The sequence below is a fragment of the Microtus oregoni genome, unplaced genomic scaffold (assembly GCF_018167655.1).
Source record: "Microtus oregoni isolate MIOR12 unplaced genomic scaffold, Mior012 000005F_ref0000423, whole genome shotgun sequence".
NCBI classification, from domain to species: domain Eukaryota; kingdom Metazoa; phylum Chordata; class Mammalia; order Rodentia; family Cricetidae; genus Microtus; species Microtus oregoni.
Window position 1 is genome coordinate 40,474,863 of NW_024543064.1, and position 144,179 is coordinate 40,619,041.

The 144,179-nt window shown below is 39.3% G+C and overlaps 1 protein-coding gene across 6 annotated transcripts; it reads right to left on the reverse strand.

The window, feature by feature from the left end:
• Positions 1 to 4,092: 4,092 nt before the first annotated feature.
• On the reverse strand, positions 4,093 to 100,802 carry Tut4 (terminal uridylyl transferase 4). Of its 6 annotated transcripts, none has more exons than XM_041651560.1 (30): positions 100,630 to 100,802; positions 89,364 to 90,233; positions 82,429 to 82,592; positions 75,647 to 75,763; positions 73,077 to 73,254; positions 71,117 to 71,205; positions 68,732 to 68,783; positions 64,680 to 64,749; positions 61,432 to 61,558; positions 58,396 to 58,515; positions 58,000 to 58,212; positions 54,104 to 54,278; positions 52,762 to 53,459; positions 49,062 to 49,212; positions 47,929 to 48,015; positions 45,436 to 45,539; positions 39,039 to 39,096; positions 38,848 to 38,951; positions 34,419 to 34,508; positions 33,187 to 33,300; positions 21,787 to 21,864; positions 21,432 to 21,609; positions 21,150 to 21,197; positions 20,982 to 21,064; positions 17,443 to 17,558; positions 15,761 to 15,933; positions 15,090 to 15,190; positions 10,991 to 11,438; positions 6,550 to 6,708; positions 4,093 to 4,791 (listed from the first exon to the last, which is right to left on the reverse strand). In XM_041651560.1, the coding sequence occupies exons 2-30, from the start codon at positions 90,139 to 90,141 to the stop codon at positions 4,724 to 4,726; spliced, it is 4,941 nt and encodes a 1,646-aa protein (XP_041507494.1). In that variant the 5' UTR covers positions 90,142 to 90,233; positions 100,630 to 100,802; the 3' UTR covers positions 4,093 to 4,723. The 6 variants fall into 6 exon arrangements, with proteins under 6 accessions (XP_041507494.1, XP_041507492.1, XP_041507490.1 ...); XM_041651558.1 differs by having other exon boundaries at positions 15,761 to 15,945; XM_041651556.1 differs by having other exon boundaries at positions 4,093 to 4,794; positions 15,761 to 15,945.
• Between the last annotated feature and the right edge of the window lie 43,377 nt (positions 100,803 to 144,179).

The window sequence follows — 144,179 nt, forward strand, 5'->3', positions numbered from 1 at the left end:
ATTCGTGTATGTGCATGTCTCTTAGTGCAGAGGTAATACATGTACAGGTGCTGATAGGGGCCAGAAAAAGGTGTTGGATCACTTGAAGCTGGCAATTTCATTTGTGAGTAACCTGACATGGGAGCTGGGGTCCAGACCCTACTACTCATGACTGAGCTCAAATGCTTTTAACCACGGAGCCATTGTTCCGGTTCCTATAGTTAAGATTTTTAAACCACTATGTGGATTTCACTTTCCACAATTTGAAATCCAGTTCCTTAAAAGCTTACATAGAACACAAGGACTTTAACATTAATAAATTAAGCAAGATGTGTTTTCTGAGGGAAAAGTGGCAGATTTGTATTAGAACAACCCAATGTAGTCTCATTAACCTCTTTCTGTTACTGCCCAGTAGTGTAATGAGTCTTAAACAAAGACCAGAGAATTGCACCCTGGGTCATATGAGGTTAAGTCACTCCACTCCTTGGCTCTTCACATGCAACCAGCATATACATATCCAATAATAAAGGTGAAGAAAAAAAGATTTTGTTCATTTCTTTTTATATTAAGCATACTGACTTCTAAGAGAAACATGAAGCTAGCAAAATGAAAGTTGCATCTTCTGTGTTGTTTTATATAACTGTCCTTAGTCTTGAGAGCAATTTTAAAATTTGGCTTTCTTGTATGGAGAAACAGTTGTCATTTCAATTTCCTAGCCGCCTTCTAAGTCTAGTGAATTAGTTTCCAGGAGATAAGCATGGGCTCCAAAGCTGTGTTTAAGACAGCACATAAGCACACTTTATAAAAGCGTTGTGCATATGCACTTATGATAATTCACTAGAATGATTGAAGTTCACCAGATAATAGAATTCTTAACTGACAGGTTTTACTGCTTTACATTTGTCTGTGCACACACAAGTAATATGTGATACCCTGTTTTCTTCATCAAGAAAGGCAAGTACTGTGGCTCTTTAGTCATCTTACTTAGCCCGAAACTTTAACACCTTTTCTTTCAGGAAACACATCACATTCTCATTTACAAGGAAAAGTGAGTTAGGAGCTTAATGTATTATCTGGGAATCATTTTTATGGAAGGCACTGCTTCCTGCAGAGACTCTGAGTTCACTTCCTAGCATCTAATCGAGTAGCTCACAACCACCTGTAACTGAGGTGATTAAACACCCTCTTTTAGACTCAGGGCACCTGTACTCCCAACATGAAAATTTTTAAAAAACATTCATCCTTTTACTCAACTAGAGTAAATCTACAAACAAACAGCATTATTTTCCCATTACTATGCATGCATTTTATTTACAGGAGAAAACAGCAAAATTGTCTACAGGGCCTCACTATAATAGCAGCCTTGGCTGGCCTGGAACTGGGTATATAGACAGGGCTGGCTATGACAGAGACCTACCTGCCCATGTCTTCCAAGTACTGGGTTTAAAGGTGTGTGCCACCACATGCAGCTAGTAGTGTGATTTTTAGTAATCTTATTTATTTTTGGTTTTTCAAGACAGAGTTTCACTGTGTAACAGTCCTGGCTGTCCTGAAACTTGCTTTGTACAGACTGTCCCCAAACTCAATGAGATCTGCCTGCTTTTGCCTCCCAAGTGCCGGGACTAAAGGCGGGCACCGCTACTGCCCATCCAATTTTTAGTTTTATTTTATTTATGTATTTATTTGGACAGGATTTCTTTGTGTAACAGCCCTAGCTGCCCTAGAACTAGCTCTTGTAGACCAGGCTGGCCTTGAACTCAGAGGTCTGTCTGCCTCTGCCTCCTGAGTGCTGGGATTAACTACTTGTGCCACTACCACCCGACCCATCCAAGTTTTTTTTTAAATTAATTTATTTATTTATTATGTATACAATATTCTGTGTGCATGCCTGCAGGCCAGAAGAGGGCACCAGACCTTATTACAGATGGTTGTGAGCCACCATGTGGTTGCTGGGAATTGAACTCAGGACCTTTGGAAGAGTAGGCAATGCTCTTAACCGCTGAGCCATCTCTCCAGCCCCCCCCCGCCCCGTCCAAGTTTTAATAATCTTAATGAGCCAAGGTAAAACCACCTTCATGTCAAATGGCATACGAATTCTATCAAAAAATATCATTTTAAGAGTGTGTATAGAACTGATCATTTTTTAAACGATTAACTGCTTTTTTCAGGCAAAACTGAGCTATTGTATAAATTATATTCTGTTTCTCAGTTTAGAACACAGTTTTGCAAACTGAAGGGCAGATATGCACAAAATTAGTGAATGGAACACTGTCAGAGTAGTAAAATCGGGGTTAATAATATGCTGCCTTCAGGAAAGGGGGCTGAGCTAACATGCTGCCGTGTTGGAATTTTTAAAAGGATTTCTTTGGTTTTTTGTTTTCGGTGAAAATCTTAAATATACACAAAAGCAGAAAGAACAGTGAAAAGAATATCATCCTTTTAATCTCTTGGTTAAATATTTCAATGCTTAAAATACTAATATTATCTAATTATTTTTATTATTTAAAGTCTTTTGTAGCTCAGCTGGCCTGGAGCTCTAGGTAGTAGAGGATGACCTTGAATTTCCTGCCAATTGTTTGAGAGGGGCTCACTATATAATCCTGACTAGCCAGGAATTTGCTATGTCTATCAGGCTGGCTTCAAACTCAAGATCTGCCTGCTTCTGCCTCTCAAGCACTAGGATTAAAGTTGTACACCATCAAGCCTGACAGGCCTTGAATTTCTTAATCCTCCTGCCTCCACCTAGAGAATGATGGGATTGCAGGATGCTCCAAGTTGTTTTTAACACAAAAGTACAGGGAGATCAGGTATATTATTAACAAAAGAGTTGACACCACTTTATGAGTCTAATGTAAAAAAAAAAAAAAAAAAAACCAAAAAAACAAAACCATTAAATATACCTGTCCTTAACTTGGGGCTGTAAATATGGCATGGATATCCTCAACCACCTGCAATTAAGGAATATTCCAAGTGTCTTTCAAGTGGAAAATACGGCAAAAGCCCAGTTTCCTATTTAAGTAATAACACGCCTGAGGAAGCAGAACAAAAATAACACACTATCCTTAAAATTAGACTTAGTTTTTGCAAACATCTGTAGTTTTATTTGGCAAATCTAATTTAGGGACTAGGGAAAAAAATAACTCACTGTAAAAGGAATAGTTAAAAAATATGAAACTGAATTTCAATATCCACACGTTTTATGAAAACATTTTGCTTGATGACTAACTTCATGGCCTATAATGATGGGGCTGAAAATTCGTACTGCAGGTGTTATAACTCAGAACTACCTATATACTACACACAGGTTTATAGTGGGCTGGTCTATCAAACCTATTGTACTGCCAGTTATAAAAAGGTACAGCACCCACACTTCTGTAAAGTTCATAAAGTGTATGTTTGTGTAGTTAAAAGCGTTTCTATTACTTTAAGGGTGTGATATATTTTGCTGGTAGCCGCCTCACACATCTCATGTTTGTGTGCCTGCTAATTGCAACAAGACACCAAATAAACTGATTGACAGGATCTAAGTTTAAGCAAACTCTGATGTTTGAACAATGATGACATCACCACATAATGTATTTCTGAGAATACATCCCAGCAGCTACAAGACTAATGACTGATCACCAGTATTGATAAAAAGTAACAATCCTGGCAAGTGTCTGTCCAGGACTCTGAATAGACAGGCAGGCAGGTACTATTTCTTCACCAAAAAAAATTTCCTCTCCTTTTAAAAGATTGGCGGCAGCAGGGGGGTTGTAGAGGTGGGGATGGGCTGGAGGAAAGGTATTGCTAGGGACTGAACCCAGTATCTTGCACAAAATAGGAAAGCTATCTGCAACTCATCTACTTCGAGTCAAACTGTAGCATGACATTGTTGCCTTTCTATTTCTCTTCACTGTTCTGCTCTGCAATTTTCATTTCGATGATAAAATGGACATGGCACCTGCTTTTATCACCTTCATATGGTAGTTGTAAAAATCCAATAAGATGAAAGAAAAGACCTTTAAATCTCTAAAACTAAATCTGATTTATAATAGTCACTGTAAAGTTAAATCTTTCCATTATTACAACATATTCCTATCATCTAAACCAGATGAATTAACCAAATTTGACTCTTGTCAAAAAGATTTATTAACTTAAAATAGAACTTCAAAATACAGACAAAAGCAACTTTCCATTCAAGTTTGAATATATTCAACATACAAGTATGTAAAAGAAAAATTTTTTGAATCTTTGTTGTAATTTTATTTTATTTTTTTTTTGACCTTTTAAAAAGTTTTTGGCACTACAAGATTCTGTAAAGAATAGAAGTGACAAATTTAAAACACATGAAATCCTTCCCTAATCCTTAAGAACAATATATATAAAGTCTGGAGCAACCAAAGTATGAATACAGCTAATAGAAAATAAAGAATGTAATTTTTTAAATTCTCTCTTTATACAATTCATCAAGGTTAAACAAAACATAAAACTCCCTTAAAAATAGGGTAATAAAATAGATGAAATTTGTATCACTTATTTTAGTGATACCAGTAAAAACTATAGTTCATATTTATATACAAATAATACAGTGTTTAAAAACAGTCTTAGAATTTAAATAAGCTATCTAAACGTGTGAAAATTTTAAATCAGGACCTGATTTGTTTTGCTTTCCTTAAATGTCACTTTTTCTGCTGAGTGTAACTGACACTGAGGTATGGATACCCTTGAGGCAGCAGGATTGGCTGGCTGCTGTGGGTTGCCATTACTCCGACACGTTTCCTCTTGGTGGGTGGGGGCAACGCTCTCTACAGCGACGGGCAGCACATCTGTCTGCTGGAAATAACACAGACAGCAGGCTGAAAGGCTTGTGCCTACTCACTTCACAATCCATTAAGATAAACTAAGATACTAGTTACACAGTGCTTTAAAAATTCTTATAATAAAAGAAGCAGGACAAAACAATGGGAGGGGGAGAGGAAAAAAAAAAGGGGGAAAAGAAAACCCACACACAGAAAAACTGCAAACTTTTCTGACAACTTCCTCTACAGCTCTGCTCAAGAGATAAATCCAACAACCATAGTCAATTTTGTGCCATTCACATTATATCAGTGGTTCTCAGCCTTCCTAGCTACAACACTTTTATAGTCCCTTGTGTTGTGGTGACCCTCAACCATAAAATTATTTTCATTGCTACTTTAATTTTGCTTTTGTGCTGAATCATAATGTAATGTGTTTTCTGATGGTTCTAGGCAAACCCTGTGAAAGTCACCTGATCTCCAAAGCAGGTTAAGAACTGCTGCTCGCCGGGCGGTGGTAGCACACACCTTTAATCCCAGCACTCGGGAGGCAGAGGCAGGCGGATCTTGTGAGTTCGAGACCAGCCTGGTCTACAAGAGCTAGTTCCAGGACAGGCTCCAAAACCACAGAGAAACCCTGTCTCGAAAAAACCAAAAAAAAAAAAAAAGAACTGCTGCTCTATTCAAGTATCCAGCATCCAGCAGTTCACAGATCAGGAAAGTTACTCCCTCCTGAGAGACTACTCCCCCTGCCCCCCAAGATAGAATTTCTCTGGAGTCTGTCCTGGAACTCGTTCTGTAGACCAGGCTGACCTCACTCACACAAAGATCCCTCTGTCTCTGCCTCCCAAGTGCTGGGATTAAAGGCGTGTGCCACCACTGCCATTGAGACAGATACTTTTGAAATAAGAGGTTAGATAAAATGGTCTTAGTCCTTAAAATGTATGGTTTGCAATCGTTATTACCTCAGTCACAGCTATTACACTATTAATATAGTAATGGAATAGAATTAATTCTAGAGTCATTCATGCCCTTTTACTAAACAAATCTGACTCAAACACTATTAGATCCTTACAATTTACTACGTGAAGTTGAAACTCCTTTACAGAATTTTTCTGCCTACCTTCCCTATCTAGCATTACCATTTAATAGTAATGGCTATCTAGCATTATCATTACCATCCACCTCCTCTCCCTAGTATTTTTTCTCCCCTCCCCTTTTGTGGCTGGGGTGGGGGTGGGGGAGTTCAAGATAGGGTTCTCAACATAATAGTCCTGACTGTCTTGAACTCGCTTTGTAGACCATCTGGCCTCAAAGTCACTAAGATTCACCTGCCTCTGCCTCCCAAGAGCTGGGGTTAAAGGCAAGCACCACGCCTGGCTGGTTATTTCTTTTTTTTATGTCACCCAAAATTCAGTGACATATGTATTCCCTTAACTAAGAGCACATTCCTTCCTTCTAAATTCTAGAGTAATAAATAGTTCTCATATTACAAGATGGAATTCAGATGCAATCTCTAGTACCTAAACCCTACCCAGTAGAGGGACTAGGTGACTTCATTCTTCTAAACAGTATTTTGTCTGTTTTTTCCATGCTTGGCTCTCCTATTAAACTGTGCATTAATATGGGCAGCTTGGACAATAAATACTGCCTATAGTCTGGCATATTCATACAATATGCTCTCAATAAATATTTACCAAATGCAAATGTTATTCCTAGATTCTGGCCTCCACTGAGATTCCCATTTTAGAATACCCACCCAGTTTGATAATTGATTTGTAAGTACTGGTACCTTGAGCATAGAAGGGTTTGTTGGGCTGAAATCTTGGATTTCCCTGATGCATGAAGTTTTGATGCAAACCATAAGGCCACGAAGCTGGGACAAGGGGGAAATGGGGACGTGGTGCATGTTCCCATGGAATTGGAGGAGTGAGTCCTCGAAATCGTGGCTCTGCATTCCAACAAGAAAAAAAAAGTATTTTAAAATATTAGTTTACTAATTCAAATATTCCTTCATTCCAGAGACATACGGAATAACTATCATCAACTATGTATTACACTAATCCAGATACCAAATTTCTTTTAAAGAATCAAGCATTATTATTTGTTCAAATTACTTGTATACACAATATATACAATAATACATCAGTTATATCAAAGATGGCTAATAGAATTTGAAGGTGAGAAGTTTTCTTACCATCTCCAATTAGAATTTTAAAGAACAGACAAAAGTGGCAGAATGGGCACTTTAGAAGGATGGGAATGTATAAAGGCAAGGAAGTTTGGGAATACAAAACAATCACTATCAAACCGAGCATGGTGGCGCACACCTTTAATCCCAACACTTGAGGCAGAGGCAGGTGAATCTCTGTGAGGATCAAGGCCAGCCTGGTTGACACAATGAGTCCAGGACAGCCAGAGACCCTGTCTGAAAACCAAAAAACAGACCCTTTCACACAAAACAACCACTCAACAAACAGGAAGATGAAGAAATGGTCAGGTTGGTGGGGATATACATCTCAAAGAATCTTAATACATCATACTACAAAACTTAGGTTTTTACCTTTATAATAATGTCAACTAGTCCAGAATTCTAGGACTGGAAGAAGCTCTTACAAAAAAGTTGAGGTACTGTGGCTGAAAACCTGGGTTTTGGAACCAAACATAGGTAAATTCAAATCACAATTCTGAAAATTGCTATGGCTCCTTTTTTATCCTCAGGTTATAAATGGTGATTGAAAAAAAATTTAATTGGCTTACACACACTCTGGAAAACAAACAAGAACACACACACACACATACACTGGATCTAGGTAAAATGGGTACTTCCTTAACAGTCTGAGCTTGAGTCCAGGAATTCTCAGTGGAAGGGAAAAACAAACTCCTGAAAGGTATCCTCTAACCTCCAAACATGAGGTATAGCATGTGTAAGCCTGCACAGGTGTACACACAGAAAAAAAAAATTTAATGGGGGCTGGAGAGATGGCTCAGAGGTTAAGAGCATTGCCTGCCCTTCCAAAGGTCCTGAGTTCAATTCCCAGCAACCACATGGTGGCTCACAGCCATCTGTAATGGGGTCTGGCGCCCTCTTCTGGCCTGCAGGCATGCACACAGACAGAATATTGTATACATAATAGATAAATAAATATTAAAAAAAATTAATGGGAGTCATGTTCTTCCTATGGCCAATCTCAACAATGTCTGGTTGTGTCTTTAAGGTGCATTTTTTTCAACCCAAACTGGTTGTTTTTAATCGTTTTTCTCATTTAGGTAACAATATATGAGAAAGGAACTGAAGGACACTTCTATCCTTCTGATTCCTGTTAGGAGATATCGGATGGAAAAGCTTGTATTTGCTACATTTTCATAATCAGTCTTCTTGGGAGGCAATCAGAAAAGGCTGGTTTGCAAAGAAAGTGACCTTAAAATTAACAGTGCTAAACTTACGGACTTGGAGTTTGCAAATAACTGAGAATTAGGTATCATCATGGCCAATTAAGAAATGATATTTTAACATAAGATATTTTTTAAGGATTTACTTCAATTTTCCTTGCTCAATTTTCACAGTCAAATATATAACACTACTATGTCACTAGAAATAATTTCAAAATTGGTGAGATTAGGCATGGTAGAACAAACCTTTAATCCCAACCCTCCAGAGGCAGAGGCAGGTGGATTTCTGTGAGTTCAAGAAGATACAGGGCTACACATAGTCCTCATTTCAGACAACAAGAAAAAAAGAGAGAAAAATTACACAATCTTTCACTCCAATAAAATCCTAATCTTCAGACACAATTAGGTAAGTGCTATGGTATAAATACTTAAGGAAACAAGCAGACAAAAGGTAAAATTCAACTGGAGGAGAAGACTGGCAAGATTCAAAGGCTTCTTGAAAACAGTGGTGTAAATTAAATCTTTGGGGGAAGGTAGGAGGTATGAAAATGGGTATTAAAGGTAATGGAAGACATCGCAGGTAAAAACAACCACTTTAATAACCTGGGTAAGAGACAATATAATAATTTCCAAGATGTTCATTATGACTGAAAAAAGATATACCAATGGCAGGCTGAAGAAAGTACTTGTATAAAAAGTGAACTAATCTATCGAAGGACAAAATATAGGTTCTGTCTATATATAATAAGACTGTGACAGATACAAGCACAATGGCACAATGACTGGCTATACTCTATTTCCTTTGATCTTAGAAACCAGAGTTCCATCTGTTTATTCTAAACAGATTAGAGGTTATCTCTAAGAGATAACATACTTTTGGTTTGGAGACATAACTCTATGGTACAGTGCTGGCCTAGCAAGCATATACACTAGGTTTAATTCTTTTTTACATAAATGGTTTTTCTAGTAACTGCCCTGGAAGTCCTAAACTCCCTTTGTAGACCAGGTTTGACCTTGAGCTGATACTAGGATTAAAGGTGTGTGCTGTTATTAATCCCAATAGAAGCAAGAGAATCACTTCAAATTAGAAGCCATCCTGATCTACACAATAAATTCTAGGCCAGTTTACCCATCCCACCATCCCAACTGAATTTCAAAAGCAATTCTTTTCTTCTGTTTTGTTTTGTTTTGTTTTGAGATAGGGTTTCTCTGTGTAGCCATCCTGAAACTTGCTCTGTAGACCAGACTGTCCTCTAACTCACATAGAACCACCTGCCTCTGTCTCCCAAGTGCTCTGCATGTGCCACCACTACCTGGCTAAAAGCAGTTTTGATCCCGTCTGAGATTTTAAAACTGTGGTAAGGGGTTAGATTAAAAAGAAAATAGTAAATTACTGGTAACTGATAAGTTCACTGGTGGTATTACACTCTCTCATTTTGTGTTTTTTTTTTTTTTTTTTTTTTTTTTTGGTTTTTTTCGAGACAGGGTTTCTCTGTGGTTTTGGAGCCTGTCCTGGAACTAGCTCTTGTAGACCAGGCTGGTCTCGAACTCACAGAGATCCGCCTGCCTCTGCCTCCCGAGTGCTGGGATTAAAGGCGTGCGCCACCACCGCCCGGCTCTCATTTTGTATATTTGAAATTTTCCACAGTACTATTTAAGATGAAGATAGTCATCGCTGCAAAGCTGAATATAAAATTAGCAAATAAAGCAAATAAACTATCTTAAATAGGCAACTATAATAACATTTTAGTAATATATTAAGTAATCTTTAAAATTTTTATCATGTCTCAATATGTATTTAAGGTATCAGAAAAAAAAACAACTGTTTATTAATTCTACTAATGCAGTTATCTTTTGCTTTTTGAATGTATTGTTCCTTAGCCAGGTATAGTAATCCAAGCAACAAGGAAGCAGAACTGGGGTCATCCTGTAACGATGAAGGAAGGAGTAGAAAGGGAAAGGGAAGGAAAGACAACAAACAAAAAGAAGGAAAGAAAGGGGAGCCCAGCCACACTCGGGCATGTCTCACTTTCTACAACTCACACCCATGTTCTTAGGTGTGTGTTACTTTGCTCTGACCGGTTTCCTTCTCCTAATGCTTGTGCTTAAACCTACATTTTCCTACATTTTTATTATTCCTCTCCCAATTAAAAGAAGGGTAGAAATGAGCATAGGTTTAGTAAAACCCAAATCTTGAAACAAACCCTAGTTTAAATCTTGAACCTACCACAATTAACTGGTGACAGTTAAGTTACTTCTTCAGTTTCATCCCATTTACCCCCAGGGGAGGGGCCTCTCACATTGCTCAAGCTGGCCTCAAATGCATTATCACACCTGGCTTCCCGCATTTTGTTCTTTGAGACAGGGTTTCATTTAGCCCAGGCTAGTCTTAATAATCCTGAGTGCTAGGATTCAAGTGTACAATACCAAATCCATCAGGCTCTCAATTTTATCATTTATAAAATGAGTACCAATAACACTGATGCCAAATAAGGTTGAGAGTGAAAGGAAAACAATAAAAAGAACAATATTTATAAGTATTACATCATTTAATATTCTCAACACTGTTAGACACTATTCATATCCTTATTGTAGAGATGAAACACATGCACAGAGAGAATGTCAATACCTTGTAATAAATGGCAGACAAAATTTAAGTCTTGACAGTATGTGTCCAAAGCCTATACTGTTTACTTTTAATCTAAATTCTATATTCCACCTCTATGAATATAGCTCTTATCCTCCTTTCTTCTCACTGTTACCCAAAATTCAACTAATAATAATACCAATTACTTAACCTTCCCACAACCAAAGATAAAAGAGGAAAAAAGGAAAATTACCCGAATTACCCACTGCACCATTGTTCACCAGGGAATTTGGAGCCACAGTACGAGGCCAATGTCCATCATGAGAAGAGTTAGGGATTGCCATCGGTCTGGCAGCAGGCTGTGCAAAGATGATGCTGGGATCATTCAAGCCAATATTGCTGGGGGTACTGCCAGGTGCAGAGTGGAGCATTGGGCCATGGATGGGCCACGATGGGGCAGGGATCTGGAGGGGGTGCATTGGCAATAATCCCATACTATGCATGGGAGAATACTGAGCTGGTGGTGACTGAGGAAAGTTATACAAGGGCATCTGAACCTGATGAGGGGGCTGGCCTCCCTGTTGGGGTGGGCCAAGCTTAGGCTGGGATCCTGGCTGGGCTGGAGGCGGGGGAATAGTGGATGGCTGGGGAGAATTCTGTGGAAATGGCTGAGGCTGAGGAGAATAAGATGGTGAATCAGACTGCAGGAAAACAGAAAAGACAATTTTAAAAATTAATTTATAAACATTTTAATTTCCTAAAATGAAGATTAAAATATAATAAGCATAGTTATATCCTTAAGACAGCATATACAGAACTATTTGATATATATAATAACAAATAATAAAATCTCCTATTACGTGAAGTTAAAATTTTCCTCAAGGTGCTCAAATTCTCTCATATGGGTAATGGTTCATAAGCGTTTCTCTTGCAAGAAAGAGTGAGAACTTAGCATCATTCCCATCATAAACAATGTATTTCCTATCTAAACTAGAAACAAACACGTAAATAACTCATAGCACTTTCATACAGTTCCCTGAACAATTGTGTTACCAAGCATTGCTACTAAGTACTTAAAATACAATACTAACATGTATGCCTTAAAAGTTTCCTGGGCAGGGAAACCAGGGAGCAGAAAAATATTACACAAGTAATCACAATAGACCATAATGTATTATTACTATGATTGGACAAGCAGGTACAGTAGTGTGCTATCTCTGAGCAGGCAGAAGGATAAAATCAGAAGATCCCATGTCCTGGTCAGCCTGGGCTACATATTGAGACTATCCCAAAACAAACAAACAACAACAAAAAACCCTTTCACTTATATTATATAATGATAAACAAGGAAAAACTCCCACTTTTCAAGAAATGTAGAGATCAAGGAATTTCCCAGAGGAAGTAACTTTTAAACTGAGACTAAATGTAAATAAAAGGAAATCTGGTAAAAGTCAAGAGGATACGAAGAAGGAAAGAGTATTTAGCAGCAGGAATACCATGTCTATGGGCATGGAAAGACTTAACTGTCTAAGGTAACTGAAATCAGAAAGAAGTATAATAGTACAGTACACAGGTAAGGGATTAACATATCTATTGTGGAATAATTTTTTTAAAAGATTGATTGATTTATTATGGATACAATGTTCTGTCTGCATATATGCCTACATGCCAGAAGAGGACTCCAGATCTCATTAAGATAAGGTTGTGAGCCACCACGTGGTTGCTGGGAACAGAGCGCAGGACCTCTGAAAGAGCAGTCAGTGCTCTTAACTTCTGAGTCATCTCTCCAGTCCCAAAATAATCTTTTGTACGCTGTGAAGATGTCTTTGCCAAGTTGCCTTCTAATTGGTTTAATAATAAACTGAAATGACTAATAGGCAAGAAGAGGGTAGATGGGACTTACAGGGAGAGGAAGAAGAGGAGATGAATCTAGGCATAGGAGAGACGCCAGAGGACAGGAGAGGAAGCAGGAGATGCAAGATGGAAGAGAGATAAAAAGCCATGAGACAAAACATAGATTAATATAAATGGGTTGTAATGGGTTATAATTTAAGTTATAGTAGCTAATGGGACAAGCCTAAGCTATAGGTTGGACTTTCATTAAGTCTCTGTATCATTTTTTTGTGATCTGGCAATCCAAAGAAAAATCTGTCTACATATATCTCTCAGACTGAAGAACTAAACAAAAAACAAAGCAATGAGAGTTCCTGTGACTTGTATATCCCATAATTTCTACAATTTATAAAAAAGCAGTGCAAAACTGCTGAAAATTAGAACTAAACCAGAATCCATTTGCAGTTAAAAATAATTATTCTGATTTTATAATAATGAAAAAGAAAAAAAAAACCCTGATGAAACTAATTAAAAGGGTACAATGAAGCCCAATGTGGCACACACCTTTAATCCCAACACTCCAGAGGCAGGGGCAATTGGGTCTCTGAGTTCAAGGTCAGGCTGGTTTATTCAGCAAATTTCAGGACAGCTGGGGCTACAAAGAGAAGCCCTGCCTCAAAAAACAAAACAAAACAAAACAAAAGCTGCTACACCTCAGAAGTCCTGAGATTAAAACAGAGGGACTGAGTGAAACAAAGGACTGTAAGGATTATCTGTTTGTTTATTTATTTATTTGTTTCTTTATTACTTAAGTTATTTAAGACGGTCTCAGTTTGTAACCCTACCTGGCCTAGAATTTACCAATGTAGACAAGGCTGGCCTGGAATTCACATAGATCTGCTGGCCCTAATCTCTCAAGTGGTATGTTAAAGGTGTGAATCACAACACCCAAGCAATGATTTCTCAAATTTAAAATATAACACACAGGACATTGAACTTCTGATCCTCCTTTTTTTTTTTTTTACCTTCCAAGTGCTAGGATTACAAGTATGTGCCACAGTGCCTTGTTTCTACAGTGCTAGGATCAAACCCAGGGCCTGTGCATGCTAGGCAAGCAAGCACTGTCCCAATTGAGCTACATTCCCTGCCACAATTTATGAGTAATTTTTGAAAAGAATGAAAAAATAGAGCTTGAAGGAAAGAAAAATGTAAGAGAAAACCAGACTGTAAGACAGACATTAAGGCCATAAACACAAGAAGACAGAGCAAATCTATAGTACTAGAAAGAAACGTAACATTCTGGACACATTAAAGCTGTAGACATAGTTTCTGTTCCCCCTGGTCCCACAGCCATTCATTCCCAAAGAAACATACAGAAGCTTGTATTAATTATAAACTGTTTGGCCTATTAACTCAGGCTTATTTTTTTTAAAGATGTTATTTATTTATTATGCATACAACATTCTGCCTCCATGTATGCCCGCAAGCCAGAAGAGGGCGCCAGATCTCATTACAGATGGTTGTGAACCACCATGTGGTTGCTGGGAATTGAACTCAGGACCTCTCGAAGAGCAGCCAGTGCTCTTAACCACTGAGCTATCTCTCCAGTCCTAACGCACGACTATTATTAACTAGCTCTTACAACTTAAATTAACCCATAATTCAAATTGGCTTGGCATTTTTTCTCAGTGAGGCATTCTCATCTTGATTCCTCTGTATCTGATGACAACTGGCTCTCTGCCTTTGTTCTTCCTAGAATTATCCTAGTCTGGTTGCCCTGCATATACTTCCTGCTTGGCTACTGGCCAATCAGCGTTTTTTATTAAATCATTATGAGTGAAAAGTCTTTACAGAGTACAAGAACATTATCCCACAGCAGAGTTGCTTTGTTAGACACCAGAAAAACAATGTCCATTAAATTCGTAAAGAAAAGTCAGGTGAGAAAAAAGGTAAATAACAAAGAAAACTAGGAGCATCACAGAAAAATAATTAGAATATAAGTTTATATACACAGAACATATAGAGTTCAAGTTATCTACTAACCTTAGGCAAAAAACTTAAATCTTCATTCATATAAACTAATAATGTAAACTACCTAATGTTTCTGTTGGGCTTCAACAATGAACTGGAAAATATAAACACCAAATTCAGGATCTTTGTCACCTCTCTTTAAGAAGCTTCTAGGGTAGCTAGGCAGTAATGGAATACTGGCACTTGAGAAGCAGAGGTAGGAGGATCTCTGTGAGTTTGGAGGCCAGCCTGGTCAACAGAGACAGTTCCAGGACAGCCAGGGCTACACAAGGAGAAACCCTGTATCAGGTGGGGGGGGGGGGGGGTTGTCCTAGGCTCAAAGCATCACACTGCCTTGGCCTCCAGACATTAGGAACTACCAGTAAATGTACTCCACAGTGCACTTTTACAGCAAGGAAATAAAGTGTAAAAGGCTCCAAAATTAAAAGTTGTGAAGAGTCAGATACGACTCTCTTCCTGTCAAACTCATTCAAAGGCAGAATACTTACACATTCTGAAGACTGTCTAGTCCTAATGGACTGGTCACCCTGTTGCTGGGCTGAACCAGCCACTTGCTGAGCATTGACAAGGTTGCGGACCAGCTGGGCTGCTGAGAGATGACATCACAGAAAAAAAAGTCAAAAGATACAGAAAAAGTGGGTAAGTACGTTGTTTTATATCTATAATCTCAATGCTTGAAGCACTGAAATGTAAGGATTTCTGTGAATTCAAGACCTGAGTTACACAGTGTGTCTCTTGTTTCCATCTCAGGAATAGTGGACTTAAAAGACACTTTTCAATCTCCTATATAAAAATTGATTTTTTCTTTTTCTGAATTTTTTTTTTTAAATGTCACATTGTAGGGCACCAAACCCAGGACCTGGTACATCACAGATTTGCACTTTCACTGAGCTAAACCCCCAGCCCAGATCAACTAAAAAGAATATCTGAAGTCAGGTATTATAACATCTGCAACTCCAGGGAAGCTGGTGTAGGAAGATCATAAGCTTGAGGTTAGCCTGCATTATATAGCAAAACTCTGTCCCCAAAACCAAGTATACTAGTACTGGGGCTGTAGCTCAGTAGTTACCCATGTCCTTAGCAGGCACAGCAGCCTTGATTAGACCCCTATCAACAAGCAAATAAACATTCTCAACTATTTTTGATCTTTTGTACTTACCTGCCACACTGCTATTCCTCTGGCGGGCCATCTTGACCTCTGGGCATTCCCGGCGTACATGTCCTGCATCTCCACATATGAAACACCTAAGGTCTCGGGAATCAAGAAGGTCTCGGGAATCTTTTTCGTCTTCATTTCCTTCCTTCTCTTCTTCACTGTCTTTCTTCTTTAGTCTAAACAGTAAACTGCTGATACCAATAATGTGGAGCCAGGAACTTACAAACTGATGATTCACAAACAAACTAAGCCATATACAATGACAAATGAACTAACAAGCAGTTTTATGCTGTTTTTTTTTTAAAATATACTTTCATTTATAACATACTTAAATCATATTTCAATACTTAATTTAAGTATTGTAATCATTTTATAACAGTATTTATTTATTTATTTTTGACACTATATGTTCCTTCCTGGTCTGGAACTCATTATGGAGACTCCAATGGCCTCAATGTCAAAGATCTTTCCTGCCTGTACCTTTCAAGTGCTGGGAATAAAGGGGTATACCACCATGCCCAGCCATACTAAAAAATTTTAATATCAAAGTTTTTTTGGTTTGTTTTGTTTTCGAGATAGGATTTTTCTGTAGCTTTGGAGCCTGTCCCGGAACTAGCTCTTGTAGACCAGGCTGGCCTTGAACTCACAGAGATCTATCTGCCTCTGCCTCCTGAGTTCTGGGATTAAAGGCGTGCGCCACCACCTCCCAGCCTAATATCAAGTTTTGAACTTCTAAATCCTTAGAGATTGATACTTAACTCTACTTCAAAGAAGAAACAGAGGTTTACAGAAAATAAGCACTTGGCCCAAGTTTATTAAATAACAGTGATAAAAACTAGAGCTTATTCATTTAAAAACTTTCAAATGTTTTATTAAGCCAGATTTGGTAATGAATGTACACATGAACCTGGGACAGCATGAATCACATATAAATCTTTTCTTCCTTTATCTTTCTTTCTTTTTTTTTTAATTGATGCTGTTTTGAGACAGGGTTTATTACATAGTTCTGGCGGTCCTGACCTCACTCTCACTAACCACAAACTCACAGAGATCCTCCTGCCTCTGCTCCCCAGGCACTAGGACTAAAGGTGTGTGCCACCATGCCTAGAACCACAGATATATTTTGAGGTGATACAGAGAACATGTACTTCTCAATTTATACAATACACAAACACATGTATCTCCAGGATTCAGCTTATTATACTTATATTAGCGCTTGTGTGACTATGAAGTCTTTTTTTTTTCTTGTTCCTAACAATTCCAAACACACAATGTGTCAATTAACATTTCTATTAAAAAAAGAATGATTGAAAATCAAATGATATAGGGTACCACTAAACATAAATATCACATTACAAAATTCCACCCAAGCCAGGCGGTGGTGGCGCACGCCTTTAATCCCAGCACTTGGGAGGCAGAGGCAGGCGGATCTCTGTGAGTTCGAGACCAGCCTGGTCTACAAGAGCTAGTTCCAGGACAGGCTCCAAAACCACAGAGAAACCCTGTCTCAAAAAACAAAAACAAAACAAACAAAACAAAAAATTCCACTCAAATGAAATTTGACCCAACTGAAAACCTTGAGCTTAAAATTTTAATTTTCATAGTTAAAACACTTCTGAATAAAAGTATAAATATAAATTAGCCTTACATTTATCTATAAAATTGATAGAAAATTGTTTGCCAACCTTTTCCTTTTGGGACAGTCTTTCATATAGTGACCTATTTTTCCACATACACGGCAACAACGATCATTAGGAGCCAGTTCTCCATCTGTTAATACTCTTGAATCAAAGAAGTACTCCTGAAGAAATAATATAATTTTACTATTTAAAAAAATATAAAACTTCCCAAATACAAAGGAAATCAATATGTCAAAAAAATTAAGGTTATATTTAACTATAACTGAAACAATTGGTAAGAATTAAAGTTCAGAATGATTGTTAGTATCACAGGTGGTAGCAGTACTAAGTACTTTATAGTCACCAAATTATCTGTAAAATGAAGAGAGGCTACAAATTAAGTGAAATCTCCAAAAAAATATATGCAATTTTCCATTTCAAATTATAGACAAAGAAACTGCAGCTCAGAGGATTCAAATTGTTTGTACATGGTAATGAAGTTGGCTAAATCTCATAAATATAAAACCTATTCAAGGTTTTATCTGTAGCGACTGCAAAACTCATGCTTTCTGTTACATCAGGCTATTTCTACAAAGGAACTGCTCATCTTTCCAAATGGTTTTATGTACAAAAGTAATTTAGCTTATTTAAAAAGTAAATGGATTTGAAATTAAACAAAACAAAACAAAAAGCCCACATATATGGGTATTCAACTGTGAGTTTGCATAGACTGTGTACATGCCGGGACCCAGGACAGAAAACAGCATCAGATCTGTTGAAACTGGAGCTACAGGTAGCTGCAAGCTGCCCATGTGGGAGCTAAGAACTAAAAGTGTTCTCAACCACTGAGCCATCTCCCTAACCAATTAGCTTTTAAAGAATAAATAATGTTTACTATATAACATGGAATGTACCTGAAAAGGCCAGAAAACATTTTCCAACCCTTACAACTAAGTTCATGTCTCTTCCATACTATACTATACTATACTATACTAATACTGATACTTCTATACTAACACCTTGCTTATCAGTCTTAGTGCTTGATTTTTCAGGAACACTAGTTTATTATATCAGTAGCATACATCTGGAAGCCAAGAGAGCAAATCTGCTGCCTATATAAATCCATGTAAAAATCTGGGATAAAATTACAAGAAATCCCAATAGAATGGTAATAAAAATAATTTAAAAAAAATGGTGAGTGTAAAAAAACTGAAAACCATACCTATTTCTGGTAGGATTATAAATAGCACAGCTATGCTAAAACAAAACACAAAAGCACACACACAAGAACCAAATCAGTAATTCCACTTCTTGGTATAACCTAATAAAAACAAACATTAATGAAACAAAAACTTAACACATATATTCATTCATAAAAGCACTGCTCACAATAGCTAACATAGAAGCAAACCAATTAAACAACTGAATGAATAAATATGGTATATTTATATAGTAGAATATTATTCACTCAAAAAGAAATGAAGTACTGACATATCCTACATCATGGATGAAATATGTCTAGTGAAATATGTCTAGTAAAATATGTCTAGTGAAAGAAACCAGGACCCCTCCTCCAAACAAAAGGTATGATTCTAAATGAACAAGAACAAAAAGTAAAATCTATGAAAAGAAGGATAGTAAACTAAGAATGGGAAAGAGGGGCTTTTTTGTGAGCCCCTCAAAGTCTCAGAAATTCTTTCTCCTTTCCTTAAAAAATCTGTGCTTCCTCTTCTTTAAAAAAGAGAGTGTGTATGTCTATGTGAAAGAGATGTGGGGAACTGTAGCACGAATTCTAATTATTCTTAATAAAAACCCAGAATCAGATATTAGGTGATGAAAGCAGAGAGATCAGGGAAGCAGAGTGGCCAGCCACTAGAGAGACCTTTTACCTCTACCGGTCCACAGACTGCATCTCCAAACTGCACTAAGCTCTTGTCTCCTCCTGCTTTATATTCCTCTCTCCACCCAGCGATATCCCTTTCTGTCTCCACCTCCGTAGTGCTCGGATTAAAGGCAAAGGACTCCCATGTACTGGGACTAAAGGTGTGAGCCAACAGGGCTTGGCTCTGTTTCTCTTTAGAGACAGGATCAATCTAGCGTAGCCAGGGTGGCCTTGAACTCACAGAGATCTGTGCCTCTGTCTCTAGGGTCCTGCGATTAGAGGTGTGTGTAGAGGCCTCTAGTAGCTTAGCTCTGCACTCTGAACTTCAGGCAAGCTTTATTTGTTCAAACATAAACAAAATATCACTATAAGGTAGGGAGAGAAAGATGTCTCTACAGTTAAGAGCAATTGTTGCTCTTGCAGAAGACCCAAACTCACAAGAATTCACATCAAGCAGCTCACAACTATCTTCATCTCCAGCTGCAAGTAGATCAGATACTTCTGTGTACTCAGGTGCACATACCCAGGCACCAACCCAGACACATGCAAATAATTAAGTAATTAAAATACAAAATAAATCTCAAAAAACCCTCAGAAATAAAAATAATAAAATTTTGGTAATATGACCACCAAATATTCTGAATAACTAAAAGCTCTGAATTATAATTTATCAAAGTTTTTCCTCAACAAAGCTGTTTAAGATAGCATGGTACATGGAAGAAGGTAGCCAAAGGGCAAGGAGGGAATCTTTAGAAAATGAATAAAGAAGCCTAAAGTGTAAACATGGCTTAGAATGGACACAGAAATAAACTCAGGCAGACTTAAGAAGCCACAGGACTGAGACCTGTGAGTCATTGCCACACCCAAGTGCTGAGATTCTAGGCATCTTCTACTATGTATAGTTACAGTTCTATTTTCTCACAACAACAAGAAAGTCCTTTCTCATTTTATCAGTTGCTTAAGGCAGAAACAGGCATCACCCATCATTCTGTTCTTCTTTATCCATCACTTCTAACTAATCATCACACAGTGGTCATTCTATTCCTGAATAATCTTTAAAGTGAACTGATTTTCAGATTTGCAAAACTCAAATACCTTAAGGAGTTTAGGAGGTGGCCAAAGATGAAATGTAATATAAGAATTTACATAATGAAAAATCAAAATTTTGCAAAAATTTATAAACTTAAATTCAAAATTATAGTAATGAATATAATTTATACAATTTAAGTTCACTAATTTAAGAAAAACATAATTTTTTTGAGTGTGTATGTGAAGAAAGTAATTCAATTAATTAAAATCCAAGGCAAATATTCATTTGTAATCCATTTCCAACGAGAACAAAAAGAAAGGAAAATAAAAGAACCAAGAAATAACAAAGTGGGACAAAGTACAGGACGATTTAGTGAATTTTGAGTAAACAAAATTTAAAATGCTTTAACAACAAAAAGACTTATTTATGTATGTATGATCACAATGCATATGCCTGGTGCCCATGGAGGCCAGAAGAGTGTGTAAGATCCCTTGGGACTATAGTTACAGAGAATCATCATACTTCGGGTCTGTCTTTTCTGGTTTTTTAGAATGGGGAAATATGCATCTGAGGTTTTGCTCCCTTTCACTTTGCCATCTGTAAAAACCTCAATGACAATGAAGTTCTATAAAAAAAAAAAAAAAAGAAAGAAAGAAAAGAAAAGAATGAAAATTCCAAGTAACATAAACTTACAGCTTCTCTGCCAATGAGTGGATAAAAGGGAGTACCAAAAAGTTTCCTTCCATTGATAAACGCCTTCATAATAAAATTGGTCACTGTAAGGAAAGAAGATAATAAAAGATGCAGACTTTACTATGTTAAGAACTTTTAAAGCACATATTTTCTATATTTAAAACTTACTTTTTCTAGAAACACCAGCACCAAGGTTATGATTCAAGTCAAAAGGATCTAGGAAAAAAACATTTGTGAATTAATTATAAGTACTATCCCATAAAGTGGATGCTGCAGAAATAGGAGTCTAACTCTATATATTTTCAAACTAGTCAAGCCAGTGAATTATTCTTTTAAAATTATTAAGTGACAGAAACAAGACGCTTACTCTTTCATATCAGTTTTACTTGCTAATTTTTCTTGTGGTTCTTAAATTAACAAAAAGTATCAAAAATTAACAAAAATAATCACCTTCAATTGCAATGCATTTAGATGTCCACTGCTTTTCAAAAGTGGTCAACAGCTTTTTCTGCCGAATACTGATTACATACTCCTTGAAATCAAACTCTTCAGTATAAAAGCGAAGTAGTCCTAACCAAAGCTCTCCTAGTGATTCTGTGTTCTTTCCAAGAGAAGGTAAACGCTTTTTCTTCAGTTAAGGAAAAGGGGAGGAGGAGAAAGATGGAAGAAGAGAGTAAGGGGGAAAAAAAACAGAAATAGGTATATTATCAAAAATACAAAAATTAAAAACAAGTAAAATTATTAAACCATGCAAATCTTAATATCAGTATATCATTCTACAGTATAAAAATTAAGCAAAAATTACCAGTTCTTCTGTTTTATCAAAGAAGAAAGCATTCCATCCATCAACCATTCTCTGTGGAATCTGTTTTCCATCAAAGATCTGTATAAAAAATGTTATAATTAGATTTCAAGTTATCCAACCCAATTACCTACAAGCCTTCATATCATTTTAGAATTTACCTTCAGGAGACATTAATGAATTATTTCCCAAGGAAAAACACTAGGATGTGATTAACTAGATACCAAGTAATTAATTAATAAGACTATACCTAAAACCAAGCTGAGAAAGTATGTCTTAAGAATGTCAGACTCTCCAAACAAATAATATTGATACTACCTGTTTGGCCTATCTAAATACATCCTGCCCATGATTAAGGAAGATCAAAGTAAAGAAAATAAAAATGTGCTTGAATAAAGGATTATATATTACCTTTTTTGGGTTTTTTTTTTTTTTTTTTTTTTTTTTGGTTTTTTCAAGACAGGGTTTCCCTGTGGTTTTGGAGCCTGTCCTGGAACTAGCTCTTGTAGACCAGGCTGGTCTCAAACTCACAGAGATCCACCTGACTCTGCCTCCCAAGTGCTGGGATTAAAGGCGTGCGCCACCACCGCCCAGCTTATATTACTTATTATATACCCAAAGGAAATCAATATCACTGATCCCTAGTACATTTAATCAGTTACTAATATTATATAAGATAGAAACATGCTTAGGTATCAGATTACGTTCAATGGAAAATTAGATAGCATTCCCTGACATCTTTATAAACAAATTATGAATTCTTATTAAGTTGCAAAGTCTGGCCTCAAACTTGAAATCCTCCTGCCTCAGCCACTAGAGCAGCTGATAATGTGTCACTATGTCTGACTAAGAAATACTATTTTCTAAGAAAAAAAGATCCACCAAAAAGTGATCATTTTAAATATTCCACAAGTAATTTTGTGATTTGCTTTCTTTTTCTGAGACAGGGTTCAGGCTAGTCTCTAATCTGTTATGTAGCCAGGGATAACATTGAACTTCTGATCTTCTTGCCTCTAGCTTCTGAGTATTGAGATTATAGACATATGGCAAAATGGCTAGTTTATACAATACTAGGGATCAGACCTAGGGCTTTATGTATGCTACACAAGCATGCTACCAACTCTACTACACACCTAGCCCCTGTGACCTGCTTTTCTAAAAGAGGTTTAATACAATGACTCAATAAAATAGAAAGGTAAACAATACTGCTTCAAAGTTAGCAAAATTATTTTCTAGTATCAGGTGTATATAATCAGGTCAAGATAATTCCCAGTAAAGATAAAAGATTTCATTAACTACACAAGTAGTTTATAAATTGACTTTTTAAAAAAGCATTTATTTTGCATTTACTAACATGGATACATGTGTGTGCACAAGTGAGTGCAGGTGCCCAAGGAAGCTGAAGGCATCAGATCTCCTGTAGCTGAAGTTACAGGAGGTTGTAAAAGCTGCCCAAAAAGGGGTACTCAGAAATGAATTTGGGTCCTCTGCAAGAGCAGTAAAAGCAATCTTAACTGCTTAGGCCATTTTTACAATCCCCAAATTTACTTAGATTTTTTAAGTTTATTTTATTCTAGGTGTGTGTCTTGGTTATATGTGTTTGTCCACCATATATTTGCCCGGTATACAAGAGGACCAGAAGGACGTCTGACCACTCTCTCTTGGAACTGGAGTTATAGGCAGTTGTTAATTGCCATATAGGTGATGGAAATTGAACCCAGGTTCTCTGGAAGAGGAACTAGACCTCTTAACTACTGAGTCATATTTCCACACCCTCCCCCCAAATTTTACTTTAAAAAAATAATTACATTTATCTATTGTAAATGTGTTTGCACACATGCAAAAGCACACGGCATGACACACATCACATAGGTGGTCAGAAGACAACTTGCTCCTAGAGGTTAGTGCTCTTCCACCACACAGAGTTCCAGAGATAGAACTCAGGTCGTCAGGGTTGAGGACAAGGGCCTTTATCTGCTAAGACATTCTGTCGGGCTCCCTAAAATGCAACCTTCTTAAAAACTGACATGTGGGGCTGGAGAGATGGCTCAGTGGTAAAGAGCATTGCGTGCTCTTCCAAAGGACCCGAGTTCGATTCCCAGCAACCACATGTTGGCTCACCATCTGTAATGAGGTCTGGTGTCCTCTTCTGGCCTACAGAATATATGCAAACAGAATAGTGTGTCCATAATAAATAAATAAATATTTAAAAAAAACCGACATGTGAAACAAATAAAAAGTAGAAGTGTCTTACTAATTTTAATTTTAATACTTATTGTTTTTATTTGTTTATGTATGTACTGTGTTGTTGGTTTTTTTTTTTTTCCCCACACAGGGTCTGCCTATGTAGCTCTGTATGACCTACAACTCACTATTTAGAACAGGTTGTACTTGAACTCAGAGATTTGCCTTGCCATCCTCTGCCTTCTACTGCTGGGATTTAAAGTGTGTGCTACTACCCCTGCAGTTAGCCAAAGGGCAGAACTGTTTTAAACATAACACAGCTTTTCTTTTCCCGTCTTCACCTCTCCCATCATACACACAGTAATGAGTCCAAAATATAATGAAGCAGAACAGTGTTTCAAATCACTTGATTAGTTAATCCTTGTGGCCCTTAGCAAGTGGTTTGCCCTATATCTGGCCTCTCAGATTTCATTCTCATGTTTAAATTCTTTATGGTCAAAGAGTTATAGCCAATGTGTAAAGCACAAAACCTCATTAAACCAAAGCTTACTATATACAAATTGTTGACTGAATACATTCTCTATATTAAATATAAAGTTTACAAAGATTAAGCTAAATAAGCAGCTTCGGAATACTTAATCTATAATTTAGACAAATACTGTCACCCAAAATTGTTTAGTGTATGTTCTGGTATTTCATAAAACGAAAGAAAGCAAAGACTTGGGGACTGGAGAGAAGGCTCAGTTGGTGAAGCACTTGCCTCTCAGAACCCACATAAAAAGCAGGGCATGATAACCTGTAACCCTAGTGAGGGAATGACAGGATGCAGATACGACAGTGAGTCTGCAGTTGGAACTGTAGACAAGTGGTAGAGTATTTGCCCAGCAAGTGCAATGCACTGTTCATGCTCTCGAAAAAGTAAAAGATTAAGAGGCTGAAGTATAAATTCTATCATTAAAGATTTAGATGTTAGGGTTAGGGATATAGTTCAATGGTTGGTATAGCTTGCTTAGGATGTAGAAGACCCAAGTTCAATCCCAAGTACCAAAAAAATCAAAATCATACTTGCTTAAGAAACTTGAACATTCCCATGTCTACTGTCATATTATAATAGTTATGATCTAAGGCTTAAATATCTGGCTCAGTGGCATTAAGTACATTCACAGTGCTGAGTTATCAGCCATTTAGTCTTTTTTCCTTTGTTGTAAAACAATTCTGTATGTGTTAAACTGTTATTTTCCATGCATTCCCTCTCCCAGCTGCTGGCAACTACCATCCACCATTCTACTTTGTGTACTTATGAGTTTGATTATTATAAGTACCTAATTGGAATCAAATACTATGTCTCTTTATTAACTGGCTTACCTCATTTGGCATAATGTCCTCAAGGTTCTTTGATTAAATTTAATTTTCCAGTTGATATAGTTTAAGAAAGCATAAATTTTCATGTAATCAACTAAGAACAATACTCCTAAATCTCTTTACTGTTAATTTTTATGTAAAGAATTTTCTTGGACTTACGATTTGCTGGAACAGAAAAAAAAACTCTGCTTAAGAACGTTCCTTTTAACCTGAATGTATTATTGATCAACAACAATAACAACAACAACAAAAATCCTCCAAGGGTTAGGAACTCAGTTTGGTGGTAGAGCCCAAGGTTGCCTAGAGGTTCAGTCCTCAGTACTAACAAAATTAATCACCAATTCAAGAGCCAAAACATAGCTTAGTGTTATACCTGAAACCCCAACTACTAATCAGGAGACAGTGGCAGAATAATACCAAATGTCAGACCAGCCTAAGCAATTTAGCAAAACTGTTTAAGATATAATCTATAATGAAATATAAAAATTATAAATACATAAAATTTCTAACATTATAAGGGAACTTGGGATAAAGTTCATTTGTACAGCACTTGCTTAGCATGAATAAGGCTCTGGGATCAATAAACAGTACCACAATCAAATCCCAGACTAAACCTTAATAACCAGCTACTTAAAGTTAGATTTAATTGCAAATGAAGCCAGAGGTAAGTAATGTTATTAACTATATCCATACATTAAAAAAAAAAAGATTCATGCCACTGGCCCGTACTTAAATAATACCAGAAAACAGAAACCAGATGACAACCAGAAAAGGATAGAAGCAAAAATGTACATATCAGTCTCAATCTACAATCAGAGCTCATCATACTGGGTTCATTGATTGCATGTCATTTTAAAATTATACCCTGTTAACCAAATAATGGGGTATTCTTTTTCAACAGTATATATGCTAAGACTGAAATGACACAGAGATCAGCATGAACTTATGCATGCGAATGACAGCATATTCACCAAACAGTCTATATTTTTAAGAGGCCATGAATCTGGAAGGGAGAAAGAACGGTACATGGGAGGTTGTGGAGGGAGAAAAAGGAAGAGGGAAATGATGTAATTATATTATAATCTCAAAAACTAGAAGATATATTTTCAAAACAATGTAAAAATTTATTTGAGGTGAATAAAAGAATTCTATTATATTTTCCCAACAGTAACAATAATTTTGGTGATGATAATAATCACAAAAAAAGAATGGTAAAAGAATAATTAAAACAACCATCACTATGAACACCTACTTTTATATCTATTGTTAAAAGGCATTCAATTTCTCGATTTTATTTATTATGTTGCATGAGACAGGTTCTCGCTATGTGGCCTTGGTTGGCGTGGAGTTTCCTATGTAGACCAGAATAGCCTGAAACTCACAGACATCCCCTGACTCTGCTATCTTGAGAACTGGAATTAAAGGCTGAGTGCATGCCAAGTTGCTTTTGTTTTCTGATTTTTGAGAAAAGGCATTACTATGTGGCCAGGTTAGTTAGTTTGGAACCGCCTTCTCATGCTCCTTAAAGACATGCACCTACTCATGCACTACTTAAGTGTGTGCTATACAAGACAACACTAGGAAAGTTTTATCATTATATTTTGTTTAATTTTGTCTGTTAAGACAGGATCTTCTTCCAGGTGGTGGTGCATGCCTTTAATACCAGCATTTAGGAGGCAGAGACAGGAGGATCTCTGTGAGCTCAAGGCCAGCCTGGTCTATAAAAGCTAGTTCCAGGACAGGCTCCAAAGCTACACAAAAAAACCCTGTAGACCACCAGGCTGGCCTCGAACTCACAGATATTAACCTGCCTCTGTCTCCTGAGTACAGGGATTAAAGGCGTGGGTCACCATTGCCTGGTTGAGGATTATTTCAAAAAAAAATGAAAGAAAAAAGAAAGAAAAGAAAAAATTCTGAATTTCCCCATGTGGGTCCAGACAAGACAGGTAAATAAAATATTTTTCTGGAATGATAGTGGTAAAATAAGAACCTGGATGCTCACCCTCTGTGGCCCATTAACCTGCTCTCCAGCTTCAAGGTAGCAAAGTTCCATGACTGAAGAAGGTAAGGGAAATGAGACTGAAGGCCAAAAACTCAAACCTCAAAATTAATTAGCAGCATTTGGTTAAATAAAACAAAACAAAAAAATTTAAAATAAAGGCTACAATCATCACCATCAATGAGTGAAAAAAAAAAAACCCCAGGAACATAAATTAACGTAAAAACAAAATACGCAACCACAACTCTAGATCCCATGAATAATAAAAGGCAATATTATCAACTCTCTATTCCCAGACATAATAATCTAATTTCTTTCCGATTTTTGGTTGTTTTCTTTCTTGCTTACTTAGTTTCATGGTAGTCCAACCTACTCTCAAACTCGGTATATAGCCCAGAATGACATTAAACTTCTGATCCTTCTGCCTCCAACTCCCCAGGTTTGGGCTTACAAGCACGCACCACATTTGATGGATGTGGTACTGTGGAAGCAAACACTGGACTTCATGCATATTAGGCAAGCACTCTACCAAATAAGCTAAATCCCTACAATGTATGTTTGTCTGTCTTTTAAGATAGGGTTTAACTGTAGTACAGGCTGGCATTGATGTCACAGTAATCTTCGTCTCTCAGCCTCCCCAAGTGCTTCAATTACAAGCATGAGACACACTCAATTAGATAATTTCTTTAAAAATACATTTCTGTCAAAATGCACACAAGGAAAAACAATCTGAATAGGCATTTATCTGTTAAATTAAACCAATACCTAATAACATTCCAAAAAACATTCCAACAATATATCAAAATAATTATAAATCAAGACCAAGTGAGATACATCCCAAGTATTCAAAACTGGTTCAACATATAAAAATCAAACTAACCTATCACTAACAAATAAAAGAAAAGTCATATTACTATATCAAGACTCAGAAAAAGCGTTTGTTTGATAGAACTCAAAACCTATTAACGAGAATGAAAGAAAAGCCAGACAGAGTAGCACCCAACTATTTCCAAGTTTAAGAAGGATCAGGTAAATTCAGAGTTTAAGAGAAGTTTGGCCAACACAAAAATAAAACAAAACAAACAAACAAACAAAAAACCTATATCCTCAAAAGACCAAAATAGCTAGGCATGGTGGTATAGGACTACAATCCTGACATTCAAGAAGCAGAAACACAAGGATCATCAAGACCAGTCTGGTGTATATATCAAGTTCTAGGCCAACCAAGGGCTACATACAAAATCATAAACTTTAAACAAAATGAAACTAAAATCACTACAATAAAAACAAAAAAATCCCCCATAAATTAGGTGAGTAGGGAATTGTTTTAACTTGATATGGAAAAAAGTCTACCACAATCTACAGGCCTCTTTTCTCTTTGGGAGTGCTTAAGTTATGCACTGGCATTGTGTGTGGTACCTCTGCATAGCAGTAAAATTTTCTGCTCTTCTTTGAAGTTAATTTGTATTTTTCGTTCCAGTCCTTGCCTGACCCTCATGCTTGCTTCCTTCCTTCCTGAATTCAGTCTTCTCCTTGTGATACATACTACTTGAAAAATCTTGCTAAAGACCATGGCTGGAAAGATGGTTCACTGATTAAAATGACTTGCTGCTCTTACAGAGGACCAAAGTTTGTTTCCAAGCACATCTTGGGAAACTTGAACACACATGGTATATACTCATATATGAACATTAAAAAGATACTGGTCAGACTTTACCATACACCATTCTACAGATCTAGGGATGACAGATAAGCATATGGAAAGATATGTAAGGAATGGGGAAATGCTGACTGAAACAATGAACTACCACAGCACATCTAATAGAATGGCCAAAGTACAGAACAGAGGTATAACAGAAATTCTAGTAAGGGTGTGGAGCTCAGAGGCACTTTCCCTCACTCTGGTGGAAATACAAAATGGTACAGCCACTCTGGAGCTCCACATTTTCACTTTAAAATTCTAAAAACTCACATGCATTGTTCAGCAATTCTGCTCAATAACATGAACCTGAAAGTCTTGAAAATAAACTGACAAAAAAAAACAGTAATTAGGTCTTTCTGTCAGTTTGAAACAGGGTTTCATGTATTCCACACTATCCTCAAAGTCCGAATGTAGCAGAGAACAACTTCTGTGCTCCCATCTCTAAAAGCTAGGATGACGGGCACCTCTAGGCCTCCTTCATTTGGGTTTGGGAATCAAGTTCAGCGTCTCATGTATGTTAGGCAAACACTTTACAAACACAACTACTTCCCCAGCCTTGGTTTTTGTTGTTGTTGTTGTTGTTGTTTGATTTTGATACAATGTCTTGCTCTATAGCCAGAGCGGGCCTTGGACTTTTAATCTTTCTGCCTCAGCTCCCAACTGCTGGGATTACTAGAACACATCAAGCCAAATTCATTTATGTGGATCTTTATATCATCTGTATTATAACTGTCAAAACTTGAGAGCAACTGCGATGTTTCTCAGTGGGTAACTGAATAAAGAAACTGACATACAGCAAAGCAAATGAGGTATTTACTGATGAAAAGACATGAAAATATAAATACATATTACTTAATTCGAATTTGTAAGGCCTTCTTCCCCATAGGCCATATGTATAATTTTTTTTAATATTTATTTATTTACTTATTATGTATACAATATTCTGTCTGTGTGTGTCCGCAGGCCAGAAGAGGGCACTAAATCTCATTACAGATGGTTGTGAGCCACCATGTGGTTGCTGGGAATTGAACTCAGGACCTTTGGAAGAGCAGGCAATGCTCTTAACCACTGAGCCATCTCTCCAGCCCCCTATATGTATAATTTTAAACCATTTATTTATTTTTATGTGTATGGGTGTTTTGCCCACAACAATGTCTGTGTATCACCTGTGTGCCTGGTACCCAGAGAGGCCAGAAGAGAACACCAGATCCCTGGGACAAAAATTGCAGATGGTTGTGAGCTGTCATGTGGGTGTTAGGAACTGAACCTAAGGGCTCTGCAAAAGTAGCCAGTGCTCTTAAACTGCTATGCCAAATCTCCAGCCCTCAGATAGTTAAGTGACAACTTTCTACAACTTAGAATCACCTCTGACAGAGAGCATGAGTGATGGATTGCCTAGATAAAGTTGGCCTGTACACATGACTGTGGAGGGCTGCCTTAGTTGTTAACTCATGTAGAAGAACCCTCCACATTGGGCAGCACCATTACCTAGATGCTGTGAGAGAAAAGACTATCTATAACAGGGACAGCTACCAAAAAGAAAGCAGTGAGCATGGATGTATTGATTTCTCACTCTTGACTGTGGATGTGGCATAATCAACTATCTCAAGTTCCTGCTGTGTGACTTCCCTGAAATTATGAAACAAAGGGGAAACTATTTAAGCCAAATAAACCTTTTCCTCCCCTAAGCTACTTTTTTTTGTCAGAATACTTTATCAGAGTAAAGAAACGAAACTGGAACAATTTGTTAAAGGCTTGGTCATCCAGATGATGCTATGAAGATCTTATTAAGCTTTTTATGGCAAATTATTAGGTTATTGAGAATAGGTTCTACAAGTGGATTGTGAAACCCCAGTCTCAGTGTCTCTGTGTCCTGGCTCATTAATATGTACCACCTGCTCCAACATATACATGAAACATGATATGCTAAGAGAGAAAGGGACCAACTAACATTAAACAATATTCACTAGAATCGTAAGCCTAAATATACCATTTATTATAGGCTAACTGTCCTAGTCCACTATATTAATGTGAATTCATGCAATGAGTGAAAAAGAAGCCAAACAAAAAGGTTAGATACTGGGTATGAATGATTCTAACGATTTGATATTCTACACAAACACAAAATTATGGAGATACTAAAAAGAAAAGTGATTACCAAGAGTTGGCAGGATGGAGGTTGACTAGACAAAGCAAATACAAGTTCAGAAAAAAAGTACTGTATAATAACAATGTGTACATAATTATCTATTCAAATTGATATGATATGCAACACAGAGTGTGACCCACAAACGTAAACTATGGATTTAGCATGACTGTGACATGCCACTGTAGATTTACAGCTTTAATAATGGAGGAGTGCCTTCCCAGGCAAGGTTATATAAGAAATCTTCACATATTCCTCTATTTTGCTGTGATCTTAAAATTACAAAAAAATACTGACTGTTTTGACTGGGAATATATCTCAGTGGTATAGTGCTCACCTATTACATATACATGAGGCTCTAGGCTTGATTCACAGCATCACATACTTGTAAAACCAAGAACAAAGACATAAAATACCAAGTATAGTACTTAGTTAGAAATTTCTGCCTGGGGAAAAAAAAATATTAAAAATTTTTATTTCCTTGGTACTGACTATAAAAAGGGAAAGAGGTACTGCTAAAACCACAAGATTCATGAGACTATTTGAAAATTTAGGACTGGCAATCAGATATTTACAACACATGACTTTATATGTCATTTTCTTCTTTGCCATCATATTATAATTTATGTGAGAACAGAATATGTGGTTTTTCTAGCCAGGCATAGTGGCACACACCTGTATTCCTAGCACTCAGGAGGGAAAGGCAAGCAGACCTCTGTGAATTTGAGGCCAGCCTGGTCTACAAAGCAAGTTCTAAAACAGCCAGGGCTGTTAGACAGAGAAATCCTGTCTCAAAAAACAAAAATCAAAACGAAAGAATATGTGATTTTCCAAATGCTTCTGGTATTTTTCTCCTATCTCTAAACAGTTATACTTCTAAGAAGACAGAACTACATCTTCTCTGATGCCCACAAATCCACTCTGTGCCCAAAATGGAAGATTGAGAATTATTTTACACCTATTTCAGAGAGCATAAACTGGCAACAGAAATTGGTACTGAGTCACCAATTTTTGGTGAATATGAACATAATAACCTCCTTCCAAAGTGCATTCTTATGTTTAGCTAATATGACTTTAGAAGAAATGAGGAAATTTTTTCTACTTTTCTTTCTGGTTTTTCCAGACAGGATTTCTTTGTGTAACCCTGTTACACAGGCTGTCCTGGAACTCACTTTGTAGGACAGGCTGGTCTTAAACTGACAGAGATCCACCTGCCTCTGTCTCCCAAGTGCTGGGATTAAAGGCGTGAGCAGCTAGCGCCAATTTTCCTGCTTGTTCTTGACAAGACTTTTCAAGGCTATCAAAATAGACACTGGAATACATAAGGCAGGAGGAAGAAGTAAAGTACTCTAGAGAGAAGAAACTTTATCTTTCCATGTGAGGGCCTAGAATATGAGTGAGTCTGTGGTGAGCTAAAGGAACTTAATACACATCTGCAGGGTGTTTTTTTTTTTTTTGAGGGGGGTGGGTGGGAAAGATTTCCCTGTGTTGCCCTGGTATTCAACTCTGTAGACTAGGTTGGCCTCAAACTCAGAGATTCACCTGCCTCTGCCTCCTGGGCGCTGGGATTAAAGGCTTGCACCACCACTAACCTGCTCATGTGCAAATATTCTAAGACTACAACATTTTAAACTATTATAAGATATTCAACAGTTCCAGTTACCTCACATTCTTCTGGTAGTCACTATGCTCCTTTAATAAAATTTCCCAACAGGCTCGCTATTTAATTATAGTATTAATTTTAAAAGAAAACTCAGAATATGCATGACAGAAAAATTTCTCATTATTTCATGAACTCAGCAAGTTCTGTTTAAATCCATGATTTGCTTGAAAACACCTGTAATACTTCGTTTTTAGACAAGTTATCACTCAATTGCTTAGGATGTCCTGAAACACACTATGCAAACCAGGCTGGCCTTGAACTCACAATAATCATATTTCTTTGGCCTCCCAAGTGTTGGAACTACAGGCCAATGTGCTCTGGGCTCTACAGTATTCTGGAAAACTAACCTCTTGTAGGACTGGGATAACTGGTGGCTTTCTTTGCTGCAGAAAGTACAGCACCATAAGGATATACGCATATGAAGATAAACTTCCCCGAGATGCATCTCCAATGTCACAGCGCTAGAAGATAGAATGATTACAAATAAAAATTAATAGTCTACTTCCACACGCTATTGATGACTCTGATATACCATTCTGTTTTTATTTATCCATTCATTCATTCATTTTTGAAGCAAGGTAATCTCTCTATGGAGTTGTGGCTGTCCTGGAACTCACTATGCAGATCAGGGCCTCGAATTCAGAGATTTACCTACCTCTGCCTCCTAAGCACTGGGATTAAAGGTGTGCATCTGATCATGCTTAGCAACTCTTTAAAAAATCAGTTTAATAAAATGTTAGAAAAAACAGTTAGGCACTATGAAAATAAAAGAAGCAAAACAAATTTAATGACCTAGTATTTCCATTCCAAAAATTATCTTTAAAAATTTATATAATAACAAAAAATTTGATTTTAAAATTGGAATAGTTATAATAGCAAAACCTTAGGAAAAAATTAGTTTATCAGTAAAGTTTAGGATAAAAGTACTGGAGCTATCCACACAAACTAGTAGTAGTACTTACCACTTTTAAAAAGGTTAATTACATTAAAAAAAAAAATAAGGGTTGGGAAAATGGCTTAGTGGAATAGAGCAATTGCTATGAAAAACAAGAGGGTCTGAGTTCAAATCCCCAATTTCCACATAAAAGCACAGAAGGGCTGGCTACATGTGTCTATGAGCCCAGCACTGAAAGGCAAAGACAGAAACATTCTGGGAGCTTGTGGGTTTTTTTAAAAATACCTCAGAGACCAGCCAGGCATAGTAGCACACACCTTTAATCCTAGAATTTAGGAAGCAGAGGCAGCAGGATCTCTGTGAGTTTGAAGCCAGCCTAGTCTACAGAGCAAATTCCAGGACAGCTAAGGCTACGTAGTAAGACCTTATAACATAAATAAATTCAAAGTAAATAAATTAAAATGTAATAAAAGTTCAGATATAACTCAGGAGATTAAAACAGAAGGACAATGTAAGCCAAATAACCAGAGCAAGACCCTATCTTAAGAGAATGAAGAAAAAAAAAAGAAAACTATATAAATAAAATTGAGACAGTATTTTTCACAAATTTAACACCAGTACGTTTTAATTTAGCTATCACAGTACTACATAACAAATCAGATTATTTAATTTCTGCATAAGTACCTTGGCAAACACTTTCATAGTATATCCCAAATACTGGACTCTAGGATCAATAGCTGCATAAGTAGCTAGCATTCTTGTGTTGTGTTGAGCCTGAAAAAAAAATTACATATTTGAAATCATTTTTTTAAAAATATTTATTTATTATTCAATTATACAATATTCTGCCTGTGTGTATGCCTGCAGGCTAGAAGAAGGCACCAGACCTCACAACAGATGGTTGTGAGCCACCATGTGATTGCTGGGAATTGAACTCAGGACCTTTGGAAGAGCAGGCAATACTCTTAACCTCTGAGCCATCTCTCCAGCCCACATTTGAAATCATTTAATATATACTAATAAACTTACAAATCAGGTAAAAACATACAACATGCTGTAAATAGTATATTGTGATTTCAAAATGCCTAACAATTAGTCAAACAAATCAACCTCACTCTGAAATCAGTATCAAAGCTAAAATACTTTTTCCTTACACGGCTCAGAGTTGAGAATTTACACATACCAATAATTTGCCAACTTTTTTTTTTCTAAATAAAGAAAAGTGGGAGTCGGGCGGTGGTGGTGCAGGCCTTTAATCCCAGCACTCAGGAGGCAGAGGCAGGAGGATCTCTGGGAGTTCAAGGCCAGCCCGGTCTACATGAGCTAGTTCCAGGACAGGCACCAAAGCTACAGAGAAACCCTGTCTCAAAAAACAAAAAACAAAAAAAAAAAGAAAGAAAGAAAGAAAGAAAGAAAAGTGGGAATGCAGTGCCCCCACTATCAAAAATTATATCGTCAAGTTTCCCACATTTGCAGGGATCATCAGCATATCCAATGTAAACCACCTAAGCAATCAAGGTATCTTCCCAGCCAAGGAAGTCATCTGTCAACTTTTCAAATTAGAAGTATAAACCAATAATAAACATACTAAGAAGACGATCACAGACATTCCCATGCACAATAGCCTCAAAGAAAATAAAGTATCTAGAAACAAACCTAAACAAGGAGATGAAAGATTTCTATAATGTAAACTTTAAATCACTGAAGAAAAAAATAAGACACTAGACATACCATACTCATGGACTGGTAGAACCAATGTTGTGAAAATAACTTTCTGCCAAAAATCATTACAGATTCAATGCAACTCAATAAAAAATCTCTACCTCATTCTTTACAGAAATAGAAAAAAACTATCTGAAAATTCATATGGAAACATTAAAGAGCCTGGAGAGCCAAAAAAAATCTGAACTTAAGATATAGCACAGAGCCATAATAATAGAAACACTATGATACAGGCATATAAAAAGCCATGTAGACCAATGAAACAAAATTAAAGACCGAAACATGATATGCCAAACTACAGCCATCTAATATTTGACAAAAATGCCAAAACCATAAGTTGGAGAAAAGACAGCATCTTCAAAAAATGGTCCTGGGAAACTGGACGTCCACATCAAAAGAATGAAATTGTACCGGTATCTATCACCTTGCATAAAAACTCCAAAGACCTAAATCTGAATCCTGAAAACACTGCAACTACTACAAAAAACAAAGGTATAGCTGTAGAAGAGGACTTTCTAAATTAAGAGTGCACTTGCACAGGAATGAGCCAACAATTAAGGACCTTATGTAACTAAAAAGTTTTGTATAGCTAAGAAACAATGGTGGCGTACACCTTTAATCACAGTGCTTGGGAGGCAGAGCAGGCAGATCTCGGGGAGTTCCAGGCCAGCCAGGTCTACAAAGTAAATTCCAGTTTAGCCAGAACTGTTACACAGAGAAAATCTGTCTTGAAAAAATAAACAAACAAACAAATAAAAATAAAGAGAGACAAAAGAAACAATCAAGGAAAGAGGAAATCCACAGAATGGTAGAAAATCTTTGCCATCTGTAAATATGACAAAAGATTACAATTCAGAATATATAAAGAATTAAAAATACAGTTAAAGAAAAAAAAAACACCAAATAATTCATTCAAAACTGGGCTTAGGATCTGAACAAGGAGTTCTTTTTGCTTGTTTTGTTTCTTTTTTCCAAGGTAGGGTTTCTCTGTATAGCCCTGGCTGTCCTGGAACTTACTCTGTAGAACAGGCTTGCCTCAAACTCAAAAGATCCACCTGCCTCTGTCTCCTACATTAAAGGTGTGCACCACCACACCCAACTTAGTAAGTTCTTTTTAAAAATAAAAATGGCTGAGAAATATCTCCAAAAAATGTTCATCATCCCTACCTATTAGGATAGCACAAAATAAAACAACTTTGAGATTCCATCTTACCCCATAATAAAACAAGCAACAATAAATGCTGGAGACAATGTGGTGAACCCTCATCTTCTACTGGTGGGACTGCAAACTTCTATAGCTAGTCTGGAAATCAGTATGGAGAACTCTCAAAAAGCCACAAATAAACCCACCATGTGAGCCAACTACACCTCTCTCTGGCATATGCCCAAGAGCCAACATCCCACTCTACAAATACTTGCTCAGCTATCTTAACAGCCGCTCTATTCATACTAGATGGGACATCAAAGTTACAAAAATGTATTTCAACTGATGGATGGGTAATGAGAATTTGGTACATATACTCTAGGGAATTTAATTCAGCTGTAAAGAAAAATGAAATCATGGAATATGAAGGTAAATGGAAGGAACTGGGAAGAATAAAAAACTGGCATTGAGTGAAGTAACCCAGATCCACAAAGATAAACACATGATATTCTCTCCCATCTAGGGTTTCCTAGGTTCAGATCTTCAGATGTGAGTATATAACCTGAAGTAACTAAAGAAGCCAGAAAAGTTAAAAGTAAAATAAGAAAGAAAGAAAGAAAGAAAGAAAGAAAGAGGAACCATGGGGAAGAACAGAAGAGCAATAGAGAAGAATAACAGTACAAGAGATTTTAGAAAAAATGGGCAGAGGCATTTTAATTACATAAGGGGAGGAGGATTAATTCAGAGGGAGGAGAGTAAACTAACATAAAGTCATAAGGAATCATGTTATTATTTATCTATCTAAAATTACATTTAATAATACATCTACATATATAGTTAAATAAAATTTCCCCATCTGGGCTGACAATGCTCCCCTCAAAAGCCACAGACTTAACAAGAAAACATACATCAGGCATGAAAAGTTCCTTATTGAGTCACTGGTCAGGGTTATCTAAGAGACTTCCAAAATATAGGCTATAATGGTTGCCCTTGGTTGCCTCCCAGAAGTTTGCAGTAACTTCCTATTGCTTAAGACATCATGTTGTGTCACAGGTGGGGGTGAGGGGTTGGGAGGGTTGGCACACACCTTTAATCCCAACACTCAGGAGGCAGGCAGATCTCTGTGAGTTCCTGGCCAGCCTGGTTTATAAATCGAGTTCCAGGACAGACAGGACTGTTAAACAGAGAAACCCCGTCTCAAAAAAAAAAAAACAAACAAAACAAATTCTTCTGATACAGGACCTAAAAGAGCCAATCTAGTTCAGCCCAAAAGCCTTCTCACTGAGGACTAGCTTTATACCAGAAGATTCCATGCAAGTTTCCAAGAGAGGGAAGTAACCAATATTTCTATTCAGCTATGGTGCCTACAAGCTAAAGCAAAGATAAGCATAGCACCATATCAAAGGTGCAACAGTGGTGCACATGCCTTAATTACTTTGGCAGTAACCAATATCTTTTTAATTAGACTTAAGGCCAACTCAATAAGAGGGAAATCATGCCTGGTACTGGAACTTTATCAACTACCAGGGTCCAGTGAATTCATGGATCTACACTCTATACATATTTATCTTTCTACCTGGAGAAGCTATGTCTCTGTGTAACAGATGGAGATCATTACAGAAAAGCAACAACAGTCAAATGCAAAAAAACAATTGACCATGTGAAAGAAGCCCAGCCCTCACTGATCCATCTAAAATTCAACTCTTGAACCTAAGGCTCAGAAATCATAACAGAAGAGGCAGGAAAATTTTAAGGGTCACAGAAGAGGACATTTGCTAGAAATTTCAGAGACATGAAACCCATGAAGTCTCAATAACATGGCTGTCTAAACAAGACCTGAACAAGAACTACACCTTAAAATGAAAGTGAAACTCATGGGACCTCAACCCTAGAAAAGAGACTAAGGGAAACTAAGGAAGGCTTAGAGCAGGAGAATAGTCTTCCTAGGAAAGAACACAAATTGGTTATCTAATACCAAGTGATCAGCTTTGAAATCATATACACACAATTAGTAACTTTATATGAACTGAACAGGTTGTAGTTATCTATGTGTTTAGGAATATACATACATAATACATATGTAAGACATACATACACAAAATTAAAAAAATAGATGCCAACAAACTGTGGAAAGAACACAAAGATGCATGGGAAGGGTGGAAGGAAAGGGATGTAGTTATATTTTAATATCATATATATATAATTAAAAAAACACAATTATCGCTGGGCCCATAAAGAAAATCTTACCAATGTGTTATACAGACTGATATCACCTTCTAGTCCACTTCGTCTGTGTTCAAATTTTACAATAGGCACTTTGGCAGTAGTTATAGGCAGAATGTTTCTTAAACCTGAGGGTGAGGGAACAAAATCTTCAGCAAGTTAAATACATTTATAATGCTAAAGAGTACTTTTTTCAAAAAGATATAAAATTTTACCTGGATGCCTCTTAAGAATTTTCGCCAAATTTTCAATTATTTCCTTACAGTTTAATTTCTGGAAAAAAATAAATAAGAAAGTAGGGTTCAATTCTATCTACTGTAAATTCTGCTTTAACCAATTAGTATTTAATACTAGTACTTAATATTTCTAATCATAATGAGCTGTATAACCTTGTTAACTAAGTAACAATTCAAGAAACCCCATCATCAACATAAACCTGCAACCTGGTAGAATTGCCTTCCTAAAATGTATGCTAGTAAGATCCCAAGGTTATTCACACAGACTGAAGTCTGAAAAGCATGAAGAGAGTAAAATAGTTTACAATATGTGAATCTGTTTTTTAAAGAAAATTAACTATGATATCCACTCTTTTGGTTTTGAATGGGTAAAGAATAAAACAGTAAGCATCAAAACAATGAGTGTTAGATCAGACATATAATCCAGCAGAAACTACCAGAGAAGCCTGGGTAACAAAACAGCAAGAACCTTTGAACAAGAGGGTCCCAGACAGAACATTTAGTCAGTTTACTTACTGTTTCACTGTTTTGGTTCTGGTACTATATATTCAATAAACTCACTCATTTAAAAAAAAAAAAGGTACAGATATTGTAGATCATTATTTAAACTATAACGTATAAAAATCTTTAAGATGCCATTTCTGCTAAAAGTTACAGAATGAAATTAAAGATAGGTTTAGTGAGGGCAAATCACTTAATGATAAAAAACATAACACAGGCACCCAATTTAGACAAAGTCAGATTCAAATTTGAATTATTAACTATCTGTGCGATTGATCCTTAACATCCCCAAGCATCACATTAGTACTCTACAAAGTCAAAATAATCGTAAGTTCCTGCCCTACAGAATTGCTGGAGAATTACATAAAACCTATTAACAAGCATGCAGCAGCAGGGAGGTGGTGGCACACATCTTTAATACAAGCACTCAGGAGGCAGAAGCAAGATCTCTGTGTGTTTGAGGCCAGCCTGGTCTTCAGAGAGTTCCAGGACACCCTGGGAAACCCTGTCTAAGAAAATCAAAACCAAACAAACAAACACCCCCCCCCCAAAAAAAACAAAACAAAAACCCTGCAAGTCTGATGCAAGAAACACACCTGAAATTTTTGAGCTATTTATTATTACTGCTATTATGTGTTTTGTGGATTTAGTTTTGCTTGTTTCTTTTGGTTTTTGAGACAGGTTCTCTCTGTGTAGCCCTGGCTGGCCTTGAACTCAGAGCTGGAAATAAAGGCATGAGCCCTTGGACCTGGTTTCTATTATTATTATGTTGATGATGTACATAAACATATTTCTATTACTACAGCACCAATTTCCTCAAGGAAATTTATCCCTCTGCAAATTTGAACGGTATTTTTTTAAGAAGCAGAGACAGTAAAATATAGCAATGAAAACGGAAATAGTAAACAGAATAGCTTTATAAATTAACTGTATTAAGTTAAAAAGCATTAAAAAAATCAATCCTAACTATCATCATAAAATCACTTTTGTATAATTCAACTTATATTCTTTCATTACAAGAAAAAAAGAGTCTATGCAGGTAAATCTGGATATTTCAATAGAATTATCAGTTACTAATTCACATACACTAAAAAGAAAAGGTAACTGTTCTTTACTGTGTAAAATATATAATTATGACAACCTTTTAAAGAGTTAATATCTCATCTGGAATAAAGTATTTTGTTCTTTTTAACTGTCTCAACTTCCCTACTTGTAATTCAAATCTAAATATTAAAGTTAATAAAGAAGTTATCTAAATCTTCCCTATTTCATCAGTTTTTGCTCTTCAAATAGAGCAATCTCCTCTAACAGAGGAGAGAATTTAAATAAAGAGAGACAATATTTACAATTCTTTAGTTGGTTTCTTTTGAGGGGTGGGGCAAAAGGTTGCTCTGTGTAGACTTGGCTGGTGTGAAACTCACAGAGATCCAACGGCCTCTTACCTAGAATGATGGGGTTAAGTTTCTTTATAAAACAAGGAAACATTGAGCTTGCAAAATGGTCATGAAAATTTGATGACCTGAGTTCAATCTCTTGAATCCACAGCAGAAAAGGAATTGACTGCCAGACCTCTGAACTCTACATATTTGTCATGACTCAGGCACAGGCACAGGCGCGCGCACGCACGCACGCGCGCACACACACGCGCGCGCGCGCGCACACACACACACACACACACACACTGATGACAAATAAAATTTTTAAAAAATTAAGATGACCAATTTTTTAGAGTCATAAAAAACCATGAACAAGATACCACCACCATCTTTACCCCAAGAATACGAATTTTAAAATCATCTTCTGGAAGAACTGCCTCAGGAACACAAGGCTACACAATTCTGTTGGATTATTTCCTTTAAAAGACTTATTTTTTAATCATGTATATATGGGTATGGATGTGTGAGTACACACTCACACACGCTACATGTGTGGGTGCTCAAGGAGGTTCAAGTCCTCCAATCCCCTGCAACTGGAGTTACAGGTGGCTTTTGAGCTGCCTGACTTGGGTGCTGAGAATCAAACTTGGTCCTTTGGATGAATAAGTAATGTACACTTTTAACTGCTGAGCCGTTTCTCCAGCTTCTGAATTATTCTCCAACAGAAGATACAGTGATACCACTACAGATGACAAAAAGCTTGCCCTTATTCCAATCTCACAAATAGTACCTGATTTTGAAACATAAATACTAACAGCAAGACTGAGAATATGGCTCAGGTACAGAATGCTGGACTAGCATATACAAGGCTCTGAGTTGGGTCTATAGGAATATTTGGAATTAAGAAGTTGAGAGTGTGAGCAGTTCTAGGTCAGACTGGGCTACATGATACGGTGTCATAATGTAGCATAGCATAGTATACATAAAACAGTACATATAGCACAGCACAGAACAGCACAGCACAACATAAAAACAAAACTCAAAGAAATAGCTTGGTGCACTGGCAGTATTGTAGCCCATGAGCTTTATTTGAGACATGATTATTAATAAAAAATAGTCAGTAGATATATGGGTCAAACAACGATCTCTACTAGGGTCCACTCCCCTAACTCCTCCAACAATGGACTAAGGCACTTCTTTCCCACCGAGTCCCTTTCTTCACTAGAGCTTGGACACTCATTCACATGACCAAAGTCTACAACACAAAAAAGAAAAAAAGCATGATCACAATCCCACTGCTGAGACTGTACTGGGAAAAACATCTCCTTATATGTCAAGGTTATTCAGAGAGCTTTCTACTGCTTAAAGTAAAGGTTAGGTTCTACGTTACTATTAATACTATATTTTGCTGCATTATCAGCTAAAAAAAAAAATAAAAAGAGAGGCAGTGAGATATATTATGAAGAGCAGGAACCACACAGCCCTGGACACAAATGCTGGCTTCATCATGTACAAGATGAGGTGAAGTTAAATAAATGAACGTCTTTTCTTTTTGTGTGTGTGTGGGAGATATGTTTATTTATTTATTTACTTGTATAAAGGAAGTAGGAGCACTATGGCACATAGAGAGATCAGAGGACAATTTGTTGAAGCTAGTTCTCGCCTTCCACCACGTGGCTCCCAGGATCAAACTTAGGTTTTCAGGCTTGGAAACAAGCATCTTTACTTACTGTATTATATCTACAGCCCCCAGTTTATCTTTCAAAGCTTCAGTCTCATTTTGAAAATGGGGTAATTAATATCTACCTCAAAATGGGTTAAGAATAAAAAAGGATAAAGCATATATAAGTGGCACCAAAAGCAAAATTTCTAACCTTCAGTCATTGCAACATTGCTTCTATGTAAATAAGGTATCAGTACCCCAAAATTATAATTAATTTTTAGAATATAATCCATTTATAAATTGAACAACTACCTGCATTTTCTACTTGCAGAGTATATAACAGGGAGAGGGAGAGAGAGAGAGAGAGAGAGAGAGAGAGAGAGAGAGAGAGAGAAAACAAAGTAAGATTAATACTTACAACCAAATAGAAGTACCAGCTTCTCATTGGTTCGAATGAAAGATTCCAACTTATGGTAAGCTAACTTTTTCACCCGATTCATTACTAGACCCTTGAAAGTCTCAAAGACCTAGTTGTTATATTAAAACAGGATGAACATCCATGTCTGGGTCTGTGGTTCATGCTGTCAGAGGGCTCTCTGTGGATGCCCAGGGTCTAGTGCCCAAGGGCCACGCTGCCACAGGTGCTTGTGTTGCTCTGGGTGGGGCCACCAGGGCTGTGGTGGCATCCAAGCCTTAACTGCAGCAGAAGCCATGTCTGGTCCATGGTCCTGCTGCAACTGGGGTGTATGGTGATACCCAGAGAAGGAATTAAACGAGATCATTGGAACCATGCTGTACTGAGCCAGCCCTGCCCTTTACTGGCCTGGGATGGCTGGCCCTGCCCCTTGATGGATACTGCAGTAGGCAAGCTGTCCTTACTCCTCAGGGGAGAGCTCCTCCTGCCTGCATGAGGGAAAGATGCACCTCACCTGGATAGCACACTAGAGCTGATCCTATGGTCCAGAACACAGGTAAGTGAATCCTGTGGGTGAGAGCAGGAGAGCTGATCTCCACCCCTCCCACAGTCTGCCAAGTAGTGGTATAGGTGAGAGAAAGATGCTTTCCCTGCTCACCCATTACCACCTGTAACAAGCTGAGAGAGGTCGCCCTGGGATCACAAGAGTGGGAGAGCTAGCCCTGACTGGCTACGGCACACAAGAGAAGCAGGCTCTGCTTCCCCCATTGGGCAGCACACTAGGGATGACCCTGTTGTCAGGGAAGCAGGTGAGTCAGACCTGAGGGCGTGAGAGCAACAGAACTAACTGACCTACGTGCCCCCCAACCATCTGCCATGTGGTAGCATGGTTGAAGGAATGATGCCCCCCCCCATCCCTTACTACCTGTGGCAGGCAAGAGAACTGGCCATAGGGTCTCGAGAGAGAATTAGCTGCAGCACAGAGGAGAGGGGTCCATGCACCTTGCCTTGGTAGTATACTGGAGCTGACCACTGGGGGTGGGAGACACAAACACAAAAGTGAGCCTACCCTAAAGGCATGAGAGCAGGAGAGTTAATCCTGCACAACCTATCCTTGTATTCAACCTACAGCAATCACAAGAGAGGACCTTGCACCTTGCCTGAAAGAGTAGAACTGACCCTGGAGATGTGAATGTGGGTGACCCAGATATGAGGAACTGAGAGCAGGACAACGGCTTGACTCCTATAGGCTGAATTAGACAAGTTGGCCAAAGCAGTGCTGGAGAGCTCACCTGGGTAGTGAAGACAAGCATGGTTCCACTGACCCCCGTGGGCTGACCAACCAGGCTAGCATCCAGATCCAGAACCAAGGCTATGAACTGACCCACCCCAACATTCCCTGAACCTATAAACTGTTGAGCATGAGAAGGGGATGAGCCAACAGATCCAAAACAGCAGGGCGTCCATGCCAAAGGAAAACAGCAGGATATCCAAGAGGAGCCCCAGTGAGAGCCCGTTTATACATGGTGCAGCAAAAACCAAAGGCCTCCAGTCAGACCAATGACTTGCAAGGAAAGATGAAAGGATTGAAGGGTAAACTGTGGGACTCAACAGGCCATACAGCTTCCACAAGATTCTTCATTTTTTGCTAATTTCTTTGTTTTGTTTTTTTGTTTGTTTTTCTTTTAAATTTGGTTTTGACTGGAGGGGGGAGATTGAAAGGGCAGAAAGACGTGAGGAGACGTAGAGAAAGTAGGATCAGAATACATGATGTGAAATCCACAAAGAATCAACAAACTTTTTTTTTAAAAAGGATGAATAGTAATTTTACTTTAAATCTGAATATTTTTTAAATATTTATTTATTATGCATACAATATTCTGTCTGTATGTCTGCAGGCCAGAAGAGGGCACCAGACCTCATTATAGATGGTTGTGAGCCACCATGTGGTTGCCGGGAATTGAATTCAGGACCTTTGGAAGAGCAGGCAATGCTCTTAACCACTGAGCCATCTCTCCAGCCCAAGTCTGAATATTTTTAACAATTTCCACAGAGGCAAGTTTGAGAATCTTCTAAATCCATAATGCTAATGCTTCTATATTTCAAATACTATTACTAACACATTGATACAAAAATGATAACATGCATAATCAATATCACATATAAAATTAAAACATTAACCAATAGATAAAAACAAACTTTTAAATCCCTTACAAATAACTCTTATCTATGCATTTTCTTTTTTTTTAACTTTTATTTATTTATATTTTATATATGAGTGCTCTCTTTGCCAGCAGAGGGAACCAGATCCTATTATAGATGGTTGTGAGTCACCACTTGGCTGCTGGTAACTCAGGACAGGACCTCTAAAAGAGCAGCATCAGCACTCTTAACAGCTAAAGCATCTCTGCTACCCCTTACCTCCGCATTTTCATGGCCTTCCAGAGTCATACAAATATCCAGATCACTGTCACGGAACCCAAATCCATTCTTTGAAGAACCAAATAAGCACAATCTTGCCTTTTCTAAGCTCGAGAAAATAAGTCAAAGAACAGGTTAAAGGAGTCATCTAACATCTGCTATAGTTTAACACAAAGTGATACACTGGGAAATTCCAAAACATCCAACCCCAGCTAGGATCTTTTGCTTATTCTAAAACACCAACTCTCAGCAAACAGTATCATTATCTATTTAGAAGCTCACCAGAAATATATGAAATCCTTAATACCTTGTTCAACCTGCATAATCACTAAGACCTTCAGCTTCTTCCAACTGAACTATCTACCACCTACTGCTGTTCTTCAACAATACCAAAGACTAAGTTAGTGTCTGATAACTCATCTTTTAAAAGTAAACTAGTTCTTTCAGTGTACAATTCAAGTATTTTTAAATTATCACCTCAATATATAAGGTTAATTTTTCTCCCATAGTCACTCTAATTCACTAAATATAAATCATGTTAGGTATTTTTCTCATTTAAGAGTTCTATAACAATTTGTAACTTAAGATTTAATTAAACATTTGTATTAATTTATTTATTAGTTGGAGCATACCAACATGCATATGTGGACAGAAGACAACTTGTGTGGATTGGATCTCTCCTTTTACTGAGTGGGTCCCAGAGACTAAACTCAGATTGTCAGACTTAGTGGCAAGTGCCTTTACCTGCTGAGTCATTTTGCTGACTCTTAATTACATAGTTAGACAACAAATCCCATATTTTGAAAAAAATTCTTCCATGTAATACTGATTAAATTTGAATGATAACTAAGGAGGATAAAAGAAGTTATAGTGCTCACTTCAGCAGGACATATACCAACACTGGAACAATAGATTAGCAAAGTCTTTGGCATATAAATTTGTGATACATTCAACATATTTTTAAAACTTTATATGAGCATGTATGAGCACGCCATAACACATGTGTGAAGGGTGGAGAGCATTTCGTGAAAGTTCATTGTCTCTATCCACCTCGTGGGTCTAAGGAATCAATTCAGGTCAGTAGGCTGATCCACATTTTTATGAGTTTTACTTTAAATTCTACTATAATAAAATAGCCTTTAAAATATTCTCAATATAAAATGCTTCAAAGCATGAGACTTTATTTTTCAAATATACAAATATTCATAAAAACAGCTATGATGATCAAATAAAATTAAGTATGAGTTTTATTTAAAAGAGAGGGGGTACACTTAAAATTGGTCTGGATCTTATCAATTAGGATAGCTGGCTGGTGAGCACCAGGGATAGGAGGCCTGCCTCTGCCTCCTCAGTGCTGAGAGTAAAGATGTGTTACACATGTATGCGTGGGCATGTATGACACACGCATGCAACTGCTTGTAGTGAGCAAAAGAGTGCTGACTCTCTACAATCACAGACAATTCACTGGACACTAGTGCTGAGAACCAAATTCAGGTTCCCTGAAAGAACAAGTGTTCTCAAACACTGAGCCATCTCTCCAGCCCTTGCACCCTATGTTTTTACATTGGTTCTGGGAATAAAACTCAGGTCCTCATGTTTACAACACTTAAAGTGAGCCATCTGCCCAACTCTAAATAAATTACTGTAGATATCCTTTTCTAAAATATTTGATCATAAACCTTTTGATTCTTTAAGCTCAAGCTAAAAAACTGTTTGTTCTGCTATTTTGGAGTAAAAGCCTTCAGATTGTGCTTAGTTTTTCTTTCCATTATATCACACATGCACTAGCAATTCCTGCTAGCTCTACCTTCAAATATAACCCAATTCTGACCACTTACCTCCTCCACATCTGTTTTTCATCTGTACTTACATCACAGTTATCTGCAATGTTCTTGCTTGTACTCTTAGAGTGTTATACTCTGTTCTCTGAGATGATTATCATTTAATGATATAAATACTATATAGCTTTCATTAAACAAAAAGTCCTTCTACCAATGTCCAAAGGGTCCTAATGATCTAACCTTTAGGATACCTCTATGACCTCATCGTTCTATTAAAAAGTATCTTCCATTCCACTTCAAACACACTGAACCTCCAATCAGTCTTATAGGAATGTCAGTCATAATCTAAGACTTAGTATCCACCCTTTCTTTCTATAATGTTCTCTCATTGGAAATTCATATAATATGTTCCTTCATATAATATGTAAGTACAACTCAAATGCTACGTCATGAGAGATTTACTACACAACCTCTCACTTCTTTAATCACCATAGTCTTAACAGCGTTTACTGATATATTTATATTTATATGTATTTAACTGCTATTCCCTCTTAAATATATTAATGACAGAAGTTCCTCTTTTGAGTAATGTAGTCATAGAACCTAGCATAGTACTTAACATATAACAGTTAACAAACATTTTTAAGTCAGTCAAAATCAAAACCATGTGATTACAGTAACAATAACAGCCAACATTAAGCCTATGACATACCATCATACTCTTTTTGAATAAATTTTTCCAAACCAATTAAAATTTGCTCCCTGTTGTGTTGTTCAGAGCAAGGTGGTGATAATTCATCTATATGAAAAAGAGAAAGAAAAGTGAGGGAATTAGAATATGAAAATTTCTTCAGGCTTTTAACCTAAAAATTTTGACTCAATATTATCACTACTTATTTACTTTTATGAATTTAATACCATAAATGGTATTAGAGAAAGGGCAGGGGGCAGAAAAAGATTTAAAATATATGTATATTACACATGATAATTTTCCCTACAGTCTACAAATACATTTACCTTTTGAAACCAATACTGTTTTCTTCAGACATGCATGAATGTGAACCATGTGCCTGCCTGGTGCCTGCAAAGAGAGCACTGAATACCACAGAACTGGAGTCACAGGTGGTTATGAGCCAACATGTGGGTTCACAGAACTAAACCTGGATGCTCTGCATAAGATGCAAGTGATCTCAACTGCTGAGCCAACCCCATAACAGATTTGAGACAAGGTGTTGCCATGTAGTCTAGGCTGGCCTCAAATTTGTAATACTACCTCAGCTTCCCTAGTGCTAGGATTACAAGGGTATGCCACCATATCCAGCCATATTTAGTTAATTATGCTAATTTAGGTAAATATATTCTATATCCAGCTAGGAAAATACTGTCCAAAAGCACACAAGAAATGTTCTCTAGCTAGACCTTCCAACACAGTACCCATACACTAGTTTCATGTACACTAGCTTGAGATAAGCCAGTTATATTTTCTAACTTTACATAACTTTAACTAACCTAATTCAATAAGCACAAAGAACTAGTAACTACAATATTAGATAACTCAAATATTCAGTCTAAGTTTTAACTCTTGCAATATCCCTTGCACTGTTGTGGGAATTCACTCAGCCAATAAAGTTTCTTAAAGTAGTACATATGGACTCCGTTATACTTTCCTTTGCATTTAAAACAGTACCCAGAATATGATCAGCACTTATTAAATAACTAAGCTTGATCTTATCTATTAATAAAAAAACCTCTGCCCGATCAAAACTGAAAATTGTTTTTAAACTAGAAAATAGATATTCAATATCTAAAAACCCACTTCCAGTAGTTTTAGTACCAACCACTTACCAAAACATCTTTTACATACTAAATCAAGTATTTCTCGAAATCGATTTGTCATTGGTGGTAGAGGTTTTAGATCAATTTTCCTGAAATCCTCTGGGCAATCGTTTTTTGAATGGCCATCCTTTTTGCAGATGCTGCATACTATTGTTGGCGGCTAAACAATGATTAAAAAACAATCCAATGAACTTATTTCACCACTTAGAAAGAATATTCAAAAATACAGCAGCAACAAACACTATGTAGTTAACTCAGTTCTGATAACCTATTAATTTGGGAGAGTTTTGTAAAAAGCTGTTACGAAATACAAGTAATATAAAAACCTGTTTTAACTGCTTTCCTTTCCCACCAACATTACATCATAAACAATTTACCTGGAAATATAAGATAGAGAAATTAACAGGCAATACAAAAGGTCTGCATTAATTCAAACAGCCTGATCAACTCCCAGAGGAAAAACATATACCTTGTATTTATTTGTCTGGGTTTCCCACCCCCCAATATTAATCTTTATTTTATGTGCATTGGTTATCTGTGCACCACTTGCACATTCGGTGCTCCGAGGGCAGAAGCAAGCATCAGATCCCCAGGAACTGGAATTACACATGGTTGTGAGCCCTCATGTAAGTGCTGGGAATAGAACCAAGGTCTTTTGAAAAAGCAGTCAGTGCACTGCTGGGCCATCTCTCCAGGCCCCATCTATCTGGATTATAAGACAGGTTCTTAGCAGCCCAAGGTACTCTTAAACTGGTAATGTAGACAAGAATAAATCAAAGGGCTGAGATTTCAGGTATGAACTACCACACTGAGTTTATACAATTCTGGAAATCAAACTTAGGGCCTCATGCACATAAGTACACTACCAACTGAGCTGAGCTACATTCCACAGTTCCTACCTTGTGTTTTTAATTTACTGAGACCTAAAAAAGTTATTCATAAAGATATTTTAAATTGCATCTTTCATTTTACTCCAAATATTTTCTGTCTTAAGAATCAATAAAGGAGCTGGGCGATGGTGGCGCACGCCTTTAATTAATCCCAGCACTCAGGAGGCAGAGGCAGAATTCAAGGCCAGCCTGTCTACAAGAGCTAGTTCCAGGACAGGCACCAAAGCTACAGAGAAACCTTGTCTTGGAAAAAAGGAAAAAAAATAAAAAGCAAACATGACTAAGGAAGATTGCTATACCTCACTGTTATTATGTGTGCCTAAAGAGTTCCTCCAATGCTAGCCTGGACATGTACATAGCCAGAAACTCTTGATTCAAATTATACAATAAAGGGGACCGCAGAGGAGAGACAACGTTTAAGCTCTTGCAGAAAACTGGATTTGATTCCCAGAAGCTACAAGACAGCTCACAACCACCTAGAACTCCAGTTTGAGAGGGACAGACAACCTCTACTGCCTCCTTAGGCACCAGGCACATATGTACTGCACATACACACATGTAGGCAAATACTCATACATGTAAATTTAAAAAACTAAACAACAGATTATATACAGAAACTTCTAGAGGAACAATAACTTCATAAAATACTTAAATTTATGTGAATATTCAATTAAGAGTACTACTTTTATTTTCTGTTTTTTGAGACAAAGTCTTACTATATACCTCTGGATGTCCTAGGACTCACTATAGAGACCATGCTGGCCTCCAACTCAGAGATCCACTCAGAGCTGCCTCCCAAGTGCTGGGATTAAAGACACACCACTATGCCCAGCTATCAGTTTTTCAAAGCATTCTGTTCTGCTGTTTTCTAAAATGATATATTTAGAGTAGAAATTCTTTCCTACTGTAAAACTGGCTGTGTAGTCCAAATGGGTCTCAAACTGACAATCTCCCTGTTTCACTCTTCCAAGGGCTAGAATTACAGACACACCTAGCCAGCTACAACGAATATTTTTTAAGTTACATTTTATTAGCAAAGTAAAAGATATGGTACTTACCTTAGTATAAATTTGGGGGAGGGAGGAGTAAGTTATAAGGAATGTAAATTGTACTTCCCTAAGAGATTTTTCTAACAATTTGTCATTTAGTTAGTCTTTTCAACAGTCTATATAACTAAATACTATAACCTGGATAATATATAAGAGATGTATCCTTATACAAAATAAAGAAATCCTGCCTGGGTGGAGAAGAAAAAAAGGAGGAAGTGTGAGACAAAAGGAACAAAATTTCATTTATGCAAAATAAACAGGTTCTGGAAAGCCACTGTTGTCTGGGCCTGTGTTTAATACTGTATTATGGCCTTAGAATTTTGCAATGAGATTAAAGTTACCATAAAAGGAAAAAAGGTAAAGAAAGGACTTTTTGAGATGACGAATATATTTGTGGCATTATCAGTGGTCATGATTTCAGAGGTGTTGACTTATCACACATCAAGTTGTATGCACGTGCGTGTGTGTGTGTGCATGTATGCGTGTGTAGCCTCTACAGTCTTTAAAAATATCAATCTGAGTTGAAGAGATCAGGTCAAAGCACTGGCTGCTCCTTGCAAAGAATCCTGGATTCAATTCCCAGCACCGAGATGGCAGCTCACAACCATCTTTGTTAACTACAGTTCCCAGGAATCTAATATCCTTTTCTGGTCTCAGCAAGTGGTGCACAGACAAACATGTAGACAAAATACTAAAATAGATTAAGTAAAAACAGTTTTTAAAAATCCAATTTCATCTTAATGTTTTTTAAATTTTTATTTTATATTATGTGCACATGTATGCATCTGAATATGTGTGGATGTGTACATGTTTGCAGTGCCCACAGAGGTCAGAAGAGGAAGACATCCCCTAGAATTGGAGAGATGATGTAGGCCAACAAGTGGAACCTCTTAGCCATCTAGTCAACTCCCCAGTACCAAAAAAAGATTTTTAAAAAAAAAAGAAATAATGTACAGTAAATAGGTTAAGAAGCTTACACTTTGTAAATAAGTAATTATTGATAAAACAGTAAGTAATTTTCCAGTTCATTTTCCCTCAATAATCTACTATGCTTACAATTAAATCTAAATAATCACTTTGCCATTCTAAATGCAGATATTTTAGTAATGTACATGGTACTTGAAGAAATGCAATGTAGCTAAAACTCTTTTATTAACAAAAGTTGCTGCTTCTTTTCTATTCACTGTAGTACTTTGAACATTCTAAAGAGTTTAAGTTCAGATCCTTCCACTTTAAAAGGACAGCACTCCTGCAATTCACAAAAAATATTAAAAAGTCCGGAAATGTTCAGTGTCAGAACAGAATCTACATTCTCCATGTTTTTGACTCTTGTTCTTAGTTTCAACTACAACTTAGCAGCATAGTTAGTTATATGTTCACACCAAAATTAAAATGAAAAATTATTTAAATTAAAACTTTGTCTTCTTTTTAAAGAGAAACATAATTATATATATAAATAAATAAATAAATAAATAAATAAGCAGATTTTTAAAATATACACTGCTTTGCTAATCTGATTTTCATAATACCAGATAATTTCATGTATGAAAAGGAGAAGAAAACCAATTACTAGGATTATTGATTACATTTTATATGCTTTTTAACTCAAACAATAGGAAAGAATATAAGTAAAAGATAGAATCACATTAAAATCATTCCAAAACAAGTCACGACCATAGAAGCTATTTTATGTTACTATTAATAAATCTAAAAACTATCAATAGTCATACAGTAACCACGATGTTTTACAAATTGTTTATCATATCCTACCTTGCCAGAGGTTAAAATAAACTTATCAAACACATAATATAGTTCCTGGGAAGGGAGGTTATCATCATCAATAAAGTCAGAAGGAGCTTCTGTAGCTTTGCAGTTGCAAGAGGTAGCAGATAAGTTGTTGCACACAATCTGATGTGAACTCTCCTTCTCTAAATTCGATCTGCAGTCTATTCCAGCAGATTCAGCTCCATCAGGGGACCCAGTGCAATTACACTGGCTGAGTTCCTTTTTTAAAGAAGTTTCTGATGGTGTTAAATCACCTTGTTTCTCAGCTGGTTTTTGCTCTAATTCACTGCCTTCCCTGGCAGTAGAAAGAGATGAAGACTCTTGTCCATGGTCAGCCAAACCTAGTTCATTTACCAACAAACTGTCATTGTCAACAATACATCTCTGTGATGTAAGCTCCATTTCATTATATTTAGCAGATTGATCTCTCTCTGTGTTTACTTTTTCTGTGCTTTCCCCAGGAAGAATGCAACAGTTGGTTGCCATACAATCAGACTTCCCTGGTTTCTTATTGCTTATTTTCCCCTTCTCTTTTTTCTTGAAATCCGCTGTAGATTTATTTCCACCCTTCCTTTGAGGACAGGCAAAATATCGATAAGCTGCCCTGAATCTCTCCACAACATATTCATAAACAAGCTGGCTGTTCAAGCTCCGTGCAACATTCCTCTTGACTGAAAATGGATCTAGTAAAAAGAAAATGATCAATGGCTAAGTTTCTACTAACAAATTATACTTCCATGCTTACACACAAACAAATCTTAACTGCTGCAATATCAACAGAGAATATGTTCCCAAAGTTTTTTAACCCAGGATCCAAACAAATTCTTAAAAACAGAGCAGAAGAAAGACAAATGTAGTATCTTTGGTTTCTTCCATAAACTCAAAAGCTAAAAGAGAAAATTAATTTATAAGAGAATCACTACAATCAATTCAAAAATCAGTTTCAATCAAGATATTACTAGAAGCTGTGCCACTCTGCTTCCCCATAAACTGTCACTAAATGAAACCTTTCAAATTCCAGTACTCATATTAACAATTTCATTTCTTCTCATAGTATCTTTTTGAACCAGGATCTCACTCTTATAATCCAAGCTGAAACAAAACTCATTATGGCAATTCTCCTGCCTAAGCCTCCCAAGTGCTATGACTGAAGGCATGAACAACTACATCTGGCTTTTTGTCATAGCATAATTATGTGCTTGGGATTTCATGTGGAACCAATTATCATTTTCTTTAGCATACCCAAGGGATAAAGTTAGAAACACAGTGTTAGAAGGTGAGGACCACAACACTAAACAGCTCGCACATACACAGCATATCATCTCACCTTCAATGGCTATTCGTCTTTTAGGCCAGTTTTTGTTTTCTCTTGTTAGAATATCTTGTATCCGAACACATATGACATATTCCTCCAAAGCAAAATCCAGTGTGTAAAATTTTAGCAACTCCAGCCACAACTGTCCCAAGGGTACCTGATTTGGTGCTTCCAATGTTAAAGGAGACTAGAAGAGAAAATACTTTTCATTAAAGTTTCTCAAAACTATAAAATCAGTAAGTTGTTAATTAGAAAAAAATTTAAGTGATTATGTTTTCAAACAGGCATAACAAAGCATTATCAAAAGCAAAAAAAAAAAGTCAGTTTGAATTACAGAAATCCAAGGAATTCTGTGTTTTTTCATTAAGCCAGTGACTATCAAGTTTGACTGCACAAAACAATCACCAGGTGAGCATGAAATTCCATATCACTTCTACGAATCTGATTTAACTGATCTGGGATATCTGGACTGATATCCAGAGACTAGGGTTTCTATATGTGTGAGCGTGTGGGGTGAGAACTCTGTGGATGGAACCCAGGGGCTTGCACAATGTTAAGCAAATGCTCTGCCGCTGAGGTACATCTCCAGTCCTTGTAGTTTTTTTGTTGTTTTGCTTTTTAATCTTTGTTGTATTTGTTTTATTGACTAGATGTGTGAGCTTGAGACAGAGTTTCACCCTGTAATGCAAGCAAGATTGTAGCTCAAGATACAACCTCCCAAGTACTAGAATTACAAGCACCACACCTATTTTTTTTTTAAGCTCTTTGTGAACCTCATGCACAGTCAAGGTTGTAAACTACTGGATAGCTATTACAATTTCATATTGTAAATTACTTTCAAAAATTAAAAAAAATGTCATTCAGCAAACATTTCTTTAGAACCTACTATGTTCCTGGATTTGTGCGAAGGATATCGTAACAAAGAAAACTCACATTTACACATAACTTCACAGAATGCCTCTGATCCTTACAAACACTTCTAAAGCCTAAATCTACATGAACAATTCTACAGTGCAAGAATCTGACTGAGGACCACCTGGCTACTGTGTCTGTGCTAAGAATCTCTCTCTACACAATACTGCTACCCAAAGAAGGAGAGGTCATATTATACAGACTATTAGGACAGAGAAATGATCTTGAGAATTGCAGTAAAAATTAAATGTTAAGGTGGGATTTGGGATCATCTTTTAAAAGAAGTCAAGGTTCTTGCCTTCATGGAGCTTATAAGAAGAGAACAAACATGCTTGATAGGTAGACTAACAAGTTAGAAGTAGCTAAGTACTATGGGGGGGGGGGGATGAGTTGACCATAAAAAAAGGGATGGAAATAAAGGAACAGAAAAAATTAAGTGCTAAACTGAGTATCAGGATCAGTTTTGTTCAGAAATCCTGACCTGATAAAAAGAGAAATGTGTTGAAAGAATAGGGAGCAGCCAAACGCACATAACACCAAAGAGTGACTAGCTTTAAAAAGAAAACCATGTGAATTTCACATGGAAGGAGAGAAAGTGGAGGAAGAGGGGGGAAAACAAAAGAGAAGATTGAAAGCTAGTGTAGTAGAAGAAATTGGAAGAAGCAAAGAGTGATCCAATGACTACTTGACTTTTCTATACTAAATGAAATGAGAAACAACTGATAACTTTTGTGCAAGGACAGACAAGGGCAATAGCTGACTTAACCTTTTTTTTTTTTTTTTTTTTTTGGTTTTTCGAGACAGGGTTTTTCTGTGGCTTTGGAGCCTGTCCTGGAACTAGCTCTGTAGACCAGGCTGGTCTCGAACTCACAGAGATCCGCCTGCCTCTGCCTCCCGAGTGCTGGGATTAAAGGCATGCGCCATCATCGCCCGGCTTCTGACTTAACCTTTTTACGGCCACCCAGATTACGATGATGCTGAGTATAAATAAAGGTGGAGTACATGCAGGAATTAGATATCTGTTAGAAGACATGCAAAAATCCAGGTCAGGATGACAGTGGCTAGAACTAGGATAGTAACAGTACGCAGTAAAAGGTGATGCTATTCTAGATATATCTTGAAGTAAAAATAACAAGATTCAAGATTTTTTAACATACCTGATAAAGGATTTTCAAGAAAGAAAGGAATAAAAGCTGTTTCTGGAGTTTTAAATTGAATGCTTAAAAGGATGAAGCATTATCAACTGATGAAACATGAAAAACTTCCTTCCAAGTTTCAGAGTAACATCCAAAGTTCAGTTTAGACATACCTAGATACCTAAAAAGACACTAACTAGGCTCCTACAGATAGCACTAAAAAGCAAAAGGATTGGACAGGATCACCTACCACAGGAAAGAAGATATACCAGAAAAGGGGAGATTGGGCTACAGAGATGGTTCAGCAGTTAAAAGCACTGGTTGCTCTTCCAGAGGACCCAGGTTCAATTCCCAGCGTCCACATGGCAGCTCACACCTTTCTGTGACTCCAGTGCCAGCAGATTTGATTTCTTCACACAGGCATACATTCAGGCAAAACACCAACGCACATAAGTCATAATAAATAAATAAATCTTTAAAGAAAAAAGAAAAAGAGACATCATAAAGCAAGCTCATAGCACTTCAACGTTACTGAGGGAAAAAAATGAATTAGCAAAGAAAAACCTGAGATGGACTAAACAGCTACAAGTGTGGTATGCTGAAATTATCAACTGGAAAATGTTGCTATTACAAAGATATAATTTTAAGTGACCATAAAATTTAACAAAATAGGGCTGGAGAGATGGCTCAACGGTTAAGAGCATTGCCTGCTCTTCCAAAGGTCCTGAGTTCAATTCCCAGCAACCACATGGTGGCTCACAACCATCTGTAATGAGGTCTGGTGCCCTCTTCTGGCCTTCAGGCATACACGGAGAAAGAATACTGTATATATAATAAATAAAATAAATATTTAAAAAAAATTTAACAAAATAGAAGCTAGTAATACAGGTTTTGGCAGATTGATAATGTGAGTTAAAAAGACACAGAAAAATGGAAATCATGAATAGAAACAATTCTATTTAGTTTACTACAAAGGGAAACCAAGCAATAGATGGGAGGGAAGGTACTTAACATTTTTCTTTAAAATCAGAGAAATAGAAGAATACTTGATTAAAGAATGAAAAGTTGACAATTTAGGAAGGAAAGAAAACTGCTAAAGTAATATATTCTGAAATAATTCAGAAGGCAATGGAGAAGATGCCTTTAGATTATGGCATGGGAAGTTCCTTTAGAAATAGACGTAGCAAGGAAGAATATGAGTAGAAATGACAGAGATGATGGTTGAGTGTGTAGTCCTCTTTTGATTGCTTCAGTATTCTCAGAAAACTAAAAAGCAAGATCATTAATTGGGAGCACTAATGCTTTGAGAAAAAAAGTAGAAGGTAGTTGAAGAAGAAAGATAACTCTAAAATAATAAAGTAAATCCAGAGAACTACAACAATTCAGTGTTAAGTAGAGCAATCATTTCAAACAACAGTGCACATATTCTTGAAATACTACAAGTGTATGAAGAACACAATACATGTATATTTGCCTATCGTTGTCTAGCACTCAAGAAAATGCCTGGAACACAGGAGGTCTTTAATAAATGCATGCTGAATTGATTAACTGAGCAAAAGACTTTTTATTTCTCTACCCAATCTGGCCACATTACACTTAAACTTTAATGAAAACTTAACCCATTAAGGGAATTTTGCTGGTTTAAATGAAAAAGGAAACAGAATTACCTTGATATAACTCAAACAATATGTACATTTATTAGAAAATCTCAGACCAAAAACTAAACCAGATCAACCCCTCACTGTATAGATGAGGAAAATGAGGCCAAGAGGTCAATCTACTGCTAGTCAAAGAGTTTCACTTGAAGTCATTCATAAGTTCTACAGAGAGAAAAGTTCAAATAAAAAACAAAAAGCTTACTTTGCCATGTTTTTCCTTCATGGCATTACTTTGGTTGTCTGTTTCTGTCTTCTTGGTATCATCTTTTGGTTGGTCTGCCTTAGCTTTGTTTTCATCAGCAATTAAGTTTTTCTCAGTTGCACTACTTGAATTATACTCCCATTTCACAAACTTCTCTTCTACTATGCCTTTCAGCTGAAAGTCATCCATTCTTTTTGGGTCAAAGCCTTCAATCTATATAAAAAGGCATTCCAAATTGGTAGTAGAAAAATTATTTTTAAAAAAAGAAAGAGAAAGAGGAAAGAAAAGATAGAAAAACCAGAATTTCACCTTAAAATGCTTGAACACAACACTCAGCAAGAACTATATATACATTTGAGATATATATATATATATATATACACACATCAAGCTTACCCAACTTCCAAGTAAGCAAGGAAGAAGAGGGGGCTTTCTTTGTTGAAGAAAAAACATCACCATTAAAGCAAAGCAGTAAGAAGGGATTCCACCATCAGTTTGGGAGTCAATATAGCACAACTGCAAAACAGAAAAGAACAAAGTCCTAGCATTAGCTTTCTTCAATTTTCATAGTATAAGTAGCTCTTTCTTCACTGTTAAAAAAAAGTTCAAAAAACAATGAAACTTAAGAAATAATCTGAAGCCAGGCGGTGGTGGCGCACGCCTTTAATCCCAGCACTCGGAGGCAGAGGCAGGTGGATCTCTGTGAGTTCGAGGCCAGCCTGGTCTACAAGAGCTAGTTCCAGGACAGGAACCAAAAAAGCGACAGAGAAACCCTGTCTCGAAAATAAAAAAAAAAGAAAGAAAGAAAGAAAAAGAAATAATATGAAATATCGCCATCCAGAATGTATTACCTCATGTTCCTAGTTCCCTGCTCATATAGCCCACTCTGATGGAGAACTTCACTGTGTAGCCTATACTTAACATTGCAAACATCTTGCCACCCCACCCCACCCCCAAATTAGTGCAATTACAGGTGTATACTGCCACATCAGGCAAGAAAAACCTTTTTAGAATGCAATGATCTCAGCCAGGTGGTGGTGGCACATGCCTTTAATCCCAGCACTCAAGAGGCAGAGTAGGCGTATCTCTGTGAGTTCGAGGCCAGCCTGGTTTACAAGAGCTAGTTCCAGGACAGGCTCCAACGCTACAGAGAAATCGTGTCTCGAAAAACCAAAAAAGGAAAAAAAAAAAAAGAAAAAGAATTCCATGATCTCTTTTTAGATGTCAAACAATGCTTAGAAAATAAAAATAAGGCCAGGCAAATTGGCACACACCTTTAATCCCAGTACTTGAGAGGTAAACAGAGGTGGATCTCTGCGAGTGTGAGGCCAGCCTGGTCTACATAGTCAGTTCTAAGACAGAGAAAATAATAGAGACCTGGTCTCAAAGAAATCAAAATTAAAAATAAAAAACTTAAAATTTAAAGATTTAAATTTTAAATACAATTCTTTAATAAAAATTAAGAAAATCAGGTAGCTTGACTAGGATTTATGAATGATAAAACTAAATAGTTTTATTACCTTCATTTAAAAGGTTTTATCTATAAAACTACCTATCACCAGAACTCAAAGAATGTATATTAACTACTTAAAAGAGACTGACTTTAGTGCTCATACTTTCAAGTTAAACTACATGACAACTGATGCCACATGGATCGCTACTATCTAAGAGGGTCTCCTGTCACTGATTTTTGATCTGCCATCTGACCCCAAAGAATTAAGTCTTCAGTACTTTGAATCACAAATTCTTACTCCATCCTGTCTGGGGTACTTCCTACCTAACTAGCCACTCTACCAGCCTATTAGAGAGCCAAAGTTATGGCTAGATACCCTCTTCCCTGGGACACCTCATCATGCATTTTGCATCCCCACTCATCTCCTCTCTCTACAATACTGAGTTCTCACAGACCATCTCTAAGAGTGAATGTTGGCACTATGGTCCTGAGTGCCAGTTTGTCCATAGTCTAGGTGAGCTACACTAGCCAACTCCCACTTCAAGTACAACATAAAACTCTACCACAAGTTCTACTTTCTAGGGTTACTATGCCTATGGCTTAAAATGCCATTTCATCCACAACCCCAACAAAGACCTGGCTATCACATCTACCCTGCATGTGCTGTATTTGAGACAGAGACTCACTACATAACCCAAGTTGACTCTAAACTAGCAATTCTCTTACCTTAGACCCCCAAGTGCTATAATTAAGTAGTGTATTGGCTCTGTTCAACTCTTACCTCTGGGAATATCATGTGCCATAAAGAACTGGTTCCTATAGACAATTTTTCCTAAACTGTGAGAATCAGTGTCTGGTGATGGGAGTTTCCCCCAATGGAGGAAAGAAGTAAAACTCACTGCCAAATCCCTCCCCAACTAGTTATTTTTATTTATTTATTTTATTTATTATAGTAACATTTTATTTGTATGCATCGAGCCATTGGCTTCCCTACTAATTTTTTCCCATGGAATTAGAAATTATACTAGAAAATGGACGTGGGGCTCATGCCTTTAGTATCAGCTCTTGGGAGGCAGAAGCAGATGGATCTCTGTGAATTCAAGGCCAACTTGGTCTACAGAATGAGTTCCAGAACAGCCAGGGTGGTTACACAGAGAAACCCTGTCTCGAAAATAAAAAATAAAAAGATACTATAATTATAGTATAATATTCAATAACATATATAAAATAATAATTAACAAATTATAAAAAATATAAGTGCTTTAAAAAATAAATAATGGCTAGAGTTAATCCACAGGTTAAGAGCACTTGTCCTTGTAGAGGACCTGGGTTTGATTCTCAGCACCTGTGGCAGCTCTCAAGCTTCTGTAACTCCAAGACCAGGGGTTCCAACAACCTCTTCTGACCTCCCAGATTCCAGGCACCCAAGATATACAAGGTAGCAAAACACTTGTACACATAAAGTGAATAAATTTTTTTTTTTCCGAGACAGGGTTTCTCTGTAGCTTTGGTGCCTGTCCCAGAACTAGCTCTTGTAGACCAGGCTGCCCTCGAACTCCCAGAGATCCACCTGCCTTTGCCTCCCGAGTGCTGGGATTAAAGGCGTGTGCCACCACCGCCCGGCAAGTAAATAAATTTTTAAAAATATGTAAGTGTATAAGTTAAACAGAAAGTTCCAAGAGTAAATAATTTACAAGCTTCAAATAACTTAATGCACTGCACTATCATAAAATTCCTATTTTATTCTCTTATCTTACCACATGTGAATAAAGGAAAAACCAGCAGGTATAATGGCTCAAGGTCATCAACAGTTTCAACTGGAAAAGGGAACTTACTACATGCCAGTGAAACTTCATCTGATGTCCATGATGAAACCAGACACAGGATTTTCTGTAGGCAACAGACAACTATTTCCTCCTACATTATAATATGTATGAGAACAAGAAAAGGCTTGACTTATTTTCTTCTGTTCCACTTACCTTAGCCCAGTAGCGAAAGGCTAACACTAAGGGAGTGAAGACAGGCTCCACTTTGCCAAGAGCAGCAAGTAAGTCAGTAGTGAGACATGCCATATCATTTCCAGCACTCACTCTACATAGTAAACCACTGTGAATGAGAAACAAATTTTGTTGCATTAATACCTTTAAAAGCAGAATGCTTCAAAAACCCAGAGGCTATCTTTTTCAGTCAATGTATTTTAATAACCAGAAAAGTTACTGCATGAATGGAGAAATGGTTCAGCAGTTGAGAGCCTGTACTGTTCTTGCAAAAGACTGCAGTTGTTTTTAGTATCCACAAAGATACACATATAATAGCAATTGTTTTCAGTCATAGCAAAACATTTTTTTCTGCTCCTTTACTTATTGTGTATGAACATGTGTGCCATGATATGTATGTGGAAGTCAGAGGAAATTTGTGGAAGCTGGTTCTTTGCTCCATGTGGGTCCCATATATCAAACTCAGATGGTCAGGTTTAGAGACAAGCAACTTTATCCACTGAGCCATCTTATAAGACCATATTTTTGGACCATGTAAGGACAGAATCCTTACTATAAAGCCCAAGCTAAGATTACAAACTCAAGCCACCAATGACACTAACATATTCAATGTCAATTACCATAGCTTGCTTCTCTTCTAGTTCATTCTTTTGGGGGGGGGGGGGCAATTTTCTTTTGTTTTTTGAAACCAAGTTTCTCTGTAGCTTTGGCACCTATCCTGGAACTCGCTCTGTAGATCAGAGGGAGGGATCGACCTGCCTCTGCCTCCCGAGTGCTGGGATCAAAGGTGTGCACTACTACCACCTGGCTTCTAGTTCATTCTTTATGGTTTTGTACATGATAAAAATTTTAAAAATTAATTTAGTAACTATACTTCTCAACTTTTATTCAAATTTTCATAGTTTTGTTGCTACTTTCAAGTGAAGGATTGGAATTTACTTATTAATCCACAACTTATGCTTTTGTACAGTGAAATCAGGAGCTACCTTAAGTGGAATGAGAGGAATACAGTGGAGAGTTATACAAGGGAAGGGAGGGGAGCAGCAAAAAGAATGAAGCTGAGGCTGTCATATGCAGGCAATTAAATACAACATGAAAAACACTTGTTTTCTGTTTTGTTTCCATCTACTAGATTGTCTTAAAAGATATAAATCTGGACAAATGTTTATCCTCTCCCGGTCTCGATTTTCTAATTTAGAAAAAAAGGAAGTTGGGCTGGCAAGATGTCTTAACTAGCCAAATAAGCCTGAAGACCTCAGTTAAACCCTTTATAACCAATCCCAGTACACATGCAATGCTTTAAAGGAGAGAACTTACATTATAAAGTTGCCTTCTGACCTCCACATGCCATGGGACACAAATGTCCACACATACACACACCATAATACAGAAATACTTTAAAGTCCAAAATAAGAAAGCTGAACTAGATCTCTACAAAATCTTTTCAATTTGAATTTAAAAAAGACCCACAATCTTACATTACAAAAAAAAAAAAAAAAAAACCCTGAGGAATCAACAGAACATTTAACTATTTTTGTAAGCTTCTTCCATGTTTTTTAAAAAAATATATATATATATGTTTAGTTATTTATTTATTTATTTATTATGTATACAATATTCTGTCTGTGTGTATGTCTGCAGTCCAGAAGAGGGCACCAGACCTCATTTTGTGACCCACCATGTGGTTGCCGGGAATTGAACTCAGGATCTTTGGAAGAGCAGGCAATGCTCTTAACCACTGAGCCATCTCTCCAGCCCATGCTTCTTCCATGTTAAATCTCAAGTAGTATTTAGTTTCTTTTCATCCTTCCTTTTTTTTTTTTATTTTCCGAGACAAAGACTCACTATGGCTGGTCTGGAACTTGCTATGTACACAGGGCTGGCCACAAAATCAGAGACACCTACCTCTGCCTTCCAAGTGCACCAACACACCCAGTACTTTTATCTTCTCAGTCCTACAGATATCTGACTAGAAGGGGCAATTTGTCATGCTAATTAAATGAAAACTAGATTGTAAGTAAAATATTTCCTACATTATTTATCTTGTATGCGTATGTACACATGCATGCACATACTTAAACGGAGGTCAGGAGACAACTTCAAGAGTCAGGTGTCTCTTTTTACCAGGTATGTCTCACAATAAGCACAGTTCTTCAGGCTTGGCAGCAAGTTCTTTTACCTACTAAGTGATCTCACCAGCCCTGAGATTGTAAAAGGCAGTAAAACCTTATCAAGAGTTGCTATTTCAGTCGGGAGATGGTGGTGCACACCTTTAATCCCAGCACTCAGGAGGCAGAGGCAGGCAGATCTCTGTAAGTTCCAGGCCAGCCTGAGCTACAAGAGCTAGTTCTAGGACAAGCTTTAAAGCTACAGTGAAACCCTGTCTTAAAAAACAAAAAACAAAACAAAACAAAGAGTGGCTATCTCTTTATTTTTATATCTCTAGAGCAATATAGCACGTATACAAAAGTAAATGTTCTTAGTATGATGGGTGACTAAATGAATTTAGGCAGAAAAAGAAAGAGAAAGAAAGAGAGAATGGGGGAGAGAAAAGAAAAAGAAGAAAGAAAGAAAGAAAAAGAAAATGGAGGGAAAGGGAAAGTTTTACCTAGAGTGCTTTAACTCTGCTAACTCAATTTCTTGTTCACACGCATTTGGTGTGTCATTTAATAAATGACATATTAACCTAATGAGAAATCTAAGATATACAATTTCTTACTTTGGAAATGTTTGAAACAAATTTGGTTCCTTTTTTAAAAAAATAAAAAATAATGGGGTGTTTGTATGCACAGTGGCTTACATGGGATACAAAGAGTAGAACTCAAGTTTGTCAGGTTTATGTAGTAAATGAGTCATCTTGCGGGGGCGCGCGCGCGTGTGTGTGTGTGTGTGTGTGTGTGTGTGTGTGTGTACTAACATGCACGGGTCAATTCACACATTTGTGTGGTGGTCAGACTCATGGTGAGTATCTTTGACTATTGTTCTCCTCCTTCTTGTTTAATAGATCTCTCATTGGACCTGAAGCTCAACATGCTGGATAGGCTGGCTGCTCAAGAAGACCCTATGATCTCTCAAAGAAGTAGGATTGCCTAGCTTATTATCTCAGCGCTAGTGATTCAAACTCAAGTCCTCATGCCTCATGCTTGTACAGCAAACCCTTTACCCATTGAGCAATCTCCTCAGCCCAAGTTTGTTGTTTTTATAAATACCTTTTTTTCTTCATTACCAACCTTTTCCGATCTTTGCACACCACAACAGGAACTTTAGCATGAAAATCAGATTCCACATCTACATATAATGCTAATAAGAGAGGGGGGGAAAAGTAAGTTAATGTCAGCATTGCTAAATATTCACTAGTAAAGAATAAATAACAGTTTCATTCTAAAAATCACTCTCATTACTTCTGTGGGATAACCTCCTCTTCTAATTATGAAAATGATAAACCCCAAAAGAATCTCTTACCTCTCCTAGAGTCATTTCTTGTATACCATAAACCACAAGTATAGTCTTAAATACCATTTGGAAATTAGAAGCACTTTAAGAAGAAGGACTTTTAACATCCCTAAATGTTTGAATATTTCCAAATAAGTAGTCAAACTTCACAGATACACAGCAAAGAGGGCACATCACTTCTGAGGGCTATATATAGTTATAGGAGAACTTATACTTTGCCATTCAAGTACAACTCTAGGCCTCACCCAATTAATATTTCTAAAATCTGACTAATGAAAGATTCTTAGGAGGAATTAATGAGAGTGGGGTGGCGGGCAAAGCCTATCACCAAAGTAGATCTCAAGTCATAAATATCTACTTCAGAGTCTGGGGAGATGGCCCTGCTGGAAATTCAACCTCTAGTACCTATGTGCTGGAAAGGGAGAACCAAATCCTACAAGTTGTCCTCTGACTTCCAAATGCATGCAAGCACCCATCCACCCACAAGCATGCACAGGGACATAAAATAAATTTAACTTAAAAATTAAAAATAAGGGGCTGGAGAAATGGCTCAGTGGTTAGGAGCATTGCCTGCTCTTCCAAAGGTCCTGAGTTCAATTCCCAGCAACCACATGGTAGCTCACAACCATCTGTAATGAGGTTTGGTTCCCTCTTCTGGCCTGCAGACACACACAGACAGAATATTGTATACATAATAAAGAAATATTAAAAAAAATTAAAAATAAATATTTTAAGATAAATAGATTGACATTTTGTTTGGGGAGAAAAACCTCAATGAAAATCCCTAGTAGTATTTGATGAGATAATTACCAATTTAAAAATATGTACTGGAAACCCATCATGTCAGAAATACTATAACATACAATAAATATGGCAGTAACTTATGACACAAAAAGCTCAACAAGGGATTAGGAACACAAATATAAAAACAAATCTTGTTGATGATAGATTTCTAGAGGATGCAATGAGAAAATTAAGTGAAACATAATTTTAAAAAATTAGAAAAAGCTTTTAAACCTACATTATATGAGTGAAGATGATCTCTCATGTGAAAGGTATATAATAATAATAATAATAATAGTTATAATGGGCTGACATTTCTCAATAACTCTCGAGAGATAAAAGCCATTATGTCTACCTCCTATGTTTACCTGTTTTATGTTTTTAAGTTTTTGTGTAATTAGAAACAAGTATTAATAAAAGCAACTCTACTGAAATATCCCTACGTCATTCCTTATAAACTAATTTCCCAGAGCAATGGTCAACAAGAAGCTCATGAATAATAAGCTAATAAGATGACTCAGATAATAAAGGCCCCTGCCTCCAAGCCTGACAACCCGAGTTCAATTCCAGAGACTAAAAGAACAACTATCATGCACACCAAAAGTGCCACAAACATCACACACTCTCTCTCACATAAACACACACAAAAGCGCACAAAAAAAAGATGAGTCAACTAGTTTACCAGTTTATAATAAATGTTTTAGAGCTTGATTTGAAACACCATACTCTTTTTTTTAATTTTTTATCTACTAAGTATCCTTTCTTGAGCCTGGCAAAGCTTAGTGTGGCCCAGGAGGAGCAGAGCCGGGGCCTGGCAGTCAGTCAGAGTCTGGGCTTGCCCAACGGCACACCAATGGAGACAAATGGAAGAAAGGAAAAGATAAAGTGGACAACCACCATTATTATCAGTTCATCTCTTAAGGGTCTCATGTAGTGATACAAACTTCCAGCAGCTACAACTGAGATGGCCTTCAGCTCCTGATGTCCTGGTCCTCCTGCCCCTACATCCCAAGTGCTGGGCATACAGGCATGTGCTGCCATGTGTCCTGTAGTGTATTCTGATTCTGAGTTCGCCAGTACACTAAATACTCATTAGATCAGAGCCCCATGTCTGGTCGTCTCATTGCATTCAGAAATGTTCAATGTTTCAAATGCGGTTTTTGATGTTATTTGCCAAAAAGATCCTAAGTAACGGATCTTTGTGATTCTTTGCTAAAAGAGTTGGTTACTGTAGACTTTTCTTATTATTTTCTTAAAATTTCACTTGCAAACATTTTATTTTTGACTCATATACTAAATATTGGGCCATTGTTTTCTCTTTTGCATTTTTGCAGAGTTGAGTGGTTTTCTTTTGCAGTCTATCCTAGTCCCATACTTCTTATATGCATATGTAGCTTAGAAATAAAGGCTATTGGTAGCCTTAATTAAGAATATTGCTAGCTAGTAAATAATTACAAAGATGAAAAAAAGTAAAAAAAAAAAAGAGCTGTTGTACTTTCAGGAAGGTTATATTTTTTATTTGTGATGTATAAACAAAATGAAACAGGTAAAAAAAAAAAAAAGTATCCTTTCTTATAAAAGCATTCCAGACAAGTAACATGGAAAAGCTACTTGGTATGATTCAGATGATTACAATAGACTATAGCTATTTCAAGTGGGTTACTGCTTCAAATGAAAAGAAAGCGGCCAGGACTGGTGGCACACACCTTTGATTCCAGCACTCAGAAGACAATGGCATGTGGATCTCTGTGAGTTCGAGGCCAGTCAGGTCTACAAAGCAAGGACAGCCCGGATAGTAAAGGCTACAAAGAGAAACTCTGTCTTGAAAAACCAACCAAACAACAACAACAAAAAACAAAAAGAACAAACAAATCAGGTAGAAAGAAAGCATGTATACACAATGTATGAACACATCTTTATTCTACATCTCTCCCTAATTGTCCTTCATCAGTGACCTTCCAATAAGATAAAGATAGATCTATTTGTCTTCATTTACACATGAAATGTAACATAGTCGCTCTCTTTTATCTAAAAGAAATAATTTATAAAACACCAGCAAATATCTGCAACCCAAGGTAGCATCAAATACTGTAAATACTCATCTCTTATTAATCATTCATGCCTTTGAAAAATTTTAATACATAAATTAGGCACAATAAAAGATTAATAGGAGTTAATGAAACAGAACAGAACAATTACAACATAATCAGTTATATGAATGTGGACTCTCATCTATACATGACACTGCAGAGAATCTAATAACCTGAAAGTTGAAGAGCTACTAGAAGATAAATTGATGGAGTTACTGAGAATGGAATGAGACTTAAAAATGAGGAAGGGCTACAGAAATGACTGAGCGGTTAAGAGCAACTGTTCTTAAACAAGGACCTGGGTTCAGTTCACAACAAACACCCACATATTAGCTCATATCTATCCATTACTCTAGTTCCAGGGAATCTGAAATCCTCTATTGACCGCTGCAGGCACAAGGCACACACATGATGTTCATATATGCATGCAAGTAAAACATCATACACATAAATTAAGGAAATATTTTTTAAAGAGGAATTGTTTGTTTTTAGAATATTCTTCCTGATTTGATTGTAGCTGAATGCAGGTTAACTGAAACCACAGAAAGCAAAACTGAGATATTGACTGGACTATAGCTCACTGACAAAATATACATCTAGTGCAAGGCCCCGGGTTGCATCCCTCGCACTAAACAAATACATAAATAAGTAAATCCTGAAGATAAGGAGAGGCTATTGTATTGAAAGGAATTTTTTAATGCTCCAAATCCCATAACCATTTTTAATTATCAATTTTGACACAGTACATCTGACTTAACCAACAGGCCAATTATATTTCCAGAGACACCTACTATAAATATACATGTATATTTATATAGGTATATGTGTGTGTGTGTGTGCATGCACGCGCATACTCATACATGGTAGCAATTTTAACTTGGTTAGCCATATGTAAACAACACAGTGCCTATACTATTAGAAAAATTTTTATGAAAGAAGAAAAAGCAAAAACTTACTACTTTTTTTCAAAATTCCAAGCACTTGTATTAGAAGATCTGGATGATTCATCTAAAAAGTTTCATTAAAACAAAGAACAAGTAGCAGGACATTAGTGAGAACTCAATTTGATTAAACAACACTTAAACAAAAATAATGCTCTGTATTTTAAAATAATACAATCAGAGTAGTATTTTTACTTTATGTCAACAAATATGTTCAGAGAAGTACAATTACAACAAATGCTGAACTATTTATTATTCAAGGAAAATAGAAAACAAGTTTACCAAATGACTACTAAATAAACTAGAAATTTAAAGACCAAACTTTCATTCAAACTAAGTATCTATGAGCAACAACAACAACAAAAGTATTTTAAAAAATTAAACATTGGGGCTGGAGAAATGGCTCAGCGGTTAAGAGCACTGACTGCTCTCCCAGAGGACCCGGGTTCAATTCCCAGCACCCACATGGCAGCTCACAACTGTCTGAAAATCCAGTTCCAAGGGATCTGACACCCTCACACCAATGCACATAAAATAAAGATAAATAAATCATAAAAAAATTAAAAAAAAAATTAAACATTGTTCTGGCTAATTTTATGTCAACCTGACATGACTTGAACGGAATTTGGGAAGAGGGAACCTTGATTAAGAAAATATTATCACAGCCAGGTGGTGGTGGCGCACGCCTTTAATCCCAGCACTTGGGAGGCAGAGGCAGGTGATCTCTGTGAGTTCAAGACCAGCCTGGTCTACAAGAGCTAGTTCCAGGACAGGCTCCAAAACCACAGAGAAACCCTGTCTCGAAAAACCAAAAAAATAAAAAAATAAAATAAAAAAATATTATCACTAGACTGGCCTGCAGACAAGCCTGTAGTGCTTCCCCACTCCTTGGTTGATATGGTGGCATTCATAGGCTGGTGGTCCTGGGTGCTATAAGAAAGCAGGCTGACCAAGCCATGAAGTGTAAGTCATTAATCAGCACTTCCTTCGTGGCCTTTGCTTCAGTTCCTATCTACCTAGAGTTCCTGCCCTGACTTCCCTGGATGGACTACAAGCTGCTAAAATGAAATAAATGTCTCCAAGGTATTTTATCATAGACTGAAACTCTAAGACAAACATGAAAGTTTGACTATTAACTTTTTAAAAATTGTATTATTGTATGTGACAGAGTGGAGTGTATGTCACACAGCCACCATGTGAAGCCCGAAGACAACACACAGAATCAATTTCTCTTTTCAAGTTGATGTGGGTTCCAAGGATTGAACTCAGGTCACCAGGTCACCAGGTTCTCTTTTACCCATTGAGACATATTGCCAGACCTTGACTGACAATTTTCAATGTTTGGCTTGACAAAAATTTGCATTGTTAATGCCAAATATTATTGACAGTTGATAATAACATTACCTCACTACTAGGTCTTATAAGTATTTATCATTTACCAGGCTATATGTGTACGTTCATCTCATTTAATGTAAAAACTGGGCCAGGTGTGATGGAGCACTTTTAATCCCAACACTTGGCAGGGGATCTCTCTGAGTTTAAAGCCAGCCTGAGCCACAAAGAGCTCCAGAACCAATCAGAGTTACATAGTTGAGACCCTGCCTCAAAAGCTGAAACATTATCCCTTATTTGGAAGATAGAGATGGAACTCTAGTAGAATAAGGCCCAGGCTCTTACAAACACCATATTATGGCCCAATGTGCCTGTAACAGCAGCATTCAAGAGGCAGTACCATGAAAAGTACAAGTTCAAGGACATCCTGGAATATACACTGAGTTCCAGCGCAGGATAAATAGGGAAATTTTACCTCAAATAAACAAAACCAACAAAAAATGTTATTTATCCTGTTTTTTAAAATTGAGGAAAACAATGTTCAAAGAGATCAAGGAACCTGTTCTGTTTGTTTTTCAGTCAGGTTTTAAATTTAGCTTTCTGGTTTCTATTTTTCCACTTTTTAATATTGCTTACCCAAAGTAGTAACTAGTCAACAATTTCAAATGTAAGCACCTTCCCCTTTTATTATTTTCCTCTTTTGGCTTTTTTCTCCCACCTGAATGTTTTTACTCTCCCTATTTGAAATGTAAGAGTAACTTTTTTGGGGGGGGGGTAGGGAGAGGGGTTTCAAGACAGGGGTTTTCTGTGTAGCCCTGGCTGCCCTGGAACTCACTCTGTAGACCAGGCTGGCCTTGAACTCAAAGATCTACTTGCCTCTGCCTTCCAAGTGCTGGGATTAAAAGGCATGTGCCACCACTGCCCGGCATTAAGAGTAACTTAAAAACACTGTTTAGTCTTCATGGTCATACTCAGTAAGTCAAAAAAATTTTTTTTTTAATTCCTACCTCTTTGATAAAAGATAACCCATAAGTATCATAGAAAGAAAATTTTTTTTTAATTACTTACCTTGGGAGGAAATTTTATATCTATATTAACATCACTGCTTTTTAGAGCAAACTTTGTCAGAGATGAGCCATACAACCTCAGTGAACATTCTGGAATAAAGAAAATACACAAAAGCATGAAACTGAAAATATGAGTATTTTTTAAAAAATTGGGAAGCTGGAAACATGACTCAGCAGCTAAGAGCACTTGCTGCTGTTCTTGCAGAAGACCAGAGATTAGTTTCCTGTACCTAAATGGTGGCTCATAACCATCTGTGACTCCAGTTTCCAGGTATTTAATTGCCTCTTCCAACGTATGAGGCATTCACATATACATTCTAAACATACTCACACTAGACTCCCACACATACAAAACAAATAAATAAAAACATCAGGAAAACTATACATAACTTCAATCACATGATTATGGTATAATGATTTTTACAAAATTGACATCCTTTCTAACTGGATGGGTATCATGGGTACAAGAAGAAAATACAAGGAATAAAAACTATCAGAAAAGTTCAGTATTCAATTGAAACAATTCATTTAAAAACCAATCAAAGATTATTTAACAAATGCACTCATCTAGCAATGCTGCTGTCATAAAATCCATTTATTATTTTAGATGCTTATACAACTTTTAAAAAAGGATCATTCAATACAAATGCTTTCCAAAATACAAAGCAACTTCAAGTCAACTGATAGTGCAAACTTTTAAACAGAAAAAATTTGTGGCTACAAGATAAACAGAACCTACTTGGCTAGACTGTTCCCAAACTACTGTATAATTTACCTAAATGTCAAAGAAAAAAAAAAGATTGGCATCAACCTATACTTGTGTAAATGTATCAAATAAACCTAAATTCATAGTACCTTGAACCCAAAAATAAATTAAACTAATGTTTCCCTATCATAAAGCAATAAAAATGTTATTTGGTAATGTTATAATGTTTGTACTGAAAATATATAAAATAAATGCTAAAATCCACTTAGAAATCAATGATAATCAGGGACTCAGTACTCAAGAATATTTGCTGCTCTTCCTGTGGACCCAAGTTCAGATTCCCAGCAACCACATCAGGAAACTCACAATCACCTGTGTAACTCCAGCTCCTAACACCTTCTTCTGGCCTCTGTAGGCATCTGGCACATGAGTGGAATACATATACCTATAAATATTTTTTTATAATAAAACTCACTCTCTAAAAAAAAAAAAGATATTCATAAACCAATGTAAAATATATCTGACCAATAAGAAATTACCCACGTTTGGCATTTTAAAAAATCTATTTTTCATACCACAAAATTATACTACTGTTTTTTTCTTAAAAGAAAATTCTAAAATAAAAGCAATTCCTCGAGAGTGAGATGTTAAAGGCGCTTGTTCCCTGAGGAACTGAGGTGGATACCAGAACATATATGGTAGAAGGAAAGAAGTTTTCTGATTCCACACTTACTTGCCAGGCCATACACATTCACAAACAAAAAAATTAACATACAAAAAATGTCATTCCTAAGACACTCAAATTTGTCTATTTTAAGAAGCAAAAAAAAAAAAAAAAAGGGCAGGGCACTGGTGGCGCATGCCTTTAATCCCAGCTCTTGGGAGGCAGAGGCAGGTGGATCTCTGTGAGTTTGAGACCAGCCTGGAATAAGCTCCAGGACAGCCAGAGCTACAGAGAGAAACCCTGTCTCAAAAAGAAGAAAAAAGAATATACATTAAGAAATTTACCCTAGGCCAGGCGGTGATGGCACACGCCTTTAATCCCAGCACTCAGGTGGCAGAGGTAGGCGGATCTCTGGGAGTTCGAGACCAGCCTGGTCTACAAGAGCTAGTTCCAGGACAGGCTCCAAAACCACAGAGAAACCCTGTCTCGAAAAAAAAAAAAAAAAAAAAAAAAGAAAGAAATTTACCCTAGTTCAAGAGGAAGTAAAGGAAAATTTTGTGATTCTAATAAATATGTAAAATGGTTTAGTACCTGGTAAATATGTCATTATGACCTTTGACATTTCCTCCACAATGTCCTGGCGGACGCTGAGGTCATCATCTGTTATTCCTTGTTCTTTTGCTAATTCAATAACTGCAACACTTAAAGCACCCAAGTGAGCAGGGGAAGGAGATGGAAGAGACCGCAGTTCACTTTCTTCCTGTTTTTCCTGTTAGCAGAATGTTTCACAATAATAAACAAGTTTCCATTTTAATGTCCTTATATTTAAGAAAGAAAAACAGAAATAACAAATATTCACATGAGAAATAAAACATGTAATAAATGAAGCAAAGAAAAACTTTTGCTTTTAGGACACAAGACTCAAGGAATTAAAGGTACAGCAAGGGAGTTTATTAGTAAGATTTTTTTATAATTTAGACATTTTTTGAGACTATAATTAAATCATTTTATTAATTTTTTAAAATCTGTTCTGCTGGAACTGGAGAGATATCTCAGAAGCGTGGACTGCCTTTGTGAAGGACCCATTCCAGTTCCCAGCACCCACATCCAGTGGCTCACAACTGCTTTATATAACTTAAGCTCCAGGGTACAGGATACTCACTCCTTGACTCTGCTAGCTCCCACAGGGAGTCATCATACACTTACATACTCACTCATAAATAAATAAATATCAAATAAATAACCATTTTAAAAGAAGAACATAACATTTTAAAAATTGTTCTTCTGTATTATTGGTACAAATTCTGAAATTCTACATCTAAGCTAACACAAAGGTTCAACAACTGACTCATGATTCCATAGCAACAAAGACAGCAATCTTAGGTAAAAAAGAAAAGTCATCAACCATATCTAATCAACACAGGCAGCATCAAGTCAAGTGGTCATAAGAACACTCGCTAATACACAAAGTTGATAAAACATAAGGTTTTATAATCAAATAATGCAAAAGCTTCTATGGAAAAGCAGAGAACTACTACAACCCAGACTTTCAGTAAGATCAGGTGAGGGGATTCTTCTCAGAAGTTATCTAAGCTGAGAGTATATATTATCAGTATTACATTTTTAGAGAAAAAATTAGTTAATAATATGCTTAGAAAAGTACTCTATGCAAATTTGTGTGAGATAATTTAATAAAAATAATCTAAAAATTACAAATTCTTAAGTGCAAATGTGTGAGGATTTCTGGTCTATACTTCTCTAGCCTCATGTCACACCGTTTTTCTGCTAGTTCTCTCCTTCCCTCTTACTAGATTTACTCACATCCTTACACACCATGTCCACTCTTCTCTGGAGATCTTTCTTTATGTTTTAATGCACCACACTTACTTTTTGCTTTTTAAACTACTATATCAAAGTTCAGCTCAAAGGTCACTTTCCGGAGAAACTTCCCCATTCTAAACCAAGTAAAATGTCCATTTCCTTCGTATTATTTCTCCCTCTAATAAGACTTACTGTACACAAACTGCTATTCACCAATTATTGGGAACAGGAACCATGATTCTTATTCACCATTACGGGCATCTGACAATCAGACAATGACTACTCCGTACGGAAAGTAAGACAGAAAGACGGAAAATGAAAGGTGGAAAAGCACCTCATCCCAGAGTCCAGCTGAAGAGTCTTAGTGAGAAGTCAAACTTCCAGCACAGTAAATGTTTGCCGTGAAGACTACAGAGATAATATTCATTTCATATATAGCTATTTTATATTAAAATAGCAAGTACACATGTGTACTGTGGCATGTGTGCCCATGTACAAAAAGCAAATGTTAATAAATGTGAAAGAACTTTCAAAATAAAAATGTCTTTGGGGGCTGGGAGGATGGCTTAGTGGGTAAGAAAGTTTGGTAAGCATAAGACCCGGAGTTCAGCTCCCAACAACCATATAAAAGGCCAAGACTGGTTGAGCACACCAATGAAGACAAGAAAATTGTTAAAAGACTTCTTGACCTGCAGGAATAAACTCCCAGTTCAGTATATAGATAAGAGACCGGGTCTATAAGGAATAAGGTAGAGACTGTTAGAGTATGACACCCAAAGTCGTCCCATGGCCTCAGTACAAGTAAAAACATGTTCACCCCCTACACACACACACACACACACACAGAGTGTCTCTTAATAAATCACAACTCTGTTTACATTGCTTACATTTATTCCTTTCTGAGTTGAAGCCAAAGATCCAATTTCACCTGAGCAGATGTACTAAAAGATTAAAGGAGCAGGGTGGTACCAGCGCACGTCTTTAATCCCAGCACTTGGGAGGCAGAGGCAGGTGGATGATATCTGTGAGTTCAGGGCCAGCCTGGTCTACAAGAGCAAGTTCCAGGACAGACTCCAGAGCTTTCTCACTACTGCTGCTTCTCCTGAAAGATGGGTAATCTGTACCTGACAGTTTTTATTTTAAGAATCAATTTTCAGCATGATCAAACTGGTTTCTAGAAGGTTCCTTCTAATCACTGGAGATAAAGAAGTTAATTACAGTTATTCAAGACTATCATTTCAGTTACTTCACACCTCAATATTAGGTTTGTAAGTTTTAAAATGGTCTCATATTACTTTTACAATTCAAAAAGTAAAATATTTTTAAAGATATTAACTTACCAAAATGTTTTTTTTATGTCGTTTTTCCTTTATATGTTTATGTGCTCCCTGGATGTTTTCAATGTGAATTAAGCAAAGTTTGCATAGATAACGGCAATTGGTATATTCCGGTGATCGCTGAAGAAACAAATTTAAAAATATACTTTCTCAATAAACAAATAAATGACAGACTATATAAGTGAACAATCTTACTAACTTTAACAGGCCAAAACTGGTACCGATGAGCTGCTGTTGTAGTTCAGTGGTAGAATACATGCCCACCATGTGCTAGGACTTAGGTCAGACACTCCCAGTATCACAAGAAAGAAAACAAGTAGGCACTGCAAGAACATATGTTTTAGTAAATACCCAGTGCTTAAGTACAGAAGATATAAATGACTTTTTCAAAACAGTCACTATAGGATGTCCTAAGTACTAACTTCAAATTATATCACAAAAATGCTAAATAGGGTTCTTGCTCCTCAATTTTTATTCCAATGGTATTCCCAAAATCAATTTCAAACTTAACTTTTGGTCTTTTTGAGTACTATGAAAAACAAAATGTACCCTTTATGCTGTGATTTTAAATGAATGGATCACAACTATTCATTTTAATTTCAAAGGCTAAGTTTTAAAAATATTCCATTTATTCTCATGGTATGGTGATTGATTGGAATATGGTAAAAATATAAGTTATAGTACTTCACTCAAGATTTTATGTTTCTCAAAGTAATAAAACAAATAATTACTAAATGCTTGCTAGACACCAGACATTACGATAGATGATATATAATTGTTCTTTTAATTCTTAATAATCCAGGAAGATTAATATTTTCATTTTATAGATATGAAAACCTGTCAATTAGTGTAGTGATATTTTGTTTTAGCAAATAAAGCTTGCCTGAATACGAGTGCAGAGCTAAAGTACACCACTAGAGGTCAGGGACCGGTGGCACACACCTTTAGTCCTAGGACTCGGAGACAGGGGCAGAGAAATCTGTTAGTTCAAGGCCACCCTGGACTATCAAGTTTGAATCTGCCTACAAAAGAAACAGAGCTCACACAAATGTAATCCCAGCAGTTGAGATCCCAAGTCTTTGATCCCAGCACTAGGGAGGTAGAAACAGGAGTGATACGGCTGGGTCAGAGACAGAAATAAGACAAAAGGAGACAAGAGCTCATAGTCGTTTGAGGGTTTGTGGAGACAGATGGAGTCTGGAAATGCAGTGTGAGGATAGAATCACCCCATCAGTATGAGCATTGGTAGAAGTAAAAGAACTCTCTAGTGACTAGCCTCTCTGCTTCTCTGATCTTCAGCATTAAGCCCTATCTATATCTGACTCTGGGTTTTTATTATTAATACCAATTAGAATTCATGCTACAGCTTGGGACTTCACAGGGTTTCAATAGTACTGAGCAGGAGATAATGAATTTCAGTTCATGCATATATCAATCCAAAGACAACAATTATTTATTTATTTTTTCCCTGAGACAGGGTTTCTCTGTGTGGCTTTGGAGCCTTTCCTGGAACTTGCTCTGTAGACCAGGCTGGCCTTGAACTCACAGAGAATTCACCTGTCTCTGCTTCCCAAGTGCTGGGATTAAAGAAAGGCATGTGTCACCACCGCCCAGCTAGCCAAAATCTTTTACAATAAAAAATTAATAAAAACAATAGATACTGATTTTTAAAGCACCGTCTCTATTGCCTTACACTAAAACTTCAGTAATACGTAGTATTTTGTTTCAGATTAATTTTCAATATTCAGTGCAACTCCTGACAAAGCGGTTCTCTCACCTGGGAATATATATTCTTTTTAAAAAGATTTTATTTTGTATTTTATGTGTGTGAGCATTTTGCTTGTAAGTATTTAAGTGCACCACATGTGTGCAATGACCCCCCCAAAAGGGGATCAAGATCCTCTAGAACTGGAGTTACAGGAGGCTGTGAGCCACAATGTGGGTGCTAGGAACAGAACTAAGGTCCTTTGTAAAAATAGCAAGTATTCTTAAACACTGAGTCATCTCTCCAAACTCAATAAATGATGTTCTTGAAGTAAGAAACTTGCTTCAATTTAACACCAACCTTACCATAGATTACAAAAAAAAAAAAAAACCAACATTTATAAAGTGCAATTTATTAAGTTTTAACTGTCAAGGTTCTCCACTTTAATGATAAAGGATTTAAATCTCAAGAATTGAATAATTTCCTAGAGGCAGCAAGCATATAAATGACACACAATCTATTTATTCTAATTTTTATCACATGAAATTTTTTTCAGATCAGTTAAGTCATTAAAAAAACTTTCTTACATTTCCAACTACAACAATGCATTAACTGAGCATTTTAAAATTCTTTTATGTGAGACATGTTTCAAGGAGCTGAACAATGAACAAAACAAACTCCTGTCAGTATGAATTTACATTCTAGTGCATGAAGATTAATAATAAAGGTAAGATACAAATAAATAGGAATATAGACAAGAGAGGAGTTGCTTTTTAAAACATGGTCACCACTTAAAGACCTTTTTATACAGTGACTTAAAGGCAGTATAGAATTGGGCTGTTGTAAGATGTCTGGAGCCATATACAATACTCCTGGCAGAGAAAGAAACTAATGTCTGAAGCCAAGAATATAAGCAAAATGTTTATGAAACTACATATTACATTTTATAAGGCATATTTATTTATTATATATTTATTATAGGAAGGAAAACTGTGATTATTAATGCTGTCCACTTGTTTGAGAAGCAAGCACCCAAGAGATGAATAAATGTTGCATAGGTTGAGGAGTAGGGGCCTCCTTCCCCATCTCCTTCCCTTTGGGAACAATTCCTCTCCTTCACCACACCTTCTCTACCATAAAGAACTGTACTCTCTGAAATGTGAGCTAAAATACCTTTTTCTTGGTATTGTCAAAAGAAAAAAAAATTGATTAATACATTATAAAAACACTAGTATGACTAGTAACTGGGCCAGATCTCAAAGTCCTAAGGATTCCTGTTTTCACTCTAAGTATAATAAAAACTTATAACATGTAAGGGAAAGGTATCTAAAAATATTTATGTTAAGGTAGGCATGGTGGCACAAGCCTTTTTACTTCTAGTACTTGGGAAAGAGAGGTAACAGATCTCTATGAATCTGAGGCCAGCACAGTCTACATGGTGAGTTCCAGGCCAGTCAAAGCAGCCACACTAGTTAGTCATACAGGTCAGTCAGTAGTGGCACATATCTTTAATCCCAGCAGCCACACTAGTTAGCCATAGAGGCTGGGCAGTGGTAGTGCATACCTTTAATTCTGGCACTAGAGAGGAATATAAGACGGGAGGAGACAGGTCTCTGAGGATTAGTGGAAGGATAGCCCACTTCGGTCTGAGTTAAGGTAAGAGCCAGTGGAGTGTTGCTTTGCTTTTCTGATCTGAATTCAGCTTGAACCCCAATATCTGTCTCTGGGTTTTTATTATTCATGCTACACATGTATGTTTGGGCATGTGTGGGCCACAGTACAAATGTAGAGGTAGGAGGACAATCTCAGCTGTCATTCTTCACCTTCTATCTTGTTTGAGGCAGGGTTTCTTATTTACTACCATGTGTACTAAGCTAGCTGACATGAGTTTCTAGATATTCTACTGTTCTCATCAGCTGGGATTACAGACACATACTACCATTTCTGGTTTTACGTGGATTCAGCAGAACTAAACTCTAATCCTTATGCTAGTGTGGTAATCACTTTAGCCATCTGAGCCATCATTTTGGTTCTTAAAATGGTTTTTTTAACTTCATTTTACTGTTCAAAAAATTAAGGTATAAAAAGGTTAAATAGGAGGCTGGAGAGGTGCCTCATAGGTTAAGAACACTGGTTGCTCTTCCAGAGTACCCAGGTTCAATTCCCAACACCCATATGATGGCTTACAACTGTATTTTTTTAAATACATGTGTTGGGGAATATTAATTTTCAGGTGTGTGACTTGTTTATTCTGCATTTAATTAACTGTAAAGCTCTGATTCTTTGCCTGTCTAAAACACCAGAGGGTATTACTAAAGAAATAAACAGCCAATTAGCAAGGCAAAAGCAAGGATAGGCAGGGCTAGCAGGCGGAGAAACAAGGAAAGAGAATGAAGAGAAAGAGAACAAGGAGAGGAGGACATCAGGGGCTAGCCATGGAGTAAGAAGAAAACAAAGGTATACAGAAATAGAGAAAGATAAAAGCCCAGAGGCAAAAGGTAGTAGGGATAATTTAAGCTAAGAAAAGAGGGCAAGAAACAAGTCAAGCTAAGGCTTGGCATTTATAACTAAGAATAAGCCCCCTTGTGTGATTTACTCAGGAGCTGGGTAGTAGGCCCCTACATAATTTATCTAACTTTATGTGCATTTGTGAAGGTATCAGATCCCCAGGAACTGAAGTAACAGACAGTGTGAGCTGCCATGTGGGTGCTGGGAAATGAACCCAGGTCCTCTGGAAGAGTAGCCAGTGTTCTTAACAGCTCAGACATCTCTCCAACCCCACAACACTATATTTTAACTCCAGTCCCAAGGGATCTCTTTCAGTCTCTCATGCACCAGGCACCTACATGATGCATAGACACACAAATACAAACAAAATACCCATACACATTAAGAAAAAAAAATTGAAGGGTTAAACAGCATATGGATTGTTACCCACCAGTAAGTGACTGTGATAGACGTAAAAATCCACATATGTACTAACATGCATACTAACTCTAATTTTGGACCAACTGCTATGCACTAATAAAATACCAAACAGGAAGAAAGTGCTCTCTCAAGGATTTCTTTCATCAATTTAGGTATCTTGTTTTTCTAAACTATATAAAAAAAAAAATCATACTACTACCATCATTCCTTTCTATTTTAAGAACAATGATCTCTTTGTATACACATTTATGTACATCTTAAGTATGTATTTCTCTGTAGTCTGGTTTGTAATTTTTCAGTATCTAGTGGTGTTTTTATTGCTAAGGCTATGAATGTGTTTTTGGTTTAAGAAATTAGTGGCACTCAGACACAAGACACCAGGAGAACAGTCCCTTATTTATAAACTTAGGGTAGAAAACAAGAGAAAAACAATTTAGCAAAATATATAGTAGTATTTAGTAATTTATTTTTATCAATCTGAATAACTTTTAACTTTTGGGTGGTCTGAACCTAGGGCTGTTGCTTGCTAGGTAAATGCTTTGCCAATGAACTACATTTCAAGCTAGACTTTTAACTTTTAATGGAAAAAAAAATGCCTTTTTTTAAATCAATATATACCCAACATCCAACACAATTGTCAGCATATAACAAGCATTCTTTATATACTAAATGAGGGAGTAAATCATTAGTCAATAACTTATTTTATACCAACCAAAGTAGTATTTTAGTAAATATTTTAAGCTTTGAAAAACAGAAAACACAGGAACTGGAGAGATGGGTCAGTGGGTAATAGTGTGTACTGCTCTTGCAGAGGACCCAAGTTAAACTCCCAGAACACAGCCACCTGTAACTCTAGCTCCATCTGATGCCCTCTTCTGGCCTCTGAGGGTATCTTCACTCACATGCACATATTCCCACTCAGATAACACACACATAATTAGAAATGTTATTAATTATATATAATTATATAAATGTTATTAATATTAAAAATAATTCTTAAAAATAAATATTGTTAAAAATAAGAAAAAAACAGTAATATTAGGAAGTCATGGTCATTCATTCATATAATTACAATATCCAAGAACCTCTGAAGCAAGAGCACTGCTTACATATAAAGTTCAGCCTGGGGTAGAATCATGAAATGGAAAAAAATAAGAAATGGGAGGGGAAGGAAGAAGCAAAGGAAAAGAAGCAGAAATGGGGAAAGAAAAAAATAAAAGACAAAGAAAGGGGAAAAGAAAGAAAATAGTAAATATTTTATGCAGGCCATACCATCTCTCTGGTATTCAGTCAACTCTGTCATCACAACATGGAAGCAGGCAAAAACAATAAATATATAAAGGAAATGAGTACAGCTGTGTTTACAAAAAAAGAAGGTGACATGTATTTTGTCATATTCAAACAAAACAAGGGGGCAGTCTAGAGTTTGTTAATGCTTACAATCACTAAGACAACGCATGTCAGGTGTGATGGCATGCTTTTAATCTCAGAACTCAGAAGGCAAGCCGGGCGATGGTGGCGCACGCCTTAAATCCCAGCACTCGGGAGGCAGAGGCAGGAGGATCTCTGGGAGTTCGAGACCAGCCTGGTCTACAGAGCTAGTTCCAGGACAGGCTCCAAAGCCACAGAGAAACCCTGTCTCGGAAAAAAAAAAAAAAAAAACTCAGAAGGCAAAGGCAGATCTCTGAGCTTGTGGCCAGCCTGACCTACCTAGTGAGTTCCAGGCCAGCCAAGACTGCATAGGAAGACCTGTCTCAAGAAAAAAAAAAAAAAAAATGCTGGGCAGTAGTGGTGCACGCCTTTAATCCCAACACTCAGGAGGCAGAGGCAGGTATCTCTCTGTGAGTTTGAGGGCAGCCTGGTCTACAGAGTGAGTTCCAGAACAAGCTAAGGCTGTTACAAAAAGACTTTTTTGTTTGTTTTGTTTTTCGAGACAGGGTTCTCTGTAGCTTTGGAGTCTGTCCTGGAACTAGCTCTTGAGAGAGAAAGGAGGGAGGGAGGGAGGGAGGGAGGGAGGGAGGGAGGGAGGGAGGGAGGGAAAGTTGAAAACTACATGTCCCATCAATTAAAGAAACATGAAGCGTTACACTATGCAATAAAAAAAAAAAGTTATAAAGCATACATTCCTCCCTCAATAACTAGCATAGCATACTTTTTCAAGTCGAAAGATGTGATCTCTTTCTAGACGTTCTTCTGCTTGTTTCAAGCCTAGCCTCTGCTCAGGTGTCAATGCAGACTCATCTATCACAGTAGCATTTTCTAAATAGTCCATCTCAGAAGAATTTTCTTTATTAGATTCTTCACTCTTCATTTTACCTGCAAAAGAAGCAATCATTATTATATCAGTTATCATCATGATGGCAGTAGTAGTGCACTCCTTTTATCCCAGCACTCAGGAGGCAGAGGCAGGCAGATCTCTGTGAGTTTGAGATCAGCCTAGTCTACAGAGTGAGTTCCAAGACAGCCAAAGCTACACAGAGAAATCCTGTCTCAAAAAACATAACAACAAAACCAGTTATTATCATTAAAAATTATAAACTTAAAAAATAAACATTTAAGTAGGGTGGGAATTCTTTCACTTGGTTGTGCAAGTTATTAGATCAAGGTAATAATGATATTTATACATCATATATATATGAAATGTGCATGATGAACTCAGGAGATAGCTTATTAAGTAAGGATAACTGCCACTAAGCCTGATGTCCTGAGTTCAATCCCCAGGACTCCTATGGTGGAATAAAATACACTCCCATCAATTGTCTTCTGATCTCCCTACATGCCAGGTGCACACACACACACACACACACACACACACACAATAAATGAATAAATGTAACATTTTTTAAAAAGCAGCGCTAATGGATTTAAGAGATACACCTGCCTCTGTCTCTCAGTTGCTGGGATTAAAGGCGTTGGCCACAATTCCTGGCTACATACCATTTTTTAAGTCAGAAATAGGGCAGAGCATGGTGGCATACAAATTTAATGCCAGAACTCAAGAGGCAGAAACAAGTGGATCTCTACAAGTTCAAGGTCAGCCAAGTCTACATAGCAAATTTCAAGAGAGCCAAGGCTACATAGTGAGACCCTAAGTCAAAAATAGAGCATATACTGCTCTTCCACAGGACCAGGTTTTGATTCCCAAAACCCACACTGGGCAACTCACAATCAGCTAAAATGCCAGCTAAAAAAAAGATCAAAGGTCTTTGACTTCCTTGAGCACCCAAACTCATATGCACACAGACATATATAAAACTAAGACATATATAAAGTAGGGGTGGAAAAATGGTGCAGTGGTTAAGAGCACTTAACAACTCTTGCAGAAGACCCTGGTTTGGTTACCAGCACCTACACCAGTTAACTCAATTTCCAAGGGATTTGATACCTTCTCACCTACACAGGTACCTGCAGACACATGGTGCACAAATACTCAAGCAGGCACTCATACATACACTAAATAAATAAATCTTTGAAAAATAAAGTACCCTTTTTAGAAGTATGAAATTATTTCATTTTCTAGAATCAACACAAGGCAAAGTGCCCCAAACTATGTTTCAAAGATCACAAGAATTTGATAAATGTTGAATATCCTTATAAACAAGAAGTACAGAAAACCTTGTATATGAATGTTTATATGATTAGTGGGTGGCAGTCAATAGAAGAGGGTAATGAATAGTGAATACCAATTTATAGTGTTTCTTGAAGACATGATTGAAAATAAGGTGGCACAGTCTTAATCCTAGAACTTGAGAAGCAGAGACAAGCAGATAGGCAGATCTCTGAGAGTTCGAGGCCAGTCCGCTGTACAGAGTATGTTTCACGAAAGCCAGAGATACAAAGAGAGATCCTGTCTCAAAAAAATAAAAAATAAAAAAAAGGAAGAAAGGAAGGAAAAGAAAAGTAAAAAGAGAACTCTCAACAAAGGAATCTAAAATGGCTGAAAGAAACTTAAGGAAATGTTTAACATCCTTAGTCATCAGAGAATTAGGAAACAACCTTCCTCAAGACCCAGCAGTACCACTTTTGGGTATATATCCAAAGGATGCTCAATCGTGCCACAAGGACATGTGCCCAACTATGTTCATAGCAGCTTTGTTTGTCATAGCCAGAACCTGGAAACAACCTAAATGCCCCTCGATCGAAGAATGGATAAGGAAAATGTGGTACATTTACACAATGGAGTATTACACAGTAGAAAAAAATAACAGCTTAAATTTTGCAGAAAAATGGAGCTAGAAAACATTATTTTGAGTGAGGTAACCCAGACACAGAAAGACAATTATCACATGTACTCACTCATAGATGGTTTTTAAATATAAAGCAAAGAAAGCCAGCCTACAAACCACAATCTCAGAGAACTTAGACAACAATGCGGATACTAAGAGAAACTCACATATATATAATCTGCATGGGAAGTAGAAAGTAAAAAAAGACAAGATCTCCTGAGTAAATTGGGAGCATGGGGACCTTGGGGGAGTATTGAAAAGGGGAGGGGAGAGACAGGGAGAGGAGCAGAGAAAAAGGTAGAGCTCAATAAATATCAATAAAAAAATTTTTTAAATGTACGTAGGTTGGGAGAGAGAAGAAAAAGAATATAGATAGTAATAAAATAAAGTTAGTGCTTTAAAAAAGGGGGTAAAGCCTTTAAAGAGAAAGAATACAAATAGTCACAGATTAAAAGTAAAGAAAAATAGGCCATGTAAAAATGAAAAATACACAGAGAGTCTGGATATTGTATATTATTGTGTTTTCTTTGACTTTTTTGACTGTGAAGGAGCTAAGTACAGAGAGACATTTTATTGCATGGGCCTGCTAAGCTAAACCAGCATGTATATTATAAAGATATCTTTACTTCAGAATTTGGGCCTAAGGATATGGTGCTTTGGAAAAGAGGTTCTTCTTTTGTTTTCACAGAAGATGAGAACCTGTGGATTGCTTCTACACCAATATGGTTTCATGGACCAAGGCCTCCTGAAAGGTTGCCATGAACACCCTCAAAAAATTGCTTTGCTCAACTGCTGACTGAAATAACCCTGGCACAAAGGATACACCATAAAAGATCTGATTAACAGCACCCCCATACAACACAAAGCAGTTGGGAGAGAAAAAACTGTGTTCATATTCCCAAATATTGTCTATAAATGTTTATTTACATTTAAAGCAGATATGATATAGATATGAATAATTTGCATTGGTATGGATCTTGCTATATTGAAAAGAATTTAAGGTCAATTTTGTTCTATGTATATTTATTTCTGATCTTGATTAAGGGATTGTGATTGTGTAGCTCATTTAAAAATGTAATGTGTCATTAAGAAATATAGGTTAGGGCTGGAGAGATGGCTCAGTGGTTAAGAGCATTGCCTGCTCTTCCAAAGGCCCTGAGTTCAATTCCCAGCAACCACATGGTGGCTCACAACCATCTGGAATGAGGTCTGGTGCCCTCTTCTGGCCTGCAGACATACACACAGACAGAACATTGTATACGTAATAAATAAATAAATAAATATATAAAAAAAAAGAAATATAGGTTAATAAAGAGTCATCTTTAATAGTCAAGCTTGTAGTCATGTTAGTTAAGATTTTATAGATAAATAGAGAAATATTTCAGTTAGATATTCTTCAAATCTTTCAGAGACCTTCAGAATATGGCATTTAAATGTTTTAAAAAATTTAGGACTTTTCGCCGGGCGGCAGTGGCACATACCTTTAATCCCAGCACTCAGGAGGCAGAGCCTAGGACGATCTTTTTGAGTTCGAGGCCAGTCTGGGCTACAAGAGCTACTTCCAGGACAGGCTCCAAAGCTACAGAGAAACCTTGTCTCAGGAAAAAAAAAATTAGGACTTTTTATGACAGTGAAACATATCTGCTCCTGGCAGCACCAAGCTATTCCGAGAGGAAGATGGGCATCGAAGAGGCTCCTTAGCCATTTGGGCAAGAAACTTCTCTTGCCTGGACTGCTTTACTGGACATGCAGTACCCACAGAGAGATGACTGCTGAGCTTGCCTAAAGTGAGATGGTCCTTTCGGGTTCCTGCTTCATGAAAGTTTGCAAGACATTCTACAGGACACAAAAAAAAAGTAGCTAAAAACTGCCAATATAGGCAAAACTGTCTTTAAAATTTCCTGCTTCATGGAAAAGTCTGCTGGATACTATGGGCCTAAAGGCTGAAGATGGATGCCAACAGTATAGAAGAACTTCGGGTAACTGTCCAGGCAGCAAGATGTCTCTATCAATTCTAGAGTTTTGGAAGTTGCTTACAATGTACTTCCTGTTTACTTAGGTAATATTATATCCTTCTGAGATCTTTGATAGAGTTAAAGAATAGACAGTAATAATATAGTTTTCCTTAGTTACAATAAGAGATAAAGTAGATATAAATATTGTAACTGTAATTCTTGCTTGATAACTGTTTTGATATATATAATTTTACTATGTTAGAGATAAAGCCTTCCTTTTTGTTTAAACAGAAAAGGGGGGGAAGTAGTTCAAGTAAACAGTATATATCTCAATCAATCTCTGCTTCCAATTTCACTCCTAACAAAAAATCTGGTGCACTGAAGCCAAAAAGATTTTTAAAAAGAAATAAACTATCCTTGATTTCTTTAATGTCTTCTAAAATCACACATAATGGTCTTTGTCAATTGAAAAGCCCCTTCATTTTATGCCCTCTAAAAGGTGAAATTTTTATCATGTGCTTAAATTTCTGCTGTAATCAATACTGAATCTCATTCATAATCAGCCCATACTTAATAATGTAGTTACCCAATCTAAAGGCCATATAACAAAATTTAATCATGTACATTCTCAAGTTTTTGCCACTGAAAATCAGTTTTGTAACACATCAAATACAATAATTTTGTGTGTGTGTGTGTGTGTGTTTTAATAAATAAAGCTTGCCTGAAGATCAGAGTGCAGAGCTAAGTCACTAGAGGTCAGGAAGTGTGGTACACCATATAATCCAAAGACTCAAGGCCACTCTAAACTACACAAGATTGAATCTGTCTAAAAAGAGAGAGAACTCACAAAGTGTTCCCAGTACTTGGGAGTCACATACCTTTAATCCCAGCACTAGGGAGGTGAAGATAGGAGTGATATGGCTGGGAAGAAGGAGGTATAAGAGGCAGGAAGAGACAAGAGCTCATTGCAGTCTGAGGATTGATGGAGAGCATTGCAGTTTGCAGTCAGGCTGAAGATAGAATCACCCCTTTGTCTGGGCCTTGGTAGAGATAAGGACTCTCTAGTGGTTTGTCTACTTTGCTTTTCTGATCTTCAGCTTGAACCCCAATAATCTGTCTCTGGTTTTTTGTTTTGTTTTGTTTTTTCATGCTACAATCAAATAGGAAGATTTCTTGAGACCTAGAGTTGGGTTTTGGTTTTCAACTGTAAACACATGACTAGGTCACAAATAGGAACCCAATATATACCTATTTATAGAATAAATGAGAATATATTACCAAGATCATTTAAAACTGGGGAGCTAGGTAGAGTTGTAAATTTATGTAATCCCAGCACTTCTGAGATTGTCTAAAATAGGAGGATTAATAGTTCAAAAGGATGGAGAGATAGAGATGGCTCAGCATTAAGAGCACTCACAGCAGTCCTGAACCAACCACATAAGAAGCAAGGTGTGACTGCCTCGCTGAATAAGGTACCAAGCCACGTGCTGGCACAAACAAGAAAAATGGGCTAATATAAGTTATAAGAGTTAATAAAAGCCTGAGCTAATGGGCCAATCAGTTTATAACTAAGAGAGAGAGAAGAGGAGAGAGAGAGAGAGAGAGAGAGAGAGAGAGAATTCACGGCAACTCACAACTATCTATACCCCTTTTCCAAGGGATCTGACACTGTGGCACAGATATATATGTAGACAAAACACCAATGTACATAAAATACAAATAAATAATTTTTAAAAAATTCAAGGCAAGGGGTAGAAAGATCATCAATTAAGAACACATAATGCTCTTCCAGAGGAACCAGGTTCAAAACTCAGAAGCCCTATTAAGTGATTTATAACCATATATCCTCTAGTTCCAGGAGATTCAACACCGTTGGCCTCTGAATGAACACACAAACACACATACCCCTACACACATGCCTACACACACATATGCACATAATTAAAAATAATTTTAAAAGCTGGGATGTGACGGTGCATGCCTTTAATCCCAGCACTCGAGAGGCAGAGGCAGATAGATCTCTGTGAGTTAGAGGCCAGTCTGGTCTACATAATGAGTTCAATGACAACCAGGATTACATAGAGACAGTCTCAAAAGAACAAACCAAAACAATAATAATAATAAATTTTTAAATTATGAAACAAAAAAGTTCTGGACCAGTTTGAGTTACATAGTTCAAAGGCAATATGCTTTCTACAATGATACCAATAAGTGTATAAGTCCAAAGGTGTAGCCCAGTGATAGAATACTTGTCCTTGCCCAGCATACACAAGGATAAGATCCCTCCTATCAGTAAATAAGTGGGTTATGATGTGGGATTCCCCTCTGTGAATATCATTGGTTAATAAAGAAACTGGCTTGGCCTGATAGAGTAGAACAGAGTTAGGCAAGGAAAACTAAACTGAATGCTGGGAGAAGGAAGGTGGAGTTTAGGAGAAGCCATAGAGCCCACCGCCAGAGATAGACAAGTTGAAACCTTGCCGGTAGGCCACAAACCTTATAATAAAATATAAAATAATGGAGATGGGTTAATTTAGATGTAAGAGCTAGCTAGCAATACGCTTAAGTAATTGGTCAAACAGTGATTTAATTAATACAGTTTCTGTGTGGTTATTTTGGGAGTCTGGGCAGCTGGGAAACAAACAAGCGGAGGGCGGCAGGGAATCAACAAGTGGGCCCCTACAACAAATGTATCACAAACACCCACTAAACTCTTATGCACACAGCTTTTCACCACTAAATAAATAAATAAATGAATAAATGAATGAATGAAGGTTTTGCTTATTTCTTTGTTTCCAACCTTTTTAAATTAAAGTAGCTAAACCACAAATAACCTACAGAACATTAACAGGAAAATCCTGCCCAAAACATAACTTATGGAAAATGCCATGTATGTTTATACTTACTCAAATCATCTGATGTATCTTCAATTCCTGAAGCACTGTCATCAGAATCACCAATATTATCTGTCTGTGCCTGTTGCCTCTGAGATGGCAATAAGTTTTCCAGGGTTGATTTTTCTCCCTGTAGAGCTTCAATATTCCTTTTGTCCACAGAAACAAAGGAGCTTGTAAGTTTTTTCCCAGTCTGTTGTGATTCTGTCTGTTTCATATTTTCTTTCAACAGTAAACTGGATGCATTTTCTGGTTCTAATGGCGAGCTGGGTATCTTTTGTAATTTCATCTGAGAAGTGGGTATATTTTCTTCTTTCTTCTGTGAATTAAGTGCTTTTTCTGTTGTTGCTGTTGTACAGGGTGTTTTTTCTGCCTTTACTGGTAAATTAGGTGACTTTGGTAATTTTTCTTGTTTTGCCTGTAAGCTAGGAGCCTTTTCTACTTTTGCCTGTGAAGATCCCTTCTGGGCTTTCATGGGTGAATTTGGTATCTTTTTCACTTTGCAATGACTCTGATCTCGAAGTGCTAACCCCAAATCTTTAGGGCCTGGAACACTGGCAGCATTTACTTTACATGATTTAACTTCTGTTTTTTCTATACAAATATCATTTTGTTTGTTTTTTTTACTACTATTCCTATTCAGAGAGCTGGTCCCAATTTCTGTTACGGACTTATCATTTCTAGGCTTCAAGGTTTGATTAGCTATAATTTTAACTGCTTTGCTTTCTTCACAAATAATATTCTTCTTTGGTTCATGATTTTCACTTTTAGAAGTTTTGGGCTCTTCCATTATTTGAAAATCTGGTTCTTTTCAATTGTAATACTGTAAAATGGCAGATCTCGGGTATATGAACTGCTCCAAATCTAGTTTAGGCAAGCAAACTATAGGAATTAAAATAAAAACAAAATCTGTTACTTAAAATGCAAAAACATTTTGTCATTAGTCAATTTTAAAATGTATTCTCAAAACTAAAACATTTTTCAGAAAGCTATACGAAAAGGGTTTAAATCCTCATTATCCGAAGGCAGAGGCAGGGTGAACTCGAAGGCCAGCCTAGTCTACATAACCAGTTCAAGGCCACAAAAGACTACAGAGTGAGACTGTCTCAAAGAACAAATGAAAACAAAAACAGGCTTTTTACAAAAACAAAGTTGCTTTCTATTGCCTCATGAGAATTTCCACTAATAAATAAGTAAATATTTCCACAAAAATAAAACCTGGCCAGTCAGTGGTGGCACTCGCCTTTAAATTTCAATACTCAGTAGGTGGGATCTCTTAAGAGTTCAAGGCCAAGCCGGGCGGTGGTGGCACACGCCTTTAATCCCAGCACTCAGAGGCAGAGGCAGGCGGATCTCTGTGAGTTCGAGACCAGCCTGGTCTACAAGAGCTAGTTCCAGGAGAGGCTCCAAAACCAGAGAAACCCTGTCTCGAAAAACCAAAAAAAAAAAAAAAAAAGAGTTCAAGGCCAGCCTGGTGTACAAAGCACCGGAAAATCAAACCAAAAAAGTCCTCTATATGACCAGGAAGTGTTGTTACAACTGGGCAGTGATAGCGCATGCCTTTAATCCCAGTTCTCTGGGGGCAGGTCTCCATGAGTTGGAGGCCAGCCTGGTCTACATGAGCGAGTTCCAGCACAACTACAGTGGTTACACAGAGAAATCCTGTCTGGAGAAACTAAAATAAAGCTGGGCAGTGGTGGTGCATGCCTTTAATCCCAGAACTCAGAAGGCAGAGGTAGGCAGATATCTGTGAGTTCAAGGCCAGCCTGGTTTACAGAGCAACTTTCAGGACAAGCTCCAAAACTACAAAGAAACCCTGTCTCCAAAAGACAAAAAAAAGTGCATAATATAATGATTTATTAACTTTGAATTTTCGCTAATGAGAAAGGAACAACACTGAGAGACACTCGATAGTAGAAAAAACTATGGAATTAATCAGCAATATATGTTAAAGATGTACTGACCTCATAATGGAACCCAGAATATGTGTTACATAGGGGAAGGGGTTTTGCTTTTGTTCACATAGAAGAAAAGCTATGGATACCATCAAAATTGATAAAGATCTGATTTGAACAAGAGACACCTCTTAATTAGAAGAGATGATAGTTCATCAAGCAGTATGGCCATTTAAACAAACCTATAAAACTAACAAATGCTTTTTTTTTTTTTTTGGTTTTTTATTTGATCAGATATAACTTGCCCAAAGTGAATCTACCCAAAATTAGGGTTGGAGAAGGGTTTTGTTTCTGTTTTTTCAGGAGAATAAATGCATCCAGTGAAGGTATCTGAAGACTACTGGACAAATGAGACATCTATAGAAAAATGACAAATCATCCAGAAAAAAAAAAATGTCTCAAGAAAAATAGTAAATTGGTCTATAAGTATACCACATTTCCAACAGGATAAAATTTCATAAATCTCCCCCAAATGTTTGTTTCTGTTGTTCTCTACAGACATATAATGCAAATGATCTTTTTGTAGTCCCAAATCCAATTAAAGATTAAAGCTGACTTTGGAGTTGGAGCATGGCTCTCTCCTTCTCTAAACTGAAGCATGCCTATTAAAGTAAAATTCAAAACCTCAGTCTCATGTCAGAAGAGCTACCGGATATGGGACAGGAGAAAAACAAATATTTTACTGCCACTAATCCCATAATCCTCTGGTTTTATATTGACTCTTTAACAGCTTTCCTTAAGGTATAAGTTTTATAAGATTTATATGTTTGTGTGTGTGTGTGTGTGTGTGTGTATAGTCTAAACTTTTTGTTATGATATTAAAGGTCACATAGAGTACTAACTAATTCTTGAAAAAGATTTCATTTACCTTCCTATACATGATTTCGGGTTTGGGTCTCTATCAATTTTCTGTAGTGAACCATAAGCATGCCTAACAGCAACCTTTAAAGTCTCCAAAAGGAAGATGGTGCCCCACAATGACAATTCCTCCATAACTATGATAACATACTAAGCTGAAAAACACCACCTAAAAAATCAGCTTTGGACTACAAACTGCTCAGAACAATTTTGAGGTCCCTGGCTGAGATGATCCAGCCTCACTGACTACTCTAGCCAGGACTTGAGACAGAACCTGCACTTTCCCATTATGCAGAGACTGGACAACAAATGATACAGCTATCTCTCCCGGGACTTGACAATTAACCCAATTTTTTTTTCAGGATCCCCTAAAGGTACCACTACCCTCAGACAGCAGGAAGTAAATTTAAGAATATGACGCCCACATTCCCAAGAAGTGAGATAGGTGGTTTTTGGTCATTCAATGGGTTATGTATTTGTTATTGTTCAAGGGGGGGGTGGTTATAAGTTGTTATTGGTTGCAGTCAGGAGGAAATTGAACAAAGGAGATTAGATTCAAGGCTCATGTTTTAAAAAGAAAAAAGGGGGATATAGATGATAGGATAAAAGGGTAGATTATTGAACCTACTCTGAAAAGAAAAAAGGGAGGATATAGATATAAAATAAAAAGGTAGATTATTGAATCTACTTTTAAAAAGCAACTACCAGTTTTAAATGTTTTTACACCAGATTGGACTTTTGTATATTGTATACAAATTTTTTTTTGTATTGATACAAAGTTGAGATTTTTTTAGAACATACTGTACTTACATTTCTACTCTTGTTCAAGGTACTGTACTTACTACATTTAACAATGTAATGTAAATTTCTAGTCTTTGAAAATTATTATTACCAACTGTTTAGGACAATAAAGAAATGTAGGTTAATGTTTAATTATCTATTATAATTGAACTTGTAGTTTTTGTATGTTTTCAAGGTCAAGGATATATTTTAGACAGCTCATCTTTAAACACTTCAGAGATCTACAGAATATGGCATTTAAGATGTTTTAATAATATAGGTTCCTTAAAAAAAAAAAAAGACAATGAGACTTGTCTGCTTCTGGCAACACCAATCTACTTCAGAGAAGATGATGGGCATCAAAAAAACTCCACGTGGAATTTCCTTATGGCAAAAGTCAGTCACTGGGCAAAAAAATGCCCTTGCCTCAATAGGACAAGCAGGACACAAAAGAGAATGACTGCCAAACATTGTCAAACAAGGAGGGACAGACCTTCAGAATATCCTGCTCCACAGAAAAGTCTGTCAGATAAGCTAGGTCTGTAGGCTGAAGATGGATGCCCCAATGTTGCAGAGGAACTTTGAGTGACTGTCCAGGCAGCCATCTATTTCTATCATTTCTCACATTTTTTTGGAAGTTGCTTGCTTGAACTTCCTGCTTACTCAGTAAATATTATTTCCTTCTTGGGTCTCTGAGGGAGTTGAAGATTACATAGTTATAGTTACAAAGTTTTGCTTGTTTACCAGACACAGAAAGAAAGTTATGATACAAAATAAACTAAGTACAAGACTTTGGACTCACCAAAGTTGGATAGATAATGAAGTATTTTCTCTGAATTTATCAAATACAAATGAACTAGACATTGTTGATATACTTATTGCCTGTATATACTGTATAGTTACTGTATATAGTTTTTTCTTATATAAGTTATAGCCTTTTTTAATTTTAGACAAAAAGGGGGAAATGTAGTGATATTTCATTTGTATTTTAATAAATAAAGTTTGCCTGAAGACCAGAATGAAAAACAGCCACATTAGTCAGCCATACACGTCATGCAGTAGTTGCACCTTTAATCCCAGCAGCCACACTAGCTAGCCATAGAGGCTGGGCAGTGGTGGTGTATGCCTTTAATTCTAGCACTAGAGAAGAATATAAGGTGGGATGAGACAGGAACTAGTGCTCTTTTAGTCTGAAGACTTTTTTTTTTCAAACAGGGTTTCTCTATGTAACTTTGGATAGTTCATAGAATTAAGTGCTCTCTAATGCCTTGGCTGCCTTGCTTTTCTGATCTTCAGGTTGAACCCCAATATCTCTGAGATTTTATTATTTGTGCTACATAAAATCAGCAGTTCCTAATAAAATTAAATATAATAATATTATTATAGTAAGACTTCACTCTTAAATGTACAGGCAAGAGAAACCAAGCATACATTGATCTCTTTTAAAAAGTCCATCAAATGATGTCTAAATAAAACATACTTTGATGCCTTCATAGAAAGCAATACTACTTCTACATAAAGGGGGATAAATGGGCTACCTACATAATACTGTATGGGCAAACCTTAGCTTGGTGGAAGAGGATAGACATATACTGTATGACTGACGCTATATAAAATGTCCAGAGCAGGCAAATCTCCAGAGAAAGTTTCGTGGCTGCCAAAGGTGTAAGAGGCAGAAATGAGAAGTAACTGTTAATAAGTAGAGTTTCTTTCTGGGATAATGAAAATATTAGGGAATAAAATTCTCGCAATGAATTTATAAAACCTTATGACTATACTAAGTTGTATATACCATTAACCTGTAGGTTTATAAAAGATTTATTTTGTGTATGTGTGAGTGTGTGTAGTATGCGTGTGCATGCTGATCCCATGGACCTGGAATTTCAGGTGGTTGTGAACCCATTGATATGGGTCATTGGAACTGAACTAGAGTGCCCCAGAACAGCAAACTCTTAACCTCTAGGCCATCTCTCCAGTCCCAGGAATTGGGCATTTATTTATTTATTTATTTATTTTGCTGGTTGACTGTTTTGTTTTTTTTTTCAATACAGGGTTTCTCTATGTAGTTCTGGTTATACTGACTCACTATATAGACCAGGTTGGCCTTGAACTCAGAGAGCCACCTGCCTCTCAAGTGCTGGAATTAAAGGTGTGCACCACCATCACCCAGCTGAACTGGGTTTTTAAAAAGTGAAGATTATGATACTATAAATATATCAAGAAAAGGGGAGGCACATTCTATTAGCCATCAGAGCACAGATTTTCACATATTATGTAGATAAACATATAGTTCAGTACAGATAAAAAAAGGAAGAAAAACAATGCTCCAACCATATTATTACAAAATCAAGTTTGGGGGCTAGACAAGATGACTTAAAGGGTAAAAGTATTTGCTGCCAAGCCAAAGACCTGAGTTCAGACCCATGGCCCCACATAATGGAAGTAGATCACCAACTCCCACAAGTTGTCCTCTGACCTCCACACATGCATTACCACAGGTACACACACAAAAAAAGTTTGTCTCAAAGACCCTTCACAAGATGTGCCCACAGTAACAGAATGATGGCTCAGCAGGTAAAGGTGTTTGCCACCAAGCCTGACAACCTGAGTTCAATCCCCAGAACCCACATAGTTCTTGCTTTCTGCAAGAACTGATTCCCACAAGGTGTCCTCTAACCTATACCACATACATACATACACACACACACACACACACACACACACACATTAAAGCTGTTCAGGTATGAGGGGAGAGATAGATACATTTTAAAAATGCAAGCTATTGAGAAAAAAAAATATATGGGGCTGAAGTGACAGCTCAGTTTCCACCATCCTTGCCCCATGGCTTATAACTGCCTGTAACTTGAGTTCCAGAAAATCTGAAGCCCTCTTGTGGCATACTCAGGTACCATTATGTGCACATACCCACACAGATACATACAAATTAAAAATAAAATAAACCTGCAGGGTATGGTAGTACATGTCTTTAAGCCCAGCACTCTAGAGACAGCGACAGGTGGATTTCTTGAGTTTGAGGTCGGGCTACATAGTGAGATCCTGTCTTGGAGGGGAGGGGAAGAAAAGGGAGAGGAAGGGAGAAGAGAAGAAAGAAAAATCAATCTTTTTTTAGTGCCCATAGTATGATTACCATTGAGTTCTCTATACGTAATGAGCACTTAATATTTAGTGAGTAGCTGATCTGAATAATCGAAATCATTTAAATTACAATGACTAACAGATAAAATTCAATTAGGTTTAGTTATTGTGTATAATTCATACTTTCTATACTTAGAAAATATTGACACCCTGTGACTGTACAGAATACCCTCTACACACTACCTCTGACACTCATAACATGGTGTATTGGTTGGGCACTCTGGCTCCAGGACAGTCTCAGATCAAATCCCAACTCTACTGCAAACTAGGTGTGAGATTTTGTACTTAACTCTTTTACATCTCCTTTCCTCACCTGCAAATGAGATAAAAGGTTGTTGTGAGAACTAAGTAAATCTTCTAAAATCTTGAGAGAGGAAAATATACAAAGTACTATGAACTCTCTTACTCTATCTAGCGAGTATCAATTTAAAATTATGAGACTTGAGTAATTAATAGAAAATATTTGCTTTTTCCTTCAGTTAAAAAAACTAAACTCAAAAACGTACATATGCTTTACACTAACTTCTCCATGGTTTCTTAAAATTACGCGCGTGTGTGCGTGTGTGTGTGTGTGTGTGTGTGTGTACACATACATGCATGTGCCACAGCACAAGAATGGAGCCAGAAGACAACTTTCAGGAGTTGATTCTCCCTTTGTATCACATGTATCCCAGGGATCATACTCAGGTTGTCAGAATTGGCAGTAAAGGCCTTTACCCACTGAGCCATCCCACCAGCCTCCCCTAAACATTTTTAAGTACAAGATGTTCTGTATAGAGGTGGTCTTTGCTCATTTTTATTGGTGAACACTAAGCTTGTATAGTTTTCCTCTTTCCAACTAACTCACACTTCCCAGTGTGTCCTAACCTACTGCTTTCTAGTGCTAAATTGAAAAACTTTGTTTATCCAAGTCAAAAGAATAAAAAACTTCCTTTTAGGTCATAGACTCTATTAATAAGGAAGCCAAATTGGGGGGGGACCCCACTGGAGTAGAAGTTAGAAAACATTTCTAATCACAGCTCAAACATTAGCTCACATAGTGAGCTCAATTACAAGATTTAAAGCTTTTTTCAAAACATGTCTTAGTAGAGTACAAACAGAAATGTTTGTTAAAGTAAATGACTGAATGAATAAATATCAACCTTAGGCATTTTTCCTTTTATACTGAGAAACAACTCACTAGATCCGACAGCAAATGACATATACATATGAGGAATAGAGGCCCACTCTGAAATTTGTTGCTCCATGCTCTTCAGCAAATAACTTCCTCATTATAAACAGGTCATAGGTAAGCAAGTGAAAAAGATGCACACAGTCTTAGAACAGTACCTAGAAAGAATAAGGAGTCTAATAACTTTTTCTCTCCTTCAATGCACAGAATTATGGACACACAGTGTGAAATTTGTACAAACTATTAATTCAAAAGAAAAATTTGAATTGTTAATATTTACATTTAGGTACCTTTCTTTTTTGGGAGGATTGAAGAAGCACTTGGAGACATGCTGGTTTTAAAATTTCCCTGAGGGGGCTGGAGAGATGGCTCAGTGGTTAAGAGCACTGCCTGCTCTTCCAAAGGTCCTGAGTTCAATTCCCAGCAACCACATGGTGGCTCACAACCATCTGCAATGAGATCTGGTGCCCTCTTCTGGCCTGAAGGCATACCTTCAGACAGAATACTGAGAATACTGTATACATAATAAATAAATAAAATCTTAAAAAAATAAAAAATAAAATTAAAATAAATAATAAAACTTCCCTGAATTATGTGATAAGCTAGAATTCTAGATCTAAAACAACTTATTCAGAAGAATGTAAGCTTTCCTAAGTCCTCTGTTACTTTTTCAAAAATCTACATACTCTACTTTGAACTACAACCTACAGTGTCTCTTCTTTTGTCTGTTTTAGATCTTCACAGAACTGTTTAATCTTTTTGTGTATGTTTGAGTGTTATACTGGAGATTAAATATAGGCCTTCATACATATACCAGAAAAGTGTTCTACCACTAAGCTCCTATTTTTCTGTTTTTTAAGAACATACTTCTAACTACAGATGAGAGCAATTTCTTAACATTATTTTGTTTTTTTTTTTTTCGAGACAGGGTTTCTCTGTAGCTTTGGAGCCTGTCCTGGAACTAGCTCTTGTAGACCAGGCTGGCCTCGAACTCCCAGAGATCCACCTGCCTCTGCCTCCCGAGTGCTGGGATTAAAGGCGTGCGCCACCACCACCCGGCTTTAACATTATTTTATTAATTAAAACATTTGCAAGTTTATCTGGAAAGGAAAACATCTAACTTAATTCTGCTACATCCAAATATTCACTTTTTTGTTTGTTTGTGGGTTTTTGTGGGTTTATGTGGTTTGGGAATTTGGTTTGTTTGATTTTGAAACTGCATCTCACTATGCCTCCCTGGCTGGCCTGGAACTCACTATGTAAACCAGGCTGCCCTCAAACCCACAGAGATCCACCTGCCTCTGCCTCCAAGCACTGGGATTAAATCATGTAACACCATACACAGCTAAAAATGGTGACATTTATTAGCATCAATATTTACAGGTTATGTCTTTAATATTTTTTCAAAAATCCAATCGTTTTATAGTCAGTAAATTGAAACACTTTTATCTACCCACAGACCCTGACTGGACTCTATAAAGAACACAACATAATCACACATATACGTAAAAGTAATTTTGAGGTTAAAAAGGAAAGTTCTCTAGCTACTTTTACTAAAATGAACATGCTACGGGAGCAAATAAAAATCATCTTTAAGCACTTTCTTATTTAGGACCATTTATCATTGTAGTCATAAAGTTTCATTTTAACACCTAAATTTAAAAGGCAAGTGCTAGTCTAACTAAATTAACAGAATCAGGTGTAACTTAGGGTTCGGGTTTACAAATCTGAAGTGCATTTCTATGTGCCTGACAATACCTGTTGACTTTCTGTGGTTAGATGTTCACAGCACTTAAAACATGAAATGCCAATCACTTTCACTTCCACTTTTAGATTCTTTTAAGGAAGCTTTACTTTTTTGTTTGTTTTGTTTTTCTACACTAGTCAAATGAAACTATGCAAGAAGAATATTTTATCTAAGAGTTTTCGGTAACTTTCTTTTGTTTATAATAATTTTTTAAAGCAAAACACTTCAACTTATCTTCCCCAACATATATGGTTTTTAATTCCTCTGTATGATTTGTTTATTAAAGCATCACAAAGCACACTGTATCCTTGTGTGTTGTCTTAAATAAAGCTATATAAAACAATATTTCATAGTTTCACAGAGGTGGGATACAGTGTGCACCGTATTTCTAAGGGGATGCACATGGGCTCTGAGTAAAGAAAACGTTAATGCATACAGACAACATTTTACTCAAACCTTTCTGCGATTCAAGGACTGAGAATGGCTCTAAATTATCAGATCCACTTGGGATTATCCAATTGTATTAGCTAGTAGTTATTCCTTTTTAAACAAACAAGGTATGCTGTTTCACAAAGCGTTTTTAAACTGTTTCTGCTGCAAGGACGGGAGAGGGGCAAGTCTACAGATATAAAAGGTTATATGACCTAGCTAATTACTAAATGCATGCTAACAATACACAATTCGAATTGCATTTCTGAACACGAAGATTACAAAAGATCGCAATATGTCAAATGTTTAGGGAATGATTTTTGTATCAAAATAAAGAAAGACGGTATACTGAAACTAAGACCTCGCACAAGGTACAAGATCCGACCGATTTAAAGTTTGATATTCTTCTAAAAAAATGTTTAACCAACGTTAAAAATAACAGTAATTGATACCATTCAGGTACTGACTAGAAATCCCGCTGCTTCTTTGAGGTCTAACCACCTCGTTCTTTTGTAATCCTGATATCAAAAGGATCAGAAACCACTCGCGGAGGCGTGCGACACACTGGGGAAGTGCTGTCTGTTTACAAATACGAATCTCACAGTTACCCACGTCAAAAGCGCGCAGTACCACCATTCGACTGGGGGGTGGGGGACAGAGACGGCGGGCGAGCAGGAAACGAAATCCACACGAACCTACCCTGCCTTCTCCCCACAAGGACGAGCGGGGGGGGGGGGGGGGGGATAGTGTTGTGTGAGTGTGTGTTTACATGTGCGTATAGACATCTCTACAGGGTGAAAGAAAAGGCACACATTACAGAGACAAACACAGGCTCTAAGACAAGGCTAGACCAATCCCGTTAACTCAGATCCTCCGAACCCGACTACAACAGGTTTCGGTGGCCGGACGGGCCCCCCAAAACCCTCCACAGGCAGCCCAGGCCGCCTTCTCCACTTCCCTCCTTCCCTCAGCTTTCCCCTGGGACACTTGAAGCCCGATCGAGAGGAGGACGAAGCGCCAGGCCCCGAGGGGGGCGGCGGAGTCGCGCTCCCGGGGACCCGACACCTGCGGGGCGCCGCACCTGAAGGGGACAAGCGGGGTGGGGGGGGGGGAGCCTTCCCCAGCTCGGCCGAGCACACCCCCTCGGCAGCCCGCGCAGCGCGGCGGCCCGAAGCTCCGTACCTGCGAAGCCCGCGAGCTACAGGCGCGCGCGACGCCTCCTCATCGCAGAGGCTCCGGCTCCCCCTCCGCCTCCCGCTGCCGCCGCCGCCCCCGCCGCCGTCGCCGCCGCCGCCGCCGCCGCCGATGGAGGCCAGGACACGACGAGCTCAGGACTCCACCGCCATGTCCGCCGCGCCGCGAACTGCATTGTGGGGGGGAAGGGACGGGGAGGGGGAGGAGGAGGGAGCGAGAGAAAGAGGAGGACCCGCTGAGGGGAGGGGGCCGAGGGAGAGTGGCGCCGGGAAGAGGGGGAGGGGAGCGGGAGGCGCTCCGCAGACTGGGGTCCCCGCGGGGATGGGAGGAGGAGATGGGCTCGGCAGCCCGGGAGCGGAGCCTCTTGGGGCTGGGTTCAGGGGCGCCCTCGCCTTCAGTTCTGGGGATCCCCCCCCCCCCCCGCGGCACCCGTCAAACCTCGGCGGGGGAGGGGGAGGCCGGAGGGAGGGGCTACGCTCGGGGGCTCGTGGCGGTCGCCCGGAAACAATGGGGAGGGGGTGGGGGGGGGATCGAGGTGGGAGGACAACGCGCACACACCCGCGCTGAGGAGGAGGAGAGCGAGCGAGCGGGCGAGCGCGCGCTGGCTCTCGGTGGCGCCCGAGCTGGGGGCGGGCCCCGGCGGAGGGACAGGGTCGGAGCGGCCTGCCGGGAGAGGGTCTCGCGGTCCGGCACGCCGACGCCGGGGAGCGGCGCGAGGACGCCTGCGAGCCCGGGGTCGCGTGCACCGTCGCTCCGCTCACGTCAGGCTCCCGGGCTGCGGGCGGCTCTGCTGAGGCCCCCGGGCGGGAAAAGGGGCTAGTCCTCTAGCAGTTCCCCGAGTGAAAGGGGGAGTGCGGGGGGGGGGGGGGACGGACTTTGCAGGCTCGGGCTTGTCACTGCTCGACTGCCCATGCCTTTTGAAGCCTTTGCAGTCATCCCTGGCTTCAGTGCACCGTCAGGGAGCTGACGAGAGAAAGCCCCCCCCTTTCACCCTTGCCACCAGCCCTGCTTTGCGTCACCTCAGGAATAACAAAGCCGAGAGATCTTGAGAAACATTTCGAAAACCATGTCTTTAGTTTTAGGTGGGCATAGAAACAACTACCGCGAACGGCTTCCCCCTTTCTTTTTTTTTCTAATGTGTTAGGTTCCTGTCATTTAAATTTACACTTATGAAAGACTTGAGAAGGCTTTGTTAGTTTATTTTAATGGCCCCAAGCGTCGAGATTATTTGACCAAGCTCCTACTTCACTCAGAGAGGGACAAATCACAAAAAACGGCAACCCTTGAGTTGGATATTTACTAGGCAGAAAAAGTGTACGACACCCTGAAACGTGGGGGTTTATAAAGGGAGGCGGCTATATCTTAAACGTTTACAAGACAATGACAAATATTCTAAAGACTGAGGCCAGAACAGCTCAGGGGCTACAGAAAGGCAATTGTCTCTGTAGTTCACCAACTTCTCACTGCATCCCAGAACTGAATACCTCTTACTTGATTTGTCCATCTGAATCCCAAAAGCTAATGAGTTTAGTGAGGAGAGACCAAGCATTGCCTGCTTAGTACTAGGCATTGAACTAGGGGCTTCATACACCTAACCATCTAGTCTTCGTACTGCTCCTGTGACAATAGCTGCTGTCGCTTCCTTTTGCGGATGAGAAAACTACGTTCTGGAAGTGCACTCCCCCGTCTGTGACTCTTCCAGACCCACAAGCATTGGATAGAATACAAAATTTCAAGTCAGCCCCTCCAGGTTTGGGCAGTTACCAACTGGATGACTTCAGATTAATAAAAATCCATATCTTTCTCACCTGAAACCTTTTTAAATGCGTCCGCACTGCAGAGAGATAAGAAACAGGAGAGGAAACCGACATGGAAACCTAGTGTTAGGTGTGGTGGCTTGTGTCTGTAATCTCAATACCCTGGAAACTTGTATCTGGAGGATCGCCAGTTCAAAGCCAGCATAGCGCCAGTCGGTAGTGGCATACACCTTTAATCCCAGCACTCCGGAGGCAGAGGCAGGTGGATCTCTGTGAGTTTGAGGCCAGCCTGGTCTACACAGCGAGTTCCAGGACAGCTAAGGCTGTTATACAGAGAAAACAAAACAAAAAGTTACCTGTGTGATGGAGAGCATGCTTTTAATCCCAGGAGGGATAGAGAGAGAGAGGCAGGAGTGGGTGGAGTGGATCTTTGAGCTTGACGCCAGTCTGGGAGGGAGTTCCAGGCCAGTGAAATACTTGAGATCTTGTCTCAAAAGAAAAAAAGAGAGGTAGGGATTGGGCATATAGCAGCTCAATATAAGAGTGCCTGCCTAGTACGCAAAGGGCTTCTTGAGTTTGATCTTCTGTTCCAGAAAAAATAAATAATGAAAGCTTAAAGCTGATAGACACATTTAAAACTATTACCAACAGGCTCCTCACTAATATTAATGTCCTTGGACCAAATTCAATTGAAAACATTTCCTGATTACTTAGTGTAAGCAAAACATACTTCAGTGCCTAGACAAACCACCCAGACTGCTGCTCAGAAAGCTCACGGTCCAGCAAGGAAGGCAGTGTTATTAACTTATAGTCAACCGATCATATGAACAAAGGGTTGGGCAAATCCAGAGGAGAATGTGTTAAATCCCACACAAGTGAGGTGTCAACGGAAAAGGTTGACCTTTAGGGACTACCTGTTTTGTGCCAAAGATGTGTTGATGACTCAGAAGACAGCATTTAGTCTAGAGTAAGATATTGAGTCTAAAACAATATGGGAGAGCGCCACGCCTCTGCCCTTGGGCCTCCAGATAACACCCTTTCCCTATTTCTCAAGACCCAGCCCAACTCTTACTTAGTCTTCGTTTGAGACAGGATTTCTGGTAACCCGAGGTGGCCTCTAGCTACTAGTAGCTGAGGATAACCTTGAACTCCTGATTCTCCTCCCAAGCTTTACAATTTCAGGCGCAGGCCATGAGAACCCTTTACCCTCATAACTTCCAGCAAGTGAACACACAAGCACTCCACTGGATGCTCTCTCTCCAATTTCCAAATCCCAAGAATTTTACCCGTCTGATAGCAATGGATTGTAATCTTAGATACACATACTTCTATTTGTATTGCAGTACCTACATGCTTGTTGCATTGAACATTTTGGCAACCATCCTCCTGTTTACCATTACAACTAAACAGTTGAGGTACTCCAGCAAGACCAATGAGGAAACGTAGGGTTTAATTAATGCCCAAGTTCATAAATAAATTGCAGACACAACTAGAATGCCACTTTTGCGTTCTTCGCTTTGAACTACAGATTACTGGAAAAATGACAAGCTGCCCCATGAAAACACTCAAGAGACTCTCTCTGTAATACTTTCTAGAACAGTCCCACGGTTGTGCTTAAGGTTTTAAATGTAGACTTCCAACCTAGATGGCCCAGGAGTGCCAGCCATGTCATCCTAACAGGTGAACATTATTTGCAGCAGAAGTCCTCTTCTGTCTACCAGATGAGAAATACAGTTGCCTAATGGATCAGTGCTTGTGTATGTTCTCCTCTTAGATAATGGAACTATATGATTCAGCTTCTCTTTCCAAAGTGACATAGTAGAAGTAGCTTAGTTATGAAGGAAAGAAATTTAGGGCTTGGAGTGCAGTTCAATATCAGACTGCTTGCCTAGTATGCTCAAAATCCCCATGTCTGCTCCCTATATCAGAGGGAGGAGAGGGTTATTTAGCTCACAATTTTGAGGTTCTAAGTTCAAGATCTGATGATGGTTTGGGCCTCTGATGAGGATGGGAAATGGTGTCACTTCATAGCAGAAAACTATATAAAAGAACAGGTTGTCATATCTTCAACCAGGAATGGGGCTTGGCTCAGGGATTTATCAGAGCCCTCTCAGGAAAATTACTTCCATTAATCTGAATAATCTTTCATTAGACCCATCCTCCTTTTCAAATTAATTTATTGGGAATGACAGGGCAGAAAATGCATAGGCACATAGGCAGACCTATGTGCATGCATGCATACATACATACATATATACATACATACATATGCATATGTAGGCCAGAGAAGGACACTAGGAGTCTTCCTCCATCTCTTCATCTTTTTTTTTTTTGAGAAAAGATCTCTCACTGCACCAGGCTGGCCAGTGAACTTCTCCAACCCACCCACTTCTCTCCAAAGGTTTCATCTGGTGTCATATTGCCTCACTGGGAGCCAATCTTCTATTTGTGGGCCACTAAGGGACAACCAAATCCTGACCAGAGCAAAAACTTACCAAAAAAAAAAAAAAACACTATTGAATTAAAGGCAATTTGGTGAGTAAATAAAAATCAAAGCAAAAAGATAAACTTAAGAGATAAATCTGCCTGTCTCGAAAAACCAAAAAAAAAAAAAAAGAGAGAGATAAATCTGTCTAAACTAAGTAGATCAGCTAGTTCATCATAAAGACCTGTCTATGTAGTGGGAGGAGAGAGCCAATTCTATAAGTCATCCTCCGACCTTCACATATGCACCGTGGCACTCATATGTCACCCTCCCATAAACACACACACACATACACTCGTGCTTAAAAAAAAAAAACTTGTCAGGCCGTTAATTGTAGTGATACTTTGTTTGTAATCTAACAAACAAAGCTTGCCTGAAGATCAGAGTGCAGAGCTAAGCCACTGGTTAGCCATAGAAGCCAGGCAGTGGTGGCATGCACCTTTAATCCCAGCACTCGGGAGGCAGAGACAGGCAGATCTCTGTGAATTCGAGGCCAGCCTGGTCTACAGAGCTAGTTCCAGGACAGGCTCTAACGCTACAGAGAAACACTAATCTTGTAAGAATGCATCACATTTATGAAGTGGTCCTTACCATGTCTTCTAATTTATCATCCCATCACACTATCCTGAAGCATAAGAAGTACACACACAAACACACACTCTTGCACGCTCGCATGCATGCTCACACACAACACACACACACACAAAAAAAAAAAAAACCTCACATGGGGATGAAGGATGATCTTGGTTAAAAAAGACTTTAGTATTCACAGATGTATCAAGAACCCATATACATAGCAGGAGATGATTCTTTGAAGCTAATCTAGGACCATATCATAAGGGCCGCGATAAAAATAATTTTCATTAGGGGTCTTGAGAGACAACTCAGCAGTCAAGAGCACATATTGTTCCACAGGACCCGAGTTTGATTCTCAGCACTCACATGGTGGCTCAGGAACACCCATAACTCCAGTGCCAAGAGATTCAGTACCCTCTCCTGATCTCTGAAGGCACTAAGCACACATCTGCTACAAACACTCACACAGAAAATAAGATGAATAAATTCTAAACATATATTTTGTCTTTGATTGTTTGGCTTTTTGAAATAGGTCTCACTATGTAGACTAGATTGGCCTCAAACTCACAAGAGAGTCGCCTGCCTTTCCCTCTCCAGTGAGGGGATTATAGGTGTGCACCACCATACTCAGCCCATGAAATATAATTTTCTTTTACAAACATCCTTTAGGGAATGAACTGGCTCGGAAGTTAAGAGTGCATGCATACTGCTCTTCTAAAAAACCCGATTTCACTTCCCAGCACCCACAGTGTTAGCTTACAATGGCCTGTGTGTAACTGCAGCTCCAGGCGAGTCTGATTCCACAGGCACCTGCATTCTTGTGCACATACCCACCCTCTAACATACAAACATACATACAATTTAAAATCATATTTACAAAACTTTAGCCAGGCAGTAGTGGCACATGCCTTTAAGCTCAGAACTCAGGAGGCAGAAGCAGGTGAATCTTTGAACTGGAGGCCAGCCTGGTGTACAGACCAAGTTCCAGGACAGCCATTGCTACACAGAGAAACCCTGTCTTGAAAATAAATTCTTTTTTTTTTTTTTTTTGGTTTTTCGAGACAGGGTTTCTCTGTAGCTTTGGAGCCTGTCCTGGAATTAGGTCTTGTAGACCAGGCTGGTCTCGAACTCACAGAGATCCACCTGCCTCTGCCTCCCGTGTGCTGGGATTAAAGGCATGCGCCACCACCGCCCGGCAATAAATACATTTTTAAAGAGTCTTTCTTCTGGGTCGTGATGGCACACACCTTTAATCCCAGTATTTGGGAGGCAAAGGCAGGTTGATCTCTGATTTAAGGCCACCCTGATCTCCAGAGAGCTCCAGGCTCCTGGACAGCTAGTGTTTCAACCCCCCACCCAGAAAAAAAGAACCTTTATTTTATCCTAAATTTATAGAACAGTTTTGAAAAATCTATAAGCCTGAGAGATAAACCCGTCGTACAGCAAAACTTACAGGTGCCTGGGAGTCTATTGCAGGCCTTAAATCCCAGCACTCAGGAAGCAGAGGCAGATGGGTCTTTATGAGTTTGAAGCCAATCAGATCTAAGTAGAGAATCCAGGCCAGCCAAGGATACATAGTAAGACACTGTTTCAAAAACAAAACAATAACAACTAACAGATAGTCATTAAACTTCAATTTGAATGTTTCTATATTTAACAGAGATCACATTCCTTCCTAAATCTACCTGTTCTAGATGACAGAAATTCTTCCTACATTCTGCCGAAATCCAACTTCCTTCCTTCTTCCCTCCATCCCTTCCTCCCTCCCTTTCTTTCTTACACTGAGGAGTATTGTGCAGCCAAAGCTGACCTTCAGCTTGCTACCTGAGGATGACCTTGAACTTCTAATTCTTCAGAGTGTTGGAATTACCCCAGTTTCATTCAGTACTGAGGAATCAAACCCAGAGCTTCATTATACTGGCATACTCTGAGCTACTTCTCCACCCCAGAAATCTCCCTTTTGCTAGTAATTCTGGCTTCAAAAATAACATCCCTCTTTTTCTGATATGTAAAAATGGGGATAGATTTGATAAACTAAAGCAAGAAGAGGCTCCAAAATTCTAAACTTCTGATATGAACTCTTCTTAAGTCAGCTAGTTTACCTCCCTTTAAGTCAAATTTTGTTCTCCTCTGTCCTTTAAAACAAAATGAGATCCAGTTTCATTCTACCAGTCTCCCTGCAACCAATTCTAATGTGTTAGGACAACATGTACTCTGATTCATCTTTGTGTCCTATAAAATGCCATGCCCTCTATCCAGAAATAAATCCTTGAATACATGGTCAAATGATTTCAACAAGGATGCTGAGGTATGCAACAAGAGTTGGTTTTTTTTTTTAAGTAAATAATGCTAGAGAAACTGGATCCCCCACATGCAAAGACTGAAGTTAGACCTTGACCTTAGACCACATACAAAAGCCAACTCAAAATGGATCCATGACCTAAAATGTAGAATGTAGGACCTGAAACGATAAAGCTCTCAGAAGAAAAATAGGGGAGGATCATTATGGCATTATTTGGGGCAGGGATCTCTTGAATATGACACCAAAGGAGAAATTAAACCACAAGAAAATTGTAAAATGTTGTTGCTTTTTTGTTTTGTTTTTGAGACAGAGTTTCTCTGTGTAGCCTTTGCTGTCCTGGAACTAGCTCTTTAGACCAAGCTGGATTCAAACTCACAGAAAATCACCTGCCTCTGCCTCCTGAGTGCTGAGATTAAAGATGTGTAGCACAACCTCCCAGATCCATTCTTCCTTCCTTCCTTCCTTCCTTCCTTCCCTTCCCTTCCTCCCTCCCTCCTTCCCCCTTCCTTTCTTCCTTCCTTCCTCCCTCCCTCCCTCCCTCCTTCCTTCCTTCCTTCCTTCCTTCTCTTTTCTCCCCTAAAACAGGGTTTCTCTGTATAACAGTCATGGCAGTCCTGGAACGCACTCTGTAGACCAAACTGACCTCGAGCTCACTGAGATCCTTCTGCCTCTATCTCCTAAGTGCTGGGGATCCTTTTTTTTCTTGGTCACAGTCAATTTAATTTTTTCCCTTATTTTTAAGCTCTGTATGCGTGTGCACATGCATAGGCAACAGCATACAAGTGAAGGTCAAAGGACAACTTTTGGGAGTCAGTTCTTTCCTTCTACTGTGTGAATTCTGGGAATGAAACTCAAGTTGTCAGGCTTAGCAGTAATCGCTTTTGCCTGTTGAGCCATCTCCGTGACCTAGAAACTTTACTTTTGCAAAGACATTATCAACGGAGTACAAAGGTAACACAGAGAAAGAACGAAAATATTTACAAATTGAATTTGCATACCTGGTGAGGAGCAAACAGCCGCAATATACAGAAGACTCCTAAAACTCAAGAGCAGGGAAACAATGTAGTTCAAAGCACACTAGGATTTGAAGGGTTTCTCCAGAGAAAATACTCAAATGGCCAGTAAGTACAGGAAAAGACGCTGAAGTGCAAGTCAAAACCGCAGCAAGATACTATTTCATTATTTAGTCTAGTATTCAAGAAAAAACAAAAATAAAGTCAGTAGTCACGGTCCCACCGTTATACACAAATGTAAAAACTCAATGAGTTATACACTTAAGTGTTGTGCTCTTATTCTGTAATTTAAAAATGGCAAATAGTCTGATTTAACATGGGGTAAAGAAGAAAGAAAAAGGTTAGCAGATGTGATGATTAAATCTTGATCACCAACCTGATGGGATTTAGAATTTCCTAGAAACAAATGTCTGTGTCACTGAGGAATTTCCAAAGAGATGAAATGGCAATGGATAAGACCCACTTCAGCCGCTAGGATTTGCTGAAGGAGGCAGAGGCAGGAGAATCACGAATTAGAGGTCAGCCTGGGACACACACACACACACACACACACACACACACACAAAGACCCACTTGGATGTGCAGTACGACTCTGTGGTCTAGGGTTCAGAATGAATGCTAACGGAAAAATGTGAGTACCAGCATTGACGTGTCTCTGCTTCTTGTCCGAGAACACAATGTGACTGACCTCCTTACCCTCCTGCCAGCACGCCTCCTGCTATAGTATGTAATACTGTGAGCCAAAGTAAATAGGAGCTAAAAGTAAACCTTTCCTCTCTCTTTTTAAGATTTATTATTATTATTTTTTTTGTTTTATGCACATTTGCATTTGGCCTGCATGTATGTCTGTGGAGGTGCCAGAGTCCCCAGAATTGAAGACATAGACAGTTGTGAGCTGCCATGGGGTACTGGGAACTGAACCCAGTCAGCCCTCTTAGCCAGTGAGCCTTCTGTCCAGCCCCCCATCACTGTTAACCGGGTATTTTGTCACAACAATGGAAACGGTACTAGCATAGTGAAGTGCAGAAAGGGCTTAGAGAGGGAGAGCGGCAATAGGCTCTGAAAAGCCCTGCTAAGAAGACTAGCCTCGATCCTGCAGGGAATGTTGAGAAACATGCAAAGTTTAAGTAGGAGAAATATTTGCTCACATTTCTGCTTTGGAAGGTAAATTCTAGAGGACAGTGCAACATCAGGTGGAGGGAAAAGGCGGAGGACATTTCTCCAATCCAAATAGGATCCCAGGTGTTGTGGCTGCTTGGCCGAAGAGATACTAATTCTATATTCTTTCAATATCATGAAGGAAAGGAGATTCAGTAATTACCCATGAAAACACTTGGTGAGCGACTTTGATTCAAACTTAAATATTTTTATCTATATACCTAATATAACCATATCATAATTTTTCTGATTTTTTTTTTTTTGAGACAGGGTTTTTCTGTGTAGCCCTGTCCTGGAAAACTTGCTCTATAGACCAGGCTGGCCTTGAACTCACAGAGATCTGTCTGCCTGTTTCCTGAGTGCTGGGGTTAAAGGCGTGAGCCACTACTACCTGGCTTATAAAATTTTTTAAAATTTTTGAAGAAAAATGACATTAAACTAACCATGATCCAGCCACAGTCCTATTAATATTTTAGTATGTTATTTTTTTAAATCTTATTTTAGCCTTACTTCATCTTCAAGATGAGGCAAGGAAGTCAGTCTATGATGTTAGGAGAGTAACATGAGAGAAGTCAGATCTCAAGAGTCACTGCCAAAAGTAATCACTATGGGGGCTGGAGAGATGATTCAGAGGGTAAGAACACTGGCTGCTCTTCCGGAGGCCCCGAGTTCAATTCCCAGCAACCACATGGTGGCTCACAACCATCTGTAATGAGGCCTGGTGCTTTCCTTCCAAGCATTGTATGCTTAATAAATAAATAAATCTTAAAAAAAAAAACAAAAGTAATCACTATGTATGTTTTGGCAGGAGCATGGCAGAATCTAAGTAAAAGCCAAGTCAGAAACATGTCAAAAACAAATAAGCAAGTGGAAGGCGCAGGTGAGATGATTGCAAGTGCCAGCTTAATCTGGACTAGATAGTGAGTTCCAGACACTGTGGGGACAGGAGAGAATTAGCAGAAGTTGGGTGATACAAGATGGAAAGTCTAGATGAACTGGAAGAATTCTCAATGGTTAAGAACTTTCTATAATTCTTTCTTCGATGAGAAAATGAACCAAAAGTTTAACACAGACCAAGTAAATCAGCACTGGATGTTGCTACTCAGATTGACAGACAAGTTAATGAGTAGCAAGCTGTGTACTCTCACTTCAGAGCGGGGATCAATCTTGCTCACCGAGTAATGTCTGGGGGTCACAAAGTCCCCAGTAAAGAATTCTATGTATGTGCTGTTTTAGTATGTGTTGTTAGCATATGTGGTTTTTGAAGCCAATACCACATATGATTTACAGATAGTAATTTGGACGTCAAAATTCTCACACTTAGGGCAAGCTGAGGGGTAGGGGAGTCCTCTCTTTGGATTGAGCAATATATAGAACCTAAGCTTCCCAGCAATTCAGTGTTCAGGATTCTTCCTGTGATTTTGCTTAAGAACTGGATTCTGGACAGGTGGAATTTATAGCAACATTATGTCCTAGATTTTTGAGGACAGACCCAGATTTTAAATATTTTATCCTGTTGTAACTATAGTAGGCTTAAAGTTGTGTTCTCCTGTTTCTGATTTGGATAGAGAAGAAAATATGGGCTTTAAAGTGTCCTTTTCTTGGCATATATGATAATGAATACCCAGAGGAAGTCCTGGTTGAGTTCAGAGAGATAACAATACTCTACTGAGAATGTTCACTGAGATGCAAAATAGCTGTCTGTAGTGAGAGGCAGGCAAGGAGAACCCTTGTAAAATTGTGATTGGTGCGTGTGTCATTTGGTTAGAACAGAGCAGTTTAATAAGAGACAGAAGTTTAAGGATAAAGGAGACTGAAGATAAAGAAAGGATTGAGTGAGATAGGGGTTTGGAGGATGAGTATCAGGGAGGAAGGACAGATAAGCCTGACAGGGAAAGAGGAGCAGATTTAGGAGGGCACATGTATAGAGAAGAGAAGGCACTTAGCAGAGAGGGGAAGGGGAAAAGAGGGAAGGGGGAATATGAACAGAGGAGAGAAGGAGTGTGGAATGGGGTAGTTGGAACAGACAGGCAGCCATGCATGAATGAGAGACACAGAAAGAAACTTGAGTTTTCCTTAAAACTGTGGCTATCTGGGGCAGCCCTGGGAGGGCAGGGGGAGACGAGACTGTGGGAAGGCTTGTAAAACTGGAGCAAAGACAAAGCTGCATGCCCCATCTGCAAGAGCTGTCACCCTTCAGGAACTCCTTAGGGAGCCGACGGTAGACCTGGTCTGTGCTGAAGGGTAGCCTTCTTCTTCAAAGCACCTTTTGCTGAATTTTTTTGTTTGTTTTGTTTTGGTTTGGTTTTGAGACAGGATTTCTCTGTGTAGCAGACATACTGTCCTGGATCCTGGAACTCACTCTGTAGACCAGTCTGGCCTTAAACTCAGAGATCTACCTGCCTCTGCCTCCTGAGTGCTGGGATTAAAGGCGTGCATCACCACCGCCCAGCTTGCTGAATCTTTATATGAAAGAAGGACCAGTCTTTTAATTTCTTTCCATAAAGGGTGGGTAGGTAGATGACACATGATATAGATAGATAGATAGATAGATAGATAGATAGATAGAAATATATAGATATGTATATACACATATCTAAAGCTTCATTTACTTAAGACTTACTGTACTTGCAAATTTTTAAAGTTTTTTTTAATTATTTCTGTATTTATTTTGGTTTTTCAAGACACAGCTTTTGTTTGTAACAGTCCTGGCTGTCCTACAACTCACTTCGTAGACCAGGTTGACCTCAAACTCACAGAATTCATACTATCTCTGCTTCTCAAGTGCTGGAATGAAAGGCATGTGCCACCACTGCCCGGCTGCACTTGTAATGTCAGTCAGATCTCTGAATAAGAATGTTTTCTTTAGCCGGGCAGTGGTGGCGCACGCCTTTAATCCCAGCACTCGGGAGGCAGAGGCAGGTGGATCTCTGTGAGTTCGAGGCCAGCCTGGTCTACAAAGGGAGTTCCAGGACAGGCTCCAAAGCTACAGAGAAACCCTGTCTCAAGAATGTTTTCTTTAGTAAGACTGCAAAATTGGTTTTTCAAAACAGGATTTCTCTGTGTAACCCTGGCTGTCCTGAAACTCCTCTGTAGACCAGGTTGGCCTCAACCTCAGAAAGCTGCCTGCCTCTGTCTCCCAGCTACCTCCCAAATTCTTATGAGAGTAAAAAGAATAGGGCTGAGAAGACTCAATAAAATGCCTAATAGACAAGCATGAGGCTGAGGACCAGAGTTTGATCACCACAACCTACCGGAAAAACCAGTCATGGTGGATGCTTAGAAACCAAACCCTGAGGGGCACTGAAGGAGGACTATGCTTGAGGTTCCGTGGCTAACCTAATCAGCAAGTTCCAGGTTAGCCAATAAGAGACCTTGTCTCAAAAACAAGGTGGACAGTTCCTGAAGAATGAACTCAAGGTTAGCCTCTGGCCCTCATGCCCGTGTGTGTGTGTGTGTGTGTGTGTGTGTGTGTGCGCTCTCGAGTAGTCACACAAAGAGCAAAAGGGTTACCGAGTGCCTATTACAGGGATACGCCTCTAATTCCAGCACTCAGGAGGCGGAGACAAGTGCATGCCAGTGAATTTGAAACCAGCCTGGTCTACACAGTTGGACTCCAGGCTCGTCAGTGCCTACTAGAGACCCTAGAATGTAAAGGGTACCCCAAAGTACCTTGCCATTTCCTTCCTTTCTTTTTTTCTTTCTTTCTTTCTTTCTTTCTTTCTTTCTTTCTTTCTTTATTGGTTTTTCGAGACAGGGTTTCTCTGTGGCTTTGGAGCCTGTCCTGGAACTAGCTCTGTAGACCAGGCTGGTCTCGAACTCACAGAGATCCACCTGCCTCTGCCTCCCGAGTGCTGGGATTAAAGGCGTGCGCCACCATCGCCTGACTTTATTTTCCTTTGGTACAGAATCTTGCATTGTTATATGTCAACCAGCCTCGCGTCTTAACTTGTGAATTCAAACATCTGCCCACTTCAAACACCTGAGTACTTGTGATTACCCATACACGCCAACATAGCTGGCTTCTTCGTCGTTTAGAAACAAACATTAGTCTGTGTATCTGACTCAGCCTGAGTAACACAGTGCTTTCCTGACCTGATGAGCCCTCCTGCGTTTTCCCTCTGCTAAACTGTTGATCATGCGTGTGTTGGCAGACTCAAATGCATCCACCCCTCTTAATCCTCCCTTGATTTCTCAGAGAGAATGAGTCACTAACTCTTGAATTCTGCAGCACTTACCAGCTACCACCTCATTTGATTGTCATGCGTTATCATTTCTTATTTACAAGTCTCCGTCACCTAAGGGCCCTCCTCCATGACTAAAGCCTTATCTTATCTTCACAGCATCTTGCGCAGCACTTGGCCCTCAACAAATATTCTGATAAATGGAGGGATGGTGAAGCAAGCACTTCCAAACTACCTAGTTCTAAGCATTGTTTCAGGTGTTTTACAAATGTTAGCTTGTTTAATCCACATAAAAATCCTGTGAGGTCGAGCCACGGGTGGCACACGCCTTTAATCTCCACAATTGGGGGCAGAAGCACAGAGGTCTCTGTGAGTTCATGGCCAGCCTGGGCTACAAAGTGAGTTCCAGGACAGGCTCCAAAGCTACAGAGAAACCTTGCCTCAGAAAAAAAAAGTTCCTATCATTTCTATCCTACAGATAAGGAAAAAGATGCAGTGAGATGCAATTTGCCTGAGGTCACTCAGCTACTGACTGATCAAAGCCAGGATTCAACCTAAGCAGCTGGTGTTAGAATCAAGGCTTTCTGCAAGAGCTTCTTGCTACAATGCCTCCCAGAGAGCCAGAGCAATCCCAAACAAATTTGGCCCTTATTTCATTTATTTATTTATTTATTCATTCTATTCCATTCATTCATTCATTTTATATACCAACCACAATTTCCCCTCCCCCCTCTCCTCCTGTTCCCTCCTGTCACCTCTGTTCTACCTCCTCCAATCTACTCCTCCTCCTTCTCCATTCAGAATGGTAAGGTCTCCCATGGGAATCAAGAAAGCAGGTATATCAAATTGAGGAAGGACCAAGCTCCACCCCCTTGCATCAAGATTGGGCAAGGCTTCCCACTAGAGAGCATAGGTTCCAAAGAGACAACTCACGAGTCAGGGACAGACAGGTCCTGGTCCCCCTGCTAGGGGCCCCACAGACAGATCAAGTTACAGGACTGTCACTCAGATGCAGAGGGCCTAGGTCAGTCCCATACTGACTCCCTAGCTGCCAGTTCAGAGTCCATGAGCTCTCACAAACTCAGGCCAGCTGTCTCCGTGGGTTTCCCCATCATGATCTTACCCACCCTCGTTCATATAGTCTCTCCTCCCTCTCTACAAATGGACTCCCTGAGCTCAGCCCAGAGCTTAGCTGTGGATCTCTCCATCTGCTTCCTTCAGTTACTGGAGAAGGCTCTACAATGACAGGTTATTCATCAATCTTACTACAGGAGAAGGCCAGTTCAGGCACCCTCTCCACTATTGCTAGGAGTCTTAGCTGAGGTCATCCTTATGGGTTCTTTGGAGTTTTTCTGGCACCAGATTTCTCCCTAACCCCATAATGACCCCCTCTATCAAGATATCTCTTTTCATTACTCTCCCGCTGCATCATGCCCCCAACCTAACAATCCTCTTTCCTCCTGCTCCCATGCCCCCATCCCCTTCCTTCTATCCTGCCCCCCAGCCCCAGTTTACTCAGGAGATCTCATCTATTTCCTCTTCCCAGGGAGATCCATGCTTCCCCCTTAGGGTCAATAAGACAAAACAGCAGAAGAAAAGATCTTCACCGATCCCATACCTGACAGAGGACTGATATCCAAAATGTATAAAGAACTCAAGAAACTAGACATCAAAATACCAAATAATCCAATTAAGAAACAGGGTACAGCCGGGCAATGGTGGCGCACGCCTTTAGTCCCAGCACACGGGAGGCAGAGGCAGGCAGATCTCTGTGAGTTCGAGACCAGAGGAAAAAAAAAAAAGAAAGAAACAGGGTACAGATTTAAACAGAGAATTCTCAACAGAAGAATCTCAAATGGCCAAGATACATCTTTAGCTATCAGGGAAACACAAATCAAAACAACTCTGAGATACCGTCTTACACCTGTCAGAATGGCTAAAATCAGAAACACTAATGACAACCTATGTTGAAGAGGATGTGGGTACATAGTGAGACCTTGTCTCCCCCCGCCCCGACACACACTCATGTATTTTTCAGTTATCATTAAAGATGAAGCACCTAGCCGGGTGGTGGTGGCGCACGCCTTTAATCCCAGCACTCGGGAGGCAGAGGCAGGCGGATCTCTGTGAGTTCGAGACCAGCCTGGTCTACAGTGCTAGTTCCAGGACAGGCTCCAAAGCCACACAGAAACCCTGTCTCGAAAAACCAAAAAAAAAAAAAAAAAAAGATGAAGCACCTAGTTGGATGTCTAACATATAAAATAGGTGATTGGTAGATACATGTTAAAGAATGGGCAAGACACAGTTACTATGCTTAAGACATCTAGTGAAGGGCTGGAGAGATGGCTCAGTGGTTAAGACCATGCCCTTCTCTTCCAAAGGTCCTGAGTTCAATTCCCAGCAACCACATGATGGCTCACAACCATCTGTAATGAGATCTGGTGCCCTCCTCTATCTGATGCTCTCTTCTGTCATGGTGGCATACATGCAGATAGAGCACTCATATGTATAAATAAATAAATATTTTTTTAAAAAAAAGACATCTAGTGAAGAAAAAAAATCCAGTGGGGATAAAAGAAAACACTGTCCGTAATTCCAGTCTCAGGAGATGAAAGCAGAATTAAGAAATGCAGACCTGGTTCTCCCTAATCTAGCTGTGTTGGAGTGGAGCAGACAGAGAGCCCAAGCTCGAGCTTGCAGTAAAGGCCCTTTGCTTTTGCATGTTGTAGCACGAATAATAAAAACCCGAGACAGAAATTGGGGTTCAACCCGAAAACCAGAAAAGAAAAGCAACCAAGACACTAGAGAAGTTTTAAACTTCTACCAAGGTTGGGCGACCACAGACTAAGCCTCTCTTTCCTCCCATTTTATATTCTCTCTAGTGCCTTTAATGCATGTGACTCCCCAGGACTGGGATGAAAGGTGTGAGCCACCACCAGCTGGATCTGTTTCTGCATTGGTCTTGTGTAGCCCACAGTGGCCTTGAACTCACAGAGATCCAAATGACTCTGTCCCCCAAATCTGGGGATTAAAGGTGTGTGTCACCAATACCTGACCTCTAGTGGCTTTAGCTTTGCCTCTGGTCTTCAGGCAAGATTTATTTATTAAATTATGTGTATTATGTGAACTCGGACTCCTGGTGGTCTCTGGGGGGGGCTCATGACGCAGGCATAACAGAAGCATAGAATACATGGCTTACAGTATTCTTGGCCATACTGAGAATTTGCTTTTGCCTTATCAAAATTAAACTGCACCCTCTGTACTGATGGGTGGTGGGCATGTTCTGGCAAATCTTCCTAAACAGGCCCCAACATACCACACGCCTGAGTGCCTTCCACTAAGTCATATTATAGTTGCCTCAGTCTCTTGTTCATGGCTGATGGAGGAGGGTCATCTGTCTATTGGTCAATTAATAAAAAAAAACTGCTTGGCCTGATAGGTCAAGGACATAGGTAGGTGGGGAAGACAGAACAGAATCCTGGGAGGAAGAAGACAGTGAAGCCACATGCTATAGTTCTCCTCTCCAAGATGGACGCAGGTTAAGGTCCTTCCTGGTAAGGCACCACCTTGTGGTGCTACACTCATTATTAGAAATGGGTTATCAAGATGTGAGAGTTAGCCAGTAAGAGGCTAGAGCTAATGGGCCAAGCAGTGTTTAAAAGAGTACAGTTTCCGTGTAATTATTTCTGGTAAAGCTAGCCGGGTGGCCGGGAGCCCTCCCGGGTGGCAGAAACAGCCCACCACTCCATACTATACAAAGCCTTCTTTGTGACAAGGTCCTGTGCAGGTCTGCCTCAAATCTCTGCGCAAAGCCGGTGGTGGTGGTGCACTGTGGCATGGTTCCCCCATGCCTTTCTCCTTCTCTCCCTCCCCCCCTTTTCTCTCCTCCCCTTCCCACCTTATCCTATTGATTATGGATAGCCTATTGATTATGCTCCACTACCATTTTCAAAATGTCTCTATGCCATTTATTGTGAGCTAGTGAAGTGTACTTGTTTACAGAATTTTAGGGCTCTTTCGGGTCCTATGTTGGTCTCGTACCCTAAGTGCAGTCAGGCCCAGAAAAGCTCTCTGACTCCCATGACATGTATAGTATGAAGTCGTAAATGAGCTGGCCTCCAGCAGTCGCTCAGCTCTCTCAAAGTCCACACTCTGTGCTCCAACCAATAGGAAGTTCTCATCATCTTCCTTTGCCTTGGACCATTTCTGGGGATTCGTTCCTTGCCATCAAAATTGGCCAGAGCATTAACATGTTACTGCTCTTGGCCCCTGACTGCCTTATTTGACACCTACTTAGAGCCTACCAACCTGTCTTTCTAGTGGAAAAGAGACTGGTATGTGTGAGGAACCAAAGAAAACACAGTTCCTATCTTCAGTGACCCCCAGTCTACTGGACGAAGTTCGCTTCCTTCTCACCAGTCTCCCAGTACTGGTTTCTTAGTACTCCTTATATCTTGTATCTTGAATATTAGTTGAAATTCTTCTGGAAGGGAGGATGTTTATTCTATTCAATTTATATATTCATCCAGTCATTTATATCAATAAAGACTCAGCAACATTCATTCCATTTTTTGAGATATAATCCAACGTATGATTCCTTAATTTATTGTTCAAATTGTTACAGCTTTGGTTACTGGACACGCCCCTTTGCTTTAACTTTCTGAGTCTCTTTTGGCATGTTCTCAGCCTGACACCATGACTACTCCAGGTTCGCTTTATGTTTTCTTAGCTTTAACCTGGAATCCATCCAAGAAGCCCTGATTGTTTTCATTGAAGATCAGTGATCAGAAACCAAATGTGCCAGATGTACCAGATGTGTGGGCATCACACCTTTAATCCCAGCACTTGGGAGGAGGCAGGGAGGGAGGGAGGGAGGGAAGGAAGGAAGGAAGGAAGGAAGGAAAGAAGGAAGGAAGGACAGCACTGAGCACTAAGTATGAACATTTCTTCTGGGATATCACTGCTTCTGTGCACTTTTATTTCTATGCACTCAGGAAACAGCTAGAAAATAATTGTGTGGCCAGGCGATGGTGGCACACGCCTTTAATCCCAGCACTCAGGAGGCAGAGGCAGGTGGATCTCTGTGAGTTCGAGACCAGCTGGTCTACAGAGCAAGTTCCAGGACAGGCTCCAAAGCTACAGAGAAACCCTGTCTCGAAAAACCAAAAAGAAAAAAAAGAAAAAGAAAAAGAAAAAAAAGAAAAGAATTGTGTATCTTTTTGCTCATATATAAGAAGCAGTGTTATCTATCTCTGTGTCTGTTTTCTTTTTTTTTTAATTTATTTATTTATTAAGGATTTCTGCCTCCTCCCCGCCACCGCCTCCCATTTCCCCCCCCTCCCCCAATCAAATCCCCCTCCTTCATCAGCTCGAAGAGCTGACCTGTGGGAAGTCCAAGGACGGCCCACCTCCATCCAGGTCTAGTAAGGTGAGCATCCAAACTGCCTAGGCTCCCCCAAAGCCAGTGCGTGCAGTAGGATCAAAAACCCATTGCCATTGTTCTTGAGTTCTCAGTAGTCCTCATTGTCTGCTATGTTCAGCAAGTCCGGTTTTATCCCATGCTTTTTCAGACCCAGGCCAACTGGCCTTGGTGAGTTCCCGATAGAACATCCCCATTCTCTCAGTGTGTGGGTGCACCCCTCGCAGTCCTGAGTTCCTTGCTCGTGCTCCCTCTCCTTCTGCTCCTGATTTGGACCTTGAGATTTCTGTCCGGTGCTCCAATGTGGGTCTCTGTCTCTGTCTCCTTTCATCGCCTGATGAAGGTTAATATTCAGGAGGATGCCTATATGTTTGTCTTTGGATTCACCTTCTTATTTAGCTTCTCTAGGACCGTGAATTATAAGCTCAATGTCCTTTATTTATGGCTAGAAACCAAATATGAGTGAGTACATCCCATGTTCCTCTTTTTGGGTCTGGCTTACCTCACTCAGGATAGTGTTTTCTATTTCCATCCATTTGTATGCAAAATTCAAGAAGTCCTTGTTTCTTACTGCTGAGTAATACTCTAATATGTATATATTCCATACTTTCTTCATCCATTCTTCCATTGAAGGGCATCTAGGTTGTTTCCAGGTTCTGGCTATCATAAACAATGCTGCTATGAACATAATTGAGCGTATACTTTTGTTGTATGATAGGGCATTTCTTGGGTATATTCCCAAGAGTGGTATTGCTGGGTCCAGGGGTAGGTTGATCCCGAATTTCCTGAGAAACTGCCACACTGCTTTCCAGAGTGGTTGCACAAGTCTGCATTCCCACCAGCAATGGATGCGTGTACCCCTTTCTCCACAACCTCTCCAGCAAAGGCTATCATTGGTGTTTTTTATTTTAGCCATTCTCTCTGTGTCTGTTTTCAAACATGGGTAGATAGAGCCAAGAGCCTGAAAACACTCGGCCGAGACATCACTGTCAGTAACAGAGCAGCCCTCATCTTAAGGAAGAGGGAATGGCTGGAGTTCACAACCACACTGAGCCTTAACGAGCTATTGTGGAACAAAGAAGAACAGAAAAAAATTTAAGTCGATTGCATAAGAAAGTTAGAAAATATACTATCTTTAGCCACTAAATCATCTAGTGGCTAAAAATCTCCAGTGCCTTCTTCTGTATCTTCAGAATGAGAGGAAAGGATATGCATGGCTTATTTGTACAGGGTATAAAGACAGACAAAGGAAAGTGCTGCATTTAACAAACAAACAAACACAAAGAGATGCTAATACTCTTCATGTTTCCTAACTTTATCATGTATGGTTTCAACTACTACTATTTTTCTGCAGCTTTAGACTTTTTGTTTGGTGTTCGCTTTTTAAGTATAAACTATGTATTCATTTATTTATTATTGTGTGTGTGTGTATGGTGTATGTGTGTGAGTGTGCAGCATATGTATGTGCATATGTTGTGTGTGTGTATGGTGTATGTGTGTGAGTGTGCGGCTTATGTATTACATATGTTTGTGTGTGTGTATGGTGTATGTGTGTGAGTGTGTGGCATATGTATGTGCATATGTTTGTGTGTGTGCATGGTGTATGTGTGTGAGTGTGCGGCATATGTATGTGCATATGTTTGTGTGTGTGTGCATGGTGTATGTGTGTGAGTGTGCGGCATATGTATGTGCTAATGTTTGTGTGTGTGTATGGTGTATGTGTGTGAGTGTGCGGCATATGTATGTGCATATGTTTGTGTGTGTGCATGGTGTATGTGTGTGAGTGTGCGGCATATGTATGTGCACATGTTTGTGTGTGTGCATGGTGTATGTGTGTGAGTGTGTGGCATATGTATGTGCATATGTTTGTGTGTGTGTGCATGGTGTATGTGTGTGAGTGTGCGGCATATGTATGTGCTAATGTTTGTGTGTGTGTATGGTGTATGTGTGTGAGTGTGCGGCATATGTATGTGCATATGTTTGTGTGTGTGCATGGTGTATGTGTGTGAGTGTGCGGCATATGTATGTGCACATGTTTGTGTGTGTGCATGGTGTATGTGTGTGAGTGTGTGGCATATGTATGTGCATATGTTTGTGTGTGTGTGCATGGGGTATGTGTGTGAGTGTGCGGCATATGTATGTGCATATGTTTGTGTGTGTGTGCATGGTGTATGTGTGTGAGTGTGCGGCATATGTATGTGCACATGTTTGTGTGTGTGCATGGTGTATGTGTGTGAGTGTGTGGCATATGTATGTGCATATGTTTGTGTGTGTGCATGGTGTATGTGTGTGAGTGTGCGGCATATGTATGTGCATATGTTTGTGTGTGTGCATGGTGTACGTGTGTGAGTGTGCGGCATATGTATGTGCATATGTTTGTGTGTGTGTGTGCATGGTGTATGTGTGAGCGCATGAGTGCATGCATATAGCTGCACTGTACCACAGCGAGCGTGTGGAGATCAGAGGACAGCTTTTGGAGAGTCAGTTATTTCCTCTACCTCGTCGAGGCAGTCTTTCTGTTCTCTATGCCCCGCTGCATACTCCACGCTAACTGACCCCCCAGCTTCTGGGTCTTCCGGGTGGTTCCCGTGTCTCTGCCTTCTGTTTCACAGTAGGAAACAGAGCTAGAAAATATTTGCATATCTTTTGGATCATATATGAGAAACAGAGGTATCTAGGAGTAAAATTTGTGCCATCACATGCAGCTTTTTGATGTGGGTCCAGGGATCATCCTCGGGTCATCAGGTTTGTGTGGCAAGTGCGTGTAGCCACTGAGCCATCTCACCCGCTCCTGGTGTTTGCTTTTGAGATTTAACCATGTTGATACAGAACATTTTGTTCTGTTCATTTTGAAAACAGTCTTAATAGCAGTGTTTTTGCGACTCATCCTCTGTATGAGTTTCCTGTTAGTCATTTGTAGTAATCATATGTAGTAAACGGTACCCTAAAGGAAAAGGAAAGTTGACGGCCCACTTCTCACCCTAGGGACATTCTAACTGTCACAGTCACACGGGTCCTCTTCCTTTTGAAGAACACAGGAAGAGGGTTTTGTTGCCTGGCCAGCCGCCCTATGGAGCTCTTTGGAATGAAACTTGTGTGTTGTGTAGCTGGTGGTGAGGTGAGCTATCGCCTCTTTGCTTCCTTACTCCAGTTTTATTTTTTATCATTCATCTTCTTGGTGATGGTTATCCTTTTGAATTACCATTGGGACGATTTTGTAATCTATTTTTTTTTCATTTTATTGTATTTTTTAATCTCCTGTTTCATTTGTCATTTGAAAAAAAGAGCTGGTTTTCAGATTAAGTCTAAATTATCTGAATATAATTATTACATGTATTCATTTATTTTTGTGCAAGTATTAATGTATGTATGTGTGTGTACCATGCACACCATGGTGTTTGTGTGGAGATCGAGAATGATTTGCCAGAGCTTTGGTTCTCTTCTTCCACCATGTGGGCCCCTGGAATTGAACTCAGGTGGTGGCAAGTGCCCTCACCTGTTGAATCAACTTGCTGGCCCTAACTTGACTGAATTTAGATGTTATTCAAGAAATAATTTGGTAAAAAAATTTAAAAAAAATAAAAAAATTAAAAAAAAATAAAAGAAAAGAAAAAAGAGCCGGGCGGTGGTGGTGCACTCCTTTAATCCCAGCACTCGGAAGGCAGAGGCAGGCGGATCTCTGTGAGTTTGAGGCCAGCCTGGTCTACAAGAGCTAGTTCGAGGACAGGAACCAAAAGCTACGGAAAAACCCTGTCTCGAAAATAAAAAAAAAAAAAGAAAGAAAAAAAATTAATTTGGTTGAAACAGTATATAGGATATACTGTAAAAAATTAGGTGCTAAGGCCGGGCGGTGGTGGCGCACGCCTTTAATCCCAGCACTCAGGAGGCAGAGGCAGGCGGATCTCTTTGAGTTCAAGGCCAGCCTGGGCTACAAGAGCTAGTTCCAGGACAGGAACCAAAAAAGCTACAAAGAAACCCTGTCTCAAAAATTAAAAAAAAAAAAAATTTTAGGTGATATAATTATACAGTTCTGCTATAACTGTCTTATACTTTGCCATTTTGTTATTTATGCAAGAATTTAATACATAGGTCTAAATACAAATTAATCATCATCAAAGTTAAGGAATGTAAATGCAAAAAGCTTGAAAATAGAAAGCTAAGTTGGGCATGGTGTCAAACGCTTTTAATCCTGACACTCTGGAGGCAGAAGCAGGCCAAAGGAGTTCCAGACTTACCAGGGCTATGTAGTAAGACTCTGTCTTGAGAGGTAGGAGTTGAGAGTAGAGAAAGTCATCTTTCTTTCTTTCTTTCTTTCTCCCTTCCTTTCTTTCTTTCTTTCTTTTTTTTTTTTTTTTTTTGTTTTTTTGAGACAGGGTTTCTCTGTGGTTTTAGAGCCTGTCCTGGAACTAGCTCTTGTAGACCAGGCTGGTCTCGAACTCACAGAGATCCGCCTGCCTCTGCCTCCCAAGTGCTGGGATTAAAGGCGTGTGCCACCACCGCCCGGCCCCTTTCTTTCTTTTTCGAGACAGGATTTCTCTGTATAGCCTTGGGTGTCCTAGAATTTGCTCTGTATACCAGGCTGGCCTAGAACTCACAGACATCTGCCTGCCTCTGCAGTCCTCCAGAGTGCTGGGGCTCAAGACGTGTTTCACCACCACCAAACTTCAGGTATCTTTTTGAAGATCCTATTGACTGTTTGTCACACTGCACTGTAATTGATCTGTTCCCACACTGGGGTTCTACGGAAATGGATGCATGAGAAACAATAACAATCTTTCACAAAGAAGATAGATGCCCATTAGATGTGGACGGATGGACAGTCAGACGGGCAGACGGATGGAGAAAAGTGCGCATCGCTTTACATTCTGGTATCAGAGCTTCACAGGAGCTGGTGTGAAGGCTCAGCAGGTAAAGACACTTGCTGTGAAACCCTGATACCAAAATGAAATCCCTGGAAGCCACATTTGGAAGGAGAGAACTGACTTCATAAAGTTGTCCTCTGGGTACATGCGTGCATGCGTGCACACCCCCCCACACACACAGTAATAATGAACGAAATGAAATATACTTTTGAAAACAGTCGTCTTCGCAGAGAACAGAGGCTGAGTCGTCAGTTTATGGATAGCTAGTGTTCACTTTACTCTTTCCCGACACTCCTATTGAAATGCTCAGATGCCGTCACTAAAAAGGTAGAGGAGTCCCAAGCAGCCAGTGCCAGTGGACTTGGCTTAGTTTTACAGCTGTGGATTCAGTCTCGCTATCCTGTGTAGAGTGAAAATTAGAAAATCTGAATTCCCAGCCTGGTGGTAGTGGCACATGCCTTTAATCCCAGCACTTGGGAGGCAAAGACAGGCAGATCTCTGTCTACAGGATCTACAGAGCAAGTTCCAGGATAGAAGGGCTACACACAGAGAAACTCTGTCTCAGAAAGAAAGAAAGGAAGAAAGAAAGAAAGAAAGAAAGGAAGGAAGGAAGGAAGGAAGGAAAAAGAAAAGAGAAGAAAGAAAAAAAAGTAAGAAAATCTGAATTCCCTTTGTTATGTGACCTTGAGCACATCATCTCCCAGATCTGAGTGTCCATCATTAATGTTGCAGTAATCGCTCTCGCTTGGAAGGATTTGTTCTCTAAACTTGTGCGGAATGCTTGGCTTTAGCCTGTGGTGTCCTTCTGCTAGTCTGCTTTACTGCTGTGATAAACACCGTGACCCAAAGCCACTTGGGGGAGGAAAGTGTTTGTTCTATTTACAACTCTCAGGCCCTGGTTCTTCACTGAAGGAAGTCAGGGCAGGAGCTCAAACAAGAACCTGGCTGCAGAAACTGAAGCCCAAGTCACAGAGGAATGCTAATCGCTGACTTACTCCTTCTGACTTGCGTAGCTTGCTTTATACACTCCAGGAATGGCACTGCCTGCAGTGAACTGGGGCCTTTCATGTCAATCAACAATCCTGAAAAGGCCCCACAGGCTGGCCTACAGAGTAATCTGATAGGAGTGTTTGCTCAATTGAGATTCCCTCGTCTCAGATGATTCTAACTGTATCAAGCTGACCAACAACTAACCCAGTCCTCAATCACAGAAACATACCAAAACATAATCATCCTAGAGCCATTTCCATAATAGGGAAGAAGAAAAAAAAAACCCTAAAACTTAGGGTGGTTATTTTATTCCCCTCTCCCTCAATAACTTGAAGCATGGCGGCAGGCTCCAAGGTGGTGCTGCTAGGACTGTCTCATGTATTAGGCAAGTGTTCTATCATTGAATGATACCTTGCCTTCTGTAAGGTTTAAATTTTTAATGGAGGGCATGCATCTGCCACTGTACATGTGGGTTGGAGGACAAATTTGTAGAGCTGACTCCATCTTTCCACCTTTATGTCCAATTCGAATTACGCTCAATCTGAAGCACTGAACTGGTCGTAGCGTTGCATACCTGTAATGCTAGCACCACTGCAGAGGTAGGGACAGGACACAACAAAGAGAAGACACCTTATGGCAACCCCTGGCCTACACAGGCATGCCCCACACACACACATGTGCACACAGAAAGACATTCATGCCAACCAAACTACTGGGTCTGGTGATCTGACTTAGTGGGTGAAAGGGCTTGCTGCCAAGCCTGATGTCCTGAGTTCAACCCTGGAACCCACATGATTGGAAGAAAGAATCAAATCCTGCAGGTTTCCTCTGATCTCCACAAATCTGCTCTCCACACAGGGACATGGGGTAAGAGGGAAAGAGAGACTTAAGAGAACAAAAGACAAAGAAAAGAAGCTATCCTAAGGGATTGGTCTCCTCCCCCCACCATATTATGACAGTGCTGAAGACAGACTCCATTTAATGCAGAAGTTAGCCTTCATGACTAACAGGATTTTAATTGCAAAACAAAACACAAATACCATGAGTCTTTGGCAGAGTTTTTTAAAAAGTGGGTAACGGGAGTTAGAGGTGAGAAAGAAGGTGGGAGAAGCTGAGTGACTTACCTCAGCACGATAGACAACAGTCAGTCAATATTGTCTGACATGAAGCTGTGTGGTTAAAAGGGACAGTTCCGATGAGTCCCATCATCTTGTCTTGTTTTGATTGATTCGCTTCTGGTTTGTTTGAGACAGAGTCATACTGTGCAACGCCTTCCTCCACCTCCCTAATACTGGGATCATAGGAAACACACCACCAAAACCAACCTTTATCGTCTCTTTAATATTTTATTATTAATCTGTACCTTTGACTTTTCATTAAATTCAGTCATTTATTTTATTGAAAATACCTTACTTATGCTGTGTCAGTGATGCTGTATCGGTACTTATAAATATATACAAGACTATTTTCATTATATGTCAAAGCTGTTTTTTTCCATGCTAGATTTAAGAGTGATGCTATCATCTTCCGTATGGAGGTGTGTTTAGGAACTACTTTAATCTTTATGAGCATGTATCATAATTTTAGAGTACAATAAAGTAATTTACTCTAAAAAAACAAGAGAGAGAGGAAGTTTTGTCCTGAGCAGGTCTCCCCTGACCTTGGCGAACGCGGTCCCTCAACAGGATGAACACTTCCTCTCACCTAGGGCCAAGGATTTCTCCTCTAGTATCAGCACTGCCACTCTAGACAATGGAAAAATTATAAATAGCCTTTTCCCAAAATGTCCTAAAATGACCTAAAAATGTCAGCATACAGGAACGAACTCAAGCCAGGCATGGGGGCACAGGCCTGTAACCTCTGTGTTCAGGAGGCCAAGGCAGGAGGATCAGGAGATCAGGATCAGACTGGGCTACATGAGAAATAAATATAAATAAATAATAAATAAAAATATATGAACTTAGACCTCTCTGACTCTTCCCACTGAACCACTGCTATGTTCTTAGAAAGTTAAACTGAGGACCAATAACTTTGGATTATTTTCTGGATAATCCCTAGACAACAGTAAGAAACCTACAAAGAGCTTAGAATATCCCTGAAATAAAAATCTTCCTGTAAGTGAAGTTAACCATCTGTAGGAAAGCGAAAGTCCATCAATGAGACCCTATCCTAGAAGTCTGGGGACACTCAAACTTTAGTCAAGATGGTGGGGGACTAATCTCAAAACCAGTCCTAGAAGCTACTGCAACTCAGTACGTGAGTTCCCCATACTGTATATGGTCTATGGAAACAGAAGGGAGACAGCTACCCACCATCAAGCCCTGAAAGGAAAGCCACAAGGCAATGTCCCAAAGTGAGATGACCTGGTGAACGCGGACATCTTATTTGTCAAGGTCCAGAGAGAAGTCCATTGTTGCACACTGGAACTGCCTCGGTGGCTCTGAAAAGGAGCTTCCTTTTCAGGCTTTGCTCTATGTAGGCCCACTTAACTGGAACGTCAGAGAGTGGTCCCAGGAATAAGTACCTCAGAAATCTTCCCAAGTGGTTCTACTGGGCAGTCAGGCTGAGAAACACAGAGCGAATGCTCAGAGTCCAGATTCCCTGGCAGCTCTCCTTTCAATATTGGCTCACATGCCCTTGCTCTCACGCCAGACCCACAACCATGCCACCTTCTGATATTTGGCTTCCCATATGTCACATGCTCAGAGGAAAGGAGAAAATGTACAGATATTCCGAGGTGATTGTTCCAGTCTAGTTTGCAGAAAATACTTTCATTTTAAGAAAATGAATCAATGAGCTTCTGCTTTATGTACCAGCCATAATGCACTGACCAATAAAAGGTAGATCTTTTCCGAAGGATGCAGCCTCTGTTCATGTGCACAAAATCAAAGTTCCATGTCTGTCAGACCTTGGACCATGGCGGTCTCAAGCCTTGGAATGAGTCCAGGTGGCCAGCTGGCCGTCCCCAGAAACACATCCTGAGTCCCACTCTATGCCTTTTTATCTCAGCAGGCTGATTGCAAGCTCCCTAAAAATGCCCTGCCCCCCTCCACCCTCATACTTGATCCCTTTCCCCCTCACTCTTTTGTCCGTGCTCTCATGTTGGCGGCTTTGAAAGCAGGTGTCTGGGATGGAGGAGTTGGGAGTATAACTGTTGAGTAGCTAACACTCCTTTCTCCTTTAGGTCTCAGCTGTTGTCTTTACAGAAGACTTCCCCTGATTTCCCTAATACCTCTTACACACTACCACCAAGGCTAGGAAGTTCCCCTCTCCGCTCTCGTCCGCCACGGTCCTTGTCACAGTCCACTCAGGTTGTCCACTTACTCATTTCTCTCCAAGCACCCCAGACCAAAAGCAGTGGAGGCTGACACTGTATCCTGGTTATCTTCCTACTTGTAATGGATGATATTACTAGTGCGATTACTATCTGGTGGGTATAACTTGTAATTCTTTTTTTTTTCCTCCACCCAAGACAGGGTTTCTTTGTTTAACAACTCTGGCTATCCTGGAACTCACTTTGTAGACGAGGCTGGCCTCAAACTCAGAGAGATCCATCCGCCTGCCTCTACTGCCTGTCTAAATTATGATTCTTAATGGCCCATGCCTGAACCTCTTGTTTATTTGTTTGTTTGTTGTTTTTTGAGACAGGGTTTCTCTGTGTAACAACCTTAGCTCTCCTGAAACTAGCTCTATAGACCAGGCTTGCCTCAAATTCACAGAGATCCACCTGCCTTTGGCTCCCGAGGGCTGGAATTAAAGGCGTGCACCACCACCACCTGGCTATTTTTTTATTTTTAAAATTAAAAAATGAATTATGGGTGGTCTCCAGGATTTGCATGGGCTCCTCTGCCCGCCATGCTGTCTCAGTCCACCTGAGAAGTGTTTTGTGCCGGGCAGTGGTGGTGCACGCCTTTAATCCCAGCACTTGGGAGGCAGAGGCAGATGGATCTCTGTGAGTTTGAGGCCAGCCTGGTGGACAGAGTGAGTTCCAGGACAGGCTCCAAAGCTACAGAGAAACCTGTCTCAAAAGAAAACTTTAAAAAAAAAATATGGCCAGGTAGAGGTCGTACTTTAATCCCAACACTTTGGTGGTAGAGGCAGACGTGGCCTATACAGTGAGTTCCAGAACAGCCAGTGCTACACAGAGAAACTCTGTCTCAAAATAAAATAAATTATGTGTATGGGTGTTTTGCCAGCATGTTGAAGCCCTAGTCTCTAGTGTCTCAGAATGTGATTCCATCTGAAGACAGGGCCATAAAGAGCTTGGCAAGTTAAGCTGGGGCTCAGAGGATAGGCCTTAAAACAGCTTTTATGATATCCTTAGACAAAAGGAAATCTGGATGGACACACACAGAGACATTAGGAACACACATGCCCAGACAGGGTACCATGTAATGAGGCATCCAGAAAATTACTTCCAGGGCATAACAGTAATAATAATAATTATTATAATTTATTCATGATTTCTTTGTGTGAAGATTTTCATATTTCATTTTCATTTTCCTTCATCACAACTCTTGGAGAAGGGAAACTGTTGTTTCTAAAAGTAAAAATTTGTTTTAAAAATGGAAATTGAAAGCCGGGCGGTGGTGGCACACACCTTTAATCCCAGCACTCGGGAGGCAGAGGCAGGCAGATCTCTGTGAGTTCGAGGCCAGCCTGGTCTACAAAGGGAGTTCCAGGACAGGCTCCAAAGCTACAGAGAAACCCTGTCTCGAAAAACAAAAACAAAAACAAAAAAGGAAAATTGAAGCCGGGTGTGGTGGTGCACGCCTATAATCCTAGCACTTAGGAAGAAGAGGCAAATAGGTTTTTGTGAGTTCTAGGCCAGCCTAGTCTACAGAGTGAGGTCCAGAACAGCTAGGGCTGTTACACAGAAAAACTCTGTCTTCAAAGACAAACAAACAAACAAAGAAGGAAATTGACAGCATGTTGTGGTATTCAAGTTTGTAATCCCATAACTCAGGAGGTGGAAGCAGCGGCAAGACTGGGGCTGGAGAGATAACTTGCTGGTTGAGAGCAGTGGCTGCTCTTCCAAAGGACCTGGGTTCAATCTCCAGCACCCACAAGGCAACTTACACCTGTCTATAACTCCAGTTCCAGGGAATCTGACACCCTTACATAGGCATGCAGGCAGGCAGAACACCAATGTACTAGATATCTAGATAGAAGATAGATAGATAGATAGATAGATAGATAGATAGATAGATAGATGATTTTAAGATCAATCTCCTAAGTGCTGGAATCACTTTTTTGTTTCTGGTTCTGTTTCTCTTTTAGACAACCTTGTGCAGCCCAGGGTGGCCTTGAACTCGCGGAGATCCCTCTCTGTCTCCTGACTCCTGGGATTAAAGATGTTTGCCACCACTCCCTGGCCTGTGTGGCTGACTAGTATGGCTTTTTTGGTCTCTGATGTGCAGACAAGCTTTATTTATTATAACACAAATAATATACCACTATAACGACGAAAGACATCTGACATCAACCTCCACATGCGTCCTCACAGATGTCCTCACACATGGATGTGCAACACACATATGAGCATGCATATACATAAGCATATACACACATATACATACATACATAAAGCCAAACAAACAAAAATAGCCATAATATTAATAAAGGGTAGAACCAAAATCTGTTTACTGAAATAGAGGGTTTACCTGTTGATAATGCAAAAAAAAAAAATGCTTTAGAAAAAAATAGAAAAGAAAGAAATTTATAATCTAACTGCCGATCCTTAAAAGCACAATATGCCTCCTAGGACTTCCATCTGGGTCCAGCCTCAAACCTTTGATAATTCTACCAGAAACCCATATAACAGAGAGCTGTCCTATGGAATATTTTCCACAGGAAACATCTGCCTGAATATTTTGAAGGCTGCAAAATGTCCCATGAGGGAGTGGGGGAAGCAGAGGCCAATCACGAGTGTGGTGATCAGTCCAGGTACCAGGTGGACCGGAGAGAGAGAAAACACAGAGCTTCCTGCCGTCAGCTCCCTCTGGAAGCTTGCGCTGGTAAAATAAACTCCTTCCAAGACTCAGGTTCCCAGGTTAGTGATCTGGTTTTCTTCTCATAAGATGCGAGTTGTCTCTCAATCGGGGGGGAGGGGAAGGGGGAAATTATTGCCAATTACTCAAACTATGTAGGTGGGGAGTTCAAGGCATTTCATGTCTTTACAATTAGGGGACGCCCACTTTATTCTCAGAGTGGGATAGACATTCTTTCTTTGAGTGTTTACAAGAGAATCAATTGAAAAAGATGGTTTAAATCCTTTTTTGTTTAAAGCAACTGACGTAATAGAAAGAAAGGCTTGAGTCCCTGACAAAGAAGGTCCTTCCCAACTTCTCTTTGCTCAGCTCAACGGAACTTTAAGTTCTTTCAATAAATCAAGTCCCTGGCTCCAAATAGAAAATTGCTACCGGGAAAGAAGACTTTTTTGTGTTCAAACTGAATGTCTCTGGGTAGAAATTAGCCTATATCCACCCTGAACACAGTACACGGGTTAATTATTCTTTCTGTTCCTCCTTGACTTGTAGCTGGGGAGAACTGCTCCTTGTGTCCCAGACACTGAGCCTCCAGGGCTATGAATCCATCCTGATCCTTGCTCTCCTAGGGTAGGCTAAAGAGGAAATAAACCAGCACTCACTGATGGTGTAAAGGACATAAAAGAGATGGGGAAAATCCAACAGGGACTGAGCATACAGCACCCAGTCAGTTGTCTCCACGTTGGGGTCCCTAATGGGAGAAGAAGCTCTTTAGTCTTTTGATAAGGGAATAGTCTTCCTACGTAGGGACAGAGGAGAATGCCCATTCTCATCAACCTCCCTCTTTTCCTGGTCACATAGTTGTTTTTTAAAAATCCATATGCAAGAGAGAACACGTGGTATTTGTCCTTCTGTTTCTGATTTATTTCACTTACTGTAACATCCTCCAGTTGCACCCATCTTGCTGCAAACGCTAGTATATCATCCTCTTACGATCGGGTGGTATCCCACTGCCTGTAACCGTATTCTACTTTTCCACTGATGGGCATCTAGATTGATTGTATATCTTAACTGCTGTGACTCGTACACAAATTAACAGGGCATCCTAATACGTCTTGCGTTACAGGGAAATATGGATTTTGTTTATTAAAAGAGAAGAGATACAGTGTGATTGAAGCATAGAGTACATTAATACACACACACACACAAATATAGAATAAATGAATGAGGGAATGGGTGAATGTTTGAAAGAGTTGTAATTTCACCTAGTAATCAGGGTTCAATCAGGTCTCCTAGGTGGGTGTGGGTGCACATGCCTGTAATCCCAGCACATGGGTGAGCTTCACGAAGATTACATGTGAGTCCAGTCTGGGCAAGGTTAATAAGATCCTGTTGCCCTCCCATCCCCCGTCGTCACGAAACAAAAACCACCCAAGGCCTGGGAATACATCTCAGTGACAGAATGGACACAAGCACAAGGCTCTGGGATCAGTTCCTGCACTCACACAAAAGCTCTCAAAATCATTATCAGCTAAATAAAGGCAGGAAGATCTAAAGCTCCATCTTTAATAATAACTCTCTCCCACGTCCACAGCGGCGTCCATTCGAACTTGATCGTGTTTCCTCATCTCTCTGCCTGGCTATCTTCCACTCCCTATTCAACATGTCCTCCTGTTGGGAATCGCCTCTGCTCTCACAGAGCCAGGGCCAGTATGTCCCACTCTGTTGTGCCTTTCTGGGGTCGCTGAGGCCAGGCAGAAGGGCTCTGGGGGCCTGGTGCTGCTGTTTTTTTTTTTCAGATCAAAGTCCACCAGCTAGAACCCCAGACCCCAAGACTCTTTGAAGGACCTCTTTTTATGTGCATGCATATATATATATATATATATATATATATATATATATATATATATATATATATCTGTGTGAGGGTGTCAGATCCCCTGGAACTGGAATTACAGACAGTTATGAGCTGCCATGTGGGTGCTGGGAATTGAACCCTGGTCCTTTGGAAGAGCAGCCAGTGCTCTTAACTGATGCACTGTCTCTCCAGCTCCTTGGGTCATTTCTTATCCCAGGGTGTCCTGCTGGAGCTTTGACAAGGAGAGCAGCAATGTGACCACTGCTGAATCCAGCTTGCATTTCTCCTTCAGTGGGCACCTCAAATTCAACTTGTCCAAAGCCAAAAATACTGTCCAGAACTCGGGTGTTGCAACCAGAAAACCTAGGTTTAACCTTGCGCTTGTTACATGGACTTGGAACAGGCTACTACTCTAGCTCTTCAACCTTGGTTTCCCCCCTCGGAGACGGGAGGGACGGGGATGGGGGAGGACTGGGATCCCGTGCTTGCTTTAGAACACTCCCTTCTGCAGCTGAATGGGGGATGGGCTGGAGGGGAGAAAGCAGAGGCAGTTTAAGAGGCAGCTGAATAGAAGTGTTTCCAATTACCGGCAAGCAGGCCTCACAGCACACTCTCCACCGTGACCCCAGAGCCAACCTCATGCTGTTGCCTAGCAACTCACCTGCATCACCCAGGGATCTGAAGCTGGGGCCCCTCCAAGGATGGGGAAATGACCAGTGTAATTACAAAGGCTCAGGAGGATCCTACATCAGCTCATTCCTCAAATCCTGGGCTCCCACCAAGAACCAGGCCCAACTGTAGGTACCGGTGACTTAGAGATGAATAAAACCTTTCCTGTTTCCTCAAGAAATTCCCAGTGTAGTGGAACTGACAGATTTTTTTTTTCATTGTTTTAAGAAACATTTGAGGGCTGGGTATATAGCTCAGGGGTACAGCGCTTGCTTAGCATCAGACCCTAGGTTCAATCCCTAGCATGGTGGGGGTGGGGCAGAGAAGAGAAGAAAGAAAATATTTGGCTGGGGGCTGAGGAGATACTTCATTCAGTAGAGTGCTTGCCCTCCAAGCCTGGGAATCTGAGTTTCATTCCCAGACCCCATGTAAAAAAGCCAGGCATGGTGGTGCACATTTATATTCCTACCGCTGAGGAGACAGAGACAAGCAGATCCCTGGAACTCACTGGCCAGCTAGCCAGCCTAACTCACATCGCAAACATCAGGCCAATAAAAGACCCTGCTTCAAAAAACAAGGCAAACAGCTTCCCAGGAACAACACCCAAGGTTGACTTCTGGCCTGCACACACACACACACACACACATACACACACACACACACACACACACACACACACACGTATTTGAATGTTTCTAAACAGTAGAGTGGACAAATTGTAGGATATTCATGCAATTTAATAGCATGAACTCACCATGAAAATGAGTAACCTAAGACTGATAAGTTTTGAATCCCCAGTTATTGGAAATCCGCCACCGATGTAATAAGCCAACCAAACCAAATTATTAAATTCAAGTTTAATAAACAGAACAAAGCACTCCCGGAGGGCAGGAGAGGAATCACGTGGCAAATATGGCTACCAGGTCTTACATAGCCTGTAGGCGTGGTCTTTTTTTTTTTTTTTTTTTTTTGGTTTTTCAAGACAGGGTTTCTCTGTGGTTTTGGAGCCTGTCCTGGAACTAGCTCTTGTAGACCAGGCTGGTCTCGAACTCCCAGAGATCCGCCTGCCTCTGCTTCCCGAGTGCTGGGATTAAAGGCGTGCGCCACCACTGCCCGGCTGTAGGCGTGGTCTTAAGCAGTCCCAGGGAGGGGCTGACTTTTGGCAGGGCTTTCTCAGGGGTGGGGGTTTGAAATGGGAGGAGTGAGACCAGAGCATGGAATGGGCCCCTAGTTAGAGATCCCCACATTCTAACCTTTTGGGGTATATATGGATGCTGGTAGGGCTTCCACTTAAACAATGACTACAAACAAAAATATGAATTACTGTGAATGAAATATTGCATGAGCGATGGAAGCTGGAGGGAAAAAAGAAGAGTGTATCTATATGATTCTAGACGAAGGGCGAACGAAGGCAGGCAAATCTAATTGACATTCTCAGAATCAGAGTGGCAGTATCTGGACGGTAGAAGGAGGCCTGGCTGCAGAGTTCTGGAAATATTCTGTAGATGGACCTGAGAGTAGGTTACTGTGGTGGAATATTTGTGTACCCTGCAAAGATGGGTCTCCGCCTAAGGCACCTTCTGATTGATTTAATAAAGAGCTGAATGGCCAATAGCTAGGCAGGAGAGAATACTCTGGGAAGAAGAGAGGCAGAGAGATGCGAGGGGGACACTGAAGAGGTCAGTCATTATAGCTTGTTAAGTTATATGAGTTGTACCAGACACCAATAAAAAAACTTTGCCAAGACAAGGTATAACAGTCATTCAAAATTCCTGCTTTATAAACAGAGACATTCTGAGAGGCTGGATCAGCTAGGCTACTTATCTTTTTTTATTGGTGTCTGGTTCTGAAAACACACAAACCTTTAAAGGTAACATACATATTACATTAACACAAATATGGAATGTGTGGTGAACACAAGTCAACCACATATTCTAAACCTGTATACCAAAGACAGATGCCCCAACATTGCGGAGGAAACTCGGGCAACTGTCCAGGCAGCCAGCTGTCTTTGTCATTTCTATAGCATTAGAAGTTGTTTGTTCTGCAGTTTCTGTTTACTCAGGTAATATTTTATCTTTTTTGGGTATATGACGGGGATTGAAGTCAAATAATTCTACCATTTTCTTTGTTATCAAATTCAAAAAAGAAATTACAAAGGAGATGTAAAGTTTATAAAGGCTCAGAGACATAAAAGCTTAAGTTGTTTAACTAAGAAAATGTTTGAGGGTCTGAAAGATATTTTTAGAATGGCAGTACAAGTTATGATAGAAAATGGCTTAGGTATAAAAGTTCAGACTCACTAAGATTGGAGAGATAATACAGCAGTTTCTCAGACATGGCCAGATACAAATGGACTGAACGTTGTGAATGTTATTTTTACCTGATAATTTCCTTATTATATATAGCTTTTCTATGTTAGAGTTAAACCCTTTCCTTTTTATTAAAAAAAGGCAGGAAATGTTGCAGAATATTTGTTTACACTGTAAAAATGTGTCTCTGTCTAAGGCACCTTCTAATGGGTTTAATAAAGAGATGAATGTCCAATAGGTAGGCAGGAGAGAATAGGCAGGATTTCTGGGGAGAGAGAGAACTCTAGGAAGAAGAGAGGCAGCGAGACATTGAAGAGGTTGGATGTACTGTTCAGAGCAGAGGTAACTGAGCCATGTGGCAGATTGTGGACTAATAGAGACAGGCTAATTCAAGTTATAAGAGCTAGTTGGGAAAAAGCCTAAGCCAAGGTCAAGTCCTCATAATTAATAATAAGCCTCTGTGTGGTTATTTGAGAGTTGGCAGTACAAAGAGAGACCCGCTACAGGTTACATAGTATGCTCAGTTTTCAAAAGTTTATCTAGGATGTGCGCTTGGAATACCTTGACTCTGCTGTACGTCAATACATAGTTTTAAGTAAAATATTTATGAGCACCTGCCAGCTGCCAAGCATTGTGTGCTGAACAAACATCCAGAGAGCAATGTACAAGGTAGCATGATAGACACACAGGGGACTTGGGAGCAGAGAAGTGTGTCCTGTTTGTGACAAGAGCCCACGTAAGGTTTCCCAGAAGATGGGATTTGTCAAGTGGGTGTCATCTAGGAAATAGGAAGCAGAGCTTACTAGGCATCAGAAACATGGAAGAGGGGAAATGAGGCTGGAAGTTTCCATACACTCTAAACTTTGAATCGCCTTGGATACATGAATAATGACTTGGTTCTGACCAGCAATACAAAATTTTGAATTTATTAAGTATCCATTTAGTTAATCCACCATCTTCACAATGCTATTATTATCTTCATTTTACAGGTTAATAAATAGAGGCACAGTGGGACTAATTACCTGGCTTAAAATCCCACAGAAATTGGCAGAACTGTGTTATATGCACAAGTCACCAACCCCGTCTGCTTAACCACTGCTCCACACTACCCAGCCTATTCAGTCAGAGACAACATCTCTGATGGGCATTCGAACAAAGGAGTAGCATGACCAGATGTTTTATTGGGTTTGTTTTCTTTTCTTTTTTGGATGGGGTCTTATTTTAGCCCAGGCTGGCCTAGAACTCACTATGTAACCCAGGCTGACTTCATACTTGGAGCAGACCTGCAGATCCTAGATTAGATAATCCCAGTCCCCAAACATGTGTGTGTGTGTGTGTATGTGTGTGTGTGTGTGTGTGTGTGTGAACATCTATATACACAGTTCGTGAGCTTTGCTCTTAAAGATCTCTTATTTTATTTACCTACTCTTCCTTTTCATCCCCTTCATTCTCCTCACCCCTGGAGGGAACATCTTATAGTTGAATCTCTTTTTCTGTCCCGCTCATCTCCCTGGACCAGTCTCTTTCCTGCTCATGAGTCTTCACAGCTGCTCTTGAAGTAACACTCTGAGGCTTAATAGATCTCACAATTAAATTAACTTATTTCTATTAATCTATGTATGGCCATGAGGCTGTGGCTTACCAGTGATGCCCTGGCGTGTTACTCCTTTGGCAACTACATGGCATCTCCCTGACTCCACCTTCTTTCTCTCTGCATCTTTGTTTGGATTTCCCACCTTGATATATTTTTCCTGACCATTGACTGAAACAGCTTTATTCATCAACCAATAAAAGCAACACATATTCACAGCATACAGAAGGACATTCCACATCAACTTCTAAGGTGTTCAGTTCTGTGTTCTTTTTTATTCTTTGTGTGTGTGTGTGTGTGTGTGTGTGTGCTGTGTTAGTTGCTTTTCTTGTCACTGCAAACAACACCTGACAGAAGAAACAGCTTCAAGGGAGAAAGGCTTTTTGGCTCACTGTTTTAGTAGAATTTCAGTCCAAGATGGCAGGGAAGGAGTGGTAGCTAACAAAGGAAACAGATAAAGCAAGAGCCAGAGCCAGAGTCCGGTACAGAGGCCCGCCTCTCCTGACCTATTTACTCCATGAGACGGGTCCTACCTTCTACAGGCTCCATGGCCCTCCAACGCATCACAGGCTTGGAAGCAAGATTTCAAAGCCTGGGTCCATTGGGAACGATTCAGATTTAAACTATGACGTGTACTCAGAGTAGAGATGATACGAGGCTGCTGGTAGCCCTTACTCTCAACTCCACTCTCTGTCTTCCGAGGCCCCTGCTGCTGGTTAGAGCGTTCCTTTGTTGTTTCCGCTGCTCCCGGGAGTTATAAAATTGGATGGCAACACAACGTTTGCAGAAAGTGTTCTACCGTGCAGCGGAGATTTCTGCCACAACCTCAGTTTGTCTATCAACTTGTGGTTTGGACTTGGGCAAATCTCTTTCTCTGTTTGCGTCTCAGCTTCCCCATTTCAAGAATCAGAAGTGCTTCTGCCTTGAACCTTCCGTGCAGATTCCCTTATTTCCACCCAGGAAACTTTGGTTCCGTGGGAGTGACTCGATCAAGGTCACACAAGAGTTTTCAGCTTCGGGAGTTCAAATTGGCCCACATTTAGGGAGTGCCAGGCAGGGTGCTAAGTGCTTTAGGTATTTAAATAACTGAGCCTGCTGAGTCCTTCCCTAAGGGCCTCTAGACAGAGCTCCGTTAATTTCCCCAGAGAAGGTGCAGGGAGAGCCTGCTGGGTACTGGTCAGATGCAGTAAAGATGTTAATAGGAGTGATTTCAGTTAGAGGGTAAGACAATACCTCCACCTCCATGCTTGGCCTCAAGATAAGAAAAGCCAGATGGGGCCCACTCCTTTCTATTTGCAGAAGGTTGTCTGTTGCTCTAATATTTACTGCATCTGGAGGATCTGATAGAGTAACCACCCTTATCTGTGTTCGTGCATGATATCATGCAATGGTTACTACACCATTAATAAAACTTTATAATCTCCTCTGTGAAATATTTGCTATTATACAATATTAACAGCTACTGTTGATTATTTACTCTCTGCTAACCACCAAGCGTTTCATATACAAAAACTCGCTTAATCTTCATTAAAATCCCAGGAGGCAGGAGCTACTATTGGTACACACATTTTATAAATAAAAACAGACAGAAGCACAGTTACAGTTCTTGTCTTAGGTCAGTGGATTTCAAACATTTTAAATGAAATCACGGGGGGAGGGGGGGAACCAAACCAAACAACAACAACAACAACAAAAACTAGTTCCATGGTATTTTATAACAGTGTACTAAGCTCAACTATATGAAGCACCCTGAAATTTTCAGCGTGTGAGTGTGTGTGTGTGTGTGTGTGTGTGTGTGAATATGCAAGCATGTATGGATGTCAGAGGACAGCTTGTGGGAGTCAGTTCTTCCTTTCCACCTCGTAGATCCCTGGATTCAAGCTCATGTGGTCAGGCTTGGCAGCAGGTACTTTTCCTCACTTGCCAGCTCCATGTTTTCTACTAAGTCATTTTTTTCCCCCATGATAGTGTGAACTACTAAATTAATTCCATGACCTACATGGGTAGCTACTTACCATCGGAAAAACAATCCCCTAGATGTTATATGCACCAAACACACACCAAAGCTATGCTGAAATTCCTAATCTGTTGTATGTGTAGTGCTGAGAACGGCACCCGGTGTGCATGTTAGACAAGCTCTCCACCACTGCCTCCCTTCCCCTAAGTCATAACACTCTCTTTACCGTGAACTGTGGCCTCCTGCATCCCCTGTATGGGGTCCTGTGCTGCAGTGTGCGGGCACTCAGGCAGTGATGAGTCTCAATCACGGCTGAACCTTAGAATTGCCTGGAAGACTTTAAAAACATCACACTGAGACCCTGTGCCCAGACTTCCTGATTCAACTGGTTGAGGGAGAAGCCTAGATGTGAGCAGTTTTTCAAACTTCTGTATGAGCCTGAGATGCAGGCAAAACTTAGAATTGCATGTTCTGTGCTTCATTCTAGAAAAGCATGGAACAGAGGATTACTCAAGGAGACTCAGAGAGAGTCTGGTGTTTAACTTTTGGCTTGTTGTTGTTATATATGTATGCATGAATGCACTTTGGTTTTTAAAGACAGGGTCTCGTGTACTCCCCCCAATTGGCTTTAAACTCACTGTAGAGCATATGTAGTGGTTTGAATAGGAACGGCTCCCATAGACTCTTGTGTTTGAATGCTTGGCCCATAGAGAGTGGCACTATTAGAAGGTGTGGCCTTGTTGGAGGAAGTGTGTCACTGTGGAGTCAGGCTTTGAGGTCTCATAGGTTCAAGTTACACTTGGTGGGGCACACAGTCTTCTTCTGCTGCCTGTTGATCAAGACGTAGAAATCTCAGCTACCTCTCCAGCACCGAGTCTGCCTGCATGCCGACATGTTTCCTGCCATGATTGTAATACACTAAACCTCTGACCCAAAGGTCAGCCCCAATTAAGTGTTTCCTTTATAAGAGTTGCCATGGCCATGGCATCTCTTCACATCAAGAGAAACCCAAACTAAGACAGCATAAAATAACATAATTTCATTATGTGACTTTTTTAGCTGGGGATAGGTGTCTGAGGTAGCCAAGATGGGCCTTGAACTCCCACATCCGCCTCCTAGATGCTAGGATTACAGGCAGATGACACCACACTGGGCCTCGCATTATTTGTAGTGCTGGGGTTGGAAAAGCTACATGTGCACCAGGCAAGAGTTTTAGCACTGATCTACACTCTGGCCAGAGGTGGTTTCGAGTGGGGTTCGTATGCTGGATACCCTCGATTTGCCTACCTCACTACCTGTCTGAGTGAAAACGAGAACATAACTGTTCCAAGTACGGTTGAGGAGAAGTTAGGGTTTTTTGTTTGTTTGTTTTGTTTTCCAAACAGGTTTCTCCGTGGAACATTCCTGGCTGTCCTGGAACTCATTTTGTAGACCAGGCTGTCCTAAATCCACTTGCCTCTGGCTCCTAAGTGCTGTGATTAAAGGGGTGCACCACCACCTGGCTGAAGAGAAGGTTTTTATTTTAAATATGAGGAAGAGTACAGTCAGAGCCATCTGGGAGGATTCAGATTGAACAGAGCCATGAGAGGAGAGATAGGGAGAACAAGAGAGAGAGAGGAGAGAAGGTCACGAGGACCAAGAGAGTCAAGGTAACCAAAAGGACAGAGAATGTGTGGCCAAAACGGCAGGTTTCTATAGGCGGCTAGCTGGGGGAGGGGAAGTGAACCCTGGGGGTGGGTTGAGAAGTGTGGAGAGCAGCCATGGGTACTGAGCGAGGCCAAGCAGTCACTGTGGTGTGCCAACAGGCACCTCAGTTAGCCATTTATCCTGAGTTTCTGTGGGACTTGACACTATCTAGACATAATCCCTCTGCTCCCTGCCTTTTACTTAGGTTAAAGCCAGAGCAGCATTGAAGGGGATTAGAGGAGGAGGTTGGAAAATTAGTTTCCTGGTTCCATCCCTGACAGTCAGCCCGTGGCTGTCAGTCTCCTTTATGATAACTAACTGCAATTTTAGGTCAAGTGGTGTTAACAGCTCAGAAGGTTTCCTGAATTAGCCCTGCCCTTATACCTCGTTTGAAATCAGTCCCTTTGTAAATAAAGCTCTATCAGATGAGCTTCCTCTGTAGGCTCTGACTAATAAGTCTGTAAGCAAGGAAGGAGCGGGGCGTAAGGGGCGTAGGGGGCGTAGGGGGCGTAGGGGGCGTAGGGGGCGTAGGGGGCGCAGGGGGCGCAGGGGGCGCAGGGGGCGCAGGGGGCGCAGGCGGTGGTGTAGTAAGTATCACGCACCTTTTCTGTTTTGTTTTGTTTTGTTTTTGAGGACAGGGTTTCTCTGTGGAGCCCTTGAAGTCCGAGAACTCACTCTGTAGACCAGGCTGGCCTTGACATTACAGAGACCCACCTGCCTCTGCCTCCCAAGCGCTGGGGTTAATAGGCCACAGCTGCCACCACCGCCACTGGCTTTTTTCAGTTCTCAGCCTCAATCTTCCTGGATTTATCAGTGGCATTTGACTAATTCATTGCTTTCCACCCTGGAACAAATTCGTTAGTTCCTTGGCCTCCATGACAACGTACTCTGAGCTGTTTTGTTCTCTCTCTGGCTAAATTTCTCAGCCTTTTCTTTCTCATTTCCCTAATGTCTTCATCTTCCTGATACTCAATGCTGAGGTCCCAAAGGCTGTTCCTTACTTCTTTTGTCTGCATCTACCAACTCTCCATCTTCTTCCAATATCCTGACTGTAAATATTCTGCATGCTGTCCACGTCCAGATTTATAGCTCTGAGTCAGATCTCTTCCACTTCTAAACTCCTATATCCAACCTCAGGACACTAAAGAATGGTGTCCCGAGCCGGCTTCTAACATCAGGTGTTATTTTTTTTTTTTTTTTGAGGACTTTTGTAAGCCCCTTGTTGGTTAACCATAGCCATTACTAAAAATTAAATTATATAAATGGAACAAAGGCAACCTTCAAAGCCTGAGTTGGGGATACAATTCAGCACTACACACACACAAATTTTCAATAAGGAATACTGTACATTTTATTATTTGTGTAACATATCTCACTATCAGTAAAGTTACATACACCCTATATATATATAGCTGTTAAACATTTGCTAACATTCCATCGCTAATAGGTAACTTGAAGTTAGTTTGTTCAAAACTGACCTCTTGACCGTCCACTCCCAATCAGCTGCCTTTGCAGACATTCTTTATCTCAATTACAGGGACTTTATCCTTCCAGCTGCTCCACCCAAGAACTCTTGTCATCTCTGACTCTTCTTTCTCAGACTCTAAATCCAGCCTACAATCGCTTTCCCAAACTGGGTTGCTGCCTGAGATGATCAAGCCTCACAGAATACTCCAGTCAGGACTTGATCATAACCCTAAATTTTCTTTAGGTCCCCATAAGATTATCAGTGCCCCCAACCAGCCGGAAGTAGCCTAGAATACTATGCCCACATTTCCAAAAAATGGACTATGAATATTTTCCTTTCTTTAAAAAAAAAAAAAGAAAAGAAAGAGGGGGAAGTGGTGCAGGAGAATTGTCTGTATTTTGTCAATCATGTTTTAAATAAACGCTGATTGGCTAGGCAGGAAGTATAGGTGGGTCGACCATACAGGAAGTAGAGGTGGGGCGATGAGTACAGGAGTATTCTGGGAAGAAGGAAGCTCTTTCCCAAGTCCTGCCCAGATCACTGAAGAAGCAGGATGTGACCTGCCCCGCTAAAAAAGATACTGAGCCATGTGGCTAACATAGATAGAAATAATGGGTTAATATAAGAGCTAATACGAAACCTGAGCAAATGGGCCAATCAATTTATATATAATGTAGACTTCTGTGTGATTTCTTTGGGGCAAAACAGCTGTGGGAACTGGGCAGGACAGAAACCCCAACAAGCCTGGCCCTCGTGTTACACTGGGTGGGTGGTGCTGCTGCACACTTGCAATCCCAGCACCCCAGGAGGCACTGGGATCTCTGAGTGTGAGGATAGCCTGGTCTACAGAGTGATTTCTAGGGCAGCAAGAGCTGCACCAAGAAACCCTGTCTGGAAAATCAAAAAAGAAGAGAAAAAAATTCTTTCCCTCAATTCTCTGACTGCATCCTACCACTCCAGGGTGGCAGAGTCTCTTAACTAGCTTCTTCAAAGCAACCACAGTGATTCTGCTGAAACATTCAAAATTTCACTTTCTGGACTGAGAATGTAGCTCAGTGATAGAGTGCTATCTACCACACCCAGGCTGTGGGTACAATCCCTAGCACCTAGCATACACAAAAAAAGAAGAAATGTGAATTCCCTCTTTAAAAACCATTTAATGGGCTGGGCATGGTGGCACATGCCTTTTATCCCAGTACTTAGGAGGCAGAGGCAGGTGGATCTCTGTGAGTTTGAGGTCAGCCTGGCCTACTATAGCACGGAT

What these genes read in the sequence shown, in the direction of transcription:
- Tut4 (XM_041651555.1), bottom strand. Translation starts at nt 90,141, where the DNA reads ATGGAAGAGCCCAAAACTTCTAAAAGTGAAAATCATGAACCAAAGAAG. An exon ending in GACATAAAAAAAACATTTTG is followed by an intron (nt 73,255 to 75,646) that starts GTAAGTTAATAT and finishes TTCTGCTAACAG; the next exon opens with GAAAAACAGGAAGAAAGTGA. An exon ending in CTTGCTTACTTGGAAGTTGG is followed by an intron (nt 58,213 to 58,395) that starts GTAAGCTTGATG and finishes CTTTTTATATAG; the next exon opens with ATTGAAGGCTTTGACCCAAA.